Below are 120921 nucleotides of genomic sequence, written 5' to 3'. Positions count from 1 at the left end.
TCTATTTTCTTCTATTTTTTGGAAGACTTTCAGAAGGACTGGTATTAATTCTTTAAATGTTTGGAAGAATTCACCAGTGAAGCTGTTTGATCCTAGACTTTTCTTTGTTGGGAGGATTTTGATTACTGGTTCAATCACTTACTAGTTATAGGTCTATTCAGAGTTTCCATGATTTTCATTATGATTCAGTTTTAACAGATTATGTGTGTTCTGGGATTTTGTCTACTTCCTCTAGGTCATCTAGGTTGCTGGCATACACTTGTTCATGGCATTGTTTTATAATCCTTTTTGTTCTATTAGGTTGGTAGAGATGTCCCCACTTTCATTTCTGAGCAAGTTTATAAAAATATAAACACTTAGTAACTAACACATAGATGTGGCAAAAAGTGCAATAGTGGTGTTAACAGAGTGACAAGTTGTCCTGGTGTGCCCTGGACTTTCCTGGTTTTAGTGCTGAAAGTCCCATGTCCCAGAACTCCCTCAGTCCAGGAGAAACCAGGACAATTGGTCACCTATGTGGGAATGACTGGGAAATTCTAAATTCGGCCACTAGAGTCAAACAGACCTGTTCCCACCCTGGTCCAACACCTACTGGCAGCAAGGCTTGCTGGCTCTTTGTAAGCACCTAAAAAGCTGTGGTAAGGTGTAAATCGGGGAAACCTAAATTAAGGACCCAGTAGGGAACACAGTGGAAGATAATAGATGCTTAATCAATTCAGTATTCATTCAGCACGTATCTGAGCAACAATGGCAGCCAGGCAGGGTGCAGGGTGCTGGGTGCCTTGGATGTAGCAACAGACAAGTTGATATAGCAGGGAAGAGTTAAACAAGTAACTGTCACAAAGTGGGATAGGTTGACACTGGGGTGCTTGGAGGAATGTACTGGGCAGTGACATGCAACCTGAGCCCCAAACAAGGAGCCTGGAGGCAGTGGGTTTGGGGGAACCAAGTTCCCTGAAGGATGAGGGAAGGCCCAGCCGTGAGGGAAGGCTGAGAACATGCCGTGCAAGTCCATGGGTTTGGATTCCATGTTCAGGCCATGGGGAGGGAGTTCAAGTGAGGAGGTTGTAGCCTCATCTGTGGCTACAGATTGTGAAACGGGTTGGACCGACCGAATGCAGGGAGACCGACGGGAAGGCAGCTGCAGCAGCGCAGGCCAGACACTGAGCGGTCAAGAGGGTAGCTGCAGAGGTGAGGAGGCACTTCAGAGACATGGATTCAGCAGGATGAAGACCACTCAGACAGGGAGGAGAGAGAAATCAAGGGCAGTTAAGACAATTCACCAATATCAGGGCCAATGGGAAGCAGCAGTTTTGGCACGTGGAGGGATGGGGGACTTTGGCAGAACACGGGCTTGGTTTAAGATTGCTAAGCATGAGGTGCTTGTGCAAAATCCAGATGGAGTTAGGAGGGGAGTCCGGACAGAGAACTGAGTAGGACACGAGGATTGGGAGGCAGCAGCATGTAGGTGCATTTGCAGGCACGGGAGCTCCCCACAATGCCTCGGGAAGCGGCCGGAATAGCATGGGGCCAGGACCGAGAATGAGCATCCTCAGCATTGAAGGAGTGGGCAGGAGAGGAAAGTGGTCAGACTGGCGGGAGAACCAGGAGGATGTGGTGTTAAGCCGTGTGTGGGACACAGTATCACTTTACCAATAGCCAGTGCCCTGCCTGTGCCCCACCTTTTGGAACTCAGACACATCCCTGCGATGTGTTCTGTCCAGTAAAATGCAAGCAGCAGTGATGTACACTTCCGGGGGAAACGTAGCAAGCCCAAGCACGGCTCCTCATCTCTGAGATCGTAATTACAAACGTGTCCAGTCTCTTAGCCTCGGTCCCTACGTGGCTTGGGGGTAGGGTGGGGCGAGGTCTTGTCACTTGCAATGGAAAGGTGGTGTGAGATATGAACTTTGTTGACAGCAGAGCCAGCTTCTTGGATGTCCAGCACTTAAAACGGCCTTGTGCTTGGTTTAATCCTCTGCTGTCGCCGTCCTGAAAGTCTCAGCCATTTTTGAGTGGGGCTCTGCATTTCCATTTTGCACTGAGCCCCACAAATCACGTAGCCAGTCCTTGTAAGCCACTAAGACTTTCTGGGTCGTGGCTGTGGTATAACCTGCCCTACCCTAACTGCTAAACCAAGAAAAGATGAGCAGTTGAGAAAAGAACGTCAAACGTTGTCACCAGGCCAGGCCGAGAGAGCCAGAACAGGGTGGCTGGACTCGGGACACAGAGGACCTACTCAGTCAGAAGTGTGGCCACGAAGCGGCGGACACAGAAGACAGAGAGAGCTTTCTGTGTACTTATCTTAAAACGGGAAACATTCGGAAAGGTTCCCACGCTGAAGCGAAGCAGTTTTAGGTTGGCGTAGCATAAAGGTACAGGAGCCAGGGGACAGACCAACAGAGCACGTCCCCTTAGAAGGGGGGATGGCAAGGGAGCTGGGGCCCAGGCTGTGGGGTGAGCACGTCCATCTGTTGTCACATGAAGGGAGGAGGACAGCGGTGTGACGAAGGGAGGGCAGCTGAGAAGGCTCCGGCCTGAGGACATTTTTATCTGTGAGGTCAACGTGAGGTCACTTGCTTAGAGTGTGAGGGGACACTGAGGAGGGACCCTGAGGAGGGACCAAGTGGTGCCCTGGAGTACAAACAGATGGGGGGACCGAGTCCTCGAGGGGAGGTGGACTCAGGAGCTGTGACCAGGAAGCTGCTCCTGTGGCTGCTTTTTCTTCCGCAGCTGAGACCAGAAATGGTGGCTGGATCCGCCCCATGATGGGGGTGCAGCACATGGGTGGGAAGGAAGCAAAGAAACGAAGATTGGCTAGGGACATGCCACTGCCACCGTTAATAATGACAACAGCTGGCACTTGAACATTCACTCTTCCAAGCATTCGGCAGCACGGACTCATTTCGTCTCCCCACAATGAGAGGCACGTGCTATTGTCATCCCCACTTTCCGAGGACAAGGCAGAGGAGCTGGTGGACAGGGTTCCAATGGGTTATTCGTATGTTGTAATTCGGTAATAATTCATGTAAAATGGCTGGTTTAAAAGTGTTGTGTGCTCTAATGGTCCAGGCTGAGAGCTTCGTCTGTGTGAATGCTTCCCCGAGCCTGTCTGCGGAGCACTGCTGCTGGCCAGCGCTGCAGGCTGGGAGGGAGCAGCCAGCTGCCTCGGTAGACTGTCCCCTTTCCTGCCCGCTCCACTGCCGACAGCCCCTCTGGCCTGACGTTCCCACCATTAAGCCACCGAGCAGGGCTTCCAACCTGAGGGGGTCAATGAGCACACCAAGTTGCACCCAAAGCTGTCACGTGTCCAGATTTGCAAGCGTCCCTAACCTAAAACAAGATTAAGAACCAGTGGCACATCAAGTGAGGGCTCCCAGGGAGACAGGTTTCCCAGTGGACCTGTGGGCTCAGCAGCTGGCTGGTTCTCAGGGGTCTTGAGGGGACAGCACGAGTGGGATTTGGGAAAATGCGGTAAACACAGATCATGCCAGGGTACGGGATACTGGCTGCAACCCAGGGAACTGGAAATGCTCTTTCAGGCCCTCAGGAACCCTGAAGGATGGCGAAGTACACGGGTCCCTCCAGACCCATGTTGTGACTGTTTTCCTTTGGGACGGTATCACTTAGGGCCAAGGGGGTCCCACGGTGGTAAGCTTCCCCTGTGGAAATTAGGACTGGGCTAGGAAGGGCCTCGGGGTGCAGCAAACAATGCTGCCGCCCTCTGGTTCTGGGAGCGGAGAGCACAGTGCTGAGGGAAACAGGCCCAAGGGAGAGCTGCGAGGCAGTGGTCCAGAAGCCACACACCTGAATCCCCGCTCTGAGCCGTGTGACCTGGGCCAGGTTGCTGTCCCTCTCTTGAGTCTCCTTATCTGTACGCTGAGGGGCTGGGACTGGTCATCTTGAAAATCTGTTTGCTGTAGCATCCTGATTCGCTAGCTTGAGAGCACATGCTGGCTGTTCCCTCGCCTGGTGCGTTGATGTCTGAAGGACACACCAGTATCGGCTGTGGGGACCAGGTACACGTGGGCAGGGGCTTCCTGCAGCTTTGCCATCCCTCGGGTCTCTCCTCACGGTGGGGTCCTGGAATCTAAGCACAGTGGGATGAACGTCTGCTGGGGCAGGCGTGTGGCCAGAGACGGTTCTGAGCCACTGCCCTGCCACCAAACCAAGGGCAAGTTCTTTTTCTTTGGGCCCAACAGTGCCACTAATCTCAGTGGCCAGAGATCTGCACCCGCCTGGCCCCTCCAGGCTTTTCTTGGTGCTGGTGGCCACACAAGCCCTTTCTGGGTGACACGCCGGGTTTATTTTATGGCTGTGTGTGGGTACCCCAGCGTCCACTTTCTTTCCTTCCGGGGACTCAGAGCCTGGTCAGGTGCCCTCCAGCAGTGAGTGGCAGGGCTGGGACCAGGCTGTGCCTGTCAGAGACGCTGTCCACGCTCCCTCCCTTCTGTTTCTGCCTCTCAGTCCTCATCTCTCCGAAGAGTTGTTGTGCTTCAGTTAGAGCAGCTTTCCTTACTTATAAACAAAAAATTCCTCTTAGGAGAGCTTCCAGCACAGGCGACTGAGCCTGGGCTCCCGCCCCGCCCACACAGCAAACAAAGAGCTGAGCAAAGCTCCGCGGTTTCCAGGGCCCGATGCAGCTCCCTCCCAGGCAGGAGGGGATAAGGAAAGATGACTTTTCCAACTTTTCTCAGAAGCCTTGGCGACACCCGTATGGTGCCGTATGACTCGCCCAGCAGAAAGCCCTAAAACTGGCTTGGGCACACGGGGTGGCACAGTGTGCACCCAGAGAAGGCTGGGGCCGCTGGGGGCAAGGATAAGATGGCGACACCCGCCTACTCTCTACCTGACACCAGGACACAGGAACTGAGACACAGATTCGTGAAATAATTTATTCAGGGTCTCACGGATCCAGTGTCCCAAGCGGGGTTTCTCCGGCATCACGCGGCTCCTCAGGGGGACCACGTCCTTCCAGGACAGGCTGCGCAGGAATGATGGGGCTTCTGACCTGGGAAATGTCTCCTCGCCCCACTTCACACCACAGACACCGAGTTACACCCCAAGAGCTACGCTGCTGCTTCTGTTCACTCCCGCCCGTTCCTACCAGCAGCGGCTCTGGTCCAAAAATTCTGTTGAGACCAGCATGTAGGTATCACACTTCCAAGAAACTGAAACCGCTCGCGAAAACATGGGTGTCTCACAGAAGTTTTATTTGAATGGGGTCACATCTCCAGTTCTCATTTCAGCGTACGAACACCTCACAGTTCAGTGCAGTGCTTCTCATACAAGTCATATAAAACTGGAACCCAACAGATGAATAGTGCACTTGATAGAAAAATAAATTACTCTAAAGGCTACTGCAAAGCTTTATACACATAAAAAGTAAACACAAAAAAGTTAGTGAGGTCCTCATAACCGTCTACCATATCCAGACACGAAGGTAAAAAGAGCAAAGGATCTGCACTATCAAGAAAGCCTCTCTGCTAAGAGAGATCCTGAGGAGTGACTGAATTGTCGTCTCAAGCAACGTGATAGAACGAGACTCGCAGATCCTACCTTTGAGAACTGGGAAAGAATCGCAGCTCTACAAGCCTGGTGACACAGCAGAGCTCAGCTCAGCGCAAACTGCTGTAATCCAAACTCATTTCTTGATGCCGGGGGCTAACGCATATGAAGTTTCCAACTTTCTTCTGATCACTGAAAAACCAGTGTTTAACTTGAGAGAAAAAAAGGACAAATGAGCTCAGAGACCTACAACTGCACCTTGTCCAGCTACCGCATGTGTTAATGGGGACACAGTGCCCTGAAGTTCCGGGTGCCCCCAAATGACGGATTAACATGCAAAACCATCTGAATACCTGCCTGCCTCCCATGGCAGGCAGCCATTCTCTTACTCTACAGAGCCCGACACCAGGGGTCAGCAGCCGCTCTGTCAACACGGCTCTAGCGGAGTGCGGCCTGCGTGTGTTGCTGCCGACCCTGCCCTGGCGCTGCCGCAGCGGAGCCAAGTATAGCAGTCACCGTCTCTGTCCTTTACACTAGACCGCTGTGGGCCCTGCTCAAAGACAAGGCAAGAGCTTCGCTTAACACCCTCCCTTAGATTTTTCTTTATGTAAGCGACCGCCAAATAATTCTGCCAGCTTTCTGAAGGAACAGCAGAACTTTGATGTGGGGCTTAGCTGAGAGAAGACAGTGGTACAAGTTCTAGCCAAGTGGGAAGCATCAAGAACAAGTAGTCTGGATCCCAGGACCAACTCGGGGCTCTCATCCTTACATGTCCACAGGACACCTGGGACTGTGCAAAAGCAAATAAAGCTAGAGACAAAGTAGACTATGAGAAATATTTTTTTTCTTAAAACAATGTAAAAATGTTAAGGAAATAAGCCCACGAGGAGTCTAATCGTTCCTGTGTTCAGCAGTGTCTCCTGAAGAGCAGGAATGACATGACCACGAGCCCCCTCCCGTGTGTCCAAAGGTGATGCTACTGAAAAAGCGTCAGAAATAAGATCGCACTAAGTATTTTACAAGCTCTGAGGCAGTCTTGGGCAGATAACTGAAACCTTCGCATCTTATTCCAAACCACTGTGCCAACTCCCCCATCCCCCCACAGGCTATAACATGGACTGATTCGGGGCTCCTCTCCCATCTGCTCCCTCAGGGCAGGTAGCGCCGTGCCAGTGCTCCCAGCAACCACGGGGGAAGCCTACAGTGCCCCTGCCGCCCCCTCCCGCTTCTGCCCAGCGTCACCAGCCACCTCCTTACCCAGTATCATCTCCAAACTCTGTGTGCCAGCATCCTCGACGGGTTCACACATGCCTCTCCTCTCACAGAGACAGACATCTCCCCCTCCCTACCTGCCCCTCCCCACCACTCTCAGGGGAGCAGAACAGGAGGAGCCGTTACAGCAGCTCTGGGCATGGCACCAGCAGCAGGTACGACACGAAACTTACATGTGACATGTATCTAATCCGGCAGGGCTAATTCAGCATGCAAGTGTTAATTCTACGTTTACCACGTCATGTCAGCGCAAGGGACAAAATTTACTTTTAGCTTGAGATTCAAATGAATTTTAACAAAGTCCCCATCAATATTCTGAGTGGCAAGAATACAGGTATCTGAAGACATAAAGGTTACAGAATACTTTTTTTTTTTTGAGACAGAGTCTCACTCTGTTGCCCAGGCTAGAGTGCTGTGGTGTCAGCCTTGCTCACAGCAACCTCAAACTCCTGGGCTTAAGCTATCCTACTGCCTCAGCCTCCTGAGTAGCTGGGACTATAGGCATGCGCCACCATGCCCGGCTAATTTTTTCCATATATTTTTAGTTGTCCAGATAATTTCTATTTTTTAGTAGAGACAGGGTCTCACTCTTGCTCAGGCTGGTCTCGAACTCCTGACCTTGAGCGATCCTCCTGCCTTGGCCTCCGAGTACTAGGATTACAGGTATGAGCCACCACGCCCGGCCCCTAGAATATTTTCAATTACTTAATTCCTAAATTCGAGAAAATGTAAAATAAGGATGATGCTACCTCCTAAACTGGATGGGAAATTTAGGCCTTCCAAGCCATAATGCCTTAGCTGCTCTGTGGTTGGCAGCATAACTTTAATCTTGCAGGACACCTAGGGCTGTCAAGACACTGAAATGTGATGCCCAGTCCAACATGTCCTGGCTCAAGTCCCTGGTTTTAGGTGTCACTTGCAACTGTGAGAAAAATGTGTTCTACAATTAAGAACTGGCAAGAACTCCACCAATGAAATTCACAAGCTTAGCACAGTGGCTAAGGGGAGGCAGCCAGCAAGAAGTGTCAACTTTCTTTCCTTAAGCAAAAACGTTTTGTGCAAAAGTGGTTTCCAATCTCTAGAGCTCCCTGGGAAACAGTGCAAGGTTAGAATTCCTGAGCTTTTCTGTCAGACACTAGTGTGTGTTTGTCTGAGCACAAGATTATGCTATAGGGAGCCCAGGGACGGTCCAAACCATGGAGTTTTAAAGATCATAAAACTCAATGTTCTGTTATGCTGAGCAGTACAAATTAATGCTCAGTTACATACCTATCACAGGTCAGAAAACTAAAAACCAAGTTCCAGGAGGTATAGCGTAACATCAGCCCTGGATAATAAGGATCATCAATGACTTTGCCAGCATGGTTTCCAGATTATCCTCATTCCCCATAGCAACTGACTTACCTTATTCATTTTAAAATTTTAAAGCTAAATCGTTATTTCTGGGTACTGGAATTATAGGTAGATGTTTTTATACATTTCTCTATGATGAATATGTACCACTTTAACATTCAGAATTTTTTTGTATAGACTAAAAGGGATGGGGAAATTCTAAAGAACTCTTTTAAACTAACACAAAGTTCCTAATGCAATGCAAGTTATTTCAGCATGCTGTGTCTACTTTCATATATGGGTAGGTATTCAAGAAAAATCCCTTCACCCCCACTCCTATTCCCTATCTCTGTCCTGGTGTTTTTGTTTCGTATCATTTTTTTTCCAGTTTGCAAGATCTAAATTTATTCAGCTTATGTTGAAAGGACATGAAACCTGTGTCCAAACAGGCCCTGTGTGGAGGACCGCCAGGCCTTCACTACCGATGCCTCAGGGTCTCTTGAACAGTAATCCACCCCCTTCCAGACCAGAGTTACACAGTAGGTGCACGGCGCACACGTGAGTGCTTCCTGTGGGAAGGCAGGCTGAAATAACAAAATGACAGGCAATTGATTTCTCTGTAGTTCTTCTCAAGGTTTATCTTGATATAAATTTGGAATATGAAGATAGCCAGTCTAGTAAGAAATCAAAAGTGTGGGAGACATTTAAAAACCCTCTGTGTTCTAAACTCCTCTTTAGTACTACAAAAATTGTAAAAAAGCTGGCCCTAAACGTACCCACAGTGTCCATATTAATTTCCTGAATTCCTGATTTCCAGGTAGTGTATGGGCAAGTGCAACTCCTGTAACAGGTACTCAGATCAAGGACGCTCACCCCGACACTAGCGAGGGAAACAGCACTACAAAAGCCGATGACCACCGGAGGCGGCTTGTTATGAATTTGTTAGGAACAATTAGAACCACTAGGTGGAGCCAACAGCTTGAAGGAAATCTGAGGGAAAGGCATTCCCTTGTTTCAGGAATTTGCAACTTTAATAAAATTACAGGAAGTTAAAGACCCGATACCCTCATTTGGGAAGATATGCAATGTGATTGTGATTAAACTCTTCCAGTTGGACGGAAAATGCAGCTTTTTTTTTCATGGAGTTTAAGTCAAATCTAGGTAGAGCTTTTTCACCTATAAGTAAAGGACAAGCTCCTGAATTCAACACATTCCAGCTGAAACGGATCCCAGGACGGACTGCTGGAGAGCGCTGGGCATTCCAGTTACAAGGTGGGGAGGGCAGCCCTACAGCTCAGTTGTCAGTAAACACTTCTGCTTCAAGGCGGCTTCTTCGGCCAAAGTGGGAACAGAGCTGAAAGGAAGACAGAATAGGTTACTCAATGGAACCATTTGGGGGCGGGGGAGGACATTTATGTGTCCACTAGTGCCACATGGAGCATGTTGAGAGTAGACTACAGAGCTCTGAATATGCTGTAACACCTAACCAGCAATGAGGTATTCCACAGAAGGGAATTTTCTAGATAACTGATGGTTATTTCATTTTGAAATAAAATGTAAAGCTAGTACAATTTTCCCTACTTCCTTGAATAAAATATGCCAAACACATATTTAACCATTTCTTAATGAGTCAGGGTTAGTATGAACATCCATATTGTCCTGATCACGAGATCAACACGCTCAGGAGATAACCAGGGGAAGCAGCCGTTCCACGCTTCTTTAGTCAGTCTCAGACGGCTGTGTCTGAGCTCCTACACTAGTTACTCTGCCTTGCCAGAGCTCTGCGAAAAATAAAAAGACAAGAGTTCTGCATGAGGGTCTACAAGTCTTTGCTATAGGTGAACGGAATGAGCTTAGATGCAGGGAGGTAATGACATCTGATTTGGTTTCATAAAAACTTAAAACAATATCAGAGGAACAAAGGAAGTGATTTAAAATGTCAAAAGCACTAACAAGATTTACAAATGAAATAGCAGTCACCTGCTCCACCACTCCCCATTCCTACTGCATAGAGGCAGACACTTTCAACTGTTTTTTCTGGTATTTTCCTTCATTCTTTTGTAACTCTGGTTCTCAAAGTATGGTCCCTGGAATTTGTTAGAAATTCACATTCTTAGGCTGTACTCCAGACGTACTAAATCAGACTCCGAGGGTAGGGTCCAGCAGCCAGTCTTTTAACAAACCTTCCTCCAGAGATTCTGCCTCACAAGCAGCAAAAGTTGTACCTGTTCGAGTGATGTGTTTACACTGTGACAACCCACTGTGGACCATGAAGGCTTAACTTTCTTCCATCCCCTTACCAGATCTGCAATCCTACCTTCTTATCTCTGGTAATTATGTAAATATTTTCATAACTATCAGTGTGTATTTCTTGTTTTGTGCAATTTTTATTGTCTCTGAACTGAATAATTTTCAGGGAAAATTTCCGTTTCCCTTTTTGTTGTTGTTGTGACTGCTTACTACTCAGTTTTCTATACTTTAATCTCTAACTTCTCAGGTAGAACCATGGATCATTTCTCAGTACATTCAGATATGTCATATAATAAAAAAATTTCAGAAGCGGGAGCACATGTTTGTTTTTTCTTGGCAAAATCCTTCCTGGAACTCTAAATCCTGCTTTCCAAATATGGACAGGATCCTTTCTAGACCGCTTGGGCAGCTGCCATCTTGGAACTTCCCTGTGCTTTCCTCCAGGTACTCCCTGCACCTGTTTCCTGGGTCCCAAGACTTTCTCTTTTTTGGATAATAATCTTGTTTTGATGGAATACATCTTCCAGCAGCTTCCTGAGGAAGGCTGGAGTATATATTTCAGAGAAACCATTATGTCTAAAAATGTATTTTAATCTCACACTTCACTGATAACTTATCTGGATATAAACTAGGTGAAAAATTTTTCTAGGTGAAAAATTATTGCCCTCTAGAATTGGGAAGGCACTGATCCATTATCTTCTAGCTTTCAGGAAAGCCTACTGCCATTCTGATGAGCCATTCTTTGTATGTGCTCATTTCCCTTTGCTAGAGCCATACATCTTCTCTTAACTTTGATCTTCTGAAGTTTCAGGATGTTCCGTAGTGTGGTCTATCTTCATTCTCTGTCCAAGGTACTTACTCTGCAGGTCCCTTTAATCTAGAAACTCAAGTCTTTCTGTTCCAAAACTCTTGATTCCTTTCTTTGACAATTTCCTCCTTCCATTGACTCTGTTCTTCTTTCTGGATCTCCTATGATTCATATATTGGACTTCTTAGACCAATGCTCCAAATTTCTTACCTTTTCTCTCCTGGTTTTTATCTTTTTATTCTACTTTTTGGGAGACTGCCTCAATCTTATCTTCCACACATTCTTTGGATTTTATTTTTAACATGGTTAATAATTTCCAAAAATACTGCTTTCTGGGTTTTTTTTTTTTTTTTAAGTTTCTTGTTATTATGGCATGGATGCAGTATATTCTAAATTTAGATATTATCATTTTGTGAAGTTTTCTTTTATTAGTCACATTGCCTTTATTTTCTCCTTATTTCTTTATCAGTTTACCTGTTTTGGTCTTTTCTCACATATCTGATAATCTTTGGCCCTCTCCATATTTAAGAGAAAGGCTCTGGAATGTGTTTGGAAGCTGCATATGGGCAAAACTCATCAAATAATGGGCCCTTGGGTAATTGTTTGGCATTTCCTTGCAATTTCATCAGGGAACCCACAAATGTTAGTATCTGCAGGTCTTTTCTATTTGTTGGTTGGTTTCTCCGGAGAATAAACCTCTTACTTTCTTACCTTAGGCATTTATACGTGGCCAACAGCATTCAGGAAGCTGAGAAAAGAAGGAAGATGGGAAAGCTCGCCCTTCAGCGTGTAGACTTTGACTCAGCATTCCTGTTCTCGGTTCGGAACCTTACTGAAAACGGAAAGTCCCAGATCCTGAGCGTTTCTAGCCAAGCTCCTCCAGAGGAAAACTTCAGAATTATGCAAGCATAAGCAGGGGTGGGGAGACGGCAAATGGCTGAAATGGGCATGAGTACTTTCAACTAATCCTCGTATTCCTAGCCCTGCCTTGTACTCTATCTTTGCAAATATCTGGGACCTTCGATTCCTTAGCCTTTTCAGGGCTCTGCAGTGTGAATTGGCTTGCTTTCCATTTTCTCAGTGTCCACTCCCTCTCCTATTCAGGCTTTGATTTGAGTTTACTCCATTCTGCTAAATTGGTTACCACTTATATGATTTAGCTGCTTCTAAAACCTGCTGAGATCTCTCAGTTGCTGTTGTCTCCTCTCCTATTCTTTGTTCTTGTGATTTTTATGCCTTTGAAATAAAATATCACATAGAGAACACTCCAAAGTAAATCTGAATCTGTGGAGATGAGACCCAGCCATCATTTTTAAAAAGTACATAGCATCCACACATTGAAGTGTACAAATGATGACTTTACAGCTCGATGGCTTTTTGCAAATTGCATACATTTCTATAATCAGCATGCAGAACGTGACGCAGAATATCAAACACAAAAGCCTCATTCTGGCTGCCTTCTAGTCACTAACCACCTTAAGGGTAACCATTATACAATTATGCTTCTTTCGGAACTTGATTTTGCTTACTTTTATTACAGTGGGGAGACTCTTAAGATGCCTCCCAAAGATCCCCACTTCCAGGTGTTCACATTCTTATGTGGTCTCTTCCCCTTGAGTGTGGGCAGGCCCTGTTCCTTGCTTTAACCAGTATTATATAGCAAAGGTAAAAGGATGTCATTTCTGTGATTAGACTATACAAGACATGACTTCCATCTTGCTAGCAGACCATATTGCTTTCTGGGTTTGTGTGCTTGGATGTAGTGAGCAATGACATTGCAGAGGCCCACACGGCAAGGAATGAGGGTAGCCTCTTGCTGGATCAGCAGCTAGGAAATGAGGCCCTCAGTCAGCTCTTCAGAACCTGAGTCCTATCAACAGCCGTGACTGGAGACCCTTTTCTGATTGAGCTTTCAGACGAGATCCTGGCCTTGGCCAATATCTGATTGTAGCCTGTGAGAGACCCTGAAGCAGAGGACCCAGCTCAGCCGTGTCCACACACCTGACCCACGGGAAATGGAATTATAAATGTGTGTCAAGTTGCTAAACTTGTGGTAATCTGTTACACAGAAATAGATAACACAATTATGTTTCTGTGATTCATCTATAGTGCTATACTGCAGCTGCAGTTCATTAATTTTCACTACTGTATTCTAGTATTTATCTAGTTGACTGCTAATGGCCATTTGGCAAGTTTTCAGTTTGAACTATTATGAATACAGCTGCTGTAAACATTCTTGTACATGTCTTTTGATGGACATACAAGTATATTCATATCTCCATTGGAAATGTACATAAAATAGAATCACTGAGTCACTGGATATGTTTAGCTTTAGTAGACAACTGCTAAACTTATCAAACCTATTTCTTTTTCTTTTTTTTGGAGAGAAGGTCTTGCTTTGTTGCCCACGCATGAGTGCAGTGGTATGATCACAGCTCACTGCAGGCTCAAACTCCTGGGCTCAGGTGATCTTCCTGCCTCAGCCTCCCAAGTAGCTGGGACTACAGGCACACACCACCACGCCCAGCTAATTTTTCTATTTCTTGTAGAGATGGGGTCTTGCCATGTGGTTATTCTAATTTACAGAGTTCCAGTTGCCCTATGACTTCACCAACCCTTGATATTATGTTGTTTTCATTTTAGCCATTCTGGTGGTATGTAGCAGTGTCACACGGTGGTTTGAATGTGTAGTCCCCAGTGACTAGGCAAGTTGCACACCGTCTCGAATGCTTATTGGCCATTTGGATATCTTCTTGTGAGTTGCCTATTCAAGTCTTTTGCCCATTTTTCTATTGAGCTGTCTTTATCTTATTGATTTGGAGGGGCTCTTTACTCAGGATAGGAGTCCTCTGTCATACAGAGAAAGGGACAGAGAGAGAGACATTATTTAAAGACATTGCTCCTTCAAATATAATAAATTTTATTATTTTTCCTTCTAATAGATGCTTAAGAATTGCAACTGAGAAATAATTTTCTCACCTGGTCACAGCATCTACCAAGAATGGCGCTGGGGAAGAGATCAGCGAGATTCCATCTTTGTTACCACGTCCCTCCTTCCCCGCCAGGAGCGTTTCACATCCTGCAAGTCCATTAGAAATGGCTCCACTCTGCTGCGGGAGATACACAACACGTCTGCATACAGGGGTAGCAACACCCACCTAGTCAAACTTCAGCTCCAAATAAAGCTTCACTAATGACTACGGCAATAAGGAAGATGATTTTGATGATCACAGTGGTTTTGTTTTTTTAACCATCCCTCACTTCAGATTTTCATTTTTGTCAGCAACGTTAAGCATTTACAAACAGAAAGGTTAAGCCACTAGTTTGAAGCCATTAAGTTCAGTTAACAGAATTCTGATAACGACCTCCGTGTGTAAGGAAAAACAAGAACCTGGTGATCCCTTTAGGCCTTACTGTGAGAGGGTAACCAGAAGAAAAATCACAAATGTCATGAACTTACTGGAACAATCCACCGAGGTGTAATCGTGGATGTTGAAGACACCTAAAATAAATTTTATATACGTATTTACTTTTAGGAAAGACTGACTTATTTTCATAATTATACTCATAATACTTTCTTCTATTATGAAATGCATTGTGGTGGGGTAGGGGGCGGTAATTCTTCATGGGCCTCCTTGAGTTGACATGGACTTCTGAATCCAAGACCCTTCTCCACAACACAGATGCTCAGACGCTATACCTCAGCAAAGAAACTGCCATAATTTTGAGAATCTCTTTAACTAGTAACTAGTAAACTAAAAATTTACTACTCAAGAATGCTATTACTACTTTCAGTTCATTTAATAGGACTTCACCCCACTCCACACCCAGTATTGTTTAATGTTTTATTTTCTGAAGTTTCAGTTAATTACAAATAATCATAGCCTTCTTGGTAGCATCCTGAACAATGGATTGTGACTAATCCAAATGAATACCACAAAGAAAATACACAGGAAAAAAAATCTGTTTATACACAGGTCATTCTCTAATTATTATGCATGCATAAGTAGTAGCAAAAACTACTGGCCCTGAATCAAAGGGCCTTTGTTACATTCTTTTTTTTTCTTTTGAGACAAGGTCTCACTCCGTTGCCTAGGCTACAGTGCAGTGGCATCATCATAGCTCAATGCAACCTCAGACTCCTGGGCTCAAGCGATCCTCCTGCCTAAGCCTCCTGAGTAGCTGGGACTACAGGCATGCACCACCATGCCCAGCTAATTTTTCTATAATTTGTAGAGACAGGGTCTTTCTATGTTGCTCAGGCTGGTGTTGAACTCCTGGCCTCAGGTGATCCTCCTGCCATGCCCTCCCAAAGTGCTAGGATTACAGGCTTGAGACATGGCACCAAGCCTATACTCTTCTTTAACATTTAGTTTTCTAGATCTTACTTCTATATGTAGAATTATAATCTAATGAAACCCACTTGTTTTATGGTAACTTAGATTAGTCCTTGCACTAGGGATGTTAGATCCTGATAAGAAAAAAATCAACAGAAGTATATGTCTTAATAAAATAAGTTAGATAATCACCAAAAGAAAAAAATTACATAGTATGATTTTCCTACCCATATTTTCTAAATGCACGTTAACAGTAGGAAATAAAAGAGAGACAGAAAAAGAATACTAAATAGTAATCAAAAAACGGTTTGACAGACTTTTCCAGACTTGTGGTTACATTCTTATCCTTTGGTAAGGTCTTTTTGTTTCTTGATCTAAGCTGGTAGTTCCCAAAAGGAGGTTCCCAGACCACATCTGCATCACCTGGGCACATGTCAGAAATGCAACTTTCAAGCCTCACCCAAGACATACCAGATTAGCAAAGTGGAGGTGGGGCCCACCAATCTGTGCTTTGATACACCCTCCAGGTGATTCCAATATATACCCCAAATTTGAGACCTAAGCAAACAGCCAGCAACCACCAAAAGTACCATTGGTATTTCCAATCCTTCAGGATGGCATCTATTAGTAGTTCCTACAGCAATTCTTGTCATATTACTCACAAGGCATTAAATTAGTTATTTGTGTATCTCTCACACCAACTAGACTATAAGTCCCTGGAGGGAAGAAACTGTTTCTTATTTGTTTTATGGTCACAGTACAGCCAGCCCTCTGTATCCAGGGGTTCTGCATCCATGGCTTCAACCAACCAAGAATTGAAAATATTTGGGGGGGGGGGACAGACAGTTGTCTGTACTGAACATGTACAGACTTTTTCTTGCCATTATTCCCTGAACAATACAGTATAACAACTATTTACATGGTATTTACATTGTATTAGGTATTATAAGTAATCCAGAAATGATTTAAAGTATACAGAGGATGTGTGCAGGTTATATGCTAATTCTGCGCCATTTTATATAAGCATCCATGGATTTTTGTATCTGAAGGGGGCCCTGGAACCAATTTTCCATGGATACTGAGGGACAACTGTGTTTATCACAGTATCTTCTGGACTGTAAGAATGATTGATATGTTCAATGCCAATCATTCTTATGCTCCCACGTTTCTGTAAAACTTTTTAAAACATCAAATATATCCTTATTGTTTCAAGAAGCTGATTTATCCGTATGTTCTCTCACGTTATTTAATATGGTGTTGAATTACAAATTCGCTTACAGTGACAAGTGATTTCTATACAGTGACATAAAGTGGTAGAATTTTAGTACAGAAAGAGAATGCTCAGTGGGTTACTGAAATATAAAACTCTTATTAAAGAAAAGTTTAACTAAATTGTTAAAAAGGCAAAAATTGAAATCCAGCAGGAACATTTTTCAAAACAGAAATTCCTTTCCATCTTACTGCTTTAAAGTGTATTTACCTGAGGTGTGACTGTGTGGTCAATGAGATTCTCAGTTAGAGATGCGAGCAAAGCATCCAATTCATCTGTAGCTTCCTATGGAAGACAAGGAACCTAGAGTTGTCAAATGACTCAATTATCAGACTAAGTTGTTTCCATATCCTCTCAATTTATAATTCTGACCCATGCCCGGTTAGTGTTAATCCTTTCAACAAACAAGAACATTCATGAGTCATGGTTATTAATGACTCCACTTCTGCACAGAGAGGGAGCTAGACTACAATTGGGACTTAAGCTGAAGTGCTATGTAAATTTTCAAATAGCTTTTCCTTCTGGTGAGACAAAACTTGGCTGGGGTTAAGACTGTTCTGCCTCTTCACTTTTAGACTAGATGAGAATGGTAAAAGGTTCAGCACAGGAGACACTGAAAAAAGGAGATGTCTAAATTCCAAATGCTTGGGTGCTTCACTGTTTGCAAAACAATAAAATATGAACTCTTCCCCATAAATGTTAATTAATGCTTTCTGTTTAATTGTTATTTGAAGTAGCTTATGGAGGACACAATTCTGTACTGGAGTGGAGGCAGTGGGGGCGGGGGTGGAGTTTTAAAACAATGAAAGATAAAATTCCAATCTGGCAATAAGGGAAATAAGAACCTAGGGCATAGCACATAATAAAAAAGGCCCTTCATTTATACATTTCTATTTGCCTTCAGGCCTTGGTGAATCTCTTATTTATATTTCAACATGCAATTTAATTTTAATCATAGACATGAAAAAATTTTTCTTTCTCATCTCACATCTCCCCTCTACCTCACCCTTTCCCACTCTGCTTGGGCTAAGTGCACCACGACAGCTTGTGCAAGTCTTTACCACAATGTATTACACCTCTCTCTCCCACAGGACTATAAGCAGTTAAGCTAAGACTATGTTTCATTCATTTTTAAATCTTTAATGCCTAGCATGCTATCTAGTATATATTATATATACAATAAATCTTTGAACTAAATGTCCTTCTCTGTTCTAAAAACCTCCCAGGTTCCAATTAATGATTTTCAATCACTAATGTCAAGATGTCAATTTATCTTTTTAGAATTTTAATTTGTGGAAAATAAACTCCTGATAGAAGATATTTAGATTAGGTTTTTTCCTTTAAGCCCAAAAGATTGGAAGATTATACACCTAACTATACACTGTCATTGGGTAGTGAGAATATAACTAATTTCTAATTTTTCCTTTTTATGGATTATTTGGTAAATTTCTACAATAAATGTACATTATGCAACAAAAGAGCAAAATGGTTTAAGTGTTCATTTGAAAGGACAATTTTTAATTTAACGTGCAAATTAAAACATTCATGGACAATGAACTGGATTTCTATGATTTCGGAATTGGTAAGGATTTGGCAAGTGGATAGAGGAAAGGGAGAAGTTGGGATGAGCTGGTTATGTAGCAACACAATTAATGCTAGGTCCTTGTTATTTCAAAAAGTTCATTTGAGTCAACAAATATTTATTTAGTACTTGTGCCAGGTACTGTCTGAGACACTAGGGATTCAGCAATGAATAAAACAGGTCAAGTCTCTCATATAGCTTACGTTCTCTAGAGTAAATCAGACTAGAAATTTCAACAAAAACACTTATATGTTACAGATATAGCCTTAAGTCTTTAATCTTATAAGCACTTAAAAAGTGCCTATTTGCATTTAACATTATATCTTCTTAAAAGGAAAAATTAGTGGAAGCGTAGCCAGCATCCAAGACCACCCCAAAGACAAAAATACAAACGAACAACACACAACCTGGAGCAGAAACCCTGAGATTCTCTTGTGACGGACGTGGCAATAGGATTTTCCCTAGAGAACTACAGTCAATGCTTTTCTCACAGCCTAAGTCTCAGTGTCAATCCTAAATCATCAGACGTCCCTGGTTATACTATGGGATTCAAGATTGTCTTTGGCAAAGATGTTAAGAAGTAGGGAAAAAAAAGTATTCTTACCTTTAGAACAGAACCACTGTCTGCAGATGTGGTATGTGTCAGAGCAAGAGACTCTCTGGAGAGGGGCACATTATTCTCACTTAACACAGCACTGGGAAGACAAAAAGACAAATTCATATCATGGAGGATCTCTACAGGTTTAGGCAGTATTTTCAAAGAAAGGGCTTAAGGCAGCATACAAATTCATGTGGCAGAAGGAGAAATTACAGCTGGTGAAGAACATGATAGGAGCCAGCGCTGCACTCATGTGCCTGTGTGAAACCCTTTTTTACCCACAGAGAAAAGCTTTCAAATCCATGTCAAACTCATTTCCAGATGCATCAAAATGGCAGACTACCTTGCTTCCCTCCTAAAATCTCACTAAAATGACAAAAAAGATTTATCTTTAACAAAACAAAAATTTCATAACACCAAAAACCATTACAGGGTGCCAATGGTAGTTCAGAAACTTTAAGTAAATCCTGAAAGAGACACAGTAGAAGAGGATGGTTTCAAGATTATGGATAGATTAATTGCTGCAGTCCTCCCCAACAGCATCAAATCCAGAGAAATTATATAAAAGATGGAAAGATAGACAAAACAGATCAACAGATATATATATTTTTAAAGCTGTTATACAATACATGAACAAGAAAGCTTAGTGGACCAGATATTATACAGGATACCTGAGATGTGGGAGAATAGTCAGGAAACCATCAAGAGAAGCCACCGTCTAAGGACACAGGCTGGAGAGCTCTGCTGTAGAAGGCAGAAGCAATATCCATGGTGTCCCAGATATTGCAACAGGACTAGCCAGGTGAGAAGATGCCACAGCATCTGTAAGCCTGGCTGTAGTGACAAGGATGTCCAACTTCAGACAGGAGTAATGAGAATAGGGGCAGTCCTACAGATGGCTTCAACATCAGGGGGAAAACCCACAGCCAAAAGACCATCATCCACCAAGATATCACATCCAGCAGGAAACCTCAGCCCTCCCGTATCACTGAAAAGTGTGCAAGTGACATAGCAGTTCCTGATCAATCCTACTAGAAGATGGAGAAAAAGCCCTAGATTGGAAAAGTGACATAATCAGTGAAGTGGAAGCTAGTACTGTTTGCATCCACAACACTGAGGTAAACAGAGGCAAAGAGATGAAAAATAAGAACAGTTATGAGACACAGAGAAGTGATTAAGATGTTCCAACCAATGGATACTGAATATTGAGAAAGATAATGCCTTATGATTCTCCAGAACTGAAAAAAGAGATAGGTATTCAGATTGAAAGCCCACCTTGAATACGAACAAGAATAAAAATAAACCTATATGCAGATATAATGAAAATGCAGAACATCAAGAGTAAGTATTGAAATCTAAAAGTTACTAGAGAAGAAAAAAAATAGTTTTGTGTTTCCAAAAGAAGAAACAGCTCAGAGGAAATGAGTAGATACAGAAGAGTGAGCACTGAAAGTAGTGCAGTATGTTTTAGAACGACTTCTCTCAATCTTTCAAAAAAAGATTAATCCTATCTAGTTTACACTGCTGCAAAACATGGGAAGTAACAGACCAGGATCTTCTCATCTATTCTGCAAAGCATGTGTCATGACCCAGCATTCTACTTAATGCCCCAAACAATCAACAAACAAACAACATGGGTATATAAGGAGGAATACACACAAAGTTAGCTTGGAACAAATATTTGTCCATTAATAAAAAAATGAATAAACTGTGGCAAACTCACTTAATAGCAGCTGAAATGAAGGAAACAAGGATAATTTTTAAAAATTCAGATATGTAAAAATCACAAAAAGTTCAGGAAAGATATATATAGTATGTTACTACTGATACAGAATTGAAAACATGCAAAACAATATATTGTTTATAGATACAAACATACACATTAAAAGTATTAAAAACATTCACATAGTTAATTCTTTATAAAGTTAAACATATACTTATATATGACTCTGAAATCCCACTCCTAGATATTTACCCAAGAAATATGAAAACATATGTCCACATAAAAACTTGTAAGAACATTGACAGGGTTTTTTTCATAATCACCAAAAACTGGAAAAAACCCAAATGTTTTTCAACTGGCGAATGGTATAGTTGTGGTAACATCCATGCAATGGAATACTGCAATAAAAAAGAATGAGCTATAGATAAATATAAGAATGAATTTCAAATGCATTATTTCAGGTGAAAGAAGCCAGATTCAAAAACCTACATATGGCTAGGCATGGTGGCTCATGCCCATAATTCCAGCACTTTGGGAGGCAGAGTGGGAGGTTCATCTGAGACCAGGAGTTCGAGATCAGCCTGGGAAACACAGAAAGACCCTGTCTCTAAAACTTTTTTTTAAAAAAATTAGGTGTGGTGGTACACACCTGTAGTCCCAGCTCCTTGGGAAGCTGAGGCAGGAGGATCACTTGAGCTCAGGAGTTCAAGGTTACAGGAAGATATGATCAGGTCCCTACACTCAAGCCTGGGCAACAGAAGGAGACTCTGTCTCTAAAAATAAAATAAATAAATAAATAATTTTTTTAAAAAGCTACATAAAGGGCCGGGCGTGGTGGCTCACGCCTGTAATCCTAGCACTCTGGGAGGCTGAGGCAGATGGATCCTTTGAGCTCAGGAGTTCGAGACCAGCCTGAGCAAGAGCGAGACCCCATCTCTACTAAAAAAAAAAAAAGCAGAAAGAAATTAGCTGGACAACTAAAAATTAGCCAGGCATGGTGCCGCATGCCTGTAGTCCCAGCTACTTGGGAGGGTGAGGCAGAGAATTGCTTGAGCCCAGGAGTTAGAGGTTGCTGTGAGCTAGGCTGACACCACAGCACTCTAGCCCGGGCAACAGAGTGAGACTCTGTCTCAAAAAAAAAAAAAAAAAGCTACATAAAGTATGATTCCATACATATGATATATGCTGGAAGAGGCAAAACTTTAGAACAGAAAATAGAACAGTGCTTATCCAAAAATAGAATAGTGTTTACCTGGGGCTAGCATCAGGGCAAGGGTCAGGAAAATGAGGGAAGTTTGGGGAGTAATGGAATTAACTGTTCTACACATTTGTCAAAACTCACAGAACTGCATTTTAAAAAGGGAAAATTTTACTGATTTAAGTTACAGTTGCCCCTCAGTACCTGGGTGATTGGTTCTAGGACCTCCATCAGATATGCAAATCCACAGATGCTCAACTCCTTTACCAGGGACATAAAATGGTGTAGTAGTTGCATGTAAGCCAAGCATATCCTCTCATATACTTTAAATGATCTCTAGATTACTTATAATACCTAATTACAATGCCTATATATCCATTCATGCATGTGGATTCAATGTGCTACTTAGTGGGTGGCAAGTTCAAGTTTTGTTTTTTGGGATCTTGTGCATTTTTTTCCAAATATTTTCAGTCCATGGTTGAAAATCCATGGATGCAGAACCCATGGATAGAGGGCCGACTATATATGTGATCAACCTGACTTTAAACATTGTGCATGAGAGCAGCAAGTGATGTCAGTTAAAATGGTAGGGTAGACACCTCCTTCCTGAGAAACACCAAAAACCCTGACAAAGTGGTAAGAATCAACCTTATCAGATCTCTGGAAGATAGTCAAAGATTTACAGCAACCAATAAATGCTTAACCAGAGGCCAATGAAACACAGTAGGAGAGTTCTGTGGTGCTTTAACTTATTCCCACCCTACCTTGCTCCCTGGAGCAGTGGTTTTGAAGGCAGCAGCTCACATTCCTGGTGTTAGTACCTGTTCCCAAGAAACTGTTATTCTGTTTTGACCTGTCTGTGAATTCCCTAAAGGACAGACACAGGGACTTGCCTTTGTTTTGCCTAACTCAGAATTCTCTGAGGTATGTTATTCCTTGAAAACATTGAAAGGTAAATGAATAAGCCACTAGCTAACAGGGACAAAAAATAACAGTGGGGAAAATAATAAATATGCCAAAAGCCTGGGAGGAAAAGAGGGAAAGTAAGATATTTTGGGGCATCAGTGTGAGGGGCAGAGGGGTTTAGAAAGCCAAGCAGGTGCCAAGGGTAGGACTCTACACAGAACAGACTGGAGAAGAGCACAAGCTTTCTCCTCGAGCTGATCTTGGGGATCAGATGGAAGCAGGAAACATCGGATAAGGTCAAAGTATAAGCAGCCTGGTTTAGTGTTGAAGTAATACCACAACATAGTCAATCTGCAAAGACCTAGAAAGTTTCTTTTCTATTTTTGCTTTTACTTTTTCCTTTCTTTCTCTCTCTCTCTCTCTGTTTAGGCTCCAGTTGTTTAAGGAAATCTCTGTCAAATCACTAGCTGAGCACTGAGTTAAAGGAACAGAGACATTAGGGATGACATGACAAAATGGTTTCAAAAAGTTACTATATAAACAAGTAACTACAGTCCCACAACAAGCAACAAGAAATCCTAGGGAGGGGAAGAATCTGATTTCCAGAAATACATCATAAAATCAAAATGAACACTTTTCAAATTAAGTGGCATGCAAAGAAACAAGAAAGTATGGCTCATGCACAGGGAAAAAAGAAATTAACAGAAACTATCCCTGAGAAAGCAGACACTGTACTTAGACAAAGGCTTTAAGTCAACTGCCCTAAATAGTCTCAAAAAGCTAAAGGAAACCATGGACAAAGAACTAAAGGGAACCAAGAGAACAATGTGTCAAAAAATACAGAATATTAATAAGTGAGACAAAATTATAAAAAGGAATCAAATAAAAATTTTGGACCTGAAAAGTACAATAACTGTAATAACTTCTTTCATTTTTTAAATTAAAAATTCACCACTAGAGGATTTCAATAGCAGATTCAAGAAGGCAAATGAATCAGTGAATTTAAAGATAGATCAATTGAGATTATTCAGCAACAGGAGCAGAAAGAAAAAATAATGAAAAAAAATGACAAAGCTGAGAAACTTGTGGGACATAATCAAGCATATCAATATATGTACGCATTATGGGAGTCCTAGGTGGAGAGACAAAGGGGCAGAAAGACTGTTTGAATAAATAATAGCTGAAAACTCAACAAATCTGATGAAAGACATGAATCTACAGATCCAAGAACCTCAATGAACTCCACAGGATAAACTCAAAGAGATCCACATGAGACATATTAATTAAACTACTGAAAGACAAAGAGAGACTCTTGAAAGTTTCAAGAGAGAAGTGATTTATCATGTACAAGGGATCCTCATAGATAATAGCCAAATTTTCATCAGAAACTATGGAGACCAGAAGGCAGTGGGAGGACATATTTAAAAGTACTAAAAGGAAAAAAAAAAACAACACGCTGTCGATTAAGAATTCTATATCCAGCAAAAGTATTCTTCAAGGCCGGGCGCGGTGGCTCACGCCTGTAATCCTAGCACTCTGGGAGGCCGAGACAGGTGGATTGTTTGAGCTCAGGAGTTCGAGACCAGCCTGAGCAAGAGCAAGACCCCGTCTCTACTAAAAATAGAAATTATATGGACAGCTAAAAAATATATATAGAAAAAATTAGCCGGGCATGGTGGCACATGCCTGTAGTCCCAGCTACTCGGGAGGCTGAGGCAGTAGGATCGCTTAAGCCCAGGAGTCTGAGGTTGCTGTGAGCTAGGCTGATGCCACGGCACTCACTCCAGCCCGGGCAACAGAGTGAGACTCTGTCTCAAAAAAAAAAAAAAAAGTATTCTTCAAGAATGAAGAAGTAAGACATTCTCAGATAAACAAAAGCAGAGAGTTACAAGTAGATATGCCCTACATACAATGCCAAAGGGAGTCCTTCAAGCTGAAAGAAAAGAATACTACCCAGTAATTCAAAACCATATAAAGAAAAATAAAGAACACGAGTGAGTAAAAGTAACTTGGCCAGAAGTGGTGGTTCATGCCTGTAATCCCAGCACTTTGGGAGGCCGAGTTAGGAGGATAACTTGAGCCCAGGAGTTCAAGACCAGCCTGGGCAACATGATGAGACCCCAACTCTACAAAAAATTAGCTGGCATGGTGGTGTGCACCTATAGTCCCAGCTACTGGAGAAGCAGAGGCAGGAGGATCATCTGAGTGCAGGAGATGGAGGCTGCAGTGAGCTATGATTGCATCACCACACTCCAGCCTAGGCAACAGAATGAGACCCTGTCATTAGGAGGGAAAAAATACCTGCAAGACCGTAGATTTGAGGAAGAGGAAAAAAGACCCAAAAAGGTAGCAGATAAGGACATCAATTTAATTCAGAACTATACCTGTTTGTGGCAGCATCCTGAACACTGGAGTTTTTATGACTTAAACTATCTTCTCTCGTAATCTAAGAAAATGGAATCATAGAACATTAAATCTTTGTTAAGGATACTAAAGTAAAAGAAAATTTAATTACCTTATCTATGGAAATACCAGTAGTGCATCTAGTATATACAATCCTATCCCATACTTAAATTAATAATCCAAGACTCAATTTCAATATGTTTGGTATACAAATTCATACATTCTTACTAGACAGCTCTCAATAATGTACTATGTTTTAAATGTACAGTTTGATGTATTTTTAAAACTATATACAGGTACATAACCAACATATGTAACATTTTCACTACCCCACCAAATATTCCCTGGAGGCTCCCCACATAATTCCATCAAAAACCCTTCCTCAAGGTGAATAATGATCTATATATTTTATACAGTTTCATATAATTGGAGTCACATAAAAATCTATCTTTTGTTTCTGCCTCGTTAGAGGAGCAGAATGTTTTCGAGATTCACCCATGTTATTGCACATATCACTAATTCATTCCTTTTCATTTGATGAGCTGTGTTCCACTGTATGGATATACCACAATATCCATTTATCTGTTTACCTGTTGATGGACATTTGGGATGTTTTCAGTTTTTAGCTATTAAGAATAAAGCTGCTAGGAAAATTCCTGTACTAATACCTGTGTGAACCTAAGTTTTTGATTTCTCCTGGGCAAATACCTAAGAGCGTAATTGCTAAGTCAGATGGTAAGTGCATGTTTAATGCACTGCTAAAGTCTTTTCTAAAGTGCTTATGCCACTTTCCATTCTTACTAGCAATGCATGTGCACTGCAGGAGCTCCATCTTCACCAACACAACGATGGTCAGGCTTTAATTTTAGCTATTTCAGTGGATGGACCTTTCACCATGAAGTATGATGTTAGCTGCAGATTTTGTTCATAGATGCCCTTTATCAGGCTGAAGAAGTTCCATTATATTCCCACTATGTTGAGAGCTTTTATTATGAATAAGTGTTGAACTTTAAAAGATGCTTTTTCCACACGAATTGAGACAATTTTATGTATTTTTTAATATGGTGAACTATACGGGGTTTTAAATGACAAACCAACATTTTTCCCTCTTTTTCCCATAAGTTCTACTTGGTCATGACATACAATCCTATTTATAAATTGAGAATGATTTGATTATATTTTGTTAAGGACTTTTATGTCTATGTTCAAGAGGAGTATTGGTCTGTAGTTTCTTTTCTCATGATTTTTTTTTCTGGTTTTAGTATTGGCATAACACTAGTCTCATAACTCTATTTTCTGAAAGAGTTTGCGTAGAACTGTTACTACTTCTTCCTTAAATGTTGGGTAGATTTCAACAATGAAGGCATCTAGTCCTGGATTTTTATTCATGTGGAAGTTTTCATGTTATAAAATCAAATCCCTTTAATTTAGGACTATTCATGTTATTTCTCTATTCTTTGAGTCAAGAAAGAAAGATCCAAAGGTATAACTGAAATGTAAGGTAATGATGTCTTAGTCCATTCAGGCTGCTATAACAAAATACCATAAACTGGGTAGCCTATAAATAATAAATATTTATTTCTTACAGTTCTGGAGGCTGGGAAGTCTAAGATCAAGGTACTGGCAGATTGTCTGGTGGGGGCCCTTTCCTCATAGACTGTGCCTATTTGATGCATCCTCACATGGTGGAAGAAGCAAACAAGTTCCCTTGGGGCTCTTTTGTAAAAGCACTAATATTCACGAGGGCTGTGCCCTCGTGATCTAACCACCTCCCAAAGGCCTCACCTGTTAATACCATTGCATTGGAGTTTGGGTTTCAACATACAAATTTTTGAGGGGCACAAACATTCACACCACAGGAAATGACAGCAACTGTTACTACTACTGCTACTACAACTATTGAAGGTCAACATTTTTTAAATGCTCATTACGTGCCAAGCACTATTCCATGTCCTTTACATTTATAATCTTATTTTATCTTTACAACCCATCTTAAAGTAGGTACAACCATTATCCTATTTTAAACATAATTGAACTGAGGCTCAGAAAAATTAATTTTCCCCAAGTCACAAAGCTAGTAGGTGACAGAATAGAAATGGCATTCTACAGCCAATACTGTCATATTTTATATTTATTTTTACATGTAAATATTATATGTTTATATCGGGGTGGGGAGAGGGTAGATAAAACACATGAACAATATTCTTCAAGTCCACTCAGGTCTCTTGAAGGTTTGTATGTGGGGACAGGATGGGTAAAGTTTATCTTCTCAACAATAAGAGATTTGATATTCTAGTTGACAACCTGATTGGTGAGGTAGACTGCTGCCCTGGTTTTAGGATGGAGGATAAGTCTGAAAGTTAAGGAGAGCCAAGGATAAGCTGCTTTTTGAGAGCACAGCTGCCACAGCCCTCATGGGGGTTGGTCTCTACCTACTACATCCTTCACCAAGTCCCAGCCAACTCTCCGCCTTGTTTCTCACTCCTGTTGCTAATAACATCAACATTTTGCCAAACTGAGGGTAGACGGGTGGTGGGGAATAGTGGATGGATTAAAAAAAAACTTAGAATCACAGACATACTGTCAAAAGAAACCCAAACAATCACTAGGTTTTCTGGCCATAACAGTGGCAAGACTCACTCTTACAGAAATTTGTTTTTGGTTTTTTTTGGCTTCTAATACCCCAAAGCATCTTTATTCTAACTTTTTACCCCATGACTGCCCCCTCTTAATCTAGCCTGATTAGAATTTAGAGTTGGGAAAGGCATTTCCCATCTTGAGTGTGTGTCTTGGTACTACTACAGGTCCTATAATCTAATCACTTGTTAAGTCCCATACTCTTTTCACTTCACCAGGGCTCTCTCTACTAAAGGCAGCTTACCTTATGTACTGCTTCTACTTGAGCCTTTAAAATGTTACTCTTGAAGTCAGGAGGAACTTTCATGGCATTCAATCCTGGGCTCTCAATGGCATTATTAAGACATTTTTCAGTCAACTTCACTACTTCTTCCTAGATATTAAAAATACACTGTAATCCCTCTGATAGGCAGTAGTTACATGGAAACAGGAAAGAGACTGATTAAAGTTCACATTCAGACAATCAGAAAATCATGTCTTAAGTAGCCATATCCTATTCCAGGCATAATCAACTCTTACCATCATTTACCTATGGATAGCTCCAGAATCCCAGGGATTATCCTCTACAGGGCCGAACCTAAAATCCAGCTAAAATTTTAATTACAGCAAATGTTGCCCATTCTCTGTGTGTGGCATTTGTCCCAGATGGTATCTTTAGTTATTTAGTTGCTTAAAGACAGGAAATTGGGTTCAATGATTTCTACAGTTCCCTACCAATTAATATTTCATGTTAACTCTAGAGCTGTCACCAAGCAGATACTTATGCCTGGGATTATATGTAGCACAGCCACCAAAAGGTCACCCTCAGACACAGACACATGAAAAAGAATAATACACAAATCCAGTCAATGAAGATTATAATTAAAACAATATAAATTAGCTATTATGGAAAAGAAAACTATGAAAGGAAGCAGATTAAGAAATAAATTTAGAAGAAATACAAATTATCTGTAATATAACTGATATTTTACTTAACTTAAAATGAATTACAATCACTAATAATCAACAGTTACTACTACTGTGGTTGCTATTTTAACACTGGTCTAAATAATAAACTCAATCTAAATATTTTCTTAGTGCCAGATACTGTGGGCTTTGTGCTATGTAACAGGTCAACTACCAGGTATAGAATTACATATTGCACCACTCTTTCAGGTTTAAAACGATTTAATTAACATGTCTAATATGGTGTTCCCAGTGTGGTCTCCAGGTATCTGACTCTGGGTGGGACCTCAAAATGTGAATTTTAACAAGCTTCCCCATGCAACTCTGATACATATAAAAGTCTGAGAATCACTGCTTTAGATTAGACTCTGTTTATGCCTGCAATCTCCTAGTCTTCAGAATAGTTCCTACATTGGTTCAAAGAAGTCTTTATGTCCTTTTTCAATCATGGCTGGTTGGTTCAAATGCTTTCATTTTTTTTTTTTCAGAGGCAATTATGTTGCACACTTAAGATTGCTGATATTTACACACAGTAGGATTCTCAGAGCAACTTGCCTCTGACATAGGCAAATATTTCTTCTTCTGCCTATATTAAAAACAAAAAGAATTCAACATACACGAGTGTATAAATTGTTACCATCTTTCTGGAAGTCAATTTTACAAAAGTACCAGAGGCTTCAAAATTATGCCTGTCCTTTGATCAAGCACTTCTACTTTCTGGGTATTATCCCAGAGAAATAAATAATCAAAGATGATTCAAATATTTATTAATATGACTGTTTATCACACCACTGATTATGACTGAAAATTAGCAACAATCTAAGTGTCTAATGGGGCCTGAGTAAACACATTGATTACACATTCATGCAATTTATACTGTCTGTTAATGTGTTGCTGAAATAAAGGAAGATATTTACAATTATGTAGTTTTAACACATTAACTGCCATGTGAGCTGTATTTAAGTCACACTAGTTTTGAGCCCCATAGAAATTAATATTGCAAATGGCATCTCCAGTGACCACTTTGTTTCCCAGGTCTCTTATGCTAATAGAATTTTCAGATGATAGCAGCTAGGACATACAGTTTTTGAAAGGCACAATTAGGATCTTGTGGACTTTGACAGACTGGAATGATGGACTGGATTTAAGAAAACATGTTATGATGAATTCACAACCATAAGATTATAGTGGGGACTAGAATATAACAGTGTATATAAAACCTGGGCCTCCTGAAGCAAAACCTGGGCAAAACCCTGCAAACTGGTTCATGAAAATCTTACTTGTTGATGTTCTTATTGTTACAATTAATATTGACAAATTAGTTCTGAAAATGTGGATTAAATGAATAGAAGTCAATAAATTTCATTTTTCATTAAATTAGAAAGGATCATTTTGTTTTCGAAGTTTTTATTCTATTTTTCCTAATAAAACACTATGGTCCCAAGGAAAAAAATTTTTTTTCTAGTGTGGCAGTCAATGTGTTAAAAAGCAGTGTCATTACCCTAAAGCTTCAGTCCCCAACCCCCCCCCCCCCCCCCCCCGCCCCCGTACTGGTCTCCCGAGCCTGTTAGGAACCCAGCCTGCAGAGCTCTGCTGCCCCCGCCCACCCTGCATCTGAGGAAAAATTGTCTTCCAGGAACTTGGGGTGAGGGTGCACAGCAGCAGGTGAGCAGCCACTCCCCTCCCCATCGCTTGCATCACCACCTGAATTTCACCCCGCGCCCCGTCTGTGGAAAAATTATCTTCCATGAAAAGGGTCCCTGGTGCCAAAAAGGTTGGGGACTGCTGCTCTAAAGGAATTCAAAGACATAGGTCAAGAAAGCACAGAGACTAAGTTGCCGAAAGGAGGAGACACCGAGAAAGAGGGAAGAATCTGAACAACTTTTAGAATCATGGCATCTCAAAATGGGAAGGAAGTTCATCCAACCACCAAGATACTTCAAATGTGGTTAATTCTTAGTCTTAGCCTGAGGAACCTCGCACACTGCAAAACTTGCTGCTTCCTTGGTCAGCACGTTCAATTTGCTGATGACTGTTAGGAAATGCTTTCTTACATTAAGGTAAAATCTGCATACCTCTTAACATACTGACCTTAACTCATTTCTGAGGCTATTAAAAACAAGTCACATTAATTCCTCTTTCACATCTCTTCAAAGAGCTGGGGATGGCTAAAGTGCTCTCTCCCAAGATTTCCATATGGTGATCCTCAAGCTAACAATACCAAGTTATTACTTCATTTCGAGGACCTTCATCATATAGATCCTTCTCTTCTTGAACTGCTTTAGCCTACCTATATCATTTTTAAAGAGTAGTACCCAGAAATGAATAAAATACTATGTGTGAATCCTCTTTTTTAAACCCTTTCAATTAACACAACATAGCTTTTACAGCTAATTCATACTTCATTTATGTGTTCTTAAATTTTTTATATACACTGTTATATTCTAGTCCCCACTCTAATCTTATAGTTGTGAAATTCATCATAATATATTTTCTTAAATCCAGTCCATCATTCCAGTCTGTCAAAGTCCACAAGATCCTAATTGTGCCTTTCAAAAATTGTATGTCCTAGCTGCTATCATCTGAAAATTCTATTAGCATAAGAAACCTGGGAAAGAAAGTGGTCACTGGAGATGCCATTTGCAATACTAATTTCTATGGGGCTTGGTGGGACAGGTCTGAAGTTCCCTGAGGTCAAGACTTTGTGGAATTCACATTCATCTATGAATTCCACACAATATTTAACATTATATCTTACAAAAAGTAGACAATAAATATTTGTAGAATTGAGTCCACAGTATATTAAGGGATCTCAGGTAACTATCAATCCTGCATAATGCAGATCTGATGTGATCTTTCTAAAATTGGTTCTCAAAACGTGGTCAACTCTGCTGTCAGTAATGCTGTCTGACCCTCAAGATTGTGTTGCTGGTTCAGACCCTTTCAGTTATACAATTCTTAGAGCTACTCATCCAACAAATGATATTTTGCTTTAAAATGATGTATTTTATTTTCAGTAGGTTTTCTTCCTAAAATTAGTAAGGCTGACAATAAGATTAATTTGCATTCCTTAAGCACACATCAACTATTGATGGCAGAGGCAGAGAAATCAGCCTGGATTAACAATGTGTCACATTAATAAAACATGAATCAACTCATCAACGTTTTTACAATATAGGTAGAGTATCCCTTATTTGAAATGCTTGGGACCAAAAATATTTCGGACTTCGTATTTTTTCGGATTTTGGAATATTTGCATTATACATACCAGATGACCATCCCTAATTCAAAACCCCAAATTCTGAAATCTTCCAACAAGCATTTCCTTTGAGAATCATGTCAGTACTAGAAAAGTCTGGGATTTTGGAGCACTTCAAATTTTGGATTTTCAGATTAAGGATGCTCAACCTGTACTCTAGTTGACTAGAGATAAGGTAGTGAGATGTCCTTTATTTATTAGTCCAACACTGACTCCTTCCTTCTATTCTTGCCTGACAGAGAAAAAAGCCTCACTAAATATTAGCTGCTATTTTTCCTAGCTATGTGACACCCCAAATGGTCCTTGATGGCACACTGTCCTTCAATTTGTGCATTCCTTTACCACTTCCTTTCCTACCCTAAACCCACAACTCCTCATCTTTTCAAGACTTCAAAACTAATTTCACAAATAATCTGCCTCCAAAGCAGAGTTGCATTATAATAAGATATGCAGGGAAATTTATACAAAAAACAAGTAGTTGTTCAATAGATTTCATGAACTCCTAGCATAGCCAACAATATCATATCCTTCCTCTCCGTGTACTCAAGAGTCACCAGGCTTCATGCTTCTTCAGGGTCATTCTAGTCCTCTACTAAATTTTTGTCAAATTAATTATTAATCATCTAAAGCTTTCATGTAAAATTTTTGATTTATCCTTTTGTTTCTGATCCTGCATTCCCCTACCTCACAAAGATAGTAAAACAAACTGATGCTGTGAAAACAGACAAACGTAATAGAATACTGAAGCGTGAAGAAAATGGAAATCCTTTCTGAAATTTAATCATCTTCTAAAAGATATTTCTGAGAAAAAACATTAGAAAGAAAAAAAAGGCCAGGCACAGTGGCTCACACCTGTAATCCTAGCACTCTGGGAGGCCGAGGCAGGTGGATTGTTTAAGGTCAGGAGTTCGAGACCAGCATGAGCAAGAGCAAGAGCAAGACCCTGTCTCTACTAAAAATAGAAAGAAATTATATGGACAGCTAAAAATATATATAGAAAAATTAACCGGGCAAAGTGGTACATGGCTGTAGTCCCAGCTACTCAGGAGACTGAGGCAGGAGGATTGATAGAGCCCAGGAGTTTGAGGTTGCTGTGAGCTAGGCTGACACCATGGCACTCTAGCCCGGGCAACAGAGTGACACTCTGTCTCAAAAAAAAAAAAAAAATTAAAAAAAAAAAAAAAAAAAAGACTGATCCAAGACAGTTTTAATAATGACAATGCAAGAAGAAAATCACTCTTCGCCCTATACTGGTCTCTAAAGGAATTTCACTCAGCTATCCAATGAAAGAACACTGCGAATGAGAGGTTCCCCTTTCCTTTTTAAAACCAAACCAAAACAAAATTTAACTTGCCCTTGTTATCAGTCATCTATATATAGGAAAAAAGGGTTTTTCCAGATCATTACCTAAAATCCACTCTTCTAGTTAGTGAGGACATCTGGTAGCTAATATGATTGATTATAAAACTTCTATCTCACTCAATTTAGTATAGTTATCCCTATAAGTTATTTAATATAGAAATAAAAAAAATTTTAATTATAGTCAAATAATTAATTAAAATTTAACTGGCTTGGCCGGGCGCGGTGGCTCACGCCTGTAATCCTAGCTCTGGGAGGCCGAGGCGGGTGGATCGCTCGAGGTCAGGAGTTCGAGACCAGCCTGAGCAAGAGTGAGACCCTGTCTCTACTAAAAATAGAAAGAAATTATCTGGCCAACTAAAAATATATATACAAAAAAAATTAGCCGGGCATGGTGGCTCATGCCTGTAGTCCCAGCTACTCGGGAGGCTGAGGCAGTAGGATCGCTTAAGCCCAGGAGTCTGAGGTTGCTGTGAGCTAGGCTGATGCCACGGCACTCACTCTAGCCCGGGCAACAAAGTGAGACTCTGTCTCAAAAAAAAAAAAAAAATTTAACTGGCTTAATTGATATGCATCCCCCATCCCCAAAAAATTCAAAGGGGAGAGAGCGGAGAAAAGGATGAAAGAGGAAGCATCTGAAATTCTATTCTCTTCTTGTTTACACTACAGAGCAGCTCTCTTTCAAGCAAATCCTTCTATAATTTCAAAGGCTTTCCACAAGTCCTTGAACTGGACAGGCTGAATCAAAATAAAAGGTTTAACACCCATCACATTTTCAACTTTTTTTTAAATCATGAAATGATCTTACAATTCTTAATGTTGTTGTGTTAATTTCCTCCTTCCCTCCTAAACATCCACAAACTCCATCTTTTTAAATGAGAAAACAGGTTTATAAGAGCACAGCACAGACAGATTTCCCAGCAAAAGAAAAGACAAAGTATTATCTTTGGAAAGAAGAGATTTCTGGGAGCTCTAGAGATGTGTAACAGGTGTTCACAGGGAAATCTGAATACCTGGCTGTTGACATTAACATCGATGTTGGATCGAGGGGACAGCAAAGAACTGTTCTCCATCTCAAGATGTTTGAGCTTCTCTGAGGCATCTTTCAATGCTGAAAAAAATGGCAAAAATAGCCCCTCAGTCTGCTAAGCTGTTATAGCTGTGTGAGGATAGTTTTGTTTTCTCAATACCAGTTTTCATTAATTAAAATTAACAATCCGCATAAACACAAAATAAATAAATTTTCTTTCCGTAACTAGGTACCTCTCCATTAATTTGATTAAGAGTTAATCCTAAGTAGGAACATTGCCCTTTATCTGCAGTGCTCCTAAAAAGCAACTGGATGTAGAATCTCAACAGCATGTGAGGTTAAGAAAGTTTACCAAGCCAAAAGACTTGAAGAGCAGAGAACACTTGTGACGTGATCCTTTTCTTCCATAACCACAACACAAGCTCATGTCCAACCTCAATACTTTGCCATCTTCATTCCTTGGCCCTGACTATACACCACTGTAAACTAAACTTATGTGGAGCAAACTGATGAAGGAGCTATATTTATTCATTCACTGAGTCAACATATTATATATTGGTATAATCAGGTGTGATGCAAGACATGCATTTTGTATTCATAATGTTCTTCCTAGCTGCAAAACACATTATAAAGTCCTCTAAGCACTGAACAGATAATATATTAACTACAATCCATCTTTAAATGAACTCCACTTAAAGTAATCATCCTGAAATTATCTTATTTTGTGGGGATTGATTTGGTATGAGTTTAAATTTTTGCACTTATTTGACAAAAAAAGTTGTTGAATAACTAGTAATTTCTCAACAGTCAGATAAAAGAAAGGAGAAGGAAACTCTGAAATGATGTCCTCTGGGTCAAAGGAATCTTCTAAAAGTGCTCATCAATTAACCTAGTGGATTCTCTCCCTGTCTGCACATTAAAATCAGAGGGCGAACTTTCAAGAAATACTCATTCCCAGGGCTTACCCTAGAGTAATTATATCAGAATCTCTGGAAGTAGGATTCTGGCACTGGTAATTTTTAAAATTCTCCAGGGGATTTTAACGTACAACCAAATTTGAGAATCACTAATTCAACACTGGTCGTCTCATTTACTTAGTTGCCATCTCCTGGTTTTCCTCAGCTTCAAATTAGTTGATACTGAATTTTAACATATGATGTTGAGACCACAAATGCTGATGAATTAGTACTTTTTTTTTTTTTGGTTGAAATAAAGCTTCTTCTGCTACCTCTGTCTGGGGAATATCCCATCTGAGACATAGGATAAGCTGTTTAAAAAAGTTACTATTTGTAACTATTAATACTTAACCTATGTCCATCAGGATACTGACATTACAACCAAAATAAAATACAGAATAAACTGGATAACAAGATTGAGACAATAACACTTACCATAAAAATACTCTACTTATTCTCACTGACTGACTTTGAGCAACTAAATCATATTCATGAAATTCACACTATTCAAGAATTTATTCTGCCACAACCTCAACAGCATTCAAAGTCTGCTTGAATACTTCCTGTATTGAACAAGAGCACACTAACTCTTAGATATCTATGTCTATTATATGGCAGAAACTGTTAAATTCTTCCTTATACTGATACAAAATCTGCTTTCCTATACTTGCAAATTACTCTTCCAAGATTCACCAATAAAGTGCCATAAAATAAAGTCTTTGAACATATGAGACTTTGAAATATTTGGAGAGTTATATCTCATTTGATCTTTTCTTCTCTAGGCATCTGCACTACCATGTTACCCTAACCTAACAGAATCTGCTGAAAAAGTATGAACTCTGTAAGTGTTTGCTGATACAAGACTATTACAGCACTGAAGAAATTAAACTATCTGAATTCATATAATGGACACAAAATGGAATGCAAATGAAATCAATATTGCCATCTCTATAAAAGAGACTATTTTTATTTTAACCCTAGAAATACTTTGCATTAAGCTTCTTGCCTCTGGCTGAACCTAAATCTTGAAGGCTTTGGTTTGCTACATCTTACATCTTTCTAGTGACAAAGAGCAAGCATTTCTAACAAGAGGTAGAATCCAGGGCAGGGCTGTCAAAACTGGACTAACCAAAAGAAATTATTGCAGAGAAGGTACATGAGAAATAATAACGGAGAATGTTTTCTTAATCCAATAACTCACTACTACTCTTTAAAGAAATCAGATTAGAATATTATTCTGAAATTATCAACATAATAAGTTAAAGTTAATTCTTGTTTCCCTGACCTCAGGGTAACAAGCACAATTTAAACATGTTAGATGTCAATAAAAATAATCATGATGTACCTGAATATTTGTTTGTAGTGGTTACTTAGGGAACAAAAGAACGAATTTTTAACACCACTTACCAGTTGAACTTTAGCATGTTCTATTAACCAGAAGCACTGTGCAACTTTTCACTAACGATTCTTATTTCTAAATCACTAAATACCACTGCTGTATTCTATGCTCTTCAGAGACAACAGTGTACTCACTGGCAATTTGCTATGAGTTGTTTAAAGACGGTGTCTAATTTTAGCCTGTGACAGAAATCAAAATTGGCAAGAGCCACATAAATACAAGCTGCTTTAAAATGAACATGCATTACCCTGAGAATCAATACGAAACTTCTGTTTATAAATAGGTTATGCTTTAATATCAAACCAAACTCACAAATATATAGACATTTTCAATGAACAATTTACTTCTACATTTAATCTTTGAAAAGTTTTTTAAAAAAACAGCATTGTTTCTGTATTATTTCTTTTTGTGGGCCTATGCAATAACAAAACACTCAGTCAACTCTGTGCCCTAGAAAGTCTTTAAGGAAACTTTTATTCTTCTTAATTCACACTCAAGAAAATAAAAACCAAGTTTGAAAACTCTTAAATGTCTAACAGCTTAAAAATGGTACATATTTAATGGCCTCAATTATGTTATCTTAAATATTTCAAAGTTCTCTTAAGTCAAAAAAACATAAGAAGGCATAACAATTATAAATTAAATTTAAAAGTTCAATTATTACATAAAATATTCTTGGAGAAACTGATTTAAATATCTCATTTCAAAGGAAGATAAAATAAAAAGGTGGCATTGATGTATTACAGAACATTTACTTACTCTCATATTCAACTTCAGGTTCCTCTATACCAGTATGCCTGGTGCCTACATTAATTTCATCTGGTGTTTGGGATGCTTCCATAGTGTCAGATGCTCCAATTACATCACCAATGGTTGTTTCCAATAAGTCTGGAGTATCTAGCAAATCAATATTCAGAGGCAAGCTGTAGAGGTAACAGAAAACTTATTTAGACCACGAAATTTATCATGAAAAAAACTTAAATTACACTTTGTCCTCCATATCCATGGGTTCTGCATCCATGTATTCAACTAACTGCAGATTGAAAACATTCGAAAGAACTAAAAATAATAATACAATGATAAAAAATACAATTAAAAATACAGTTTTACCGCTATCTGCATAGCATTTACATTGTATTAGGTAGTGTAAGTAATGAAGAGATGGTTTAGAGTATAAAGAAGAATATGTGTTGGTTACACCCAAATGCTACATCATTTCATGTAACAGACTTAAGCATCCAAGGATTTTGGTATCCAAGGAGCATCCTGGAGTCAACCTCTCACAGATACGGAGGGACAACTGTACTAACAAAAATCTTTGTTGGAAGAAGATTCATGAAACAGTTTATGTCTCAACTGACTTTATTCATCTCTTAAAATCCTTCTTTGGCTGGGCAGACTTCTTCTCCCAGCCAAAATGGAGTAAAAAGGACTGGGTTAGCCTCCCACCTGAAATAACTTAAGGGGGAAAAATAAATTATTTTCAAGATATTAGATTATCAGGCAACAAAATACAGTGATTCTGAGATTTGGAAAACAAATGAGTTGAGTCCTACGGTTGTCTTCAGAGAATTTCTAGGCCACGGTGGTGGGGGGAATGAAGCAGAACATGGAAGACTCCCTCAGCTGAGAAGATGGGCTGAGAGTCCAGGGACACCAAGGCAGCTAGAGAGGATAGAATGCCAGAGAGGAGAGAACAGCACAGAGTCCTGGTGGTATGCAGAGGCTCCCTCTCAAGTACTCAGTACTGATGAGAGTATGTGTGTGAGAAGACTCCCCAAGGCTTGGAAGAGAACTACCTGAACAGATTAGAGAAAACGAGTGACACTAATACTAGGCCACAGTGCCTGTCTCCACAGACTGACTATAAAAATACCTAATTCAGGACGGGCGCGGTGGCTCATGCCTGTAATCCTAGCCCTCTGGGAGGCCGAGGCGGGTGGATCGCTCGAGGTCAGTTCGAGACCAGCCTGAGCAAGAGCAAGACCCCGTCTCTACTAAAAATAGAAAGAAATTATCTGGCCAACTAAAAATATATATAGAAAAAATTAGCCGGGCATGGTGGCGCATGCCTGTAGTCCCAGCTACTCGGGAGGCTGAGGCAGGAGGATCGCTTAAGCCCAGGAGTCTAAGGTTGCTGTGAGCTAGGCTGACGCCACGGCACTCACTCTAGCCCGGGCAACAAAGCGAGACTCTGTCTCAAAAAAAAAAAAAAAAACCTAATTCATAGGACACTGAGCATTCAGGAAGACCTTGCCTCAGTAGTGGAGAAACATTAACCCAAACTGGGCACTGCCACAGACCCACCTACCAAATCACAAAAACAAGACGTAAAAGGATCAAACTGTTTCCAAGTAACTCAACTGCACCAACAAACAAAGCTCAAGAAGATTTAGAGAAGATAAAAGTATCTAGCACCCAAAGTAAAATTCACAATGTCAGACATCCATTCAAAGATTACCAAGAATGCAAAGAGGCAGAAAAAGATAACCCATACTAAAGAGAATAATCAATTAACTGAAACTGACCCACAACTGACCCAGATGTTAGAATCAGCAGAGAAAAACCTTAAAAGTTGTAACTGCATTCCATATGTTCTAAAAGTTAAGCAGAGATGTAAAAGACAAAAAAAAGACCCAAACTTACAGAGATGAAAACTACAGTATTAAGATGAAAAACAGATGGGATTGAAAGATTAGACAGAAAAAATATTGAACTTGAAGGCATAGCAGTAAAAACTACCGCCCTCAAAAAAAAAAAAAAAAAAAACAAAACACAAGAAGAACCAGAGAGAGAGAGAAGAATATCAGTTAGCTGTAGGACAACTTTAAGCAGTCTAATAATAACTGGAATCCCAAAGTAGGGGTGGAACAGAACAAATATTTGAAGAAATAATGGCTGAAAATTCTCCAAATTTGATGAGAACTAAAAACCCATGTATTTAAGAATCTCAACTAACCCCAAACACAAGAAATGTGAAGAACACTACACCAGACTTTATGACAACAAATTCAACAACTTAGAAGATATGGATAATTCCTTGAAAGACATAAACTACCATGCCTCCCTCCAGAAGAAATACAAAATCTGAATAGACACATAGATTGAATTAATAATTAAAAGTTTTCCCACAAGGAGCTCAGGACCAGATGACTTCCCTGGTAAAACCTATCAAATCTTTAAAATAAGAATTAATGCCTGGCCAGGAGCGTTGGCTCACAACTATAATCCTAGCATTTTGGGAAGCCAAGTTGGGAGGATTACTTGAGGGCCAGGTGTTTGAGATCAGACTGAAAAAGACTTGAGACCCCCATCTCTACAAAAAACAGAAAAATTAAGCAGGCGTGGTAGCATGCACCTGTAGTCTCAGCTACTCAGGAGGGCTGAGGCAGGAGGACTGCTTGAGCCCAGGAGTTTCACATATGTTTTTAGAGCATTTTTGTAAAACCACGGATAAGTCAAAAATTTGAGCTATTTTTGAGTATGAATTCCGTTGTGGAACCAATACAGTGCAGACAGCTCAAAATATCAACGAAGGGTTTGGGAAGGCTGTGGCTAATGAACACACAGTACACCGATGGTTTCAGAAGTTCCATTCTGGTGATTTTCATCTTGAAAATGAGCCATGTGAGTGACCTGAGACCAAGGTGGATAATGATGAGCTGAGAGCTGTAGTGGAAGCAAATCCATCTCAATCTACTTGTGAATTAGCAGCAAGGTTTGACATTACTATTCCAACAATATTGGACCATTTAAAACAAATCAGCAAGGTAAAGAAGCTGGATAGATGGGTATCGCATGAATTAAATCAGCATCAGAAGAGAAATCATCTTGAAGCTTGCCTTTTTTTGCTGTCATGACATAAAGGCAAACAGTTTCTATGATGTATTGTTATGTGTGATGAAAAATGGATTCTTTCTGACAATCACAAGTGTGTTCAACACAAAGGCTGGATAAAGATGAAATGCCGAAACACAGTCCAAAACTGAATATTCATCAAAAAAGGCCAATGTTGTCTGTTTGGTGGTCCAGCGCTGGTATTAGCCACTACAGCTTCATGAAACCTGGTCAGTCAATTACAGTAGATGTCTATACTGCAAACAACTGGACAAAATGATGAGTATTCTTGTGATTAAGCAGCCAAGATTGGTCAATAGAGATAGGCCAATCCTCTTGCAAGACAACGCTCATGTTGCGACCACATGTCACACAAACAATGCTGCTCAAATTGTAGCAGCTGGACTTGGAAACTTTCTGTCCATCCACTGTATTCACCAGACCTTGCACCAACTGACTACCACTTCTTCCAGCCTTGGACCACATTTTGCAAGACAAAATACTCAATTCTGAACAAGCTGTGCAAAACGCCTTTCTCAATTTCATCGCCACCCCTCTGGGAGGCCGAGGCGGGCGGATTGCTCGAGGTCAGGAGTTCGAGACCAGCCTGAGCGAGACCCCGTCTCTACTAAAAATAGAAATAAATTATCTGGACAACTAAAAATATATATAGAAAAAATTAGCCGGGCATGGTGGCGCATGCCTGTAGTCCCAGCTACTCGGGAGGCTGAGGCAGGAGGATCACTTAAGCCCAGGAGTTTGAGGTTGCTGTGAGCTAGGCAGACGCCATGGCACTCTAGCCCGGGCAACAAAGTGAGACTGTGTCTCAAAAAAAAAAAAAAAAAAAAAATTTCATCGCCACTTGCTCTCCAGGCTTCTTTGCTGTTGGCATAAACAAGCTACCATTAAGATGGCAAAACTGTGTGGATAGTTCAGGTGCATACTTTGATCAACTGTACTGCTTCTTGTTTGAGATATACTAAACTTCTGATTCAAAATCATACATTTCATATTTAATGGCCTAATAGAAAAATTAGTTGGGCATTGTGGCATGCGCCTGTAGTCCCAGCTACTTGGGAGGCTGAGGCAAGAGGACACTTGAGCCCAGGAGCTGGAGGTTGCAGTGAGCTATGATGATGCCACTGCACTCTACGCAGGGCAACAGAGTAAGACTCTGTCTCAAAAAAAAAACCAAAACCAAACCAAAACAAAACAAAATGGTCACTGCTGTGATGAAAGGTAAAAATGGCTGGGGAACTGTTCATGATCAAAGAAATATGAAAAATGAACTGAAATTTTGACTGAATCCTTGGTCAGGAGGAAAAAGAGGGAATTTATTGAAAAATTTGGGAAAACTGGAATATGGGCTATATATAACAGTATTATATCGATGTTAAATTTTCTGAGGTGATAAACGTATTATACAAAAGAATGTCTGATTTTTGAAGATTCATGCAAAGGTATTTAGGAATGAAGTATTATAGTGTTTGCATTATGATTCTCAGTTCAGCCAAGAAATTAAGATAAATGCCAGTAAATATGGTAAAATATTAATAGTTGCTGAATCTAGAGGAAGGGCAGATGGCTATTCATCTACCATTCTTTCAACTTTTTAAAGTTTTCCAAAAGAAAAAGTTGGGAGGGGAAAAAAAAGGATGTATATTCTTCCCCTCAGCCATGTTTAAGTACAGCTTTAAGCCCATTCAGTGAACTCCAAAATGTGCCAAGGTCAAATGACTCAAATAGTAAAAGTGTATTTGTGGGCAGAAGCTGAGCCAGAAATGAGGGGAGAGAAGAAATGTGTTGGAAGAGGTGAAAAATAAGTATATTGCCAATGTTGGGGAAGCGACAGATTTTATGAGGGCCTCTGAGAAAATGCACTAATGTGAAGCACAAAAAAGCTAGCACTTGCACATATGCCACAATGCTAAATTACAGCAGAATCGTTCGAGTGTTGGCCCCCTTTCCTCTTCCTTCTTCTTCAACCCTGAAAGTAAGTACCACAAGAATAAGGGGAGAAAATAAAGATTAAAAGAATGAACAACCTCCACCCTCATTCTCCATTGTAGGTCTTGAGAATGGGGGAAGGAAAAATCTTTAAATTAGATACAAGATTAGAACTGAATTTTCTGTAACTTAAAGTATGTTTCAATGAGTAAAAACAATATGATTCTTATATCTACAAATGATGAGCCAGGAAGGGGGAAGAAGAGGTGGCCTTGTATGGATGAATACAGTAATTAAAAGAAAAATAAAATGGAATATTCAGCCCTTCCCAAAACTAGTGATGAACTCCCAGTAATGAACCGGGGCTCAAGCCAGGGGGCACACTCAAGGTTCTGAGAGTGAAAATAGGACCTGGAGTAAAAAATCCAGCTCCCTGGGGCCAATGAGACACAAAACACCTCATGTGAGGCAGTGAACAAGAGTCACATTCACTACTTCAAACCAGGGGACTGTATCCTCCACACAGGAATAGAAGCTAAAAAGGGTCTATTCCCAAGTCCAGAGTTTCAAATGAAAAGAAACTACTTGTCTGCAATGAAGAATTAGAAATATCTGTGTAACAAGGCTGGGTACACTGGCTCATGCCTGTAATCCCAGCACTTTGGGAAGCTGAGGCGAGAGGATCACTTGAGCCCCAGAAGTTGCAGGCTGCAGTGAGCTATGATCCTGCCACTGCAGTCCTGGGTGACATAGTGAGACCTCATCTCAAAAAAAAAAAAAAAAAAAAAGACACAACAAACACCAGACCACCATATCTTAGGCTCAAGGACTGGAGGCAATTTCTCTGAAACATCCTACTATAAAGCCCTTCAGAGCTGAGGAGTTCAAAGAATGAAGCTGGGGAAATTTCAAAACAGGTAAGAACAAATGTGGCAAGAAGGAAAGAAAACAAACCTGTTTTAAACAAGGCAATTTGAATTCACAAACAAAAAATTATAAAGCACATAAAGAAATCTGATGTTGGCAAGGTGTGGTGGTGGCTCACACCTATAATCCTAGCACTCTGGGAGGCCAAGGCGGGAGGATCACTTGAGCCGAGGAGTTTGAGGTTGCAGTGAGCAATGATGATGCCACTGCACTCTAGCCAGGGTGACAGAGTGAGACTCTGTCTCACCAAAAAAAAAAAACAAAAAAAACTGATGCTAAGATAGACAACCAACATACCCAAGAAAGAGGAACATTTATAGCTAAGGAAGCAGAAAGGATGATTCAATCTAAAAAGGAATTTATCGGAGGGATGGGCAGGACATGGACAATGTATATGACCTAAACTTATGTACCCCCATGATGAGCTGAAATAAAAAAAAAAAAACCAGAAAAAAAAAATAAAAAATAAAAAGGAATTTAAAATAAGTATATTGAATGTGCTGAGAGACAATAAAGGAGGGATAGCATCAATAAGACAGGAAAGGAGGTTGTGAAACTGAAACAGTAGATTCTGAAAAATGAGAAATCAAATGAGTCATTAAACATTCAAAAAAGGTATGTAGTAGACCCGACAAAAAATTGTTGAATTAAAAAGTAAAAATTAGGGAAATAAAGGTAATAAAGACATAGTAAACATGGAAGATAGGAAACTGATACAGATTGAAAGCTGCAACATACATTTTAATAGAATTTCCAGAAGGAAAAACAGAGATCATGAAAGAGAAACAATATTGGAAGGGATAATGACTAGAAAGTTTCCAAAAGAGAAGATGTTTATGAGAGATTAAACACTAAATATTTAACACACAAGTTTTACTTCTACATTGACAGGATAAGGACCCAAAATCACATTTACTCATAAGAAATAAAAAAATGGAGGAAGAGAGGAAAAACACTTTGAAAGTAGTAAAATAGATGAGCAAGTGGCCATTGTTTGGAAAGACTTCATCAATCTAAAACCTAACAGGTTAGGAAAAAAATAAGTCTCTCCACAGAATACAAACAGTTGCAAATATTTCTCTCCCATTCCATAGGTCGTCCTTCCACTTTCTTGACAGGATGCTTTGAAATACAAAAGTTTTAATATCTGACAAACTCCAATTTATTTTTTCTTTTGTCACATGTGCTTTTAGTGACATACCTAAAAAAACACTGCCTGGTCCAAGGTCAAAAGGATTTATACCTATGTTTTCCCCTATGACGTTTATAACTATTAAATTTAGGTTCTATTATCCATTTGGAGTTAATTTTTTATATGATGTACAACAGAGGTCCAATTTCATTCTTTTCTGTGTGGATACACAGTTGTCCCAGCACTATGTTCAAAGCATAACTGTCCTAGTATCCACAAATGGGGGGAGAAGGAGTGTATCAACAATAAAAGGAACATGGTTTGATATTTCCTAAAGATCAGGGAAACTACACAGGAGTATAACGAATAAACAATGTCCACAAGCATTAACACAGATGATTCTCAAAAGCAGAGCATTGACCAACTCACAAAATCACACAAGAGCATGATTCAGCTTATACAAAGTTCAAAATCAGACAAAAATAATTAGGGATATAACACATACAGTAAAATTACTATTAGAAAAAAATTATTAAGACAATTCAGAATTTCTCTTGGGGAGAAATGGAAGGAAAGCAGATTAAAGGCACAGAAGGACTTCTAATAGAAGTGGTAATTTCTAATTTTAATCTGAAGAATGATATTCAGACTAGACCTACATGTTTTATAGACTCATATATACATATTTCACAATAAATTTTGTCAATAAAGGCAAACAGGAAGTATTTGTAAAGGTAACATCCAAGATATTTTATTATTTTCTATAAGAAGCTTTAATGGGGGAAAACTCCTCTGAATCTTTATATTATCCAAATTCCCACTTGAAATTGATTTCACAAATACATCTGTCTATTTTGACATTTATTTTTTCCATAGTAGCATGAAGATTTATCATTATATTTATGAAAATTGTCCTTTTGGCAGGAACCATTATTTTCTTTTTTTCTTTTTGAAAGAGTCTCACTCTGTGGCCCGGGCTAGAGTGCTAGAGTGCCGTGGCATCAGCCTAGCTCACAGCAACCTCAAACTCCTGGGCTCAAGCAATCCTCCTGCCTCAGCCTCCTGAGTAGCTGGGACTACAGGCATGCGCCACCATGCCCAGCTAATTTTTTCTATATATATTTTTAGCTGTCCATATAATTCGTTTGTATTTTTAGTAGAGACATGGTCTTGCTCTTGCTCAGGCTGGTCTCGAATTCCTGATCTCAAACGATCCACCCTCCTCGGCCTCCCAGAGTGCTAGGATTACAGGCATGAGCCACCACGCCTGGCCTATTTTCTTCATTTTAAAGTTTCTGGTGTAGGACTGAGGTCCCTAAATTTGAGGGAAAGAACCAGGTTGGTGCAGCAGACTCAATTACAGGGAACCACATAAGAAAAGGAAAGAGCTACGTTGTTACAGAAAAGTTCCTAAAACAAAGTTTAGGGGTTAGGGAGATAAGCAGGAACTATCAAAGGGGGCTAAAAACCATGGCTAGGGAAGTTAGAAGACAACAGTTGTGTCCTTAAGCTAATTGAAGAAAGTATTTCAAAGGAGGAAGTGAGTAACTGCTTTGAATGCTAATAAATTAACCAAAAATGGAACATGGGATTAGAAATGTGGTCATTTGTGACCTAACAAAGCTATTTTGGTGGAGTGGCAGCATAACACTACTAGCTCATGAAGAGAAGAGCCTTAGTATGGATTTTAACAATGCACCTCTTGAAGACACTTCAACTTCCATCTCTTGCAAAATTGTCATGCAGTATGTTAATACTGACCCTCTTAGAACAAGACACTTAATGCCACCTGCTGGAAAACCACTGTCATAAACATGTGAACATCATCCACTTAAATGTAGCACTCCTGTGCAGTATACAACCTGTGCAATCACACCCAGTCCCTTTGTGTCAAGGGTAAAGTCTTACTAGAAGGGGTTCAAAAGAGATTAAGAGAAACAGATAGCAAGTAGAGACAATTCTTGTGAGGCAAAGAGTTTAGCTATCAGTGGAATAAAGAAATAGGGGAAAAGCCAAAAGGAGAGGTGGATTTAAGGGAGGGTTTTTTAATGATGTGAGATATGTGCTGATGAAGATATTCCAGTGGATAGGGAAAACTGATGATCTAGAACAGAAGGGAGAATGGCTGAAATGATGTTCTTGAGTAACTAAGGGTCAGGATCAAGATGACCAGTGGAGAAGTAGGCTTTATATAGAGTATGGAGGGTTCACCTAGAGCAACAGCAGGGAAAGCAAAGAATATATTCCTAAATGCAGGTACATTTATTGGTAAGAGGGTAGGAGTGTACAGAAAAACTGATTTTTTATTTTCTTAATAAAATAGGAAGCAAGGTCATCAGCTAAGATGAAGAGTAAGAAGTGATGAGGTGCTGGAGGTTTGAAAGAAAAGAAATACAGCCCAGCACAGTGGGAGAATAAACAGATTGAGGAAATGTGGTAAGATATCAAACAGCACTGAAGGCCCACTTAGGACCATTCTATAATGCTGTATTTCACATAACACCATCTACGTTCACATATAGCACTAGATTTAACCAAAATTAAATTCAGGATTTAACCAGATAAGTACAAAAGGGAAGGGTCAAGAAATGAGAGAGTATATGCAAGGGAATAATTGTAAGTGACTGAGTAAGAAAGTGAGGCCCAATGAGGTACTCTGGTAGGTGTTCAACAAATAATGAGGCAAATCAAAAAAAGATTATCAATACAAGACTCCCAAATTCTTTCACTTAAAGACTTGCCACAAATGCCCCAGGACTGCTTACCAAATCCAGACAACTCAGACTGATAGTCAATGTCTTTACAATCTATTCAAATACTTTTAACTTTTATTGCCCCAACATGATTGTGAAATTCCAAAGTGATAACCTGGATATTCTAGAGTACTTAAATCTTCCCAGGTCTTTCTAAAGACATCCAAGGGTTTTTCTGGTTGTGTCCCCAGAAAGAATTACGGCAAGTTGTTAAACACAGGTTTTATCTGCAAGCTCCTAGAGAGTTGGCAATTAAATAATTCCTGAAGATAATGGCTGACCTGCTAACATAGCTTTGCTGTAAGAAACTCTTCTGTGTAATGGTATATATTCTAACGGTATACTATTCCATAATTTCTCTGAATATTCTCTAACTCTGCAGTCCCCAAACGCCCAGGCCTCAGACTGCTACCAGTTTGTGGCCTGTTTGGAACTGAGCTGCATAACAGGAGGTTGAGTGGCAGGCAAGAGAGTGAAGCTTCTGTATTTACAGCCACTCCCCATCGCTCGCATCACTGCATAAGCTCTGCCTCCTGTCAGATCAGTGTTGGCATTAGATGTTCATAGGAGCGCAAACCCTACAGTAAACCACGCAAGCGAGGGATCTAGGTTGCATGTTTCTTATGAGCATCTAATGCCTGATGATCTGGAGCTGAGGCGGTGATGCTAGCACTGGGGAGCAGCTGCAAATACAGATTATCATTAGCAGAGAGGTTTGACTGCACAGTAAATGTAATGAGCTTGAATCATCCCAAAACCATCAGAAAAATTGTCTTCCATGAAACCGGTCCCTAGTGCCAAAAAAGTTGAGGACTGCTGCTCTGATTAGTTTCACAAGATAAATAAATCCAACAATCATGTTCCTATTATCATGGTATTTTTCATTCTTCTACTACACACCTAATAATTTATTAATAAAATGTTTCATTTATTATTAACAATGATTATTTATGTCTGTAGATGAGAGCTTTCTTAAGAAATCTGCAATTTCTTACAAATCCTAACCATACATTAGATCTCAATTCTTCTTTATTAAAATTAGTTAAAAACAAAACAAATGAAACTTCTGTTCACCAAAAAAAGCTACAGCTGCTGAACCTGTTTTTAAGAGGAGGAGGTACAGGTTTATTACACCACTAAGGGAGTCTTCAGTCACAATCCTTGGAGAATGTTGTTCTCCGACTCACATCTCTCTTCTTTGTGCCAATATAAACACAATGCTGGCCAGCTGTCAGGAACAAAATGTAAAATATTCACTCAAGCACCACCACCTGGAACTGAGACCACAGCCTGTTAAGAACACAGAAGCTTAGGATAATTATCTAATAATAAAAAAAGTTGTGAGAACAATTCCTTCAGGAAGAACAGGAACACTTGTTTTTCTACTTCAGTATAAAAATAAAATGTATCGATAAAAAAGCCACAGAAAACTTTTTTCTTTTCATCAATTTCTTTTAAAATTTTCTCTTCCCTTCGCTAATTCTTAAAAAAAGTTAATACGTATGTCTCTCCCCGTCAGTCCAAAGAGCTCAAAGCAGCTAAAGTGTATTACTACATTAGTAAAGGTCAAGAATTGAAGAAAAAAATGAAGCTCCTTAACATGTTTTACACTGAAAGTGACGTTTCATGTCCTAATTTCTATACCACCAAGGTTAATGTTAACTGAACAAGATTCAATTCTCACAATGATTTTATGTGACTAAAGTAAAAAAAATAAATAGAAGATGAGAAATTTTATGTTCTGCAAAAGAGGGAGCTGAGGAAGAGTAATATATGTAAATTCACATGATTCATAATATCTAGAAAGGATCTAACAAATCACGTTTTATACATCTGGGGGGACCCCCACAGGTAGGTGGGGAGAGGGAAGGAGAGGAAGAGCTGTTTTCCCACCACAGAAGTATCTTCAAGCATCTCACATGCAACATTCACAATTCTGGAAGCAAGATGTAATTGATAATGTGGTATAATTTATATTAAAATATAGGATGGAGGTATGTGATAGGAAAGAGATTAAGTGTTATTGGCACAAGATGATTTTACTTTTGAAAATACATTTGACAAGCCCTAATTCCAAAGATTAAAAAATAAACTAATATAACTTGGTATTATTTTAAAACCCAATATTCAAAGCCTAACACAAAGTAATGGCCTTTCAAAGAAATGAACTATGGTTTAGAAATGAAGAGTTTGCCCTGAACCAAAAAATAATGTTCTGAGGCTCCAACAACTATTGTTCCCACCATCAGAGCATGCTGCAGTAATACGGGACAACCATATCCAAGCTTTTCAGTTTACATTTAGGAATGAATGTGATAAATAACATTTTTGGGGCAACACTTTAAGTAAACTCCCCTCCCAAAAAAAAAGACGATTTGAATTACACCGATTTTACAATATTAGAATATTTGTATACTAGCCGCTTTTCAAAATATGGACATATTATATACACAGAACAAATAAAGTTTTTCTCTATAAATTCATTTTAAAGTTTATTATCTATGATTACCCTATCAAGACGAAAAAGGTTAGGCCTTACTCAGAGAAAGGTAAACACCTTTGAAATGGTTTCACCATAAAGAGAATGATCTTAAGAGCTCGTTTAATTTTCGTGTGTGAACATATCATGTTCACTAGCTACTTTCCCTGTTGATAAAACCACAGTTGAAATATAACCTAATTCAAGATGTTAAAAATAATTATGTTAAATACAAAAAGCCAAAGCACTGTAAGCTAAATGACATAATCCTGGAGTTCTGTGCTGATGACTCCCTTTGATCAGAAGGATGATGACACAGTAAGCTACTTCTGGAGGGTATTTCCCTACTCTAGGATTTGTGGTCACTGACCCTTTATCCATAACAAAACAAGGAATATAAATAGGTTGGTGACTATTTTAGGTTGAGCTATTTGTAAATTCCTCATAGCTTTGGAAACAACCTATATATCCACCTTGAAAATATCAGTAAAAAGAACAAATATTCACAATATTTGATATGAAATCCAAAGCATATGTGAGAACTTATATAAAATAGACAAGTTTGCTTCTACCATCATTCAGCCTTAGCCCTTTACTTCTGCCACCACCCCTCAAACTCAGTTTCTCTCATTAGGAATTTACAAATGAATTATTTTATAACAAGGTTTCCAAAGGGGAAAAAAAAATCATGATATGAATCTTCCAACACTTAAACAGAAGTGATTCAAATTCTAAGCACAGAAATGGCCACTTTCAATATAAACTGTAGATCTTGCTCTTCAATTATAACTGTTCCATACCTCTAAAGTTAAGATTCTGCTAAGATACATATAAGGCACTGAATCCGTGTCTGACCATCAGATTAAGAATACTTTCAAAGTGAGATTTTAAGGACTTTCTAAAAGACCAGGATAGCTTGTTATTCATTGTCTTTTTGGTTTCTATTATAGAAATGGTAGGTTCTTCAACGATATACATATCCATGAAATCTTTTCTAGAAGCACAAACCAGAGCTTCTGTGCTTAAAATGTTATAATTCAAATTCCTTTCTCTTATACTTTGAGTGTCCATCCCCATACATTGATTATGATGAACTCAAAAGACTGAAATTCTTTAAATATTTAGTTCTGCTCACTTATGTCTTCCATTGACAAGTTGTATTGCATTTGTAGCCAAAAATCCAGTGCTAAGAAGACCTCTGAAACTTTTATCTTTGTCTAGCAGAGAGGATTTGAGGGATAAAAACCAACCTTTGGTAACACAGGATGGGGCAAATGAGTTAGGTTGTTTATAATGAACCTTCATTACCTTGAAGCATTATAAATTCTTAAGAGTATAAAATATCCTCAAATTTCTACATATATTAATAGTTTAAAAGTTTGGAAATTTTTCTAAAATCTGAAAAAACTTTATAAAAGAAGAAGACATGCTTCCTTTATATACTTCCTATCCCATCAAAAATGTACTTTTTCCAGTTAATTTGCCCCTGTGAATTAAACCAAAGAGCTTGAATAATTATATTCTAAAGTTCAAAAAGGAACAAAAATAGTAATACATATCCATCTAAAAGGTTTTGGCTTCAGAATTTTATTTTAAAGATGGTAAAAGGCCAGATTATGAGACTATTGCAAACCTGGGTGATCTGTCAGGCATATAAGATGAAATAGAAAAAACAGCAAAGTGCAAAGACAAAAGTAAATACATTTTCCATTTTATATAACCATTCAGTAGTAACATAACCATTCAGTTAACTATTCAAAAGTAAACATTCAGATTTTTCTTTCTACATGAATCACATTACTAATGTGATTGCTAGACCTTTTGGTAACTTAAAATATTTGTGCACATTAAAAAATGGTTGTAATTAAAAATTACATTAATTAAAATTTTAGGCACTTAGAACCAGGGGCAGTGGCATGCACCTGTAGCCCCAGTTACTCAAGAGGCTGAGATGGGAGGGGAAAAAAAAAGAAGAAAAGAAGGAAAGAAAGGGAAGGAAGGAAAGAAGGAAGGAAGGAAGGAAGGGAGGGAGGGAGGTATGGGGGGAAGGAAAGAAAGGAAAGAAGGACAGGGAGGAAAGAAGGGAAGGGGAAGGAAGAAAGGAAGAAAGCAAGAGAAAAGAAAAGAAAAGAAGAGGAAAAGAAAAGAAAAATACCTTAGGCATTTAACTGAAATTAAGGCATGAGCCACTTTGGAATTATTAATATTAAAGTGGTGTATAAGAACAACGTTTTATAAAAATATCACAAAAACTAATATATCATGCCTGGATGTGATTACTTTTGGGTGTCCTTTTAGTGTATCTGATTCTTTTAACCTCAATTTGGATGGCATGTGGTAGAGTAATAACGGGCAGCTTGTTCACAAACAAACCTTCTAAGATATATTCTGAGTGATGTACTAACACGCTAAAATCAAGAAAAACCCTTCCACAATCACAATGGTATACAACTCTTTTCAACACAAAAACATTTGTCATTATCACTGATGGCATCTAGCTTCTTTGGATCCTTTTCCCTTTCATTGAAGAATTCAATTACTAACAACACTAAACTAGCAACTCAGTATAAATTCTTGCCAATACTCCTGATATGATTGATCCTTTATAAACACCAGAAAATGTATACCATCAACTTTTATGACAAAGAGTCCCAATGTCTAAGAGGCTTAACACTCATATTTCAGTCATGGCTGCATGGCCAGGAAAATGAACATCATGATGGACTCCTGCATTCTTCACATTGTGCTCATGGACAAAGTCAGTGTAGTTTCTATGTGCAGTCTGGGGTGGGGGCAAGGCCCTTGTGTTCCACTGGTTTCCACCACGTTGACAGCAGTCACTGGCAGCAGGGAGCCTGGATGGTTGGGGAGTGGGAGGGGAGCACAGTTAGTCAATAGGAATAGGAGAAAATGGATGTGTGAGAGACAATAAAGGAGAAAGGGAATGTGACTAGCATGCACCACTGCTATGAGTAGTTACCAATATCTACTCCATGCAATGATAACATTCAAGAATAACAAACAGGGGTGGGATCCATGAAGTTACATGTAATGAAGAATGTCAATATGGAAATACATGTAAGTAATCAGAATTAGTTAAGTGGGGTAATTACAGAAGAAATTTCTCAGAAGGCAAGACACTTTCTCTGTCCCTGATGTTGCTACTAAAATCAAAGGCCAAAATGTTGTCTGGGGGTCTAATAAGAAAAAAGTATTCATAATGTACTTAATTCAAATATATGAAAAAAGAATTGTACATAAGGACAAAGGCTTATATGGAAAAGGGCAACTGTGAAAACTAGTCCACAAATTAACTGATTTCACAAAACTGAAACCTGGGAAACAAAATTTAGAAAGAATATTTAAAAAAAAAAAAAAAAACTACCCCCAGAGGCCATGTAATCTTATATCAATGTTCCCAATTATCAACAGAGAATCATTGCTCCTTCTACAATCAAAGTTCAAAGGACCACAAAATGAAATTCAACAGGTACAGATAATGTGATGAGATTATGAGCCCCCTCCAAGAAACAGTTTAATAAGCATATTAGATACCTTTTATCAGTGCTGTAGAAAAGGCCTACAGAACTGTAAGAGTGAAATATGCATACGTGCAGTTCCTGGTTAGAACTGATCAGAGTCCTCCAGTAGAAAGAAAACATTTGCAAAGCTTCAGTAAATCAAAGTTTCATGACATGACAGAAAGGGCAGCACATATTTAAAATAACTACAAAAGAAAAAAAAAATCACCCCAAATATAAAATATGTGTAAAAATAGATTTTTAGGCCATTACTGGTGGTGGCTCACACCAGTAATCCCAGGACTCTGGGCTGAGGCAGGAGAGATCACTCGAGGCCACAAGTTCAAGGCTGCAGTGAGCCATGCTCACACCACTGCACTCCAGCCTCAAGCCTGGGCAATGAAGCAAGATCCTATCTCTTTAAAAAAAAAAAAAAAAAAGATTTTAGAATTAGTGTCATCTTTCTAACTCAACCAAAACATTACTCTTCACCTTTATTCCTTAGGGAAACTGAAAAGAAACTAACTAAAAGGATTTTTTCAGAACTTGGAAGGCTTTTGTTAAAATATAATAAAATTATCTTCTTTCCCTCAATTGAAATACAATCAGTTCATCAAACCTGACCCACGAAATTCACAACACTCACATTTAGGGGCTCTAAAAATTAATGTTCTCAGCCAGTCCTGGTGGCTCATGCCTGTAATCCTAGCACTCTGGTAGGCAGAGGCAGGAGTATTGCTTGAGGCCAGGAGTTCCAGACCAGCCTGAGCAACCAGGCTGAGCAAGAGCGAGACCCCCATCTCCACTAAAAATAGAAAAATTAGCGAGGTGTGGTGGCGTGCCTACAGTCCCAGCTGCTCAGGAGGCCAAGGCAGGAGAATCTCCTGGAGCCCATGAGTTTGAGGTTGCAGTGAACTATTACAATGCCACTGCATCATCATAGTTCTTCCCTATAGATGCAAAATTCTCTAAATACTATTCAGTTTTGTTCTTATTGTTGTTTATAAATGATTTATGGACTTAAAAATACATGAATTGTTTCTCAAAAGGTGATACTTTAAATACTTGAAAATTCTAAGTTACTGATATACCAAATGATCCGCCCAAATAATAGTATCATTTAAAAGATTCCAACAAGAAAAAGCTGAAGACTTGAACTGGGAGTAGGTTTAGATTAAATTGGTTAAAAGTTATCTACCCGAAATAGAATGTTCCATTTTTCTGCCCAATTGTTCAAACTTGGGGAGCATTTCCAAATCTTAACAATTTATCACTTTCTAAAGGAGGACTGTTTTATATTCTTTTAAAAGCGTTAATAAGAATCAAAGCATGCAGAAACAAAGAATGAAATAAAGAATGCATTTTAAGTTAAGGCTGGAGAATCCGTTAGGTCCAAGACATGTCAGCTCTATATTCAGTTCCATGCCATTGCTGACATACGCTAGGCTCATTAGGTTTTAGGGATCACTGCTTTACTCCACTTCAGCAAAGGAGGTCTCAGCACAACCACATAAAAGAAGAACACAGCTCCAAATTTTTCATTTTTCTCAATAAATTCAATACTCTCTTTCTAAAGGATGCATCAAAGAAACTGAGTAGTGCCTAACAAACCAAATTAAACAGATTTAAATATGGACCTATTAAAATGGAACGACTCAATAAAGATTTAGTGTCATGATAACAGGATGCAAACTAATCAGACTCTCATTCCATATTAATATAAAAGGCAAATATATTAACAAAGTTCCTTTATAGTCGAAGTCTCAGTACTATTTTTCCTTGCCACTAGCACTTGATGGTAACATAAATGAGATCAAATAAAGCTGCTTACTGGAGCCACATTTTGGTAAGAAATTGAAGAAACTTTTTTAATGGCTTAAGCAAAGACTAAAATTTGACATTTAGAAGCTTCACTCTTTACTTTTAAGTGTGTGCCCAAGTGTGTACATGCACACACACACACAAAGTACCCCCACTACACACCCACGTACAAAGAAAATAAAGAGAAAATGGGGCGGGGGAATCTCCTTCATTTTATAAACTAATTACAAGTTATTTGGAACTGAAATAAAAATATGCCCACCATCAAAAGCAAAGCACCTTGCAGTAATTAAGCCAAAATAACAGTGAAAAAATTACATAGCAAAGACTGAAAATAATCACCAACCGCTATTGACCCACCACCATGAAGGAAGAACTGGTTGCACAGAAAGCTGACCAAAACCTTGAGATCACCAGAGAAACTCAACAGATTTCAGGTACTAAACAAACTAAGAGCAAGAGAAAAAGAGAAACATCCTGTGAATTATCAAGTTCATTTCATAGACACAAAACTTGAACATATGATACATCTAATACGATCACTCAATCAAATAACTGCCAAGGAGGCCCCCCCCCACCCGCCAAGCCACATAAATTTCTTTGGGAAAGGATGAACCCAATTGATTAACCCAAATAAGCCACAAAGTATCCATATTTGTGTGTTTACTATTAATCTAGAAAAAGACCTTGGAAATTTAAATAAATGAAATCCTTCCTGTCATCAGACTATCTCCTAATCTCCAAAATATGGAATGACTCATGCTTTGTTTTATTGGACTTTATTCATGTTTCCCTTTTGGCTTTATCTTCAGTCTTTATTGAAGAAAACATATCTGATGTAGTAGCATTGCGTTGTGTGGAGTAACATGTATGGACATATTTTCCTCATGCATCTGGGAAAAGGTTCTACTGACAAGCAAGGAAGTCTTTTTCAACAGAGAACCACTCACCAGATGATTCTAATCAAAATAAGGACAGTTGTTTGATATTCTTCATTTAGACAAACACACTCCCTTCTTCATCCACACTCCTTATTTTCCCCATCCCAATATGACTGCTCAATAATATGCTTCTTTTCAGCTCACAAATATGAATAATTTGCTTTCAATCATATTTAAAGTACTTTAAGTTTATGGCTTGGAATTTAGAATACAATTAAGCAAGCAACATTTTACTTTGGTTTAAGGAATTAACAAACCATTTCCTGTCATGCTGCTCTGTTCCAGGACTCTGTGGAAGATTCTCTATCTCCACCAGCACAGGACCAGAGGATACAGAAGGAATCACAGGCAGAGCAGATCTCACACCCCAAGCCTTTGGACAAAAATTGTAAAAATCATCAATTTTGCTTAAATAAAACAGCTCTTCACCAACAAATAGAATACTAAAATGGAATACTATCTACATAGTGAACAAATATAATGCAAACAAATGTTTCAATCTTATATACCATCGTGTAGATAGATGATAATTTAATGGAATATTAATATTTTATTTATTTTCCTGTATTTATAGGGACATAAAATGTTTTACAGACTGTTTCATTTACAACATTTTAGATAATAACAGAATTAGATATTATTGAACACTTAAGGTTAAGAAAAGAAAATGTACAAAACTTGTGGAAGATTACACCATTATGAAAATCCAATTGACAACACTATTATTTACCATAATTTACTAGTGTTTTCAAAGCTTTATATTGTCTTACCTGTTGAGAGCCATTGCTCTGAGTTGAGACATTATTGTGAACACTGTAATGGGGGGAAAAATGTATTAAAAAACTATACATGAAATTCTAGGGCTTCACTTTGTAAAATTATATACACACTAATGAAAGCAGATTTATTTTAAAGACATTAATATTTTGTTTTAAATAAATCTACTACTGGTATCTTAAAACTAAGAATGTCAGATGCCCAGAATACATTTTCTCTTAATAGGCAAACAAACATTTGCTTTTCTATAGTCTATTCATATGACGCTTTCCATGTGTGTATATTTTCACTGTGCTTTAGAGGTGTATGTCACGACTAATCTTGTTTATTCATTACACAATATCTGTCCAACAAAGACAGATGGCTAAACAAAGAGAGCAATGCAAATACCCACATAAATTTATCTGATCCATCACTTTTTTTGTATATTCCTACCCTCGCAAGATTTTCCAGTATAACAGTTTAGCATTTTATAACTCAAAAGGCCTTAGAAAGTTAGAAATTTCTGTGTATACCTTCTCCAAATGATTTATAAATATGTTTTTAAATTTTTATTTTAGGTTGTACCCATTCCCTGCACTAATTAAAAAAAGGCACTTTAAAAACTTCCTTGAAAGAGATTAATCTACAGACTTAATGATAGCACTATGTTCCAGGAAAAAGAGATATAGAATTAAATACATTCAATTCCTGATGTTAGCCACTAATCTTCAAGAATAAGGACAGACTACTTCAGGCATCCCAAGAAGATTTAAAATTAGCAAATCACTGCCAGTATCAGGTTGGCACAGACTTCTCCAAAGCAATACTCAAGAATATTATGTTATACCCAACTAATCTAGTAAAAGGATATAGGCAAAGCTTCTCAAACAGAAACTCTGCATACAGCTTCCAGAAGCCTTTGGGAGGGTGGAGGAGGAGACTGAGAGCAAAAACAAAACCTACCTGATGATGAAAGACAACCAATTAAAAAAGAACTTAAGAATAAGAGGCCTTGCTATAGGGCCAGGGGATGAAGAGTGAACCCATTTTATATCCTTTTTCTGAAAATCAACTACATCTCACTTACAAGGTGTTTTTGTTTTGTTTTGGTTTTTGTTTTTTTGAGACAGAGTCTTGCTCTGTGGCCCAGACTAGAGTGTCATGGCATCACCCTAGCTCACAGCAACCTCAAACTCTTGGGTTCAGGCAATCCTCCTGCCTCAGCCTCCCATAGTAGCTAGGACTATAGGCATGCACCACCATGCCTGGCTAATTTTTTCTACTTTTAGTTGCTCAGCTAATTTTTTCTACTTTAATTGCCCAGCTAATTTTTTTTTCTATTTTTAGTAGAGACAGGGTCTTGCTCTTGTTCAGGCTGGTCTTGAACTCCTGAGCTCAAGCAATCCTCCCGCCTCAGCCTCCCAGAGTGCTAGGATTACAGGTGTGAGCCACTGCACCCGGCCTCAATTACAAGTTGAGTCACCAGAACTTGCACAAGCATCATCTGGGTTCAAAGTTAAGCTGTGTCACTAGCTCTGGCCTCTGTACTTCAGGTTACTGATTTGCATAAGACTGTTAGAAGGATTAAATGAATATTAGCAAAGTACAAAGAACAGTGATAAAAACTAACAAAATACGTTTTTAAAAAATACTATTTGGTGTAGACCATTGCCAAGGCAATTGTAAAGAAACTGTCAGGCACAATTTCTTTTTATTAACCATGTTGCTCTTCCCAGAATAAATTATACTTAAGTAACCCATGATCTTAAACCTTAATGGAATCTTATCCAGCCTGCTTGGTACAGAAGTTAGACTCACTAGTCTGTGGTCCCTTGGTTATTCTCTGAAGGTTTTCCTTTAACTGGGAATAACTACAGGAGGTGATGAGTAAAAACACGAGTAAGAATAACTTGAGGAAGAAAGTGGTTATAATAAGTAATGTTAATTGAATCATAGCTTGCTTTCAAATAATTTGAAATACAAAGCATTCTTTTCTGATAATTATACATATTGTTTCACCATGAATATGAAAGGATTACTGACAGAATTACTTCTCATTACTGACCTAGTCCAAGCTTCCCCTTTTAAAAGACTATATGCAGTAAGTGATCCTTTTGCTCTTATACTCCTTCAACTCATTTGATTTCCTCCACCATTTCTTCTTTTCCTCTTTTGTGTGTTCAAGACTGCCCATTAAGCTTGTATAAAAAGTACTAGTAATTGAAATGTCAACTAACCTTTAAAATGTCACTTCTTAAGATCCTTTATATTAGTCAAGACTCACGGGGGAGTAGTTAGGAGACAAAACGGTACAAGGAAAATGACTGACATCAGCCAATTTAAAAACCTGTTACTCAAACAGGCATTTTACAAAACTGCAGAGTACAAGGTCAGGAAGATTTTTAGGTCAAATAGTTGTGCCTTTTCAAACAGTACTGTTTTCCATGGTTCATTGGAGCAAAACTGTTCATGCAAACAGAACTGGAAGGGCCAGAGTAAAAGGAAATAAAACATGCCAGCCCAAGCTCAGGTTCTCCCAAGCACTGTGATGAGAGGTGCTCAATAACCTTTAGGTGAGTTGGGCCCCACTCTACATTTCATTCTAAAAGCCCACTTTTTTTTTTTTTTTTTGAGACAGAATCTTGCTCTGTTGCCTGGGCTAGAGTGCAGTGGCGTCAAGCTCACAGCAACCTCAAACTCCTGGGCTTAAGCAATCCTTCTGCCTCAGCCTCCCGAGTAGCTGGGACTACAGGCATGTGCCACCATGCCCGGCTAATTTTTTTCTATATATATTTTTAGCTGTCCAGCTAATTTCTTTCTATTTTTAGTAGAGACGGGGTCTTGCTCTTGCTCAGGCTGGTCTTGAACTCCTGACCTCAAGCGATCCTCCTGCCTTGGCCTCCCAGAGTGCTAGGATTACAGGCGTGAGCCACCGCGCCCGGCCCTAAAAGCCCATTCTTAAAAAAAAAAAAGAAAGAAAAACAGTATCACTGCTTAAGTATCCCATTTCTGTTGTGTTTTCTTGTGCCAAAAGCATCACTAATTAAGGATCATCAACATTTAGCCATTAAAGTTAAATTAATCTTAATTCTAGGAAAGACACTATATATATTTTCATACTTTTTAAAATCAGAAATGTATGTTTCAGAACATGTTAAGGGAGGACCTTTTATTTTGCAAATAAAGGCCTTAATTTTTCAACTATATATCATTGCTTAAATACTTTGTTTACATTTCTGCTAACTTCATAAGGTAGTCACTCCTTACTTTAAGCTGTAATATGCTGTATCAGCCTCCCTCTTTTAAGATAGGAAGACACATGATCCATTAAACAAACAGTTTTTACAATACAGAAAACTTCTAATATTTTTTCACCATTTTCTTAAAAGCATAGGTTATAAACAAATCCAAGGAAAATAAAAGTATACAGTCCAGAAAAGGCACAAAATTTTGTTTTTTACCTAACTAAAATTTCATGATGGAGAGAATTCCTCACTTCCTCCCTGCTCTATTCATTTATTTATTTCTAACAGCCTACAGACAGCTAAAGCAACTTGAAGGGAGTCCTTGTTCAATAAGCAGAGTGCTTTTGTAGTGAATCACAGCATGGCTTTAATAGCTTTCTAACTGAAAAAAAAATTTTTAATAGGACATTTCAAGGTGAGGCTGACCATATTTCAGTACCCAAAAACAATCAACTTCTTTTACTTCTTTTGTCTTCAAAGGTCTAGTCATATATCTGCCATATAAGAATAAAGACAAATTCAAAAAGAAACTAGATTTGTGGGTATGATCTGAATCTGATTATTTAACTAGCACTTCAGGAGACTAATACATACCAATTGTTAACAGGCAGTATTCTATGAAACTAAATGTTATGATATATACTATTAAAACTAATAGTCATCAGAAGTGAGACTTTCAGAATGGTGGTTTTAAGACAAAAGCAGATACTCCTCCCAGTGAAAACATTTACCTGGTGAAAATTATTTTTAAAAATCACTAAAGTCTCCAGAAGTTGTCATACAGGCATATATTAAGGAGAGAAATATTTATTCAAGAAAATCTACTAAATCTCATTAAGAGCTAAGTCTGTAGAATCTGACCCACAATTTGCTCCCCTCTCCCAAGCTCAATGTGGTGGCAGTTCTACTCCTGGAGGGTGTAACCAAGGTGAGGCAAACGTTCCCACAGCTCTCTATACTTTAAATTAGCTATTCTAAATATGTTCAATAACTAAGGAAACCACAACTAAAGGAATCAAGTGTGATAACAATGTCTCACCAAATAGAAAGTATCAGTATCCAGAAATTGTAGTAAAAAAGGACCAATGAGAAATTCTGGAGTTCAGAAATACAGTAACCGAAATGAAAAATTCATGGGGGGGAGGCGAGTGGCTCCACAGCAGATCTGAGCAGGCAAAACAATCAGTAAACTTGAAGATAAATCAAGTGAGATTATTTACTCTGAGGAATAAAAAAAAAAAAAACAACAGACTCAGAGACTTGTGGGACACCGTCAAGCATAGCAATTTACATTTAAAGGACATTCCAGAAGGAGATAAAAAAGAGAACATAAAGAATATCTGGGCCTGGCACGGTGGCTCACGCCTGTAATCCTAGCACTCTGGGAGGCTGAGGTGGGTGGATCGTTTGAGCTCATGAGTTTGAGACCAGCCTGAGCAAGAGCAAGACCCCATTTCTACTAAAATAAAAAAAAAACAAAGAAATTAGATGGACAGCTAAAAAACTATACAGAAAAAATTAGCTGGGCATGATAGCACATGCCTGTAGCCCCAGCTACTCGGGAGGCTGAGGCAGAAGGATTGCTTGCACCCAGGAGTTTGAGGTTGCTGTGAGCTAGGCTGACGCCATGGCACTCTAGTGCAGGAAACAGAGTGAGACTCTGTCTCAAAAACAAAAAGAAAAAAAAAAAAGAATATCTGAAGAAATAGGTGAAAACTTCCCAAATTTCATGAGAAAGTTATACCATGGAAAAGCAACCATAAGAAAACTGAATTGGCAGTACTTGTAGCAGACAAAGTAGGCTTTAAAACAAACAGAAAAGTTACTAAAGTAGAATTTTTTATGATGATAAAAGGAACAGTCCATCAGGATAATACAAACGCCATATGTACATATAAACACATATGTACTTAACAACAATCCCCAACATATATGCAACAAAAACTGAAAGCACTGAAGGGAGGAATATATTAATGAACAATAGCTGTGGACTTAAATACCCCACTGTCAATAATGAATAAAACTAGGCAAAAGATGAACAATGAAATAGAAGATATGAACAACATTGTAAACTAACTAGACCTAACAGATATCTAGAGACACTCCACTCAAAAACAGCAGAATACATATTCTTAAGTACACATGAACCATTTTCTAGGATGAATCATATGGTAGGCCATAAAATAAGCTTCAAATTTAAAGGGATTGATACCATACAAAGTATGTTCTTTAACCACTGTGGAATAAAATGAGAAAAAATCTAAAGGAAAATTTAAGATATTCACAAAGTGTAGAAATCTAGCAATACATTCTTAAGTAACTGATAGATCAAAGAAGAAATCACAAGTGAAATTAATGACATAGGAAATAGGAAAATCAATGAAAGCCAAAAACTGTTTCTATTTGAAAGGTCAATAAAACTGACAAACTTTTGGATAAACCAAACAAGAAAAAAACCAAAAAAACACAAAACTGAAATTCCTAAAAATCAGAAAGAAATGAGGGGACATCACCACTCACTTTACATAAAAAAAAAAAAGGAAAAGGGACTAATATGAACTGTACGCCAAAAAATTAGGTTACTAGACAAAATGGACAAACTCTAGAAAGACACAATTTCCTAAACTGGCTCCCTAAAGAAAATTCGCATAGATCTCTAAGAAATGGAATTAATAATTTTTAAACTTCACACAAAGAGAAAGTCCAGTCCAGGTGACTTTAATGGTAAATTCTACCATACATTTAGAGAATACCAATTCTTTATGAACTCTTCCCAAAAATAAAAAAGGAGGGAACATTTACCAACTCATTCTGTAAAACTAATATCACCCTCATACTAAAACCAAATAAAGACATTATAAGAAAACTGTAGATCAGTATCTCTGATGAACATAAAGACACAAAAATCCACAAAAAATACTAGGCAAACCAAATCTAGCAACATATAACATAAGGTAGGATTATACAACATGACCAAGTGAGATTTATCCCAAAAATAAAACTTTATTTGCAAATCAACCTTTGTTCTTTGAGCTCCTTGTATCTAAGGACCATAATTTACTCATCTTTTTATCATCAGTCACTTGCCAATAACAAATGTATAACATTCTCATTGTGAATAGCATATCTGCCCCCCATTCTTTATTTCTTTAAATTGCTTTATTTTTCTTCATATCAATTTTGTTTGATATTATGTGTTTATTTGTTCCCTGCTATATCCCCAATGCCTAGGGATGATTTGACACTTCAATCAGTCTTTGGCAAACATTTGTTTAACTAATGACAGCAACTGCATAAATTCTAAAATATTCTATATAAATTCCTAAGTTCCAAGACTTCACTCACCTGAGTTCTTCAGGTTTTGTTGTACTTGCTGACAAAAGAAAAGATAACATCTTGTTAGTCTCATCTTACATGATAAATTGCTTCACTATTCAAAGTAAAACCTTGAATAATTACATTATGAACCATGTTTCCCAACCACAGATTTCAAAACTTCATTTCACAGAAATGTTCTGGGGTTCACACAATTGAAGTCAATAATAGTAATTATTTCCATTTTTTAAATAAAGCAGTAAAATACATATACATCTCTTCCTTTAAAACAGAACCATCTGTAAGGCTTCAGAGTGAGCCAACTCATTCTGCATCATCCTCAGTAGAAAAGGAGGTAACTTAGGGTTTTAAATCATAACAAATTAAAATGGTTTCACTTATACCTATGTATTATTTAACTTATAGTCACACCAAAAATTATGAATATAAATCAGTTTTTAAAAAAATCAGTATTGCCAAACATCAGAAGGCAGTTGTTGGACAACTGGTGATGACTCTGACATTGGAAATACTTAAAATTTGACCTGTATTTTAATACAAATTCAGATTTTAAATCAAACACGTTTTGATTTAAGTTTTATTTATCAGAGTAAACAATGCTTTTTCTTATATAATTGATTTTAAGCAGGTAACATGAATTTGGAAACATCTATATGTGAGATATTAATGATTAAATTTAAAAACTGTATTTAACGGTATCCTTAATATTATACTACCATATGAAATAATTTTTTTTTTTTTTGAGACAGAGTCTAACTTTGTTGCCCAGGCTAGAGTGAGTGCCGTGGCATCAGCCTAGCTCACAGGAACCTCAAACTCCTGGGCTTAAGCGATCCTCCTGCCTCAGCCTCACGAGTAGCTGGGACTACAGGCATGTGCCACCATGCCCGGCTAATTTTTTCTATATATAGTTTTAGTTGTCCAGATTATGTTTTTATTTCTATTTTTAGTAGAGACGGGGTCTTGCTCAGGCTGGTCTCGAACTCCTGACCTCGAGCGATCCACCCGCCTCGGCCTCCCAGAGGGCTAGGATTACAGGCGTGAGCCACTGCACCTGGCCGATATGAAATAATTTTTACTTAAAATTTATTTGCAAACTATAGGTGTTTACTAAGAAAAAGAAAGAAATTAGAATTTATTTATCACATGACAATGTTTCTAAAAATTCCTAAAGGGATTAAGAGATGTCTTATTGTGAATGAGATCTATAAGTCAAAAAGGGAGAGAAAACGTTCTCTACAGAAACACTAAAATAGTCAAGGCAAACAAAAACTAAACACAATCTCAGAATACTATCAGAATTAGGATTAACAAAATTTAATCTTAACTAACAATACAGGCAATTTTCCCTGTGTATCTTATGAGATTGATTCTGCCATAAAAGTACTTTAGTTGGTTGGAATAGACCTAAGGAGATTCAGATAACTTCCTCTCCAAGTAAACACCACCAGCACATAATTACTTGTCAAGGAAGAACAGTTCTTTGAAACAGGGTTGCACTGCACCTTTCACTTGTAGAGTTCGTCGAGAATATCGTTTGCTGGGCCTTCGTTCAAAGGATGTTGATCTTCTTGCTTTATTGGTTTTTGTGGTCTGATACTCAGTTTTCCCACTAAAATAAATGAGGCATATCAACAGGAATAAGAAATTTGAAGCCAATTGCAATCAGACACACATAAATAAAAGTCTACATTCAAGTTCTCCCTAAAAGAATCATCCTGATCTTCATCCTAAAGGAACAACTACTAATAGTCTTGATTTCTCTCTTTACCGTGTCATTCTTTCACTCTGTAGGCTTTTGTGAAATATGCAACAGATTATACCATTTTTCCCTTAAGCATGCATATCACCCAAATACACATTAAATAAGTTTGGGATATCTGTGCTTTTATGGAATTACCCTCTTCTCCCTCCATCCACATTCCTCAACACAAAATGTGTACTCAAAATAAATTTTTCAATTACCCTTAACTGTGATAAACTTTTCAGAATAATCTTCCAGAAATATTTTTTAAGACTATTGACCTGCTCTCCTTGATTTCCAGTTAATTCTGTTAAGAAACTGCCTCATTACTTTTTGTTTTTTTTTTTTTTTGAGACAGAGTCTCGCTCTGTTGCCCGGGGTAGAGTGTCATGGCATCAGCCTAGCTCACAGCAACCTCAAACTCCTGGGCTCAAGCAATCCTTCTGCCTCAGCCTCCCAAGTAGCTGGGACTACAGGCATGCGCCACCATGCTCGGCTAATTTTTTCTATATATTTTTAGTTGTCCAGCTAATTTCTTTCTATTTTTAGTACAGACGGGGTCTTGCTCTTGCTCAGGCTGGTCTCGAACTCCTGACCTCAAACGATCCTCCCACCTCAGCCTCCCAGAGTGCTGGGATTACAGGTGTGAGCCACCGTGCCCAGCCTGCCTCATTACTTTTAATATAGGTAGACTAGAAGCTCTCTTACACAATTGACTTGCTACATTACTGGTACTATCCATTCTTCTTTAAATCACACTAATTCCCAAGGCACGTTGAAAACTCACAACCAATAATCTACTCTCCAATAAACCAAAACATTTCTAAATCATGACCAATAAGCAATGAGTCATAAGAATAATAGAACTTCAGGTTTATAAAGGCCCACAAACATTATCCAGATTAATATCCAATTCAGTGCAAGATACCCTTCTCTTCTATACAGTATCCAGTGGTTGGATGGAGAATCCATAAAACTCTTGTTAAATGGATTTAAATTGAGAGTTAGTTAATATACAAAGCAAATGTCAAGAAGCATATAAAATCCATTATATGATTACCATGTTTTCCTATCTATTCAAGAAATTACAACCAATAACAATACCACTTTTTTCTTTTGGCAAATGGACGACTTTGGTAAACCACTTTATTTCTCCAAGCCTTAGTTCCTACATTTGTAAAATGAGGATTGGCCTAAATTTTTGGCCTGTATGAAAGAACGAAAGATATAGAAAGCAGCTACTGAAAAGTAACCTGTATCTAAATCGTGATCCTAGTCGAATAAATCCCGATCGATGAGAACTCTTTTGGACAGGGCCTCGAAGGCGGAAGAAGGCATGATGCTCCACAGCACACTTCCACAAATGTTTGCAAGCTTTTGGATGATCCAGTCTAAAGACAAATGTATGCTCCTGTTCTTTGCCCTAAAAAAGAAAAGAATGTAAAAAGAGGTGATTATTAGGTCAAACAGTCCTGTCTTCTATTTCTGAGATACAAACACAACCACAGCAATACCAAGAAGAAAACAATAAAGCACCTAGTTTGCTCCCTAAAACTCAGACACTCTTTATAGTATCTACATAAAAAGGCAGAGTTGAAATCAAGCTGTCCATTTTCTCAGCCAATGTAAAATTATTCCTAGGAGTGTCTCCTCTACTTACATGATCTCATTTGTCAGAGAGACGTAAAATGAGGCTTCGTCTGCCATTCTTTGGGATAACTGTATAATTTAAAGGATCACATAAGATCTGGCAATACATAAGAACGGCCTTAAAAATGTTCACATTTTTCTCCTAGTGACCACACTCCCAAGAGTCTAATTGCCACAGTTAACATTCATAGGCACTTTAAGGATATCACATGAATTAGAATTACCCCAAAGAAGGCGGGCGCAGTGGCTCACGCCTGTAATCCTAGCACTCTGGGAGGCCAAGGCGGGTGGACTGCTTGAGCTCAGGAGTTCGAGACCAGCCTGAGCAAGAGCGAGACCCCGTCTCTACTAAAAATATAAAGAAATTATCTGGCCAACTAAAATATATATATATAGAAAAAATTAGCCAGGCATGGTGGCACATGCCTGTAGTCCCAGCTACTCGGGAGGCTGAGGCAGTAGGATCGCTTAAGCCCAGGAGTTTGAGGTTGCTGTGAGCTAGGCTGACGCCACGGCACTCACTCTAGCCTGGGCAACAAAGTGACACTCTGTCTCAAAAATCAATCAATCAATCAATCAATCAATAATAGAAAAACAGAATTACCCCAAAGAGCAGATGAACTATCATTAGCCTCATTTCATAGATAAGGAAACAGAGACTCAAAGAAAATTAAGCCCAAGGTCACAAAGCTACTAAGAGAGGAAACTGGAAATGAATTTAGCCAGTCTGGCCCCAGAACCTACACTTGTAACCAAGTTTTCCTACCTCTAGGGAAAATAATTTTTTAAACACCAGAAGTTATAAGCAAAAGACTTTCTTCACAGTCTCATTTGTAATAATAAAAATTGGCACAAATCCTAAATGTCCAAAAAAGAGAAATGGTCAAGTGAATAACGGTATATTTAAAAACTACAGAGAGAGATAAATGAATCAAAGATAATGAATGAGCTGTTATTTATTCATATTACAGACTACCATATATAGGTTTAAATGAATGAATTAGAATATATGGGTATTCATGTTTAGATAAAACAAGCAAGCTGAAAATGTATAATTTATGAAAATTCTTAAAACAATTCTACCATTTTTTATGCTGTATTTATATTTGGAACAAGTTATAAAATATATATGAGAAGAGTAACATTCAAAAATAGTGGCCAGCTAAGGGGAAAAAAGGAGTAGGTAGTTAGGGTGTTAGACCTTAGCTGTATTATTTATTCAAATATATATAACTTTATTTATCTATTTCTAAAAGATCTGAAAATGTAACAAATGTTACCCTAGAGCATGAATAAAACATATGTTTTATAATTTTCTGTACTTTTCAGTTTATTCAAAGATACTGTTAATGGAGTTGAGATGGATAAGTTAAAATTACCCTGATTTGATCATTGCATATTGTTTAAATGTATCAAAATATCACTCTGTATGCAATAAACATGTACAATTATGTGTCAACTAACAATAAAAGTTGGCAAGGGGCACAGGGGAGGGGGGAGGCAATGGTAAGCCAAGGAGAAGATACTTGCAACACCAGTATCTGACAAAGAACCAATATCCAGAACATATAAAGAATTTTTTCAATAAAGAAAAGGCACATGACCTAATAGAAAGATGAACAAAAGACTTGAACAGGTACTTCATATGCCAGAAGATCCAAATATCCAATAAATACATAAATAAAAGCTAAATCACAGTAGTTATCAGGGGAATGCACATTAAAACCATAAAATGATTCTGTTACCCACCAGGATGGCTAAAACGAAAAGGACAGAATACCAAACATTAACAAAAAATAAATTAAAAAAACACAAAAACTAATGAAACTCTCAAACATTGCTGGAAGCACTATAAACTCGTTTAAATAGTTTTTGGAAAACAGTTTGGCAGTATCTACAAAAGTGGAATACACACATACCTTAGTTGTTAAGAATAGCTTTCTTTTTAACAGCTGAAAACTGAAAACAACTCAAATGTTCAGCAACAGGAGAATGAATAAGTAATTGTGGTCCATCCACAAAATGGAATAGTGTATAACAATAAGAATGAGCCAACTACAACTACTCACCACAACACATAACTGAAGTTCACAAATATAAGGCTGAAATAAAGATGCCAGACACAAAGAGAACATTCTGTTGGGTTCCATATACGTAAAGTTCAAAATATAGGCAAAAACTAATCTACAGTGTTAGATTCAGAGAGTGGTTATCTTTGGGGTACTGTATCTAGTACAAAGGAGAGTCTATAATTCCAGCAGTATTTTATTTCTTAATCTGGGTGTTGGTCATATAAGTGTATGTGAAAATTCAACAAGCTGTATATCTAATTGTACATTTTTCTGAATAAATGCTATACTTTAATAAAATTTACCAACAAAAACTAAACATAGATAAAAACAATGGAAAAATGTATAATCTCAAAGTAGGGAAAACTTTCCAATGAAACAAAACCCAGCTAGGGAACAAAACCCAGAAGGCATAAAAGACTGGCAGTTCATCTATATAAAAATTTTAAAGTACATGGCAAAACAGAAGCAGAAACAATATTAAAAAAAAATTAGATAAAATATTTACAATTTTTATCACAAAGGGCTAAATTTATAAGAAAAAAGGCCAACACAAAAGAAAATGGGCAAAGGATGTGAATAGAGAGTTGAGAGAAAATATAAATGACTCAAATGTATGCAAACAGGTCAGTATCACTCATAATAATAGAAATAAAACTAAACCTACACTGAAATCTCATTTTTCACTCTTTAGATAAAAATGTCTGATAACTCCCTCTGAAGGAACAGGTTAGTACACTGATAATAGTATAACTTGATAGGATCTCTATCCAGGACAAATGCAAACAACCATTTGAGCCAGCAAATCCACCTCCAGGACACTATCCTACAGATAGTTGGCAATGTACAAATTAGTATATACATAGTGAATATCAATTAGTTGAGAACTAATTAAATAAACTAGGGTACATCAATATACTAGAATAGTACATAGTTTCAGTTTATTTTTTTAAAAAAAAAGAATAAGGAACTGCTTTATGTACAATTCCAAGCTATAATGTAAAGTTAAAGTGAGTAGAGAACAGTGTACAATACAAGCATCCTAACTTCTGTGTAAAAGAACTGATGCACACATTTGCTCGTACATAATACCTTTGAAAAGATACACAAAAGCTAATCCTGCATTTGATCAAACCTAAAATGCTATCAATTGTAAGATGCATTATTATTTTATGCCCCAAAAGGAATAAGTGTCACCAATTAAATCATGATCATATTTTCTTATCAGGTAGAATATTTTTCTTCCTCAAAGACTGCTTTTAGATTTAGACTCAAATACCATTTTAATCACATCTATGCTTACATAAAAAGGAAATGGTAAAATAACCTATTTTCAAAGAGGCAGATTCAGTATCTGCCTATTCTGAATCATTTTCAATGCACTTGATGATGATATAATGATCATCTTCTGTGTCATCAAGAGATTTCTTTTAAAATACTCCATTATCGTCTCTATGATTTTCTTGTAACCTGTGTACTAGGGCAACCCCCTGCACATATCTCAGTTGTAATACTTACAGCTTTTAAAACATATCATTGCTTCATCTACTTTTAAGCGTATTTTTTCTTAGATGCTGCTAAATAGTGCTTCTCACACTTCATCGTACACAAAAATCTTGAGGATCATTTAATGTGTTCTTTTCTGATTAAGTAGTTTGGGATGAAGGGTGGAGCAGGTAAGACCAAATACTCTGAATACCAAAGGAGGCAGTTGCTTTGCAAGGAAATATAAAATTTAGGTCATTCTCCAACAATGTATATTTATTTCACTAATGAAAAATGTATGTACCACAGATCTATCTGAACGCTTTTCTGCAGTCAGAATAAATGACAAGTTTTCATTTGAATGCTGAATCAGTGTCACCTTTCTGAAGCCATTTCAAACAGCAACTAAACTTAACACCTGTAGTACTAACAATGATTATAACTCAGCTAATTTTTCTATAACAAGTTCCTATACATGAAGGCAATGATAACCACGTCAAAACTATTGCCTGGTTGACAATTTTAAGGTACCACCTATTATAAAATGCATCCCAGGGCTGGGCGCGGTGGCTCACGCCTGTAATCCTAGCACTCTGGGAGGCCGAGGTGGGTGGATCGCTCAAGGTCAGGAGTTCGAGACCAGCCTGAGCAAGAGCGAGACCCCGTCTCTACGAAAAATAGAAAGAAATTATCTGACCAACTAAAATATATATATAAAAAAAAAATTAGCCGGGCATGGTGGCGCATGCCTGCAGTCCCAGCTACCTGGGAGGCTGAAGCAGTAGGATCGCTTAAGCCCAGAAGTTTGTGGTTGCTGTGAGCTAGGCTGATGCCATGGCACTCACTCTAGTCCAGGCAACAGAGCGAGACTCTGTCTTAAAAAAAATAAATAAATAAAATAAATAAAATAAAATACAATAAAATGCATCCCAGTTTCTTTTAGAGATGCTAAAAAGTTTTTAAAACATGTGGCTTAAAATTGTTGGAATAATTAACTTTTGTGACTTATATACAAGGAAAGTAGGTGGCTGGAATAGAAGAAACATTTTTTTCCCTGTATAACTTTTCCTACATTTTCAATTATTAAACATATCAAATAAACATATACTAGGTTATTAAAACCTATGAAGAAATATTAACTAGTTCAGTTGAGCTGCTTTTAGGCTTTTAAAAAATACATAGCTGACACTCATATACACTAAACAATATAGTATTTTTTAACATCTGAAATGAGGAGAACAGGGCAAATTATGTTATGAACGACACACTTTCTTTTTGAGACAGGGTTTCCCTCTGTCGCCCAGCCTGAAGTGTACTGACACAATCATAGCTCACTGTAACCTCAAACTCATGGGCTCAAGCGACCCTCCCATCTCAGACTCCCATGAAGGAATACAGGTGCATCCTACCACTCGCAGCTTATTTTTTTTATTTTTTGTAGACAGGGTTCTTGCTACGTTGCCCAGGCTGGTCTTAAACTCCTGGCCTCAAGCAATCCTTCCACCTCAGCCCCTCAAAATGCTGGGATTACAGGCATGAGTCACCGCACCCAGCCCCCAAAAACATACTTCAATTTTGACATCGATGTTTAATGTCAATGATCTTCTTCAGGACAGAGATCAAAAAAGCTTATTTATCTTTCCCTCTCTAGTCTGCAGTGAGTAAATGCATGATTTTTGACCAAAAAAAAAAAAAAACCCAGAACAAAACAAAACAAAAAAAACTTGTAAGAACATACTTTTACTGCTAAATAAAAAGACAATTCTGTAAATTCTTAAGAACTAAATAAACTGCAAATTTAAAACAGCACCTAACAAATCAGCACTGGGAGGCCATTTATCTCCCCATTCCTTGTTCTTTATAAGAAAAGACAAACAAGGGAGATCAAAATCATTCAAGGCTGAAATCCCCCTGCAATAACTCATCCAGCTATTTGAAATCCATGTAAAATTTTCTATACACAAGTCTTGTCATATTTTGAAAAGCCCAGAATAAAAATACTATTGTGCCAAACATTCGCTTACTATATAAAGTTCTTCCCACATCAATAATTACTTTTCTTGACTACCTACTGTTTTAGTGTATGACTATGTCAATATTGTAAATGATACCATGAACATACATGCCTACATATCTTTGCAGACTTGTCTATCATATACTCTTATTTTACTACTTATTGAACTATTACAAAGCTTACCTATTTATTGGACACTCCTACTACAGTAAAATGTCCTTGAGAATATGAAGTATTTCTTATTCATCCTGATAAGAAAAAAGCGTAGCACCATACCAAGGACATAAGCACTCAGTATCTCTAATTTCATATATGAACAATTTCAGAGTCAAAACAGAACACCAAGATCTACTGATTGTAAAGCAGTGTTCCTGTTAAGTTGCAATGTGTCATAACCAAGCTTCTGATAAACTCTGTTCTTTTATTTTACTGATATTGACCAAAATCTCCTGAACTTTCATATATAAACCAGAAGACCATTTACCACCAGAGGTGTTCTTATTAGAGAAAAGTGACCAGCTCAACATCAATATTCAAAAATTTGAAAAAAATTTATTCTGCGTATATAGGAACCTTTAACTTAATTTCAACAGTTTTATTCTTTTTCCCAGTTATGATGATATTTAATTAGGTCCACATATATCCAAATCAACCATAGCAAATTAATTGAGGGCTACTATTATGATGCACAGTAATACACACCTGATCTCAGCTTTTTATTTATTAATATTTATGTTGGAATTTACACTGATATTTCTTATAGCACATTTATGGGACCAATAGAGAAGAACATTAACATAAAATGCCAAAAGAAATACAGAACAAACATAATCAAATGTTAACATCTATGCCTATTAAAAGAAGATCAAATTTAAAACACTAAGATTCCATTAGAAGATAAAAATCTAAATACTGGCAAAGTTTCAGTAAAACATGCATACTTTTAGCTTCACCTATTGCTTGCCACATTTCACACGGGTACAATCAAAATGCATTACTATTACTAATAATAATAATGAGGAGGAAAAGGTGAATTATAAATTATAAATAGACCAGAAACATGTAAAAACATGCTGGTATATAATAAAAGCTGGAAAAGAAAAACAGGAAACATTTTAAAATGGTAGAAGTACAGCAATGAAATTACCTAGGAAAGGAAAATTGAAGAATTAGATTTTTAAAAATCTTTCCTGGCCGGGCGAGGTGGCTCACGCCTGTAATCCTAACACTCTGGGAGGCCGAGGCAGGAGGATCACTTGACGTCAGGAGTTCAAGACCAGCCTGAGCAAGAGCGAGACCCTGTCTCTACTAAAAATAGAAAGAAATTAGCTAGACAGCTAAAAATATATATAGAAAAAAAATTAGCCGGGCATGGTGGCACATGCCTGTAGTCCTAGCTACTTGGGAGGCTGAGGCAAGAGGATTGCTTGAGTCCAAGAGTTTGAGGTTGCTGTGAGCGAGGCTGATGCCACAGCACTCTAGCCCGGGCGACAGAGCGAGACTCTGTCTCAAAAAAAAAAAAATCTTTCCAGCATTTTATTATAAAAATGTTTAAACATACAGGAAAACTAAATACCCATATTTATACTATCTAGATTCAACTGTTAACATTTTGCCCAATGTGCTCTTATCTATATATGTATGCATATGTGTTAAAATTTATTTATTAGTTTGCATATAGTAAAATTCTTCTTGCCTTTCCCAGAATGTCATATAAATGGAATCATTCAGTAAGTACATAACCTTTTGAGGCTGGGTTCTTTTACCAAGTGTAATGCGTCTGAGATGCATCCACACATGTATCAATTAAGAACTACATTTTAACTGATAAAAAGATAATCCTTAGTTCAAAAGTCTTTTTAAAAGAATATTAGGTAGACCTTTTTGATTAATCTTTTTCATCAGTTACTACAGAGATAAAGTCACTTAAATGTAATCTTTTATATATCTCAGATATATTTATTGTAAATGAAGAAACAAGAACAGACTTTTATGTTATCTTTAATCTTAAGGATTAAAACTATATGTTTAGGATTGTGTGACCTGAGTCAGGAAATCATTTAAAGCATTAATTATACTACATTTCTGTTCTATGACTCTTTAAATCAGTGAAGTACATTCCCCCTTTTAAAGATATAAGTTACCACATAATATAATCACTGTTAAATAAGCAATGCAATATACTTCCTACCTGATCATCATCTTCTACAACCACCAGGGTTAATTTATTCTTCTTGAAATCCAATCTGGTTATCTTGGGCCTATAATAACATGAGAATAACAACCAGATTATAAATAAATGTCCTCTAAATAAAAAAACAATTTTTTTGTTTTTACTTCAAGCACACATTTAATCATCTAACTTCTGCATTGAAAATTGACAGGAGGGTAAATGTAACTTGCACTGCCCACCAAAAAACCCTCCAATCTAAAAGACAGTATAACAGAAAAACACAGTATACATTTCAAAAGCAATACCTCTGACAAAGCTGAGACTGCACATATATCAGACATTAAAAATATTAAGGAAAAAAGAAAATGAAGAAAGCTACATATTTCATAGGCCCCAAGTATGAAGAGATTCTTTAGGCCTAGGTAAAATTGTGTCAGTGTTAAAGCAGCAGCACAGGAACTGGATACAGGAAAGCTTTAAAAAGCTTTAAAAAAAAAAAGCATAAAGAGGCCACGCGCGGTGGCTCACACCTGTAATCCTAGCACTCTGGGAGGCCGAGGCAGGTGGATCACTCAAGGTCCGGAGTTCAAGGCCAGCCTGAGCAAGAGCGAGACCCCTCTCTACTAAAAGAAATGATTTGGACAGCTAAAAATATATATAGAAAAAAAAATTAGCCAGGCATGGTGGCACATGCCTGTAGTCCCAGCTACTCTGGAGGCTGAGACAGAAGGATTGCCTAAGCCCAGGAGTTTGAGGTTGCTGTGAGCGAGGCTGATGCCACGGCACTCTAGCCGGGGCAACAGAGCGAGACTCTGTCTCAAAAAAAAAAAAAAAAAAAGCATAAAGAAAAACACTGATTATGGTCTTCAACTCTATAGCAATTCTTGTTTAAGGAAATATATCCTAATACATTTTTTAAACCTCATTTTATGGTCCACTTTCCAAGTCTATCTCCCCACCTGTACTACAATTCTAAATCACCTGAAACATTCGAACTGTATACTTTTATAAATTGTGAATGTCAAAATACGACACTCCCACTGACTAATCTTTAAATATAACTTATATAAAATAGCTGTGAAACATAATTTGTTTATATGAGCTTTACTAAAATAAGTAAATAAACCAGTAAATAAATAGTAAGAGGAGGAAGAGAGGAGGAGATAGCACTTATCTGTGTAGCAAATGCTTCCATAATACCTACTACGTGCCCAGGTACTCTTCTAAGTGCTCTGCAAGTATTAACTCAATTCTCACAACAACCTTATGAGGAGGTACAAAAGGTGCTTTCTTTACCTCTCTACCTAGAGAATTCTCAGGCCTGGAAGCAAACTGGAAGTATCAGGGAATTAACACCCAAGGAGTAGGAAACAAATGCCCCAGCTTCCTCACTCATCAAGGGACAACTGCAAAGGTGTTCTACTCAAATCTCTCAGACATTCTCTAGCCAGAAACACCTGGATGCAAAAATAAATCAAATACTGTCTTCAACTTTTTGAGGGAAATAATTTTCAACCTAAAATTCTATTCTCGGTCTAATTCTCAAGGAGTAAGAGAAGAATAAACCATTTTAAGGTAACCAAGGATTTGAACAATTTATCTCCCTTTTCTTAGGCAGTTACTTGAGGATATATACCAGGAGAGAAAAAAACAAAAAGAGAAAATCATGGGAAGACAACACAGGATGCTCACTGAGGTAAAGTGAAGTCCCAAGATAAAAGCTGGACAGCATTCTGAAGAGCAAACAGTTCCATCAGGAACAGAACAACCATTTAACACAATCCTTGGAAATCTGAAAGAACTTAAGGAGAAGACAAACATAGGTAATTTAAAGGGACATGTGGACTGTGTGACATGGGGACACAAGAGCTCTAGAAAAAACAAAAAGCTACACAGAAAGGAAATATAATACCAGTTGTGAGTTCAAGGATTTCAGGGCTGATCAAGAAAAAGCAGTATTGCACAATGGGCTTTATTGAGCAGTGTTTGGACTGGGTTGCAGGACAGGTTAGGTCGTTCACAGCAGGTGACCTTTCAGAGACAGCAGATGCATGGCCATCACCCAGAAGGGTAAGAAGGCAAAAGAACTCCCCGGAGAGAGGGGAATCTGAGAAGGTGCTTAAGTGTCTAGTGGAAGGCATTCAGCAGCAAGTGGGGAGTATCTGGGTAAGAGAGCTCAGAAAGGCAGCAATGGTGTGGGATCTTTCATACCTACAGGGTTTGTGTTATCTATGGCTAACGGATGTTAGGGGATATAGTTTCGTGGGATACATAAAGCAGACAGGGTCTAAATAGCTAAAAATATACATATTAGGCTATATTTAAAGCAAATGGATAGGTAAGAATTTGAGTTTTAATGGCAGAGGCTCTGGGCTAACAGTCCTGGCCTGCTGTGAGATGTAAACAGCTTAGGGACCACAGAATTGTATGTCTGTAACACCAGTACACACCTAAGCTCTGGACTAGTTCTGACACAGATGTAATAATACAAACACTACTCCTGATTCTCAGCTTTTAGAACACTAAACAAAACCTGAAGGACTAAATGATGGTTATGAAATCCAAGTAAAATCTATCCTTGATGTAAAAGTAAAAGGTAAATGTAATTTAAAAGTACAGGTGATAAAAGCTGGAACAGAAAGAGAAGCACACACAGCTTAAAAGGAGGGATAGAAGTACTAATATCTTCCTCTCCCACCTAGGGAGTAAAGAGACTGACTGTGGAACAAGAAATATTAAAAATAGTGACATAACTACAGGAAGAGAGGGAATGTCCATATGAACACTTAATATATAAACATAATGTTTATAATAAGATATATTTGGATATAGCTTGAAACTAAGCAAAAATATAACTTGAAGAATTTTTTAAATTGCCTCTGGAGAGTTGGAATAAGGATGAGTAGAAGTGTGACAGCAGACAGTTGCTTTTCATTTATAACCTTTACAAAACTATTTGAGTTACAAACTCTGGTTTATGTATTAACTTGATATAAATGACTTCACTCATTTAAAAAACAACACAACAGTAAGTATCTTTGACACTATCTCTTGCTTACCAAAAAAATAAACCAATTTTGGTCTCTCCTTCAAAAACAAGGACTCCTGTTGGGGTTAGTCCCAAACTATAGTCATTCCCATCTCTAGCCTAATTTAAGGAGAGAAAAATGTGTTAGTTTTAATTATTTATTTTTAAATGTGTTAGCATAAAACAGGTTTCACATTTTTATACATATGTTTAATTTTGTCTTGAATTATATTAATTATATCCAGGCTAATATTAATACACAAGATGTTTCCAAGATATTTAGAATAACCAAAATGACATTCTCAGAAAAATTCATGTATATATTTTTACTTCTAGTCATCAAAACACTGTACTTTTAAGGTATGTCTTCACTGAAAGTGGGCAGTTATACTCCTACTACAAAGAAAGTTTTTCCAGATTTCTTCCCATATTATTCTTATCACTTAAATCACAAATTTTGGAAAAGACTGCCTTTCTGGGAAACTGCTGCTAGTTAAATTAGAAATAACTTAAATCACTACACAAACTGTTCTATAGTTTGTCAATGTCCTCTCAAGCTATAAATTTTCAACTTTGCTTCCTGAATTACTTTAACAGAGCTTCTAGCTTAAGTGATACAAGGTAATTTGAAAAGGAAAGAATAAAAAATAGCTTAAAAGCTTTAGGAAAAACAAATAATAGCTCAAAAGGACTGAGGTAGCTTTTTAGGGACTTTAGTTATTTCTCTTCTTTCTTATAATGAACGTTTCTGTGAGATTCTAGCCATACATCCAAAGTATTCAGCGCTAGTTTATATTAATACAAACTCCACGCCCTCCCTCATACTGAAAAATTCTGTAGTCATGAGTCCCCAAGAAATAAATTCGTTAGAAAGCATCACAACACAGTACTTACCTTGACCACATGCATGTCAACACCATACATTTCTAGCCATTTGGCTTTATTCAGATAATTGGTTTCAGCTTGTGCTGGTGTCTGACCTCTGGAATTTAAAATATGTTAAATACAATAAATATAAAATGAATTCTATACCAAGGTTAGAAATAGAAGAAAACGAGTATGAAATAACTATGTTAAAGCATGATCAAATGCCAAGTACCTGTATTCCTTCCATTTCTCAAAAATAGCCAGCTCCATCTCTTCAGTCTGGATGGGCACAAACCTGAACTCAGAGACAAGTTCAGGACTATGTTCAGCAAGATCATAGTCACCAAGTTCAGCTACAAACGTAAGTTTCAAAAAGTTATATTTTGTAAATACTAATAAGTTTATTTTCTGCTGAATCCTTCTTCAAAACCCATTTTATTAATAAAATCGCTAAGTAGAAAGATTTTTAAACTACAGGAATTAATAAAACCCAGACAATTCCCAAAAATGACGCTAGCTTAGACTTATCACTTAGTAGTCCATACATACAAATCATCTTAATTGCTGGTGGTGTATTTTTAATTAAATGTCTTTCTCTTAAGGTAGTCACACCTTAGCGCTTAGCTTTTGAAAACCACTTTCTAGACTTCCATAGAGAAATATACCTTTTGATCTTGTAAGAAATAAATGAAAAAATTTAGCAATCCTTAAAAGATAATTAGCTGGTATCTATAAGAATATAACTAATATGCACAGAACATGATACCATATACCATTGTAAGATATAGTCCTTGTCTTCCTGAAATTTAAAATGATTAACCCTAAAATAACTGAAATAACTTTTAAAAATCAGGGGAAGAGGGAGGAAGAAAAGAACTGACAACACACAAACATTTTTATACTCATTTGTGGTTATCTCTAAACTAACGGTTTAGAGATAAGGGGAGAAAAGGCAAAAAAAAAAAAAAAAACAATTCTAATTTTCTATACTTTGAAATTTTTCCCTTTAAAAGAATATCTTACTTTTATTAACATATTTCCATTTTGATAAAAAAAAATCCAGCTGGGGACAGAAAAAATACATGAGAATCACCTTGAGATAATAAATAATAATGGTAATCACTCATTATTTGTTGAGCAACCACTCTACACACAGGACATGTTACAGACATGTCATTTAACTTTATAGCAACCTTAGAAAATATATACCATCACACCCCATCGCCCTCTTAGAGCAGCCGCAGCACGTCAGTCTCCTATCATCACGCCCACTTTATTACTAAAGAAATTAATCTTTTCTTTGGACCACAATGTCTTTAAGAAGCACCCAGACAGAAAACTAGCCTGGACAACATAGCCAGACCTCATCTCTACAAAAACATTTTATAAAGTAGCCAGGCATGGTGGCATGCACCTGTAGTCCCAGCTACTCAGGAAGTTGGGGCACTAGGATAGCACGAGCCCAGAAATTTGAGGCTATAGTGAACTATTTATTATATTACTGGGCCACTGCACCCCACCCTGGGCGACAGAGCAAGACTCTGTCTCTGTTTAAAAAAAAAAAAAAAAAAAGCACACCAAACTAAATCTGCTACATAATGTTGTTCAGAATATATATTAAAATGATATCTGAAGGAAGAAGATAGCAGGAAGAAGTAAGAAATAAAAAAAAAATAAAATGATAAAGAAAAATTGGGTTTGAAGTTGTGAAAAACCTAGTAGGAAAAATTATTTGGATAAAGTATAAAATCATAAATGAGCAACAGGGAGCTCATTTTAATGAAGACAGGAATAATCAATAACTTTAGCAAATATTTTCTTAAGGACCTTAACAATTAGTAGGATTTGGTAAACTATGAGACATGGGACTAACAGACGCAGAAAAATAGTGGTGTCATGAGTGGAAGAAAAAGTAGGAAAGAGTTTTTACTTAAAAAGATTTAAGTAGGGTTAAGAAAGAATATAACAGAGTCACAAGTATGAACCAAACAATAAGTATCATTAAGCACTACCATGAGTCAAACTTTTGTTAAAATACACAAAAATATATAAGTCCTATTTTCAAGAAGCATACACTTCGGTTGTCATGAAACACAATGAGGCACAGACAGAATATGAAATAATAAGTGGTGTATCACAGATATTAAAAATGATAGTTTAGTAGATCTGAGAGGTTTTAGAATTAGTCTCACAGAGGAAATAATGGAATATGAAAAGTGTGCTTTCAAGAAAATAGGCAATTACACATTTCCCATCATTACAATGCTAAAGGGCATAGCATTCCCAAGCCAGGATCTATCTGATATTGTGCTAATGAGAAAACAGGTTTTAATTTAGACACAGATTAGGACAGTAAATGGAAGTTTAGATTAAAAAAAAATTTACATTAGTGGCAAATTTTTAAAGTACTTTAATTTCCTCCAGTCACCAGTCTGTGTGTCAACAGGAAAATATGCTTTCTTCAATAGTGGAAGCACAAAATAAGCAAAAATATTAGGTTTACCATAAAACATTAGTCTTATTATCTATACAATGGCAAACAAATACTACTGATCTTAGAGGGATTGGGAGTAAATATAAAATCACAAAAAATCCATAAAATTATTAATGTATTGGTAATCATTAAATATAATTTTAATTTATTCTAGTATATATACCTATACTCCCATAAGAATATTTCATTTTTGTGAACAGGGACTAAAATTATAGTTTTCTTTCATAGTGTCAATTTTTTAAAAATTCATAAATTTAACAGTATTCCCTCAATGTTATAAGGTACGAGAGTGAGTTTTTCATTAATTTCACTTATTAGAAAACACTTTAAAATGACCATCAGGAATTTTTAAATATGCTCTAAATTATTCCCTCACGGATTCATTTTTTTAAGACTAAAGAAAGCATACGCTATGGCTTCAGCAACAATTTACTCATATATTATGTATTTTAAAAAAATTAGCTGAGGGTCTGACCATAACATTTATTGAATTATCTGGTAGACTGTAATTTTTGTTTGAAAATGCTACAGACAGAAAGAAAGCAACTAAACAAAAGGGAAGAAAAGGAAGGCAATGCTCTAAAACAAGTCAGAGTTGGATGTTGACACAAAAGTTAACACAAAAACAATGTTGTTTCTTTTCTTGCACATCATTTGAATCTTTTGAAATTCTTTAACTAAAAAGACATAAAAAAGGATTATATTTTAATCTTAACAGTAAGGGTGAGAATTGCTTACCTTGCAGATTATAAGCTGCCAGCTGCACTGCTGTATCAAAGGGACATTCTAATCTGAAACCAAAACACAAATTTGTTATACAAGTCAATTTCATAGCCTTCATTTTAAGATAAATGAAAATACATACTTTACGTTGCCCATTTCTTTCTTATAACTATGAACTTGTTTTCAAAATAATTTTTCAACCACCAAAGAAAATGTAGTTTACCTTAAATAATACTCACTTTCCACTGAGAATATCTTGTTTTAACTGAAGAACAAATAAATATCTAAGAAAAATAAGACACAAATTTAATTAAACAATCTACCGTGAAAAAATAATCTTACCCTTCTAATTTGAGAATTTTCTTAATTATAAAATTTTACCCACAATGAAGTATATAAAGGAAAAATAATACCAAAAAAAAGGACAATAAGCATCAGGATGGAAGCATGACCAGCAAGGAATAGCAAGCCGCAGAGTATATACAGCACAGCAATCTTAGAGAAAATGTTTAAAGCAAGTTGTTGAGAAAGAGCTCTGCCATCTAATTTAACTTTCTGACAACACATCCACCTCTCAGGTGAAGGGATACGGGTATGGATAAAACTATGGGTGATAGCTACAATCTCACTGTCAGGGTGTTCAAAAGGAAACCCTTCCGAAAAGACTACAACAACTCAACCTTTTCAGTTAATAAATAATATGCGCACATGGAGTCATGGATGTATAATAGAGTCCAGTGAAGAAATACCAAGGAGGGAGGATAAAATAAAAATAAGTGTGCACACCATACTGTTTATTCAAAACTATTCAAACCAAACAAGGAGCTAATGTATTTCATTAATCAATGGCATTTCAATGAGTCACAAAAGTCAGGAGCCAACTTGAATAAACTCCCATGGGCCAAAGATTATTGTGAACATCAATAAACACAATATTGCAATGCAATGAAACACATCAATCCTGTTTAAAATCTATGAGTTGATAGCAATACTTAAAAAAAGAATACACGGGCTGGGTGCAGCGGCTCACGCCTGTAATCCTAGCACTCTGGGAGTGCCGAGGCGGGTGGATCACTCAAGGTCAGGAGTTAGATACCAGCCTGAGCATGAGTGAGACCCTGTCTCTACTAAAAATAGAAAGAAATTAGCAGGCCAACTAAAAATATACAGAAAAAATTAGCCGGGCATGATGGCGCATGCCTGTAGTCCCAGCTACTTGGGAGGCTGAGGCAGAAGGATCACTTGAGCCCAGGAGTTTGAGGTTGCTGTGAGCTAGGCTGATGCCACGACACTCTAGCCTGGGCAACAGAGTGAGACTCTGTCTCAAAAAAATAAAATAAATAAAATAAAATAAATAAATAAAAAGAATTCACTAGTCACCTTTGGAGGATGTTAGGGAACGAACTCTATTTTGAAAACCAATAAATAAAGGAAAAGATTCACACACTTAAAACACTGTCCCAGAATAAAATTCTGTTATCTGAGGTCTTGTTACCAGGGGCAAGGAATCCATTTCATTAGTTGTCTATAAATGGGAAACAATTCTAAAGACAATCCTCCAAAAGTACCAAAATACCCCTGCACAACTCTAGACAGTGTTCTTACCGGGTTAGTTCTTCACGAAGATTATTTGGTTCTGAGGAGTAAAACTTAACTCGAAGATGCAGACAATAGGGTGAACCAACTGCCATTAGGAAAAAAAAGAAAGAAAAGCTTTTATTTTATTAAACCATTTAAAGAGCAATAATTTTCAGCCAGTAAATCTGTCAACGATCTACTGGAGTGAGATAGAAGATAACAATTTATTGGAGCATCATTTCAAGTTCAATCCCAGGCTTATACCTGACACAAAAAGATCAGTAGGTTTTTTTTAAATGTACCAACCATCATATAGTACTATGATAATCATCTCTCACGCCAAGAATAGACAGCTCTAGATTAACTCTAACAGTTCAGGGCCAAATGCATCAAATGAAAGTCTTGACTGTGTAATCTAAAAGCCCTGAAAACTTGCTGAGCTGTATTTCTTAAGAACACGGAGGAATGCCTGTTACTAATTCCTCATAGTGAATCTTTCCACACTTTCAAATTCACTTCAGCAAGTTCACTAATCTCTATATTCTCAGTGGTCCCATTATTTTGTAAAGACAAGAGTTGAGGTAGCTTGAAAACTGATAGTACAGAGGACAAGCTGGATTAGGGACTGGAAACTAGTTTCCCCCAACGACTGCTAGGAATACTACTGACATTTCACGTGAATTGTTTCATTTCATTATCCTTAATTTTAAAATATTGCAGTCTCATAATATTTTCTATAGCAGGGCAGATGCCAAACAGAGCCAAAGAGGAAAATTTCAACAAAAGTAATTACTATACAATAGTTATTTCATGGAAAGTTAAACCATTTATAAGCTGCAAGGCTTTCTCCTGGAAACTTAAACCCCAAGGCACTTGAATCCAGATTAGTATCAAACCTATATAACTTGGGCAGTGGGTCAGTAATATCAGAATAAAACAATTTTTAGAAAATAGAGATACTAAAAAATTCATCTGAAACATGATTTCTTATGCCCTTACCAGAGTTTCTAAGATATTCAATTTCCTTTTTTTCACAAATAATTTTTCAACACTTACTTTTTACTTGCTTTTTGATGCTTTTTGTACCATCCAACCAATGCTAAAAACAAAAACAAAAATTCAGTGATTAAGCAGATAACAGAACTTTAAATTTTTAATTATTATACTAAAAGTTACTTTTCATCATGCCTTTGTTAATAACCACAAGGAAATATTTCACAAGAGAAAAACCAGAGTAAGAGAAGTTATCTGCCTAATATCCACAGCAAGCTTATGACACATGTTAACAAAAATCTGATATGTGACTTCTGAGACAGAGTCTCACTCTGTTTCCCGGGCTAGAGTGCTGCGGCATCAGCCTAGCTCACAGCAACCTCAAACTCCTGGGCTCAAGCGATCCTACTGCCTCAGGCTCCCAAGTAGCTGGGACTACAGGCATGTGCCACCATGCCCTGCTAATTTTTTCTATATATATATTTTTAGTTGTCCATATAATTTCTTTCTATTTTTAGTAGAGAAGGGGTCTCGCTCTTGCTCAGGCTAGTCTCGAACTCCTGAGCTCCAACTATCCACCCACCTCAGCCTCCCAGAGTGCTAGGATTACAGGTGTGAGCCACCACGCCCGGCCCTGGTATGTGACTTCTTAAAACATTTCCTCTGCTCCTTCAGTAACAAGGTTGATATTCTAAATTTTGCCCATAGTTTTCTCCTCATCATTCCCAAATAAATGACTCTTTCAAAACTCTTAAAATTAGAGAGAAAAGTACCCTTATATTCTAGTGTCTGGTTCATTCTTATAATAAAAATGTAAAATTAGCAGATCAACCAAAAATTAGGTGAAATAACGATGTCACCTAAATTTTACAAAACAGATACCACTCAGTCAGAAGTAGTACTCTTTGAAAGTGTCTCCAGGGTAAAATTAGATTTTTCTCATAATCAAGACCCTACCTACTAAATAAAGCAATCTTTGCTCCTTTGCTTTACCAATAAAAAATGTTAACATTTTGACTATGAAACTTCTGATTTCAAGAGTAACATTAATAGCCTTTTACGTAACCTCTTCACTCTGAAAAGTCTATGACACAAACAGACTTAAAAACCAGTTCCAGATACTTTCACTGATAAATCACTCCCAGCTCACTTCTCATTATTAATCCCTTTATACCACCAAGTCCTAACAGTGACAGAATGCACTCGTCCAACTAAGATATACATGACTACGTTCTCTCCAGCATGCTTTCAATTCCAAGCACGAAAGAAGTGCTCATGTGCTAACTAGTTCACAGAGCCAAGGAATCCAGTTTCAGAAATCCAGATAGGCAAAGAGTGGGTAAACAAGGCTGCATTGTTAACAGACTTGTAGCTGTTCCCTTTCCTTGCCAACTGTTTGCCTAGCCTCTTCTCTCCATTCTCTCCCAAGACCCAAAAGTGAAACTCACAGAACTACCACTGTGCCAGCAGAGTACCTTTCCATGTTGAAATAAGATGCTTAGCAAACATTTCCAAAGACAACTAAATACTGTGCAATGTTTTCTCTAGATTCCAAGTGTGTAGGCTACTTGGCCATCTCTCATCTTTTAATAAATTCAGTTGTACAGTTGTACTTTTAAGCATATTTCGATCTAGCAAATGTTGTTTTAAACACGTCTCCATTAACAGAACACTAGACCTGACAGTAGACAGAACACGATCCAATCTACTAGTGGAAAAGACTTCAACCTAGGACAGCAAACAGTCCATCCATCCTCACCCAGCCCAGAAACCCAATATCTAAAAATCCCAGACTTAATTGACCCAAATACCTATTGTGATCTCATGCCAGTCCTATACTAGGTATGAGATGAAACTAGTTTTCATGCCCCAGATTGTTTTTTCACCAGAACCATGGACCTGGGAGTTGTCCTATCTGCTATGGCTGGTCACCTGTTCACTGTCTCATATAGCCGTGGTTAAGGAGACTCTCAGATGCCATAATAAGTGCATATGAGCCCAACCCTCCCAGGAGGCAATTTGGTTAAATAGTAGCTAATGCCTGAAAAATAACTATGTATCTTCAACCCAGCAATTCTACATCTAGAAATCATTAGGGATGTGTGTAGATTTACCTACGAGGAATTACATCAAAGAAAGTTACAACAATCTATATATCTAACAATAGTAAATTGGTTAAAATATAGATTGGTTAAGATGACAGAGCACCACATAACTATTATAAACAATAAAAGCAAATACTTAAGAATCTGGAAGATTATTTATAATACATTGTTAAATTTTAAAGGGCAGGTTTAAAAATATTATAAATTGCTTTCCCAAAATATACAAATTTGTACATATAAATATGCATTTCCTTTCAGACTGAGAAAATCTCTAACAAAATAGTAACAGATGTTATCTCTATGTTGATTGAGATTTTTTTTCTTCTTAGTGCTTTCCTGTATTTTCCACTTACTGTACAATGAACCCATATTACTTAAAACAATAATCATGGAACCCCCCCCTTATTTTAATACTTTATATAGGTATTATATTTATATGGTTAATTTTTTTGGTAATATTAAAAAGTATATGGTCAACCATCCCCCCTAATCCATGCCCTCCATATGCTCACCACCATACCATATCTAATCTACCCCTCCCACCCCCAAGATGTTATTGGTTTCTTCTGATTCCTTCCAGAGTTTCTTCAAACAGGGAAGAAGAAAAATTTCTTGTTTGTGAATGTGTATGCACACATGTGTGTCAGTAGAGTGAAGAACATTAACAATGGAATGAAAATCAATATGCTAAATGTAAATTTTGACAGAATATAAGGAAACATCAATATAAGATAGACCACTTACTATTTCAAGAACAATCTAAAGTCTGTCTTAGTTATACCTTAAATTTCTTCCTGTTCCAAACTATCTAGAACTAGTCTCACAAATACACCTTTCTACTCTAATTTGTACCCTACTATCCTACTAAGCAGCACATTAAAGACAAAATTATCCCAGTGAGAAAAAAAACAGCATTGCCTTCCAAGCAGGCAGGCATTTTAGTCTTTCCTACCAGTATGCAATAGTCTCTAACATCTGTAGTCCTTTAAGACAACGCAAAACTCAGACGAAGCCACAAACACATTTTAAAGTGAGATTTAGGAGCTGGGGGAGCTCTGGGCAACATTCTTCTGGGGAAGGTCTGAATCCATGTTTGCATATTCTCAAGTCTGTTTTCTTTCATCTCCTCCACATTCCAAGACCAGGGACTGGAAAATTCAGAGCTCAGAGACAGGCACTGATAACATTTTCCTTGAATCAGGGTCATTAGGAGTTGAGTTTAAATTACATTAGAAAATAAAGATGAGAGCATGCAGATATAGATTCTTGGGGGCTAAGTGTGAAACAAATAAGATTCCCTTTCTTCATTATACCTTAAAAAGGAAACAAACTCCCTTTTTATTTCCTACTTTTAAAGTTTAGTTGATGAACGGATATCAAAGGATGCAAAAAGCCACGTTTCTTTTCACCCTATTGAGGTGGGCATGGGAGAACAGTTATTTACTTGTATGCCTTACAATCAAATAATATATAATCATAAACACAACAGACAGAACTAAACCAAAGAATCACCCAGGGAGCTTCCAAAACACTAACAGACACACACCCTAATCCCAAACCATACAGTCAAATAGCTGTAAACAACTCTTCAAATGAATGATTCCTGCCTAACCATGTATACAGGCCTAGTAAAGAAATGTACCAGTATTCTTGGGCAAAGGGCTTAAAGCAGAGAAACGTTAACCATCTTTCAAAACCACTGCTGTTGCAAAAAATATTTCTTCTGTGAGTAGAGGCTTATGCTCTGAATTTTAAAATTATTTTAAAACAAATTTTAACATTTGAACCATTTTAACAAAATATTAAAAACCTATGCTAAGAAAACAGAGGACAAATACATTGCATTGCTGTAATCTAACTGAAGATGCTTCAATTATAAATTCTTCCTGAGTGATTATTTTTTTGGAGTTAGTCTGTGCTATAAGATATTCCAAATGAAGATTTAAATCAGCCATTAAAATATATTTTCCTTCCTTCCTTCCTTCCTTCCTCCCTCCCTCCCTCCCTCTCTCTCTCTCTCTCTCTCTCTCTCTCTCTCTCTCTCTCTCTCTCTCTCTTCTTTCGACAGAGTCTCAGTCTGTTGCCCAGGCTAGAGTGCTGTGGCGTCAAGTCTAGCTCACAGCAACCTCAAACTCCTGGGCTCAAGCAGATCCTCCTGCCTCAGCCTCCCACATAGCTGGGACTACAGGCATGCGCCACCATGCCTGGCTAATTTTTCTATATATATTTTTAGCTGTCCATATAATTTCTTTCTATTTTTAGTAGAGATGGGGTCTCGCTCTTGCTCAGGCTGGTCTCAAACTCCTGAGCTCAAACAATCCACCCGGCTTGGCCTCCCAGAGTGCTAGGATTACAGGCGTGAGCCACTGCGCCCGGCCTTTCTTTTTTGTAAGACACAGTCTCACTCTGTCGCCCAGGCTAGAGTGCCGTGGCATCATCATAGTTTACAGCAACCTCAACCCCCCGGGCTCAAGTGATTCTCCTATCTCGGCCTCCCAAGTGCTGGGACTACAGGCGTGCACTAGCACGCCCGGCTAATTTTTTCCATTTTTAGTAGAGACAGGTTCCCGCTCTTGCTTAGGCTGGTCTCAAACTCCTGAACTCAAGCGATTCTCCCACCTCAGCCTCCCAAAGTACTAGGATTACAGGCATGAGCTGCCACGCCCGGCTTAAAATATATTTTCTACTGTGCTTTTCTGTGTATTTATTAGTGTGCTCTCTTAGGATTCTTAATTTTTTTTTTTAAGAGACAGGGTCTTGCTAATGTTGCCCAGGCTGGCTTCCAACTCTTGGGCTCAAGCAATCCTTTTGCTTCAGCTTCCCACATAGCTGGGACTTCGGACATACACCACCATGCCTGACTCTCTTAGGATTCTTAAAAGTCAAACTCATAATAGCTATGTAGGTGAGTTAGGTATGTTACATATTCACTCTTCAAAGACAGAGTATATAACCTATTTTGGAAATACACTTTAAAAGACAGAACTTGCTACCAAATTGCACAGGATCTCACTAGATTTAAGGAGTCATTAGTACACTTAATTCACTTACCTTTTTAATTACCATTCACACATGAACTTATTTATAATATAGTCTAACTTTCACAATCTGATCACTTCAAAATGCCCTCTATCTCAGAATAGCTAAGCACATTTTTAGAAGTCAGTAAAAGTTCATCATAGACTTACATGATCTTATTTACCAGACTCCTCTTTTGTTTTTTTTGTTTGTTTTGTTTTTGAGACAGGGTCTCACTCAGTTACCCTGGCTAGAGTACAGTGGCATCATCATAGCCCACTGTAGCCTCAAAATACTGGGCTCCAGCAATCCTCCTGCCTCAGCTTCCTGAGTGGCTGGGACTATAGGTGCTTACCACCATGCCCAGCTAATTTTTCTATATTTTGCAGAGATGGGAGTCTCGCTATATTGATCAGGCTAGTCTCAAACACCTGGCCTCAAGTGATCCTCCCACCTAGGCTTCCCAAAGTGCTAGGATTGTAAGCGTGAGCTACCGCCCTCATTGTTATTTTTAAACAGAATCCTCTGTGGCATTCAGTCAGTATTTTTGTGATACTTGAGGTTTGTTCTTGTTGTCTTCTAGTGTCAGCAATCACAATCTCTACTACATGCAAAACCACCACAAAGCACAAATGTCTATAGAGGAAACAGAAGTATTCTTAAGAAACAAAATACTGGCCAGGCAAGGTGGCTTATGCCTGTGATCCTAGCATTCTGGGAGGCCAAAGAGGGAGGATTGCCATTTTAACAATAAGTCTAATGATCCGTGAACATGGAATATCTATGTATTAAGTCTTTAATTTGTTAAGGCAGTGTTTTATAGTTTCAGATTAGAAATGTTTCACTTCCTGGTTAAATTTATTCCTAAACATTTTATTCTTCTGATGCTACTGTAAATGGAATTGTTTTCTTAATTCCATTTTTGGATTGTTTACTACATAGAAATTTTTGTATATTTATCTCGTATCCTGCAACCTTGCCAAACTTGCTTATTAGTTTTAATGTGCTTTATGTAAAGATCATGTCATCTACAAAAAGAGATAGTTTTCCTTCTTTGTAATTTGAATGTCTTTCCTTTTCCTTTTCTTTACTTCTCTTACCTAGGTGCCCTGGCTAGAACCTTCCATAAAATATTGAATACAAGCAGTGGGTTTAAGTGAGGTCTAATGACTTCTGGAGATTATATTTAAATTTTTGAATTTAAGTATTTTGAATCTGTTTATCTATGTACGTATGTATGAATGAATGAGACAGGCTCTCATTCTGTTACTTGATGTACAGATTCAATGCAAACCCTAGCAAAATTCCAACTCCCTTTTTTGCAGAAATGAGCAAGCTGATTTTAAAATTTATATGGAAACCCAAGTGAACCAAAACAGCCAAAACGATATTGAAAAAAAAGCTGGAGGACTCACACTTCACAATTTTAAGACTTACTACAAAAGTTACAATTATCAAGACACTGTTGACCAGGCGCAGCGGCTCACGCCTTTAATCCTAGCACTCTGGGAGCCTGAGGCAGGAGGATTGCTTGAGAGTTCAGGAGTTCGAGAACAGCTTGATTAAGGGCCAGACCCCCATCTACTAAAAAATAGAAAAATTAGCTGGGGATCATGGCACGCACCTGTAGTCCCAGCTAATCAGGAGGCTGAGGCAGGAGGATTACTTGAGCAGAAGTATGAGGTTGCTGTGAGCTAGGCTGACACCATGGCACTCTACTCAGGGCAAGAGTGAGACTCTGCCTCAAAAAAAAAAAAAAAAAAAGAGTGGGTCAGGTCCTAACCACTATGCATTAATTTGCCCCTTTCAGGTCTCCACCCCACTGGAAGAAGAAAAATGAAAAAACCCTATGAAGTGCCTCTAACAACTCACAACTCATTGAAATTGTCAGAAATGAAACCTTGGGTCCATCATAAAAAAGTAAGAGACGTCCCATGAAAGGAGAAGACCCAAGTCCCTAGTGGAGGAGATAGCCTTTACGTGATCTAAAATATCTATTTAAGAAAAAGGGAAAAAAAGATGAAAATGCTGATATTTTTGCTTTCTTTATTTGTTCTGTCTACAGGATGGAGAGACAACTCCTTAGTGAGGATTTACCCGGGCTATTGCTCCTTCTGTTGAACTTTCTTGCTGCTGGGTTTGTCCTAAACCTTGTACGGTGCTGTGTATGATTTCTGAATTTGCAGAAGCTGGTCTCTTGGATCACCTACAGGCTGTAACTAATACCGTACACTCAGGGGTCTCATGTTTCTTTTCTAACCCAGCCCTGTACTGGACACTACTTACACGGCAACAGTCCATTTCACCTTGTCAGTCCTCACTGTTACAGTTGTTGCTTATGACCCTTTTCACTTGGTAATCTGCTGTTGTCCAAAGCTTAGCAATGATATACATAAGTATAAACCTTCCATCTGAAATGCTGCCCCACTTCAAAAAGCAAGTAGCTTGAGGACTACGTGGACCCTCCTCCCATAGATATGGAAGCATAAAATGACAAGGGGAATATGTAACAGAGTAGTCACCCCTTCTCCCATAGGTATGGAAGCATAAAATTGACAAGGGGAATATGTAACAGAGTAGTCACCCCTTCTCCCATAGGTATGGAAGCATAAAATTGACAGGGGGAATATGTAACAGAGTAGTCACTCCTTCTCCCATAGATATGGAAGCATAAAATTGACAAGGGGAATATGTAACAGATGGAATGGCCTGAAAAAAAAAACCAGCAAAAAAACAAAAACAAAAGCATTGATGAAAATCAGAGCCTGGTTCCTACAGAAGAAACCAGGGGAAAAAAAACTACAAGAAGCCCTGTCATATTAGACTGGCACTAGAATGATTTCTGGGTATGGAGTCATTGGTATTCTCTATATATGTGTAGATATGTTTTATATACATATGTGTTTTATAAACACGTATATACACATACACATATATACGTGTGTGTGTGCGTGTGTGTGTGTGTGTGTGTGTGTGTGTGTAGAGAGAGAAATATACACATATTCCCTAACTCTGGCCACAACGCTCATTGGAGAATTGGCTGCTTCCAGGGCTGGAGCAGAGAAATACAAGAAGAACATGGAACATTTTGGGCCAAAAAGTAAGGTAGCGCTCAAAGAATATGGGCCCATGTTAAATGAACATAGAAGCCACCCTGAAGCAGCTGCCATTGGCCAACCTTGGGAAAATTTGAGCAAAATAATGACCGTAGCAGATAACACACTGAATAAAATAGGAATCTATTAGTTCATAAATAGATAAATAGAAAGCTTGATGAGGAACAATCTCAAAGTAAATGCCTACAAAATAATTAAAAAGGAAAAAGAATAACTTCATAGTGGTGAGGCATGGCAGACACCACCTTAATGAAGGGATCACAGTATCACAAGTAATGGGACAAAATGAAATTACATGACACCCAATAGGACAGAATGAGAACACAGAATCACTTCTGGATTTTCCAGCCCAAGGTGCCAAGATTAACCTACTTCATGAGGAAACCCAAATTGAGGGACACTATACAAAATAACTGGCTTGTTATCTTCAAAACTTTCAAAGTCATGAGAAGTCAAGGAAAGAGTGAGGAATCAAAGTATTCCAGGTAGAAGACAACTAAAGAGACATGAAAACTAAATATAAAGCATGATTCTGAACTAAACCTTTTGGCTACAGAAGACAGTCTAGGGGTAACTGGCATAACCTGAATAGAGTCCGAGGATAAGATGGTAGTGATGTCATAATGTTAATTTCCCGGTTTTGATGGTTGTATTGAGTTAAAGGAAGCACACTTGCTCGTAGGAAACACACACTAAAGAATTCAGGGGTGGAGTGAGTGTGGAGGCACAGACGCAGGGTGGAGCTCGAGCTGGCTACTGCTGCCGGAATAATCTTGATGCCCAGGCTCTGGACACCCCCGGCCTTGCATGGCCGACCAGCTGAGTGAAGAACAGATCACAGAGTTCAAGGAGGCCTTCTCCCTCTTCAACAAGGATGGAGATGGCACTATCACCACCAAGGAGTTGGGGACAGTGATGAGATCCCTGGGACAGAACCCCACTGAAGTAGAGCTGCAGGACATGATCAATGAGGCAGATGCAGATGGGAATGGGACCACTGACTTCCCGGAGTTTCTGACCATGATGGCCAGAAAGAAGAAGGACACAGACAGTGAGGAGGAGATCCGAGAGGTATTCCATGTCTTTGACAGGATGGGAACAGCTACATCAGCAATGCAGAGCTGCGTCATATAATGACAAACCTGAGAGAGAAGCTGACTGATGAGTGGATGAGATGATCAGCGAGGCTGACATCGATGGAGAAGGCCAGATCAATTATGAAGCGTTTGTACAGATGATGACTGCAAAATGAAGGCCCTGGGCAGCTGGTGATGCCCATTCTTTTGATCCCTCTCTTCTCAAATGTACTCTCTCTTCAACACTCTCCTGCATACCCCAGTTCTAGCAAACACCAAATGAATGACTGAGAATCTGATAAAGAACAAAAGATTTGTCCCAAGGGAAAAAAAAAAAAAGAATTGAGGGGTGATGGGACAGGATATCTTACTGCAACTCTCTCAAATGGTTCCAGAAAAATGGTTGTTTATATCATTCTTCCAACTTTTCTATAAATGTGAGATTTTTTCAACTATGAAATTAATTGTGTACATGAACATAAAATGACCCAGTGTAATTAAAAGTAAACAATTTAAAAAGACAGAACTCAGATTATATGCATACATAAGTGAACCCTGGCTTCATCAACTTACTAATTTTGGTTATCTCCATGATGACTGCCTAATTCTATAGTCACAGATGTTTTGGACTAACCTACAGAGACCAATAAACTAAACTTTGGCACATTTATTTTACATATACAGATATGCCATATGTTCAAGGTGAAACTGTAGCATGTAATTCCTTGGTCACTTTTTACCCTGCGCCCTTTGGGGTCTATATTAATAATTATGTCAACACAGTAACTATGACAGAGAGATAGGAAAATCATTAGGTTAGCTTAGTTTACATTAAATTCCTGGCCAAAAAATCTACTTGATCCATCAAGTTCAGTATCTTCAATAAACTGAACTGTTTGTCAGATACTAATTTTGTTTCAATCTGGGGTTGAATCTGGTCACACAACACATAACTGATTCTCTATGTATGTTTATGTCATGAGACTGTTATGGAATCAAGAAAATTAGAACTTAAAAAGTTTAAGTGTTATCTGGAGTTCATAAATGATCTTTCATCTACCAATTGTTCTTCTAGCTCAACTCATATAATTTAGAGTATTTCAGTGACAGCAAAAATAAAGTAAAAGTAAGCCTATGAAGTTTAATTTTAATGCTTAGACTTCTGGTTATTTGGGAGGGATAAACTAGAACTAAAAAGAATAGGGATTAAAAATTCTAACCTGGCTTTACCAAAAACTTGTTATGACCAGAAGGCACTATGCAGGTATGAAATAAGAAAAAGAAATATCACTATAGAATCTAGTAATTCGGTAATTGCTGATATTAGTAAAGAGCTAATAATACAGCTTAGTAATGGCTACATGTCTATTTCTTTCCACAATTACTTAAATATTCTAAGAAATGCAAAGTACCTGAAACCTAACACTGGTGTACTTTTGCCTTCCCCCTCCACCATACTCTCAAAAACCAGGAAGCCATAAATTGTCTAACCCTAATATCATCTATTTATTCTTTTGATTACAAGACTTTACTTGAGTATTCAGAAGTGAAAGTGAATGATATTAAACTTAGCCAACCAAGCCTTTATCAGACTAACTGGCAGTCCAGAACTGAATTCAATAAACGTTTTATGTGCCTACTACATACTGGACAACAGAGGTAAGTAAGACTCATTCCCTGCCTTTAGTGAATTTAGCCTATTGGAAGAGAATTAAGAACATTAAAAAGAAAAATGGGCCAGGCACAATGACTCACACCTCTAATCCCAGCACTTTGGAAGACCGAGGCAGGAGGATCAAGAATCACTTGAGGCTAGGAGTTTGAGACCAGCCTGGGCAACACAGCAAGCAAGACCCTGCCTCTACAAAAAACAAACAAAAAAAAAACTTTATAAATTGGCTGGGCATGGTAGCACGCACCTAGAGTCCTGGCTACTCAGGATGCTGAGGCAGGAGTATCACTTGAGCCCAGGAGTTGAGGAAACAGTAAGCCACGATCGCACCACTGCACTTCAGCCTGGGCAACAGAGTAAGATCCTGTCTCAAAAAATAAAAATAAAAAACATCTCCTACACTACCACCACCAAAAGATCAGAACTCTGAAACTATGGAAAATAGCTTTACAAATTTTTTCATGTATATGTGTGTCCATATATCTAGATCTTTTTAAAAACAGAAAAATTAAATTATACTGCTTTGTAATCCTTTTTACTGTTTTTACCAGTCCATATTAATCAGCACATTTAAAAATCACCATTTTTGGTTGGTCTGAGTGCAGTGGTGTTTTCAACTAATTGATCATAACCAGTTACAGATTCCTTTGTTCCTTCTCCACTCCCACTGCTTCACTTAACCTGCCTTAAAATAAATAAATAAATAAATAAATATCACCATTTTTAATGAGAGGCATAGTATGCATAGTATTAATTGTAAGGATGTGCCAAAATTTACCTAATTAATACTCCTTTGCTAAATGGTTGTGCTTAATTTTTTAATGGTGGGGGGAGATACCAGGAAAAAAATAACAGCTAAAATTATTAACAGCTGTAAACTTAACCAAGATGCTCTCTAACACATTAACTGCCATGAGAGTTGTATTTAACTCACTCTAGTTTTGACCCTGAGGCCACGTGAAGTGTATATAAAATCTTACTTGTTGATGTACTTATTGTTACAATTAATATTGACAATTTAATTCTAAAAAATACATTAATAGAAATCAATAAATTTCATTTTTCTATTTATGTTTAGCTTTAAATTACACTCGAAGTTATTATTCTATTTCCATAATAAAACAGTGTGGCCCCAAAGAAATGTTTCTGATTTTTTGTGTGGCAGTCAATGTGATAAAGCCAGCTAAGAAATTCATCTACACACACACACACACACACTCTAGAAGACTTCCAGAAAAGAAGGCTTAATGTCTTGACATCCTTGTCATCTGTGGTCTCTCCCTCTGCCAGCTACTGTCCAGGCCTTAATATTACTTTTATTCCCAAAGTATCTGTAATAACTTTCCCTGACTCCAGTCTGCCTATTCTAAATAATCTTACATAATATTTCTACATAAAACTTCCTCAAGCAAAATATAACCTCCCTGGCTTGAAAAATACCCAAGCCCAATTATTAGAGAATACTGCCAATTTACTAATATTATTTAATATTTTTGGCACTCAGTTTGTCTCATATGGCCACTAATTCACCTCCCAATCTTGTCATCCACTACTTTCTTTCAATCACCCTCCAGCAAAATCCTAATACAGTACTCAGTTCTTTCAACAGTCTCTAACTTTCTACTCTGTTATGTATGCTGTTCTCTCACCTGAAATGCATGTCAGAGAAGTACTACTTATAGACACAGAATTAAAGATCTGACAGGGACCTTAGAGATATACTACTCATCTTAATTTGCAAATTAAAGACTTCTTTCACTTACCTAAGGGCCCACAAAACTCTCACGCTAGCAGCCTTTCCATTACATAGAGGTTCTCAAACTCTAGTGTGACCAACAAGCCAGCCAGCGTTATTAAAAAACAGATTCCCAAGCCCCATTCTCAAAGATTTTCCTGTAGTAATTCAGGTTAAGACTAGAACTCACACTTTTTAAAACAAGCACTTCAGGTGATTCTAAAGCGAGGCATCAAAGCTTCAGATCATGGGAAATAACACACGAAGAAGATGAAGTCTTCTAGCACTTAGCACATCACCTGAAATTCCCATTTATTCCCCCATGTTAGAACTTCCAAAAACAGTTACTCACTGCTACTTGTGCTGAATCCATAAATCTCAGACCAAAATAGTCACTTTCAATAAGATCCAGGTGGTACATAATCTGATCAAACAATTCTTGTCCTTTGGCTTTTTTCTGAAATGGCAAGAAAATAAATTAATCAATAAGTGGCTTATAAGATCAACAAACCTAAAGAGAAGATGGCTTTAGTTATACAAGATCTCTTAAAGAATTATCATGTAGCAGATGATGGGTAAGATATTGCGGTCTTCCAATAAATCATTTAAGGCCAAAAGAGAATTTGCAATCTATACGTACTTTCCTAGAGAGTGTTACTTCCTATAAACAAATATTACCTATTTTTAAACAGAAACATTTGTGTCTATTGTTGTGTTTGTTGTGTGTGGAGAAATTCTTGGTTTGTCTCCTCAATCTTTAGAGCATCTACTTTAAAAGAGCCATAATGTAACTGGAAAGAGAAACGACAAGAAAACTTAAGAGTACTTAAGTAAAAATCATGTGAAACCAACTATATTTACAAAAAGATTTTGGAGAAGAGATGGTCTCAGAGACTAATCAGTGAAGGCTTGATGGAGAAAAATCAGTCAAACTGAAAGAGAATGTAAGGCAGGAAATAACAAAACAAAAACAGGAGTTGGGAGGAAGTATAAGACAATGAGAAAACTACTGTGACGATGTAGTAGACAACAAATAGCGGAGTAATAGCAAAGAAACTTGTATGGAAAAAGCAGTTCCCAAAGTGCCTGAGACCCTTTCAAAAGATCCATGAGGTCCTAGGATTCTCCTCACATACCTCAATCAAAACAACATACTGAAACACAGTGAATGCAGAAGCAGATAAGAGAAGTACCTTCTATTAAATCAGACATTAAAGAGATTTGCAAAAGTTCATAAAATGATGTCACTTTTAAAAACATGTTATCTATGTTAACATACAAGGGGCATGTCACTGCTATGTAAAATTAACCAATATTTTAATAATTAATTTCTAATATGGTAACTATCAGTAGATATAACCCACATAAGCAAAAGCATTATTGAGATCCTTAATTTTCATGTTTCCATGCTTCTCCCATCTGTATTCTAAATTGTGATTTATGGTATTACCTATTAAAAAAAAACATAGTTAGATTGTTTTTATCTTATCAATCTCTGCCTTTTAACTGACAAATTTATTATTTCAACTTGTCCTCTGCTATTTCTATGCTTCTTTTTAAATCCTTTCTTTTAGATAAATAACATTGTTGCCATATATCCTTTAATCAAGACAAGAACTTTACCTTGCCTTCAAGTCCTTTGATCTCCCCTCTACCCAATCCCCATCATGTTTTATGGATACACTTCCTCTATTTCGTTTTTTATTCTTAGCTAATTTTTTAAGACAACAATCTTAAATCTTAAAATTTTAAATCTTAAAATCTTGGGTATTTGATCACCCTTTAATTTACATATCTTACATATACATATCACCTGTCTCGTACATCTGCTATAATAGATTTGTTTCCCCACTCATGTGAGTTCTTTCTCCAAAATTGTTTCCCATGTGGATCTTCGTATGGCTTATCTTCTAAAGCCTTCTATGTTGGAAAGTATTTTAATCATGACCTCACATTTGAATGACAGTTAGCTGGGCATAAACTTCAAGGTTCAAAGTTACTTTCCAATACCGTCTCCAATACTCAAGAAATATTACTCCATTGTCTTCTTGCAGTTAACACTACTGATGCTGAAAAGTGTAATGTCAACCTGAATTTTGTTCCTTTGTAATGTTATTTGTTAACTTTTAGATTTTATCTCTGACAGTCTTAAATTTCACTATACTGTGTACAGATATGGTTTTTTTCTTAATTGTACATGATATTCGTTATCAGCCTTTTCAATCTGAGATCTTTCATCTTTCTTTAATTCTAGGAAATCAACTTCTTATTTCCTCAAGTATTTCTCTTTTATTTTTGTAATTTTAAGCTTCCTACCTAAGTGCTGGCACTTTTTAAGCATACAATAATTTAGATAATACAATAACCCTGATGATTATGGCTTCCTTATCCATTTAATACATGTAACAGAAAAAAGTTCAGAGAGCTTTAGTAATAAAATTACTAAATCATATGATTTTGATTACACAGTTAAAAAAAAAAAGATAAGGCTAGAATTTGAATTTTCCTCTATCTCCCAAGTTCCAGTTCCCTGATTACATACCACACCTAGATTTCACCTGGAATGTCACCTTTCAGATCAACAAATCAGATACCCCACTTCTTTTTTTTTTTTTTTTTGAGACAGAGTCTCACTCTGTTGCCTGGGCTAGAGTGAGTGCCGTGGCGTCAGCCTAGCTCACAGCAACCTCAAACTCCCGGGCTTAGGCGATCCTACTGCCTCAGCCTCCCGAATAGCTGGGACTACAGGCATGCGCCACCATGCCCAGCTAATTTTTTCTGTATATAATTTTAGTTGTCCATATAATTTTCTTGCTATTTTTAGTAGAGATGGGGTCTCGCTCTTGCTCAGATTGTTCTCGAACTCCTGACCTCGAGTGATCCACCCGCCTCGGCCTTCCAGAGTGCTAGGATTACAGGCGTGAGCCACCGCGCCCGGCCCAGATACCCCACTTCTTATCACAACCTCCTCTTGTTCTGGCTTCTTCTCAAAATTACTCTCAATGCTTAAGTTCTCCAACCACATGGGAACTTTTAGTACACTGATCCAACTTCACAAGCATCAGCCCCATTTCTCTTTTTAATGACATAAAATTTACCATTTCAACCATTTTTAATTACACAATTCAATGTCATTAAAAATATTCAACATGTGGTACAATCATCACCACTCTCCATTTCCAGAACTTGTCACCATTCCCAATCAGAAATCTAATCCTTTAAACAATCATTCCCCATCCTCCCCCCCATATCACCTAGTAACTTCTCTCCTATAATACTTGGTCTCTATGAATGTGCCTATTCTATTTATCTGACATAAGTAGAATGGTACAATATTTGCCCTCCTTTCTGGCTTACTTCACTTACAATATTTTCAAGGTTCACCCATGTTGCAACATGTATCAAAATTTCACTCCCAGCCCGGTGGGGGTGTCTCGGGCCTGTAATCCTAGCACCCTGGGAGGCTGAGGTGGGAGGATCACTTGAGGTCAGGAGTTTGAGAACAGCCTAAGCAAGAGCAAGACCTTGTCTCTACAAAAAACAGAAAAATGAGCCGAGCGTGGTGGCACGTAGCCCACAGCTACTTCGCAGGCTGAGGCAGGAGGAGCCCCTCAAGCCCAGGAGTTTGAGGCTGCAGTGAGTCCAGGAGACACAGAGAGACTGTGTCTCAAATTTTAAAAAATAAAATAAAATTACTCCTTTTTAAAGCAGAATAATATTCCATTGTATCTAAATTCCATTTTGTTTACCCTTTCATTTGCTGATGAACATATGGGTTGTTTACACTTTTGGGGTTTGGAATAATGCTGCTATGAACATCAGTGCATACATACCTGTTTAAGTTCCTACTTTCAACTCTCTTGGGCATATAAATAGGAGTGAAATTGCTGGGTCATATGCTAATTCTGTTTAACTTTTGGAGGAACTGCCAAACTGTTTCCCACAGCAGCTGCATTATTTTACATTAACCCCAACAGTGCCAAAAAGTTCCAATTTCTCCACATCCTTGCCAATATTTGTTATTTCCTTTTTTATAACAGCTACCTAACTAGTATGAATGAATATCTCATTCTGGCTCTGACTTGAATTTCCCTAATGACTAATGATGTTGAAAATCTTTTCATGTGCTTACTGGCCATTTGCTTATCATCTCTGGAGAAAGGTCTATTTAAGTTCTTTGCTCATTTTTGAACTGGCTTATTTTTTTGTTAGAGTTGTAGTTCTTTATATATTCCAGATATCAACCCCTTACCACTTATCCACTATGCAAACATTTTCTACCTACTATGCAAACATTTTCTCCCATTCTGTGCGTTGTATTTTTACTCTCAACAGAGTCCTTTAATGCACAACTTTTTAACTTTAATAAAGTCTAAATTATTGTGTTGCCTGTGTTTTTGTTGTCATATTCAAAAAAATCACTGCCAAATCTAATGTCATGAAGATTTTCCCCATGTTTTCTTCTAGGAGTTTTAGTTTTAGCTCTCACACTAAGGTCTTTGATCCACTTTTAATTTTTGTATATGGTGTAAGGTCAAGGTCCAACATCATTCTTTTGCATGTGGATCTCTATTTCCAAAATCATTTGTTAAAAAGACTGTCTTTTCCCCCATTGAGTGGTCTTAGCACCCTTGTTGAAAATTATTTGACCATACATGTGAGAGTCTATTTCTAGGCTGTCTACTCCATTGGTCTATATCTGTCTTTATGCCAGTACCATACTGTTTTTTGATTTCTGTAGTTTTGTACTTAGTTTTGAAATCAGGACATGTGAGTCCTCCAACTTTCTTCTTTTTCAAGACTGCTTTCGCTATTTGGGGATCCCTTGAGAGTCCATATGAGTTTTTTGTTTTGTTTGAGACATGGTCTCACTATGTAGCCCAGGCTGATCTCAAACTCTTGAGCTCAAGTGATCCTCCTGCCTCAGCCTCCCAAGTAACTGGGACTACAGGCGCACACCATCACACCCAGCTAAATTTTCTATTTTTAGTAGAGACAGGGTCTCACTCTTGCTTAAGCTGGTCTTGAACTCCTGACCTCAAGCGGTCCTCTCACCTCAGCCTCCCAGAGTGCTAGGGTTATAGGCATGAGCCACCAGGTCCAACCAGATCCTAATTTTATACCTCTCATATCTAACATTTGCCTTTGGTTCTTGTAAGTTTTTATTCTTGTTTTATACTGTTAATATCCTCCCTTATTTTTTAGAAAGTTTATTAGGCTTTCCTTTTTATTTCATCTGCCCTTGCTTCTAGTATCTTCTGTAATATACTGTAGTTTGTTGTCTTTTATTTGACTTTTGAGGTGCTTGTGCTCATCTGTCTCCATATTTGGGACATACTGACTTGAGAATATTACTTTCTCTGGATTATGTATGCCGTGAGAAAGAGCCGAAACCCTAGTCTGCATCAGCTCCATTTAGCTCTAAGAAATCAGTGGCGGAATGGAGGATCTCTAGGGAAGAAAGCCCAAAGAACCAAAAAAGCAGTTAACCACTTCCCATTCAGCGAACACCTCCACGGGTTAGTGATGCACTCCAATTCTCTAGGGAAAAGGAAAGTATTGGGAAGGAAAGATTCTTTTAATTATAATTCACCACCCTCTAAGTTTGGTGGAGGAGGGGTAGCAAGGGAACTTTAGGAGTGAGGAATTTTAGAAGTGGAGACTTAGGCAGTGCCATTATGATTTATTCTTGAGAAAGCTTGCACCCACTGTCTGAGTTATTACTATCAGACCCCTCAGAGGCAGAGACTCATTAGCAAGACAACAACAGGGGAGAGGGAAAGAGACTTGTATCTTTTCCCCTAATTATCCTTTCACAGCCACACTGCCAGCTCCCTGACCCAGACTGCAGCCACCATCTCACACACACAATACGAGTACTCCAAATAGGGCAAGAATCCTCATTAGACAAAAAATTTGGGCTTCAAAATGGTCAATTTTTAATTTCCTGCAGAAATAAATCTGTTCCACATTGATCTGTTTCAAATATTTTTCCTAATTTCTTTGATTTATTCAACAATTTTTTTTTTTTTTTAAAAAGAGAGAGGGGTCTCGCTGTGTTACCCAGGCTGGAGTGCAGTGGCTACTCACAGGTGCAATCACAGCATATTACAGCCTTGAATTTCTGGTCTCAAGCGATCCTCCCACCTGAACCTCCCAAGTAGCTGGGACTACAGACATATGCCACTGAGCCCCACTTATTCAACAAATATTAATAGAACACTTACACTGTGCCAGACACATAGGCAATTGCACAGGGAAATAAAACAGGTAAGCCCTTGCCTTCAAGAAGCTTACTTCCTAGCAAGGAAATAAAATATTATGCTGGTTAGTGATAAAGGTTATAAAGAACAAGGAAATAAAGGACAGGAAATAATATTAAACAGGAGGGGCCCTTTTAACAAGGGAGATTTGAAGAGAGACTGAACAAACTAAGAGTGAACTATGTAATTATCTGGAGAAAATGCACCCAGGCAGAAATAACAGCAAATGCAAAGTTCCCAACTGTGGGGAGTGTGGGGGAGAGATGTGTGGCATATTCTGGAACAGCAAGTCCAGTGCAGATAAAGCAAAGTGAACAAGAGAAAGAATGGTCAATAATATGACAGAAATCAGCAAAAGACCCTGAAAACTTAAATCCACACAGAGAAATAAGACAAACTAATTGAATATTTAAACATAATTGTTTTATCAACACGACAGAATGGAAGGAGACAGTCATTACTGGAAACAACAAAGAACACTATTGGTTTTAAATCATACTTATAATTTATAAAAAAGCACTGGTACAAACTTAAATAGAAAACAGCAATTATGCTGACAATTTGCTAGTGACAATCACCCTGAAAGGAACACGAAATATTTCTAAACTGTAGCAGGAAGCCACAGAAGTCTTCCGCTGAATTCATTTATCTGGTATCAAATGTGCATGCTTCCATTACCTTAATTCTAAGGTACATTTTTAGAATCTATTTCATATTCCATCAACATTCTATATTTGCTTTAAAGACCAAAGGGAAGCATGACTTAAAAGATGACTCTGGCCCAGCAGGTGGCTCATACCTACAATCTCAGCACTTAAAGAGACCAAGGCGGGAGGACTGCTTGAGGCTAGGAGTTCAAGACCAGCCTAGGCAATAGAGAACAGCCGAGGCAATATAGCAAGCAAGACTCTATCTCTACAAAAAATTAAAAGATTACCCAGATGTGGTGGCATGCACACCTGTAATCCCAGCTACTGGGGAGGCTGAGGTAGGAGGATCACCTGAGCCTAGAAGTTTGAGGCTACAGTGAGCTATGACTGCACCACTGCACTCCAGCCTCAGCAACAGAGTGAGACCTATCCCTCTTGGAAAAAAATGACTCTGTTCCTTACTCTGCCAAAGCATCATTTGCCAGCCTCTTGAAATATGACTGGTGTGTTCTAAGAAGAGAGAACGGGCTTCTGCCAGCTGCCTTCTGAGAACAAAAACTTTTTCAAGGTTATGTACTGAACCCTCCTTCATAAAGGCTAATTCTAGGCCAACCAATAGCAAACACAAAGCATTTCTGAAGTTAATAATGTACAATCTAACAAAAACCTAACATACCAAAAGAGAATCTCTTAAAACATTTTAATCTGATTTTTAGAGATGCATGAATATTTTTAAAACTTTCATCAGGAGTCTAGTCTGCAAGAGAAAGAACTATATCATTTCACAAAACTAAGTCACAGAAAAGTAGTAAATGTAGTAACTATAGCGTGTTGGTTTCGGAAAGATTTGTGATTCTAACCCGAAATAAAATGTTATCCTTGATAAGGTAGAAAAGCATAGTCATGGTAATATTACTCTGGATGAGCGAATACCTGACTCAATCATAGTCTTGAAAAATAATTATCAACCTTGGAAATGATGTCCTAAATCAATGAGCTCTGTCTCATTCTACATTCTCTTAAGAGCTTTTAATTTCATTTATATGCTTAATAGCTTACAGGAAAAATACACTTTTGACATAATATATCATTCGATTCGAAAATTACAAGATACCTATTACGTGTTAGATACTCGAGTTATATAGATGAATATGCTTATACTTCTTGCCCTCAAACAATTTTATTTTAAAAATAAAACTATACACAACTACTTTAAACAATAAATGTGAGTGCTATTCTTGCATTATAAGCGAAATGCTAAAGAAACGAGGGTGAGTTGGTAGTTCTGCGTAAAGTACTGAAGGCTTTAGAGGATTTTATATTCAAAATTGGGCCTGAAGTGGGAACAGAATTCTGCCACTCTAGGTAAAAACAAAATGAATAAAGATAATGAAATTTTGACAGTCTACAGTAGGGTTTAGGAAAGAAACAGACGGGAAACAGGCAAGAATCAGAGAAGAAAGTGGCAGAAGCTGCCAACACGATCTTCCTAAAACTACAAAACAGAATGTCACTCTGCTCTCTAAAATCCTTGAACTATTCCTTATCATCTACAGAACAGAGTGCAAATTCAAGGCCACTAAATAGTCTTTCCTAACTGTTCCTTGTTTACTAACACAGCCTTATCTCCTGTCACTCCAGGACTTTTGTCTTCTTATCATTTCCCCAATAAGTCATGCTTCTGAGCCTTGGCAAAATGCACTCTTTCTGCTTAGATTGTGCTTTATGCTTATAACAAACTTGACTCTGACTTCTCAAGAATCAACAAATCAGTGTTGTCTTCCAGCAATCCCAGAATGAATCCTCTTTCCTCTGTACTGACTTGTACCTGTAATTCTAGTTAGCATAAAGCCTCTGCAAAGGCACAGAATTGTAAAATGGTCTATCATGTTTAAGCAATAGTAAGGTCCAGTATGGCCAGAGTGTATGGAATATGGATATAAGGTCCTTGACTTCAAGGTCAATGTCTAATTTTTGTATACCTTTTCACTTTGCAGAAAAGGACAAGTGAAAACAGAGACTCACAGAGCTCTAGCCTACTAAAACTTCATTTGTCGGGTACATCTACACTAGCACCTGCTACTTATGTTCTTTTCCCCTATTAACATATTATTCCTGGTCACCACCTCTTTCAGACCCAGTGCTCACTTCACATCCTCTTTTGCAAAGATTAAGGCCATCAAGATATTACCTTTTCATCAGCTTTCCAACTTAATCTTAGCACAGTCAGGTTTTCTTCCTAGAATGTTCCTCCTCCCATCTCTACCTATGTATATAAAACCAAGTCCTGAGGAACATTTTTCCTATTCATTTAAACAAACTCAGATCTTCCCTACCCAGCCATTCTCCACCTGCTGTGCTATCTTCTTCCTTCCTTTTAGTGCCAAATCTCATGGCAATCCCATTTTCCCTTCATGCACCTCCTCAAGCAACTAATCAATAATAAGAACCTACTATGTGCAAGGGACTGTAAGAGGTCTAAAAAATTACTGTCCCTGATTATTTTAACCCTCTTAAAATCTAGTTTCCAAACACACCATCATACTGAAACACTTCTCTACTTCCATTCTTTCACCTCCCTCTTCATGACAGCTAACTACCCTCTCATGATCTTTGACACAATAGATACGACCCTCTCCCACCAGTTAGAACTGTTTTACCCATCTTTAATTACTTTATTCCCTCACCCCAACACCATGTCCATGTATTAAGCACTCCTTCCTCTGCAATCTCACTGCCACTCTCAGTCTGCAGCCCCATCATCTTGTGCCTACAGTACTGCAGCAGACTCCAGGTTTGTTTTTTCCTATAATAAATCAAGCATATCACCTCTAAATTAAACAGATATGTGATTATGTTTCTTACTACTAAAAAGCCTTAAGTGGAAAAAAACCACAAGTATATAAAAATCCACACATTTGTTTCAAATAGCTTTATTGAGATATAATGCACAAACCATTCACCCATAAAAGAAACAGTGCCATGGATTTTAGTAATTCACAGATATGTACAAACAACCATCACCAAAGTCATTTTTAGAATACTTTCATCACCTTAAAAAGAAACCCAAAGGCACTGCTTTGCTCTCGGGTCAAAATGGCTGGCAGGCCAGCTGTTGCAACATCAGGCAGGTGGCTGGGTGGTATTCGAAAATGGTATTACAAAGCTACAGGATCCAATAAACTGGGGTTAATCCGAGACGATACAATATACAAGGATGAAGATGTAAAGGAAGCCATAAGGAGACTTCCTGAGAACCTTTATAATGCCAGGATGTTTCGAATTAAGAGAGCACTGGACCTGACCACGAGGCAGCAGATCTTGCCCAAAGAACAGTGGACAAAATATGAAGTGGATAAATTCTACCTTGACCATATCTGAAAGAGGTTATTCATGAAAGAGAGAATGGGCAAAGAAGTAATCATATAGTTGAAATCTATGGATGCAGATGTCCTCAAAGTATTTTTATGAAGATGGTTAGACCTTAAACATAAAATTTAATTAGTTCATCTGCAGATGTATTACTTCAAATAAATGTCTATTGTAAAAAAAATAATAAAAATTTAAAAAAATTTTTAAAAAAGAAACCCATATCCTATTCCTATCAACACCTACCACCCTGTCAGCCCTCACCTGTCTTAAGCAACCACTAAGGTATTTTTTCCCCCCTATATATTTCCCTATTCTGGACTTTCACATAAATAGAATCATATGTGGTCTTTTGTGATCACACAGTATTTTCAAAATTCATCCATGTTGCAGCAGGTATCAGTACTTCATTTCCTTTATGGTTGAATAACATTCCATTATCTAAGTATAACACATTTTCTTTACTCACTCATCTGTTGATGGACATGTAGGTTGTTTCTACCTTTCGACTATTATAAATAATGCTGCTATGAACATCTTCATACAAGTTTTTGTGTAACATGTTTTCAATTTTCTCAGGTATATACCAAGAAGTGGAATTGTTGGGTCACATAGTAGCCATGTTTAATCATTTGAGTAACTGTCAGACTGTTTTCCAAAGCAGCTGCACCATTTTGTATTCACACCAGCAGTGTTAGAGGGTTCTGATTTCTTCACACCCTCACCAATACTTGCTATTATCTGACCTTTTGATTTTAGCCTTCTTAGTTGGTATGAAGCCATATCTCACTGTGGTTGTGATTCACATTTCTATAATGACAAATGATGTCAAGCTTCTTTTCACGTGCTTACTGCCCATCTGTATATCCTATTCGGAGAAATGTCTATTCAGATCCTGTGCCCATTTTTAAACTGGGCTACCTTATTATTGGGTTCTAACAGTTCTTCATATATTCTAGATACAAGTCTTTTATTAGATATACAATTTGCAAATACTATTATTCTGTGGGACAGTCTTAACTCACTCGATGGTGCCCTTTAAAGGGCAAGTTTTTAATTTTGATGAAGTCCAATCCATCTATGTTCTCGTTTGTTGCTCATGCTTTTTGTTTATATCTAAGAAACTGGTGCTAAATTCAAGGTCAAAGATTTACTCCTAAATATCTGAGGTGATGGATACCTCAATTACTCTGACTTGATCATTACACATTGTATCCAAGTATGAAAATATCACATGTACCCCCAAAATATGTACAACTATATCAATAAAAATGACAAAGATTCACTCCTAAATTTTCTTCTAAGGATTTAAAGTTTTAGGTCTTAAGTTTAGGACTTTGATCTATTTTGAGGTAATTTTTATATATAGTGCGAAGCAAGGGTCCAACTTCATTCTTTTAAATGCAGTTCCCAGTTCTATCCCAGTTCTCCTAGCACCATTTATTGAAAAAACTATTCTTTCCCTCAGTGAATGGTCTTGGCACCCTTGTCAAAAACCAACCGACCACACAACACATTTATGGGTTTATTTTTGGATTCTCTTTTCTGTTCCATTGATCTGTGTCTATCCTGTTGCCAGTAGCACACCATCTTGATTATTGCTGCTTTGCAATAAGTCTAAAAATTGGGCAGTGTGAATCCTCCTATACTTAGTCTTTCAATATTATTTTGGCTATTCAGGGTCCCTTGCAATTCCATATGAATTTTAGAATCAGCTTGTCAATTTCTACAACTAGGTCAGCTGGAATTCTTTTTTTTTTTTTTTTTTTTGAGACAGAGTCTTGCTTTGTTGCCTGGGCTAGAGTGAGTGCCGTGGTGTCAGTCTAGCTCACAGCAACCTCAAACTCCTGGGCTTAGGTGATCCTCCTGCCTCAGCCTCCCGAGTAGCTGGGACTACAGGCATGCACCACCATACCCAGCTAACTTTTTCTATATATATTTTTAGTTGGCCAGATAATTTCTTTCTATTTTTAGTAGAGACAGGGGTCATGCTCTTGCTCAGGCTAGCCTTGAACTCCCGACCTCCAGCGATCCACCCACCTCGGCCTCCCAAAGGGCTAGGATTACAGGCGTGAGCCACCGCGCCTGGCCTCAGCTGGAATTCTTAAGGGGATTGCATTGAATCTATAGATCAGTTTGGGGGGTACTGCCATCCTAACAACTTTAAGTCTTCAAATTAATGAACATGGGATGGTTTTTATTTATTTAAAAGTATAACTATACATTTATCTATATAATTTAAAGCCTTTAGCATCTGTATCAGTAAAATGGGTACATAAATATTAGTATCTATTGGTTAATTAATCAAATATTTCCCATTTCCTAATTTAAAACTTAGAAGACAGAGTTTTACATGACAGGCTACTTACTAATGACTAAGCTCTTAAATCAAGAGTTTACTACAGCAAACTTAGAAATTTCTACCTGAAGCCTTTGCCATTCACTGAAAGGCATTCTCACTGTATTTAGTTGTTTAAAAACAAATAGTAGGTATTTAAATCCCTCCCCAAATTTTGAGAGGAAAGGGAAGCAGGAGTAAGAAAATGACCATTACTACCAGTATATATTAATCTAAAGTCCACAGATTTAAATTACTCTCTTTAATCACAGATAATCCCTAACATATTGCCTGGGCAATCATCTTAGTTCCATGTTAATTAAGATGGCTAGCTACAATCACTAGTGACCCTAATCCTAATGGAAAATAAGTATGCGCTTCATTCAATTCCCAAAATCAATTTTTTTTTTTCTGAGACAGGGTCTTGCTCTGTCACCCAGGGTAGAGTGCAATGTTATCATCACAGCTCACTGCAACGTCAAACTCCTGACCTCCAGCAATCCTCCTGTCTCAGGCTCCCAAGTAGCTGGGACTACAGGCACACACACCACATGCAGCTAATTTTTCTATTTTTGCAGAGATGGGGTCTTGCTCTTGGTCAGGCTGGTCTCAAACTCCTAACCTCAAGGTATACCTCGCCTCCCAAAGTGCTAAGATTATAGGCATGAGCCACCACTCAGCCTCCAAGATCAATTTTAAATCTTCTTCCAGAATCATACTAGACTTACTGAGAAGTAAATCAAAAAAACACAAACCTTTTCTTTTAGAAATCAACATTCCTCTAGCCTATTTTTTTCCTTTAGTAAGACAGTTTAGCTGGCAAACCAATGTCCATTTTATATCCATGTAAGTATAGAGTTAGGTTAAGGTTAGTAACTCTAAGATTATACCCACAGAGTTGAAAAGGCAATTGTTTTTGTTCCCAAAAAGAGTCAGATCTAAAACTCTGGCTGTTTCACTGCACTTGTTCCCAGGAGAGGCCAGCTAGTATTTCTAGACTTGATCAAACATACCATACACCCTACTGAGCACACCAAGCTTAGGAAACCATTCTAGACCAGTCACTAGCCGTTTGTTCCACTACTTTTAAAACTGAGTGCTATGTCTCTTCCACACTACACTGCCTTTTTAAAAAGCTTCTTTACAAATTCTACTCTCCTAGTATCAGCCTATCCACCAACAACCCTGAGACTTCATACTTCAAACATTAGGTAATAACAAACTTCTTTCCAGTCTCTTACACAGCAACCTCTGGCTTTTCACCACATACCTAATGATATTTTAATGGAATAGTACACAAAACTCTTAAGATTCTTATCAAATAAGAAATGAATATGAAAACTAACCTCACAAAATATCTCATGCTGGAATGTCTGACAAACTCTCAAGAAGCCCTTACAGGGAAAAAAGTTATTAACAGATACCTTAAAGTTTTCCAGAATCAAAGACCCTAAAAACGTACAGTCTAATATACAAAGATAACAAATACACATAATGACTTCAAAACACTTCAAGAAATCCTGTCTCTGATTAATTTTATCATATTCCAATATTTTAAAATGTATAAGGTACACACCTAGTACATCCTATATTGTTCAGTTAATCAGAATATTCATTTAAAAAACTATCCAATTCCTTAAACTCTGAGTGAGTTTAAAACCTTCCAGAGCTTATTCAACTATATATTGTAGCAGCTTCTAGGCTATCATCTTGCCAAACAGACTTTCCAAGTTGCATTTTGGGTGAATAAGTATGTACTAAAACATGTGTACATACTCAGGGAGGAAAAACTCTGAGGAACATCCAATGACACTTATATCAAATCACATAATTTAGGGTTAAGTCTCTGAATGCAGAACAATGACATGGGAAAGAGAAGCAGTATTAGTAAATAGCTCAGAGAAAAGTCAACTGCCGAAAACCAAATAGCCAACTATCCCCTTCCAGAAAAGACCTGTAAGGAATAAGCTAACCCCATTCAAACACACTGGATTGTTTCACACTGAGTTATGCTTACGCATTTGTAGCTACCAGAAAAAAAAAAAAAAAAAAACCAAAAAACTACCCAAAATGCAAATATTTTAATTACTGAATTCTGTTTTTGTTTTTTTGAGGCAGAGTCTCGCTCTGTTGCCCGGGCTAGAGTGCCATGACATAAGCCTAGCTCACAGCAACCTCAAACTCCTGGGCTCAAGCAATCCTTCTGCCTCAGCCTCCCAAGTAGCTGGGACTACAGGCATGTGCCACCATGCCCGGCTAATTTTTTCTATATATTTTTAGTTGTCCAGATAATTTCTTTCTATTTTTTAGTAGAGATGGGGGTCTCGCTCTTGCTCAGGTTGGTCTCGAACTCCTGAGCTCAAATGATCCACCTGCCTCGGCCTCCCAGAGTGCTAGGATTACAGGCCTGAGCCACCTCGCCCGGCTGCATCCTGTTTTGAAACAAAGACTACAGTGTATCCTACAATGCAAACTATTAATACTTTGAGAACAAAGAGACAGGCAGTCAGGGCTGAGAGGTATGAAGAAAGTCCTTTATCTCACTTCATTTCATTAAAATTTCTGCAAGCACACTGAACTGTGGAGAAGTATTTGTTTTACTTTGAAGAAAGGGGAGTTTTGAAAGACACATAAGGATATATAGAACTAAAAAGTCTTACAGTACACATGTATGACTATCGTTCCTAAAGATTCTTATTGCTTTAATAATTATTCAACAAAGACTATCACGCCTGTAATCCTAGCACTCTGGGAGGCCAAGGCAGGAGGATAGCTTGAGGTCAGGAGTTCGAGACCAGCCTGAGCAAGAGCAAGACCCCCATCTCTACTAAAAAATAGAAAGAAATTAGCCAGACAACTAAAAATCTATAGAGAAAAAATCAGCCAGGCATGGTGGCACATGCCTGTAGTCCCAGCTACTTCGGAGGCTGAGGCTGGAGGATTGCCTGAGACCAGGAGTTTGAGGTTGCTGTGAGCTAGGCTGACGCCACGGCACTCTAGCCCCGGCAACAGAGCCAGACTCTGTCTCAAAAAAAAAAACAAAACAAGACTGTGAGAAATCCACTCAACTGCATCATTACCGTCATCATAAAGAACACACAAAAAGACACACAAAGATGATTCATGCCAATAACTGCCTTGTCATTTAAATGTTTCAGGTAATTGTCACTAATTCCAAAGAGAAATACTCTCATTCCAGGTACTTTTGGTTCACGGTTACCTGAATGTTACAGTGCCTGATCCACACTAATCCATATTACCTCATTCCTCCCAGAAGTTAGCAGAAAGCGCAAAGACAGATATTAACCTCACAGAATTTGCAGCTCAGCAAGACCTACATACCGGCAAGTCCACACTAACATCAGTACCGTCCAGAAGGGACACTCGACAGGTGATGACAGACTTAGAATCTCCAGCTGCAGGAATATGGGTGGCAGCTCGCTGTGCCTCTCGGAGTCTTTCCTTCTCCGCATGTTTACGCATTGACCGACGCCCAAGGGTTCTGCGGAAGAAGCTCAGCATTTTTGTCACTATAAAACCAGAGAGAAAAAGAAGGCATCAAGAAAAGACTCCCCACAACTTGCAACCAGACGAATGGTATTATTTAGTAAAGTCCTGTAGACATTAGTAAGAGTGCTACTAGAAAGGGCTCCTGGTCAAGTAAATTTGAAACAAATAATTAAAACCGGCTCCTTTGTATTCATATTTCAAAACACCACATTGTACATGATAAATACACACAATTTTTGTCAATTAAAAATTAATTTAAAATGCTGGCTACTTTAATTCAAAGTTTTGAAAGGCTTATATATAGACAGAGCAATGTTTCGCAGCTTTCTAAACTTACTAGACTGTTTTACAGGAACAGACCTGGCAGGAGAGGGCAGACATTTATGAAATTCATCAGGTCTTTTGAATCAATAAATTATATGTACAATAGGTGTATGTCCTTACAAACACTAGAAGATGATCTCAGATACTAAGGTATCCTTTGATCATAAAAATCCTGAGAAGTTCTACTTCTTTTGTAAGCAGTCATAATAAAAATATTTTAAAAATCACCTATTTCAGCTAAAATACAAATTTAAATATTGTTAAGTTTCATCAAATATTCTACTATTATTTACAGATTTTAAATTATTACTTAACATAAACCTTCGTAATGGCAAGTTACTTTAAATACTAATTTCTTTATCTCTATCAAGAACGTTAAAGTTAATCAAAAGTTAAAACAGATATAGTAATTTGAAAATACAGCATACTAAAATGGAAACACCATAAGAATAGTAACTTGCTAATCTAATATGTTTAATTGGCACAACTGAGAGTTTAAGAATAAGTACATATAATTAAGCCAACAAATAAAGACAATTCCAGAGAAAACAAGAAGTTGTGTAGAAAAGGGAAAGTAATTACAATACACTACATGACTATAACTAAGAGGAAGTGTACAAGAGAGGTAGGAAATGGAGATGTATAAAGAGCTAATTCCTCATCTTGCCTAGTATAAACCCAACAGATAATTACTAAAATTAAAAATCAAGAAGTAGCAATAAGAGCATGTGACTTAAAATGTGAAAGTGGTGGCCTGAGAGAAGTGGCAGTGGAATTCAGAAGAGGGCTGTTTTGCAGAAGGAGCCTTCAAATTAGATGACTCAACTAGAAGTATTTATAAACTTGATAAAAATAAGATCTGGCCGGGCTCATGCCTATAATCTCAGCACTTTGGGAGGCCAAGGCAGGAGGATCACTTGAGGCCAGGAGTTCTAGACCAGCCTGGACAACACAGTGAGACCCCATAAAAAAATAAATTAATTTTGTAAATCTAATTTTAAGATAAACAAATACTACCATATTGAAATATGTATCTATAAAGATTATCATAAATACTCTATAAATATGTATACTCCTGCTTAATTAGGTAAACTAATACCAAGAAAATAAAATTTTAGATAGCTTTCCAGTTTACAAAGCACTCATACATGACACCTGGTCCCTGTCTCTCCAGAATTTTTTTTTTCAGGCATTGCTGCCTTTGCATTTTGCCATCCAGTCTCATTTTAGCTGCCTATGTCCTGTTAACCAGATTTCTAAAGCCCATGTGTCAAAGAATTCCCCACTCATCCTATTTAACTCAACTCCACCAATATCTCCCCTGAGAAACTTTCTGATATCCAAAAAGTCACTCCCATCACTGCACTTCCACTGAACCTTGAAAATTTATTGCCTAATGAATCAGATTATAATTAATCATTTACATGTCTTTTTTCAAATTGTTAATTATAGATACCTAATAGTACATATTTTAGGGGTACATGTGATATTTTGATGCAAGCATATAATGTGTAATGAATGATCAATCAAATCAGGGGAATTGGGAGTCTCCCTTATTGGAAGCAATTTGAGGACACAGTCCCTACTCTGAATAGCTGGCCACTCAGTACAATTCATAATCCTCAACAAATGTTTAGTAAATAATCTTATCTCATACTCAAAAAAACTCCTCAGACATTGTCCTATTTGGGTGAGTAAACTTAAGAGTTAGAGAAATTCAACCATTGGCCAAGTCCATTATTTAGTAAATGGCGAAGACAAAAGCTCAGGGCTTGAATTCTTATTTTCTGATTCCAAATCTCTATCTTTCTATTACATCAAAAAACAATTCATGTAAAACTCACATGTTAAGAGATTAAGAAACTTTAAAAGATCACAGGTGAAAAAAAGCTGAGTAAAAACATAAACACAAAAACATGATAAATTCATTTTTTTAAACTTTATTTGCCTTATTCAACCAATAAAATTGCAAGGGGAAAAAAAGATGGAGAGGGAATTAGATATTAAAAGAGATTCAAAATACATGATCAATCACAACATGTGGACCTATTTTGGATCTTGACTCAAACTTTTGTTTCAAATTATCAAACACTATCACTGGGTGAAGCTAAGTGAAAGGTACATGGAAATTTTCAGTACTACTGTAACTTCTACATAAGTCTAAATTATTTAAGTCCTCAACTTATGACTGGGTTATGTACCGATAAACCCATCGTAAATATCATAAATCAAAAATGCACTTCATGCACCTAACCTACCAAACATCAGAGTTTAGCCTAGCCCTGCGGTCTCCAACTCCCAGCCGAGGACCGTACAGGTCCATGGCCTGTTAGGAAACAGGCCAGGCATCAGTGTCTGAGCTCCACACCCCACCCTGCCCACCCCCGGTCCGTGGAAAAATTGTCTTCCATGAAACCGGTCCCTGGTGCCAAAAGGGTTGGTGACCGCTGGTGGCCTATCTTAAATACACTCAGAAAACTTACCGTAGCCTACAGTTGGGCAAAATCACCTAACACAAAGCCAATTTGATATTAGTGTTGAATATCTCATGTAATTCATTGAATACTGCACTGACTGGTTGTATGGGTACTTGAAGTACTGTTTCTACTGAATGTATATTGCTTTCACACCATTATAAAATTGAAAACTCTTAAATCGAATCATCGTAAGTTGGGGACCATCAGTATATTGTTTATAAGAAGCCTTTCATAACCAGTTGACTCTTCACTAGATCCTCTTAAAAAGCTAAAATGAAAGCTAAAATATTAAAAATATCACCATATTAAAAAAAATCAGTAGCTATGAATTGAAGATGATCATCCTCATTTTACAAGTATGCTGGCAAAGCCATGACAGTTGTCATTTGAACTTCCCAGGGAAATAAGTTACACATGCACATATTTGAATACTTCTGATAATCAAGGAACTACTGCCACTTTTCTTTTTATTTATTTTATTTTATTTTTGTGACAGAATCTCATTCTGTTGCCTGGGCTAGAGTGCCATGGCGTCAGTCTAGCTCACAGCAACCTCAAACTCCTGGGCTCAGGCAATCCTTCTGCCTCAGCCTCCCAAGTAGCTGGGACTACAGGCATGTGCCACCATGCCTGGCTAATTTTTTCTATATATTTTTAGTTGTCCAGATAATTTCTTTCTATTTTTTAGTAGAGATGGGGTCTCGCTCTTGCTCAGGCTGGTCTCAAACTCCTGACCTCGAGCGATCCTCCCGCCTCGGCCTCCCAGAGTGCTAGGATTACAAGCATAAGCCACGGCGCCCGGCCCACTTTTCTTTTAGATAAAATAGTATTGAAATTATATTGTTTTTAAAAAAGAGTCCTTATCTTTCAGAGGTACATACTCAAATATTTATAGAAGAAATGATGTGATGTCTGGTATTTGCATCAAAATAACACAAGGAAGGCAGTGAAGTGGGGAAAGAGATAAACTGGCATAATAACCATTGAAGTTGAGTGATGGGTACATAAGGGTTCACTATACTCTACTTGTGTATATGTTGAATTTGTCCATAGTAAAAAAGTTTTTCTAAAGGAAAAAAATCTTCAAAATGCATTACAACTTTGTGGTTCCTCGGAAGCAAATAACTTATAAGACAATTTTTCTGACTTTCGCCTTATCCTGACACTTTGAAAACAGATTCACTATACAATCGGGTTAATCTGTTAAAGAAAAACAGCTTTCTTTCAGACTTAGAATTTTAATAACTGTGCATTTTAAACTATAAAACCCAGTGTCACAACAAGTTCTTTTTACAAAAATATGAAAACACCTTACATGAAAATAAACTGCAGATAGACTAAATGCTTTAAAGTGAAAAAGCAATGAAAAAGTACTAGAACAAAACAAATAGTATATTAGGTGAAGGACTTTTATGTAATTTTCTGCAAAAAGAAACATTTTTGAAGGATCAGTAATACAGTTTAATACACAGCTACTAAAAATCATTTACACAAACAACCTAATAGAAAAAAATGAGCAAGATATGAAGACGTCCTAAAAGATAATTTAAAAGATGTTCAACAGTAACCAAGAAAACCTAAATTAAAAAATAAGATATTGATTGTCATTTAAAAGACTCAAGAAAGTGTTAAAAAGGATGTGAGAAAAATAATCACCCTCATACACTGTCCTTTATTGCGGGGGATTAGACCACACTATTAAAAATTTTAATGAGTATATCCTCTCAATCAGTAATTCTATTTCTGGTAGGATAGCCTAAAGTCACACATGCTCTAAGTTGTAGGAACAGGGATTTTTCAGGTCATAATTGACTTAAGAAAATTCCAAATATGTCCATCAACATGCAAATAGTTAAGTTATGGTATATACAATGGTATACAAAACAGTTGTTTTAACACATAGACTGCCACACTAGAAAAAAGAAATTTTTCCTTGGAGCCACGATGTTATATTGCGAAATAGAATATAAACTTCAAAAACAAAATGATCCTTTTTAATTTAATGAAAAATTTGTTATTTTTTATTGTTTTCTGTGCATGAGTTACATGCAACTTAAAAAATAGTTCAAGTAGCTGTATGCTCGTTTGAGTTTCATATGCTTCACAAGGCCCTGGGCTCAAAACTAGCGTGAGTTAAATACAACTTACATGGCAGTTAATGTGTTAGATATACAGTTGACTTAGAAACTGACAGAATTTGTAAGTGAAAAATCAAATCAAAGAAAAATAAATAGAGTATTATCCCACAATGAGGTGGGATATATACACACACAGAGACTAGGACATGCCAACTGTTCCGTGAGCTTCTCTCTGGAGAGGGCCATCCCAAAAGTCAAATAAGAATATACAAATTAAGAGTTTTTAAAATATGATTCCTAAAATGTCAAAACAAAAAAAGTTTCTCCATATTCACTCTTTCCCAACCTACCCGAACCCTCCCAATTCCATTCTTCACATTGCAGCCAGTGGATTTTTAGCAATCACAATTCTGATCCCTTTAATGGCCCTGCTCCCCCTGGAAGCTCCTGACCCTTCCAGCTGTTTTCTCTGTTTTCTCTGTTCTTTCTGCTTGGCCCAAGAGTCTTTAATTCCCAACCAATTTTTATTAGCCATTCCATCTTTCTGGAATGCTTTTTTTCCACTTCACCTCTCTCCTACTTAACTGGGCTAACTTCAGATTTATAGCTGAAATGTCTTCCTCAGAAAAGCATTCCTGGATTCCTAAGCCTAAATCAGGTGACGCTTCTACTACTCTTAGCCTTTTCTTTATAACACTTGAAGAAACTGTAATTAAATACCGAATTGTTTATTTATTTATTTTTTACCAGCTACTTCCCCCCACTCAGACACAAGGACCAAGACCTAGTCTGACTTGTTCACTACTATGATCCAACAGCTAGCATGGCAACCTACATGTTAGGCGCTCAATAAAAAACTCGCCTAACACACTAAAATGATACAGTGGAACTTTTTTTGGATGGTAGGGTTATATGGCTTCAGAAAGAGAAAGTAGTTTTAATTATGTAATTTCTAACTTTTTGACAGAGAACAAGGGTTTCCTTCACAATCACAAAATGCAAATCAAAGTAATCCATTTACTACCTAAATTAACAGAAGTTGGTTTTAAAAATATATATATATTCAAAACCCAAAAGTTTGTCATGAAATGTGTACACTCATACATGACTGGTGGCCACAATCTTGTAAGCAACTGCTTTTTGATAAAGCAATAAGCAAATATACAGCACATGCTGTTGATAAAGATTATCAAAATCTTTTGTCCTAGTAATTCCAATAAAGAAAATATAACTAATTCAACAGAAGCAGTTATACATACTGTTTTCTAATACAGCTAATCTATAAAAAAAACTCTGCAAACTATCTTAACTCTGCAAACTATCTTCTGTGTACAAAAATCCACTACAATAAGCAGAGCTCAGCAACAGGTTATGTTAGAAACGGAGTTGTGGGTTACATTAGAAATGTAGTTATTCTCTAATTCTTACAAAAAAAAAACTTGATTTTAGCTTAAAATATTGCCAAACTGTTGCCAAAAAGTTGAGTACTTTTGATCTTAAGTGGTATTCAAGAGACTGACTATAAAAATAGAGCCAGATACAATTAACATTTACACACCAAAAAAACCCATCATTAACGCGACAAACGCCACAGGTGGGGGCAGGGAGGCTCCTTTAGACCTTGTCATTCCGGGGAACACACCTGCCTCTCAATTTCCAAGTGGCTGAAGTTTTACTCAAATGCAAGTTATCTTGAAAATTCCACTTGGGTTTTTGTTCTAAGACCGTGGCACAAACTCAAGGTGTTCTTCCCCTTAACCTGCTACTCTCCCCCCGCCAGCTGACCCGCCGACCGGCAGGCGAAGGGCGCCCAGGGCCCGGCCCGCGACGCCCGCGACCCCCGGCTGCCCCGAGGCCGGCTCGGGCCGGGGAGCGCGTCGGCCCGGCACACATTAACCCGGCTGCGCCCGGCCCCGCGCTCCGGCCGTGCGGCGCGGTATCGCCCGAAACTCGGCGGCCCTGCCCGATTGGCCGCCGCCGCCACTCCCTCCGGCAGGACAGACACAGCGCCGGCCGGACCCGGACCCGGAGGCCCGAGGGTCCCGCGCGGGCCCCGCCCGCCTCCCCGAGGACGCGGCCGCCACGCCGCGCGCAAGTGAGGAGGGATCCCCTCAGCAGCGAGGGGAGTGGGCTGTGCGGCCAGGGCCGCTGGCCTCGCGCTTACCTGGGTTGGGGACGCCGGGGCGCCAGCGACCACCGCGGACAGGGCGAATGAGGAGAGGAGGGGGCGGCCGCACGGGATACGCCAAGAAATGGCGGCCTGCAGCGCGCCCACCCCGCGCCAAACCCCGGAGGACCCCGGCCGCCCGCCGGCCCGCCCCTTAAGCCTCCTGCAAGCTCCGCCCCCAAGGGCGGGGCGTTGGGCTCTTAAATGGGCAATGACGCCGCCCCGGAAATCAGCCCGCGGGGGGAGACTCGGGATAAGCCCGGGTGGCCTGGCCGCGCCGAGCTGGAACAAGCGGCCCCAGCCCGGCGCCCGCGTCCGGTTTAAAGGGCGCTGCAGAAACTGGCCACGGCTGTCAGACCTCCGCCCGCGGAGGGAGTGCTCCCAAATTAGTTCTATCAGCAATGAAGCTGTAGGATCCCTCCGTCAGGTGCCCCGACTGCCTGCTAGATTCATTCATCCGTTCATTCAGGAAATTAATTCCTTCTGCAAATATTTACTGAGAGCTATCATGTGTCTCCTCTCTCCTCCTCCTTCGTAGGGATTAAAACAGAGTTAGGTCCCTGCTGCTGTTAAAGGAACTTTCACTCTACTGGGAAAAGAGACAGTAAACAAACGCGTGTCAAATGGTGATATGTGTCACGAAGAAAAGTAAAGCTGGGAAAGGGAAACAAAAGATTGCTATTTAACATCATGTGGTCAGCGAGGTCTTTGTGACAAGGTGACACCTTGTCCATT

At 38.0% G+C, this 120921-nt stretch overlaps 2 protein-coding genes and 1 pseudogene across 7 annotated transcripts; 2 read left to right on the top strand and 1 right to left on the bottom strand.

Moving 5' to 3' along the window:
- Nucleotides 1-7418: 7418 nt before the first annotated feature.
- Nucleotides 7419-120342, bottom strand: EPB41L5 (erythrocyte membrane protein band 4.1 like 5). Of its 6 annotated transcripts, none has more exons than XM_045559161.1 (25): nt 120184-120342; nt 112973-113160; nt 97363-97467; nt 84352-84394; nt 83323-83401; nt 81957-82001; nt 81733-81785; nt 78733-78853; nt 78528-78615; nt 77665-77753; nt 74624-74693; nt 66468-66637; nt 64976-65082; nt 63480-63507; nt 56901-56943; nt 56388-56503; nt 37532-37695; nt 34401-34498; nt 28069-28197; nt 25169-25230; nt 18964-19054; nt 16988-17062; nt 14631-14672; nt 14150-14280; nt 7419-9466 (listed from the first exon to the last, which is right to left on the bottom strand). In XM_045559161.1, exons 2-25 carry the CDS (start codon nt 113150-113152, stop codon nt 9400-9402), a joined length of 2196 nt encoding a protein of 731 aa, XP_045415117.1. In that variant the 5' UTR covers nt 113153-113160; nt 120184-120342; the 3' UTR covers nt 7419-9399. The 6 variants fall into 6 exon arrangements, with proteins under 6 accessions (XP_045415117.1, XP_045415118.1, XP_045415119.1 ...); XM_045559162.1 differs by having other exon boundaries at nt 14150-14277; XM_045559165.1 differs by lacking the exon at nt 7419-9466 and adding an exon at nt 13675-14019.
- Nucleotides 93332-93779, top strand: LOC123643577 (annotated as a pseudogene).
- On the top strand, nt 107020-107304 carry LOC123643576 (cytochrome b-c1 complex subunit 7-like). Its single transcript, XM_045559168.1, has one exon. It carries the CDS (start codon nt 107020-107022, stop codon nt 107302-107304), a length of 285 nt encoding a protein of 94 aa, XP_045415124.1.
- Nucleotides 120343-120921: the final 579 nt, after the last annotated feature.

Source organism: Lemur catta, chromosome 8 (genome assembly GCF_020740605.2).
Source record: "Lemur catta isolate mLemCat1 chromosome 8, mLemCat1.pri, whole genome shotgun sequence".
Taxonomy (NCBI): domain Eukaryota; kingdom Metazoa; phylum Chordata; class Mammalia; order Primates; family Lemuridae; genus Lemur; species Lemur catta.
The sequence above is the reverse complement of the archived record's forward strand: the minus strand, read 5'-3'. Positions and strand labels throughout refer to the sequence as shown.

Coding starts and splice junctions, on each gene's coding strand:
- EPB41L5 (XM_045559161.1), bottom strand. CDS start 113,152: ATGCTGAGCTTCTTCCGCAGAACCCTTGGGCGTCGGTCAATGCGTAAA. Junction 82,002..83,322: donor CTTCGTGAAGAACTAACCCG/GTAAGAACACTG, acceptor TATTTTTCTTAG/ATATTTATTTGTTCTTCAGT. Junction 37,696..56,387: donor GAGCAGCATGACAGGAAATG/GTTTGTTAATTC, acceptor TTACCTCTACAG/CTTGCCTCTGAATATTGATT.
- LOC123643576 (XM_045559168.1), top strand. CDS start 107,020: ATGGCTGGCAGGCCAGCTGTTGCAACATCAGGCAGGTGGCTGGGTGGT.